A 144,179-nucleotide genomic window follows, 5' to 3' on the forward strand; every position below is an offset into this window, starting at 1 on the left:
AGTCGCAGGCCTAGGTGTAAATAGATCTTTGGAAAGGTCTCTGTACTGTCCCCTCATATATTTATACATTGTGATTAGATCTCCCCTAAGCCTTCGTTTTTCCAGACTAAATAACCCCAAGTTTAATAACCTGTCTTCGTATTGCAGCCCCCCCATTCCTCTAATAATCTTGGTCGCTCTTCTTTGCACCCTCTCCAGTTCAGCTATGTCCTTCTTATATATCGGTGACCAGAATTGTACACAGTATTCTAAGTGCGGTCGCACTAGTGACTTGTACAGAGGTAGAACTATATTTTTTTCATGAACACTTATACCTCTTTTAATACATCCCATTATTTTATTAGCCCTGGCAGCAGCTGCCTGACACTGTCCACTAAAGTGAAGTTTACCATCCACCCATACACCCAAGTCTTTTTCTGTGTCTGTTTTACCCAGTGTTCTACAATTAAGTACATAATCATAAATGTTATTTCCTCTACCCAAGTGCATGACCTTACATTTATCTACATTAAACTTCAATTGCCACTTCTCAGCCCAATCCTCCAATTTACATAAATCTCCCTGTAATATAAAATTATCCTCCTCTGTATTGATTACCCTGCAGAGTTTAGTATCATCTGCAAATATTGAAATTCTACTCCGCATGCCCCCAACAAGGTCATTTATAAATATGTTGAAAAGAAGCGGGCCCAATACTGACCCCTGTGGTACCCCACTATGAACTGAGACCCAGTCCGAGTACGTACCATTAATAACCACCCTTTGTTTCCTATCACTGAGCCAGTTTTTAACCCAGTTACACATATTTTCCCCTATCCCCATTATTCTCATTTTATGTACCAACCTTTTGTGTGGCACCGTATCAAAAGCTTTTGAAAAGTCCATATACACAACATCCACTGCATTTCCCTGGTCCAGGCTTGAACTTACCTCTTCATAGAAGCTGATCAAATTAGTTTGACAGGATCGATCCCTCATAAACCCATGTTGATACTCTGTCATAAGGTTATTTTTCTTGAGATACTCCAGTATAGCATCTCAAGAAACCCTCAAGGATTTTACCAACCGTAGAGGTTAAACTTACCGGCCTATAATTTCCCGGCTCAGTTTTTGTCCCTTTTTTGAATATTGGCACCACATTTGCTATGCGCCAGTCCTGCGGTACCGACCCTGTTATTAAGGAATCTGAGAAGATTAAAAATAATGGTCTATCTATCACAGAACTCAATTCCTGTAGTACTCTGGGGTGTATGCCATCCGGGCCCGGAGATTTGTCAACCTTAGTGATTTCGAGGCGGCGGCGTACTTCCTGCTGGGTTAAGCAGGTAATATTCAAGGGTGAATTTATGGCATCACTGGTCATGTCATCTGCCATGGCATTTTCTTGTATAAAAACTGTAGAAAAAAAGTCATTCAGCAGGTTGGCTTTACCCTCATCCCCTTCCACCATTTCACCAAGACTATTTTTAAGGGGGCCAACACTATCGCTTTTCAGTTTTTTACTGTTTATGTAGTTAAAGAATATTTTAGGATTATTTTTACTTTCTCTCGCAATGAGTCTCTCTGTCTCAAACTTAGCTAACTTAATTTGCTTTTTACATATTTTATTTAATTTTCTATAATTATATAATGCCTCATCACTACCTACCCTCTTTAATTCTTTTAAGGCTTTCTGTTTTTCTTTTATTGCTTCCTTTACAGCTCTATTTAGCCATAGGGGTTTCCTCCTATTTCTAGCATGTTTGTTCCCATAGGGTATATTTTCTGCACAAGCCCTATTCAGGATGCTCATAAAAGTCTCCCATTTGCTTTGTGTACTTTTATTACTTAGTACATCATCCCAGTTTATTGCACTAAGATCATCTCTCAACCGTTTAAAATTTGCTTTCCTGAAGTTTAGTGTAGCAGAGCTGAATGGCAGATGACATAGTAAAAAATACGCATTACACACGCATTACACACGCTAGTAAAATCATTAATTTATTCAGAAAAAGCATCGCACTTGCGTTTTACTCGGACCTAACGTGAACTAAAATCAGCCGAGTTTTTTTCAGCTCAGTCGGACCGATTTTACTCGCATAGATGTGTTTCCAGCCTTAATCAGCTTGAAAGCGCCTGTATATATGTGGCGCCCTGGACAAGCCAGGTCGTCACAGGTACTGCAACAACACACCCCACAACCCGGTTAGGCACATCAGCCGCACACACAAAATCCTTGTTGCCTCCCTCCAGGGGCTGATGTCCACACCAGGTGGGGTGGAGCCAGGCGGTTGGCTCCTCCCACCGAGGAGTTCACAATCCTGGAGGCGGGAAAAGAGTGAAGTTGAGTTTGGGGAGTAGAGTTGGAGGAGTGAAGTGGTAGTGGAGGAGACTGACCGTGTCCAGGTACGTGGCCCGGGCACCTACGAGCAAGGTTGGCAGATGGTGGTGACCGCCTGCAGGCGAGGCCAATTGACGCACAACCGTAAGGACCGGGGACGGGTGGTGGCCCGCCGGTACCGGACCGGGGAGCGAAGAGAGGCCAGCACCATTCGGCAGGGCCTACGGACCCCGACCAGGCTTGGAGTCGCTGTTAAACCGGTCAAATCTATCAGCGACGTGAACCTCCGGGGTTTCCCAGCAGCAAAAACCCGACTAAAGGCAACCGCTCAACCGTGAAGGGAAATACAGCTACCGCCACAGCTAGAGTTCCCAGGGCCAGCAAATGCGGGCAAAAGGGGCTCTTCCGGCAAATATACCGCTGGGGAGCGGGTTACCGGTGGGAAGCCATCGGGGCCAAGAACACAACACCGGTGCAGGGAGAGACAGTTACCGCCAACCTACCGGGAGTGACCGCCGCAGCCGTCTGTGGGACTCATCCATCCAGCCGTTTGTTTTACCAGAGACTCCGTGTACGTTACTGGCTGAGTAAGTACCACCGTGCCGTCTGGCACTGCGCTGCCCCCGCGACCCTGCACCTGGCCAAGCCCCGCAATCCACCTTACAGTCAACAACTCCGGGCCCCGGGACTACCAAAAATCCCCCTACCCACGGAGGGGAGAGAAACATCCCAGCTGCTCCCTGTCATCGCTCCCGGGATCCCCGTACAGAGCAGCGGTGGTGCCCCAACCTCACCGCACACCGTGGGTGGCGTCACAAACCGACATCCCAAACCCCAACAGACCACCCCTTTCACTCACGGGCGAGGAGCGCCGCTCGAGGTCCCGGGATCCAGCCCACCGCTCGAGCCACCGAGCAACAGCAGCAGCCGGACCCGGGCCGCAAGCGCGGTCGAGCAGCGCATCCCCCGCCCGCGACACATACATGTCATTAGTTTGGGAAGTAAAATCCTCATGATAGGTTCCCTTCACTAGAATATGATAACTGGAACCCCGATTATCTTTTACTGTCACATAATATGCAAAACCATAACATTTATGGTTAGGTTGTGAAATGTAGTGAAGAAAAGTTATTTTGCACATGCACAAATTATTCAGTGTTACAGCCCGGACCAGACCCTTATCAAAGGACAATAAAACTTTCACACTGAACTGCAGCAAAATTTATGGCTACAACAGTTTGTCCCCCTGCCATAGTGATAGTTCTGTTTTCTGTTTTATATAACTTGGTTGTATTTTTTTTTTTTTTTACTGCCCCATTCTATGTCCTGTTGTGTATAAATATGTGACTCTTCAGATTTTGTGTTATACCATGCCTGATGAAGAGACCTGAGTAGTCTCGAAAGCTTGCTATTATTACCATCTTTTCAGTTAGCCATTAAAAGGTATCAACCACTGAGAACTCTCTGTTCTTTTAAACAAATTTTTTTTATCTCTACTGGCTAACACGGTACAAAGATATATTTTACTTATTCAGTGTTAGTAATTTTTTGCACACCAATATTTTTCACAAACAAACCAACATAAATAATTACATAGCACTTACTAAAGCCCTTTATGTTTCTTTGTTGAATGTTTAGTAACAATGAAGGGGAAGCTGAATATATTGGCCGTACACATTAAAGTAAGATCATTGTGCTGCAGAAAGATAAGTCCTAGTGAATAGAATCTGTTAGGGGGTTGGCTCCCTCCCTCTATTGAAGAAACATGCATACTTGTCAAACAGAATTACTGACTTATTAGTCTTGTTGCTTCCTCTAATTTGAAAATATAAGGTTTATTTATTTGCATTAAAGATTAATTTAAGAGGGCAGGGAGTCATTTTTATCTTACTATAACTGAAACTGAAAATCTTACAACAGAAACTGTAAAGTGAAAATTAGTGATGAGCAGACCCGTTCATGTTCAGGTTCTGCCAGACTTAAGTTGAAAGCTCAGCTCAGTCCTAGAATTGAACTTGGCCCCGGACCCCGAAGCCTATTTAAGTCAATGGAGACTCAAACTTTAGTGCTGTAAAATGGTTGTAGTAAGGGCTAGAGGACTGCAGCAGGAACATGTGGATATGGAATAAATAAAATAAAAAACTGATGAGGGCTCCCACCTATTTTTGATAACCAGCGCAGGTAAAACAGACAACTACGGACTGCAACCCTAAACCATCTGTTTTCTTTACCTGTGCTGACTATCAAAATTAGAGCCTACCCTGTTTAAAATGATTATTTAAATAATTTTTAAAAAATGCATGGGTTCCCCTCTAATTTTGATAACCAGCCAAGGTAAAGCTGACAGCTGAGGGCTGCAGTCCACAGCTGTCTGCATAACCTGCGCTAGGTATCAAAAATAGACCACACGTCATTTTGCAAAAATTAATCTTGATTGTTCACAACAGCACAAACTCATCTTCCGAAAGCAATAAAGCTTGTTGACTGGCTGCAGCTTTTCAACAAACTTTATTAACATGTCAACTGTAGCCGAACACTAAATTCGGACATAGACTTATTTTAAAAGCCCGTAATCAAGTCTGAGCCCCAGAAACCTGGTGTCTGGTATGAACCTCAAAACTTTACCGTTTGAATTTGCTGATCCCTAGGGAAAATAGATTGTGCTTAGGAATTTGTCACAGTCAGAGCTTGCAAGGTCTAGTAGACAGAAGCCCTGTCACTTCTATTGTATACTTAAAAGTGATGCAGTATTTAATGATCAAGAAAAGTGCAGAAAAAAAATGATTGCTCTTTTTCTCTCTCTGGGTTTCTGGCTGTCTTAACTTGTAGTCTATGAGCTGAACTGACTGGTGAAAAAAGAAAGGCAGCGTTCTTCAATAAAGAAAGACAATGCTCTGCGAAAAGGCAGAATTCTGCAATGATGAATGTGAACTGGAACAGCCTTGTATAAATCTGTTTTCATTTTGGTTTCAGTCTTGTGCTGTATACATTTTAAGAATTGAGATGCCCACACAACCCCAGGGCCGTAGTCTTATACATGGCTCTTTTATTCTCAGGCTGCGGCAGTGTTCCTTCCTCATGATTTTACTCTGTGCCTGTGCCTGTGCCTGTGTCTGCTCAGATTGGCTACAGTGCGTAAAGAGAAGATCAGGACAAGCCACCAGGATGTTTGTGTGTGTTGAGCTCATTTCCTTACAAGGATGTAATGACTTTAACCCGTCAGGTGCTTCACAGGAACCAAAGCAATGTCGAAGGAAAAAAATTAAAATTTTACTTTTTAACACAAAATTGTTACTTTAGCCATAAAATTTTGCATTTTCACAAGGGAGAAAAGAGAAAATGCACCATACAATTTATTGTGCAATTTCTCCTGAATATGCTGATACCCCATATGTGGTAAAAATCAATTGTTTGGGCTCACAGCAGGGCTCGGAAGGTAAGGAGCGCCATCTGAATTTTTTTAATGCAAAATTAGCTGCACTCATTTGCAGACGCTATGTCGGGTTTGAAGAACGCCTGAGGTGCCTAAATAATGGAGCTCCCCCACAAGGGACCCCATTTTGGAAAATAGAGCCCTCAAATAATTTTTTTAGATGTTTGGTGAGCACTTTGAACCCCTGGGGGCTTCACAGAAGTTTATAACGTTGAGCCATGAAAAGGAAAAAAAAATTTTTAGCACAAAACTGTTGCTTCAACCAGGTAGCTTTTTTTTCCACAAGGATTATCAGGAAAAAATGCACCATAAAACGTATTGTGTAAGTTCTTCTGAGTACGCCGATACCTCATATGTCGTGGATAGCAGTTGTTTGAGTGCAAGGCGGGGATCAGAAGAGAAGGAGCGCCATTTGACAGCAAAAATTGGTTGGAATCATTAGCGGACGTCATGTTGCATTTGGAGATCCCCTGAGGTGCCTAAACAATGGAGCTCCACCACAAGTGACCCCATTTTGGAAACTAGAGCCCTCAAAGAATTTTTCCAGACATTTGATGAGCACTTTGAACCCCTGAGGGCTTCACAAACGTTTAGAACGTTGAGCTGTGAAAATAAAAAAAATTTTTTTTACCACGAATGTTACTTTAACCAGGTAGCTTTTTTTTCACAAGAGTATCAGGAAAAAATGCACCATAAAATTTATAGTGCAATTTCTCTTGAGTACACTGATACCTCATATGTCATGGAAATCAACTGTTTGGGCGCACAGAAGGGTTCAGAAGAGAAGAAGTGCCATATGACTGCAACATTGGATGGAATCATTAGTGAATGCCATGTCGCATTTGGAGACCCCCTATGGGGCCTAAATAGTGGAACTCTCCTACAAGTGACCCAATTTTGGAAGTAGACCCCTCAAGAAATTTATCTAGATGTTTGGTGAGCGCCTTGAACCTCCAGGGGCTTCACAGAAGTTGATAACGTTGAGCCGTGAATTTTTTTTTTACCACAAAATTTTTACTTCAACCAGGTAGCTTTTTTTTTTTTACAACGGTGACAGAAAAAAAATGCACCAAAAAATTTATTGTGCAATGTCTACTGAGTATGTAGATACCTCATATGTGGTGGAAATTAACTTTGGGCACACGGCAGGGCTCGAAAGGGAAGGAGCTCCATTTGCCTTTTCAAACGCAAAGATGCTGAGCCATGATGTGCATCACTGATCGGCCGCTGCAGGATGCACGGACGAATGCCGTGGAAAAAACGACCGGGGATATAAAGAAAAAAAGAGTCACTCTGAAAATTGAGCATAGATGCAGATCCGTTATATGCATTACTGATCAGCGCTCAGCGAGATGCACTGATGGATGAGGTGTAAAAATGGACAGGGGATACAGAAAAAAAAAAAAAAAAAAAAAAAAATTATATTCACAGGACCTAGAATATTAGCAGGAGGATCAGTGACCAGAGGAACTGCAGGAGGAATAGAAGGCAGCAAGATGGACAGCTTATTACAGGAGCAGCAGGCCGGAAGTTGGACAGCTCATTTGTGAAGTCCCATGAAGAGGAAGGACCCAGCGATGGAGGCAGATGTGATCGGGCCAATGAAGAGCTCGGATGACCCGGTGACAGGAGGTAGGGGATGTCGGAGAGGGACAGCTGATCGAGAGGGGGAGGGGGGAGACCGGAGAAGCAGAGGCAGAAGAATGGGGGCAAAATAAAGATCGCGGGGGGAAGATCGGGGGGGCCACATCGGCAGGGGGCAGGGTGGCACATCGGCAGCATGCAGTGGCATCACAGAAACGTGCAGGGGCATCATGGGAGCATGCAGGGGCATCATGGGAGAGTGCAATACTTACAGGAGGAGCAGGAGCAGCGATCGGACATCAGCAGCAGCTACGACATGGTACTACAAGTACCAGCAGGTGCACGGTGCAGACATGCTGGGGGAGGGCTCCCCAGGCTAACACAAGCCTGTGGTGGGCGGTCACACCCATGTCAGACCGCCCTACTGTACCCTGATTGGGGCGATTCCGCATTATAGCACGATCGCTTCAGTCAGTGCTGCAGGGGGTGGGGGCGCCGTGTTTGATATCCAGCTATGAGCTTTTGCTGTGGCCACTGCAGCACCTCATAGCAGGATCTCAGGATTGCACTTAAAGGCATTTTTTGCCGAAAACAGTGCAATTGATGTGGTTGGTGGTTCAGATTTGAACAGCCAATCACAACAATCGTCGATGGGGGGTGGCAATGCCCTCCCCTGGGGTCCAACAAAGGTTCCCTGCTGTTAGAAACAGTAGGGGACATCATTTGAAAGCCGTTGCTATGGCCACGGTAATCAAATGAATTTTAGGCGGTAAAGTTACGTACCTGGTTAAGTAATGTAAAAATAGGACGTAACTTTACTGCCCGTGGTCATGACAGGGTTAAAAAAAAGCCTTTTAGACAGAGTTCATTGTGTTAAATTATGTATTGAAGACCAAACAAACCTCAATTTTAAAGGGATAATTCTTAAACTGTTGCTATCTGACCTACAGGGCTATAGAGTGTATACATAAAGCTATTTAGGCAAAGTTGATTGCATTAAATTAAAAGGCCAAATGAACCTCCACTTTAAAGGGATAATTCCAATGCAGCTGCTATCTGTCCTTAGTAGTGCAGGGAGAGTTGTTACTGGCATAGGGATACAGAGTGGGGTTTTTTTTGTTTTTTTTTTATAAAAAAAAACCTATTAGGCAGGGTTGCTTGTGTTACATCACCTGTTGCAAGACCAAAAAACACCATTTTGAAGGAAAATTCTAGAACCATTGCTATCTGTCCTTGGTAGTGCTTTCGGCATTTATGGAGTAAGGGCTTCAGAGTGTTTAAAGAAAAAGCCATTTAGGCAGGATAGATTGTGTTAAATTACAGAGAAGAGGCAAAAGCACTACCAATATAGGCACAACCAGCATGCTCAAGTACATGTTACCAAGCACCCCACTAGGTGATTCTGTAATAGGGGAAGAGAGCTATACACTTCAGGTTGTCACTATGGGTGTTGCCCACAAATGTAACGATAATGTCTGGTCACTAGATGTCAATAACACTCGCTGTTGGTCTAAATTTAGTAAGTGTTGAAAAACAAAGCTTGAATAATTTTTTATAAACTATAATGTATTTAACAGAAGAACTGTGCAGTGAAAATGTAACTTTGTTGCAGGATAGGTAAAATACTTTTAATGCATCATCGCTCTGTCACTTAACCCCATAGCAACGGCCTAACGTCTCAAGACGTCGGAAAAACAGGGTACTTATTCTGTTCCGACGTCTTGAGACGTCAGGCCGGAAAAAGCCTGTAGCGCCCCCCAGTGGCGGAAAATCTCGGGGGTTTCAGCTACCGGAGGTAGCTGAGACCCCCAAGATTATGAATTGGGGGTTTTTTTTTGGACCCCCATAATGTGATCGCCGGTATACACCGTATACCGCCAATCACATAAAAAAAAAATGGCAAATAATACTGATTTCTTTCTCATCTGACATGATCAAACATGTCAGATGATAAAGAAATATAAGCCCCTAGTGCCCCCAAAGCCCCCGGTACCAGAGAAATCAACACACACCCTCCCCCGCCCTCCCGGAACATCCAAAATGGCGCTGACGCGCGCCGAAAACTGCAGCCGCCGCCGGCTCTGCATTCATTTCGCTCCGATCTGAAATGATCAGACATTCCAGATCGTAGGGAAATGTCCTCCCCCTGACCCCTCCCCCGGAGCCCCCTCCGGTTCTCCAGAGCCGCCCCCCTTTCCCCTCCGGAGCATGCAAGATGGCGGCGTGCAGCGCACAGTAGTGCGCGGCCGCATTCATCCTGCTCTTTCTGCCGCATGTGATACGTCACATGCGACAAAAAAGTTGTCCCAAGGTCCCGCCAGGTCTCCCGCCATCAGCCCCCGGTCTTCCCCGTTACCTGGCTGCTGCTCCGTCCCCGCGATCACTCCTCCTCCTTCTGGAAAGCTGGCGGCGCATGTGCAGACAGCGGCTGTCAGCTGGATCCTTGCAAGCAGGGACGCTTACCTCGCTGCTGCACATGCTGCTGCACTGTGGACCGGGGGAGAGTGAGTGCGGTAATCTGCAGCCACACTCCTCACATGGAGAGCCTGCTGTTCTAGAAAATGGGGGGTACGTTCTGTGAGCGTGCCCCTCATATTCTCGAATGAGGTTACTTCAGGTCACTATGCCCTAGGTTGGACCGGGGCAGTGTGAGTGCAGTATTCTCAGATTACTGCACCCACACTGCTCATGGAGAGCTTGGTCTTCCAGAAAATGGGGGATACGTTCCCTGAACGTACCCCCCATATTCTAGAAAGTCCAGAGTCATCGAGGGACCTCCAAAATGGATTACAGCGACCGGAATTTGTTTATTTTCAATAAATTGGTGAAAAAGGGAATGTTTCGGGGAGTTTTTTTTTCAAATAAATTTTTTTTTTGTCTTTATTTTTTTCTATTACTGACTGGGTTAGTGATGTCGAGTATCTGTTTAGATGCCGTGACATCACTAACCCCAGGGCTTGATGCCAGGTGAAATTACAGCTGGTATCAACCCCGTATATTACCCCGTTTGCCACCCCACCAGGGCGCCGTAGAGCTGGGGCGAAGCGCCAGGATTGGCGCATCTAATGGATGCGCCACTTCTGGGCCAGCTGCGGCCTGCTATTTTTAGGCTGGGAAGAGTCCAATAACCATGGCTCTTCCCACCATGAGAATACCAGACCCCAGCTGTCCGCATCACCTTGGCTGGTGATCTAATTTGGGGGGGAACCCACGTTTTTAAAAAAAAAAAAACGCCTGGGGAGCCCTCCAAATTGATCACTAGCCAAGGTGAAGCTGTCAGCTGTGGTTTGCAGGCTACAGCTGTCTGCTTTACCCTAGCTGGCTATCAAAATTAGGGGGGACCCCCCGTCATTTATTTTAATTATTAATTTTTTGGGGGGCTAAATACAAGGCTAGGCATCCTTTAGTGCCACAGGAAAGGCACTAAAGGGCGCCAGCTTAGAATATCCAGGGGGTGGGTGGGACGTTATATTTGTTTGACATCTATCCATTCATCCATTGTAGCATTTTAGGCTGTGTGCCCACGATCAGGGTTTGCAGCGTTTTGGGCGCAGAGTGTTTTCCCTGCATCCATAACGCTGCATTGTGCAGTAGAAGCACAGTGGAAGGATTTTTAGAAATCCCGGGCCCACTGTGCTTCTCTTCTCCGCAGCATACACTGACCGGTGGTGCAGCTTCCCGAGCCTCAGCATGTAAATATATGCTGCGGAGACAAGAGTGTTCTCTACAGGTAGCATAGAGCTCCACAGCAGCCTGAACCCAAATTGTGGGCATGAGCAGCTGCGTTCTCCCGTGGACAACACTCACATCTCTGCAGGAAGGCTGACACTGTGTACTGGACGCCGTGTCGCTGGATCATGGCCACATAGCCTAAAAGTGATAAATTTGTTGCTACAGCAACATTTTTGTGAAGTACCTGTGGATTCAAAATGCTTACTATACTCCTGAATAAAATCCAGTTTCCAAAATGGGGTAACTTGTGAGGGGTTTCTGCTGTATAGGTACCCAAGGGGCCCTGCAAATGTGACATGGTGCCCGCAATTTATTTCAACTTTTCCAGAATTCAAATGGTGCTCCTTCCATTCCAAGCCCTCCCATTTATACAAACAGAGGTTTTTGGCAACATGTGGGGTATCCCTGTGCTCATAAGACATTGGATAACAACCTGTTGTGTCCACGATTTGTTATTGCCTCTTGAAAAAGTAAGAAATATGATGCTAAAGCAACATTTTTGTGAAAAAAATGAAAATTTTCAATATGGCAACCTAAGCTTATCAAATTCTGTGAAGTACTCTTGGATTCAAACTGCTCACTATACACCTAGATAAAAGCCTTGAGGTATCTTGTTTCCAGAATGGGGTCACTTGTGGGGGACCTCCACTGTTTAGGCACCTTAGGGGCTTTTCAAATGCAACATAACGTCCGCTAATGATTCCAGCCAATTGTGCAGTCAAATGGCACTCCTTCCCTTCCGAGCCCTGCTGTGCACTCAAACAGTTGATTTTCATCACACATAAGGTATCAGCATACTCAGGAGAAATTGCACAATAAATCTTATGCTGAATTTTTTCCTTTTACACTTTTTTACCTTTTACCTGGTTGAAGTAACAATTTTGTGGTAAAAATGTATTTTTTTATTTTCACAGCTCAACATTATAAACTTTTGTGAAGAAGCACCTGAGGGTTCAGGGTACTCACCAAACATCTAGATAAATTCCTTGTGGGGTCTATTTTCCAAAATGTGGCCACATGTTGAGGAGCTTCACTGTATAGGTACCTCAGGGGCTCTCCAAATGCAACATGGCGTCCGCTATTGATTCCAGACAATTTTGCAGTCAAATGGCACTCCTTCCCTTCCGAGCCCCACCGTGTACCCAAACAGTTGATTTCCACCACATATAAAAGGTATCGCCAAACTCAGGAGAAATTGTACAATAAATTTCATGGTGATTTTTTTCCTGTTACCCTTGTGAAAAAAAAGCTACCTGGTTGAAATAACAATTTTGTGGTAAAATTTTATTTTTTTATTTTCATGGCTCAACGTTATAAAATTCTGTGAAGCACCTGGGGGTTCAGGGTACTCACCAAACATCTAGATAAATTCCTTGAGGGGCCTAGTTTCCAAAATGGGATCACTTGTGCGGGGTTTCGGCTGTTTAGGTACCTTAGGGGACCTCCAAATGAGACATGGTGCCCGCAATCTTTTTCAGCCAAATTTCCTTTCCAAAATTCAAATATTGTTCTTTCCGTTCCAAGCCCTCCCATTTGTCCAAACAAAGGTTTCAGACCACATGTGAGGTATCACCGCGCTCATAAAAAAGTGAGTAACAAACCTTGAGGTCAAAGTTTTGGAATTACAGCTTGAAAAAGTGAGAAAATTGATGCTAAAGCAACATTTTTGAGAAAATTATTAAAATTTTCAATATGACAACGTAACGTTAACAAAATCTGTGAAGTACCTGTGGATCCAAAATGCTCACTATACCCCTAGATAGAAGCCTTGAGGGGTCTAGTTTCCAAAATGGCATCACTTGTGAGGGGTTTCTTCTGTTTAGGTACCTTAGCGGACCTGTAAATGCAACATGGTGCCCGCAATCTATTTCAGCCAAATTTGCTTTCCAAAATTCAAATATTGCTCCTTCTGTTCCGAGCCCTCCCATTTGTCCAAACAGAGGTTTCTGACCACATGTGGGGTATCCGTGCATTCATAAGAAAGTGGGGAACAAGTTTTGGGGTCCATTTTGTTGTGTTATTTCTTCTAAAAGTGAATAAATTTGGGTTAGAGCAACATTTTTAGGTAAAATTTAATTTTTGCTTTTTTTCATTCCACATTGCTTTTGCTCATGTGAAGCACCTGAAGGGTTAATAAACTTCTTGAATGTGGTTTTGAGTACTTTGGGGGGGTGCAGTTTTTAGAATGGTGTCACTTTTGGGTATTTTCTGTCATCTAGGCCTATCGAAGTCACTTCAAATGTGAGGTGCTCCCTAAAAAAATGGTTTTGTAAATTTTGATGTAAAAATGAGAAATCGCTGATAAACTTTGAACTCTAACTTCCTAACAAAAAAAAATTTTGTTTCCAAAATTGTGCTGATGTAAAGTAGACATGTGGAAATGTTATTTATTAACTATTTTGTGTCACAGAAATCTCTGGTTTAACGGTATACAAATTCAAAAGTTGAAAATTGCTAAATTTTCAAAAATTTTGCCAAAATTCTATTTTTTTCATAAATAAACGCAAAAAATATTGTCCTAAATTTGGTACTAACATGAAGTCCAATATGTGACGAAAAAACAATCTCAGAATCACCAGGATCCGTTGAAGCGTTCCAGAGTTATAACCTCATGAAGTGACACTGGTCAGAGTTGCAAAATTTGGTCTGGTCATTAAGGTGAAAATTAGCTCCGTCACTAAGGGGTTAAATTGATGTAAGGGAGTGGTTGGTCTCCATAGAGATGGAGCAGGGACTACGTGCTTCGTGGGAGCTCCTTGAAGGAAGGAAAGAAAAGGAAGTGAAGCATCTGATCTAGTGATCCTGGCCCCTTGCATACTGCAGCAAGCTCATGCTCCTGTGAACGGTGACACCTGGAACAGTCAACCTCTACTGGTGTTTGGTAGAGAGAGCAGAGAGGCCCATCAGCAACGGAAGAAGGCAATCATTTTGTGATGCGGCGCCTGTAGAGGGCTGTGTTCAGGGCCGTATTTACCACTAAACACCCGTGGTCCTGTGCCTGGGGCGGCGCGTTGCGGGGGGTGGCACCTTCTGGCAGCAAAAAAAAAATATTTTTTTTTAACACGTCCCTCCCCCTCCATTAGGACAGTCGATTAAATCCGCTGTTTTCGGAGGAGGGGGATGGGGGGGTGTGGGCGGGCGAGGCGCACCTTCATTTATCTGTATCTGCGTCTTTAAGACACAATACAGATAAACTCCAGGTGCTGGGCACAGAGCTGATTGACCCCGGAAGTGCTGGCGCCTGCACTTCCAGGGTCAGAGGCGCACACCAATCAGCTCCGTGCCATGGCGTCCCATGCTTCAGATGCCGCGGAGGAGGAGAGAACACTCACCATAGCCAAGAGAAGAACGACGGACACCGGAGGAGGAGGAAAGGGAGGAGGGTGGCAGGAGCAGGTAATCGCTCGCAGAGCTGAAGATTCATAGGGAAGATGTGGGTCTTCCTAATGAGGATTGTGGAGGAGGGGCAGGCAGAGGCTATAGTGATGTGTGTGTGGGAGAGGGGCAGCCAGAGGCTATAGTGATGTGTGTGGGGGGAGGGGCAGGCAGAGGCTATAGTGATGTGTGTGGTGGAAGGGCAGGCAGAGGCTATAATGTGATGTGTGGGTGGAAGGGCAGGCAGAGGCTATAATGTGATGTGTGGGGGGAGGGGCAAGCAGAGGCTATAATGTGATGTGTGAGGGGGAGGGGCAGGCAGAGGTTATAATGTGATGTGTGAGGGGGAGGGGCAGGCAGAGGTTATAATGTGATGTGTGGGGAGGAGGGGCAGGCAGAAACTAATGTGATGTGTGGGGGGGGTAGGCAGAGGCTATAATGTGATGTGTGCGGGGGAGGGGCAGGCAGAGGCTATAATGTGATGTGTGGGGGGGAGGGGCAGGCAGAGGCTATAATGTGATGTGTGGGGGGGAGGGGCAGGCAGAGGCTATAATGTGATGTGTGGGGGGAGGGGCAGGCAGAGGCTATAATGTGATGTGTGGGGGGAGGGGCAGGCAGAGGCTATAATGTGATGTGTGGGGGGAGGGGCAGGCAGAGGCTATAATGTGATGTGTGGGGGGAGGGGCAGGCAGAGGCTATAATGTGATGTGTGGGGGGGAGGGGCAGGCAGAGGCTATAATGTGATGTGTGGGGGGAGGGGCAGGCAGAGGCTATGTGATGTGTGGGGGGGCAGGCAGAGGCTATAATGTGATGTGTGGGGGGGAGGGGCAGGCAGAGGCTATAATGTGATGTGTGGGGGGGGAGGGGCAGGCAGAGGCTATAATGTTATGTGTGGGGGGAGGGTCAGGCAGAGGCTATAATGTGATGTGTGGGGGGGAGGGTCAGGCAGAGGCTATAATGTGATGTGTGGGGGGGAGGGTCAGGCAGAGGCTATAATGTGATGTGTGGGGGGGAGGAGCAGGCAGAGACTATAATGTGATGTGTGGGGGTAGGGGAAGGCAGAGGCTATAATGTGATGTGTGGGGGGAGGGGCAGGCAGAGACTATAATGTGATGTGTGGGGGGGAGGGGCAGGCAGAGGCTAGAATGTGATGTGTGGGGGAGGGGCAGGCAGAGGCCACAATGTGATGTTTGTGGGGGAGGGGCAGGCAGAGGCCATAACGTGATGTTTGTGGGGGAGGGGCAGGCAAAGGCTATAGTCTGGGGATTAAGGAAGCTTATTGGTGTAGATGGGGGGTTTAGGGAGCTTATTGCTTTAAATGGGGGGTTTAAGGGGCTTATTGCTGTAGATGGGGGGTTTAAGGGGATTATTGCTGTAGATGGGGGGTTTAGGGGGCTTACAGAGTGAGGTATAGTGCAAGGGACAAAATCGATGGGGAAAAGTGAAAGGACTCAGTATGTTGGGGGTCTCAGTATGGAGAGGGGTAAACTTGGCACTCAAGATCAATGTGAATAGTGGTTTTATTGTGAAGAACTTGTAGGACCAGCACAAGCGCAGATGTTTTGTTCAAAAGACGTTCATCAGTGCGTGCAGAGGGTCCTCAGAAAGTATAGTAACATGGCGAGTGGAGTAGCTGGGAATGATGTGTTGTTCTCCGCTGTCTAGGTGGCAATGCTGTGCTTGTGCTGCTCCTACAAGTTCTTCACAATAAAAACCACTATTCACATTGATCTTGAGTGCCAAATTTCTACATGTACTTGAGACGGTTTTGGACCCTCTTTGTGCCCCCCCAGAAGTGCCGTGTGTAGCAACCCACTAAGTAAGGAGAGGGGGAAGCTTTTGGAGCTCATTATGAACAGGGGCAGTGTGAGGGCTCAGTATAGAAAGGGGGCAGCATGGGTGGCCTCAGTATGGATAGGGGGGCAGCATGGGTGGGCTCAGTATGGAGTGGAGCAATGTAGGGGACTCGGTGTGAAACTTGAGATAGAGTGTGTGTGTGTGTGTGGGGGGGGGCGGCTCAGCTTTAGGCATGGGGCAGCATGGTGGTCTCTGTATGCTGAGTGGGGCAGCATGGTGGTCTCTGTATGCTGAGTGGGGCAGCATGGTGGTCTCTGTATGCTGAGTGGGGCAGCATGGTGGTCTCTGTATGCTGAGTGGGGCAGCGTGGTGGTCTCTGTATGCTGAGTGGGGCAGCGTGGTGGTCTCTGTATGCTGAGTGGGGCAGCGTGGTGGTCTCTGTATGACGAGTGGGGCAGCGTGGTGGTTTCTGTATGACAAGTGGGGCAGCGTGGTGGTTTCTGTATGACAAGTGGGGCGGCGTGGTGGTCTCTGTATGACGAGTGGGGCGGCGTGGTGGTCTCTGTATGACGAGTGGGGCAGCGTGGTGGTCTCTGTATGACGAGTGGGGCAGCGTGGTGGTCTCTGTATGACGAGTGGGGCAGCGTGGTGGTCTCTGTATGACGAGTGGGGCAGCGTGGTGGTCTCTGTATGACGAGTGGGGCAGCGTGGTGGTCTCTGTATGACGAGTGGGGCAGCGTGGTGGTCTCTGTATGACGAGTGGGGCAGCGTGGTGGTCTCTGTATGACGAGTGGGGCAGCGTGGTGGTCTCTGTATGACGAGTGGGGCAGCGTGGTGGTCTCTGTATGACGAGTGGGGCAGCGTGGTGGTCTCTGTATGACGAGTGGGGCAGCGTGGTGCTCTCTGTATGACGAGTGGGGCAGCGTGGTGCTCTCTGTATGACGAGTGGGGCAGCGTGGTGCTCTCTGTATGACGACGAGTGGGGCAGCGTAGTGGTCTCTGTATGACGACGAGTGGGGCAGCGTAGTGGTCTCTGTATGACGACGAGTGGGGCAGCGTAGTGGTCTCTGTATGACGACGAGTGGGGCAGCGTAGTGGTCTCTGTATGACGACGAGTGGGGCAGCGTGGTGGTCTCTGTATGACGACGAGTGGGGCAGCGTGGTGGTCTGTGTATGACGAGTGGGGCAGCGTGGTGGTCTGTGTATGACGAGTGGGGCAGCATGGTGGTCTGTGTATGATGAGTGGGGCAGCATGGTGGTCTGTGTATGATGAGTGGGGAAGCATGGTGGTCTCATTATGGAAAAGGGGCAGGCAGCATTTGGAGCGCATTAAGAAGGGGCAGCATGCATACCTCCCAACCGTCCCAGATTCTGCGGGATTGCCCCAATTTTAGAGGTGTGCCCCGCAGACCCGCGGCTCACAGCTGATGTCCCGGCTCCTCCCCTCAGTGCAGTGAATAAATTAAATTAAATTATCATTGTTCCATAGGCAGCAGCTCTACCACTGAGCCACTGCCCATTTTGAAAACAATGGAAGATTTGGTAATCTTGACCTCTATATTGCTGTAGACCAGGGGTGGGGAACCTTTTTACTGCCGGGGGTCATTTGGAATTTCCTACTAACCTTTGGGGGCCGCACAACATTATCAACCTGAAAAATAACCCTGCTATATTTGGTCAAACGATTAATTAACTCACCCCTATTGTGGTGGCCGGAGCTGCTTCTCTTTGGTGCGATTGTGATGTTCGGTGATATTGATCATCTTGCTTCTCACAGCTGCTTTTCCAGGTTTGTCTCTGTCTGGAGATGCTGGGGGCATACACATCACAGGAGGGGCCAGGGCGCATAAATTACAGGAGACACTGGGAGTACACATCACAGGAGGGGCTGGGGCATATACATCACAGGAGGGGCTGGGGCATATACATCAGTAGGGGGCATGGACAGCCCTGGCGGTGGCACAGACATGACTGGGGACACGCAGAGCACTGGGTGGCAGCACGCACAGCACTGGGTGGCAGCACGCACTGCACTGGGTGGCAGCACGCACTGCACTGGGTGGCAGCACGCACTGCACTGGGTGGCAGCACGCACTGCACTGGGTGGCAGCACGCACTGCACTGGGTGGCAGCACTAGGGAGACAGATAGGTCTGGGGGAACATAGACATCAACAGGAGAACACGGACTGGGGAGCATAGAAAGCAGTGGGAGGGTACAGACAGCAGTAGCGAGTTAAGAGCACTGAGGGGTGGCACACAGCACTGGGGAGCATGGACAGCATAAGGGGGGCACAGGCAGCACTCACCGTGGCATGGACAGCACTGGTGGCAGCATGGACAGCATTAGGTGGTGCGGACAGCACTGGTGGGTGGCATAGACATCACCCAGGGGGTACAGACAGCACTAGGGGGGGGCACGGACAGCAGTGAGGGGTTACACCGCGCTGAGGGGGTACACAGCACTGGGGTGTACACAGCATTAGGGGGTACACACAGCACTAGGGGGTACACACAGCACCTGGGGGTACACACTGTACTAGGAGGTACACAGCACGAGGGGGTACACACAGCACGAGGGGGTACACACAGCACGAGGGGGTACACACAGCACGAGGGGGTACACACAGCACGAGGGGGTACACACAGCACGAGGGGGTACACACAGCACGAGGGGGTACACACAGCACGAGGGGGTACACAGCATTAAGGGGTACTCACTGCACTAGGGGGTACACACTGCACTAGGGGGTACACACTGCACTAGGGGGTACATACAGCACGAGGGGGTACACAGCATTGGGGGGTACATACAGCATTGGGGGGTACATACAGCATTGGGGGGTACACACAGCACTGGGGGGTACACACTGTACTAGGAGGTACACAGCATGAGGGGGTACACACAGCACGAGGGGGTACACACAGCACGAGGGGGTACACAGCATTAAGGGGTACACACAGCATTAAGGGGTACTCGCTGTACTAGGGGGTACTCACTGCACTAGGGGGTACACACTGCACTAGGGGGTACACACAGCATTGGGGGGTACACACAGCATTGGGGGGTACACACAGCATTGGGGGGTACACACAGTACGAGGGGGTACACACAGTACGAGGGGGTACACAGCACTTAGCGGGGGGGGGCAGCGATGGGTTGAGTACTCGCAGTGAGGGGGAGGGAGAGTCACACACACACAGCAGGTCCGGGAGGCTGGTAAACCTGCTGCAGCTCTTCTGTGTGACTTTATCGCAGCGTGCTGCTTACCCGCCCACCAGAGCACACAGGCCGGGGATAAGCCTAGAATGTATGGGCTGCAGTCAGGTCCTGGAAGTCAGGATCTGGAGAGAGCCCGTACATTCTAGCATCTACCCACAGGGCATAAGGCAGTGGGATTTAAAGGGCCGGCAGCCGGGAAAAGCGTGGCTGCCACCAAAGCACAATGGTCCCCGGGAATGTGTCCGGGGGCCGCATAAAAAGTCGTCACGGGCCGTATACGGCCCGCGGGCCGGAGGTTCCCCACCCCTGCTGTAGACAAAGCAGAAGCAGATTATTCCATACTATGAAGAAAAAGACATGGATCGCACATCCCAAAAATACAATGATCTAAAGCCGCTAGGCAAAAAATTAAATAGAACATGAGGTTCTTTTGTTACCATTCTGATCAGATTGTATTAAGCCCACTGCCACGTCACGGCAAACCTCTTGAGTGGGTCCCTAACCTGACCTTTTTGTGTGGCACCGTGCACCGACCACCGCCGCAGCGACAAAGCGCCAGCAGGGCGGGCGACCTGGTGCCTCACAGCACCCATGCTGCAAGGCAAAGCCCCCAAGGCTCCAGGCCGCGCCGCCCCACCGACACCACACCACCACAACAGCAGCCACCACACAGCACCAGCACACAGTGAGAGGAGCTGTGCACTCACCTCCCACTGGCTCCCATATGTGAACTGGGAGCAAAAAGAAGGCTGACCCCTCTTGCAGTCTCCTGCTAATTAAAATCACCTGTGCCAAATGGGGAGAGTGCAGATCCAAGCAAAAAAAAGAGGGGGATAGACTGATATAAATACCATACTATGAAGAAAAAGACATGGATCGCACATCCCAAAAATACATATGGTATTTATATCAGTCTCAGTCTATCCCCCTCTTTTTTTTGCTTGGATCTGCACTCTCCCCATTTGGCACAGGTGATTTTAATCAGCAGGAGACTGCAAGAGGGGTCAGCCTTCTTTTTGCTCCCAGTTCACATATGGGAGCCAGTGGGAGGTGAGTGCACAGCTCCTCTCACTGTGTGCTGGTGCTGTGTGGTGGCTGCTGTTGTGGTGGTGTGGTGTCGGTGGGGCGGCGCGGCCTGGAGCCTTGGTGGCTTTGCCTTGCAGCATGGGTGCTGTGAGGCACCAGGTCGCCCGCCCTGCTGGCGCTTTGTCGCTGCGGCGGTGGTCGGTGCACGGTGCCACACAAAAAGGTCAGGTTAGGGACCCACTCAAGAGGTTTGCCGTGACGTGGCAGTGGGCTTAATACAATCTGATCAGAATGGTAACAAAAGAACCTCATGTTCTATTTAATTTTTTGCCTAGCGGCTTTAGATCATTGTATTTTTGGGATGTGCGATCCATGTCTTTTTCTTCATAGAAGCAGATTATTCAGCTGCAAAGATGGATGGATGGATGATAGAGGGATGGATTTATATATATATATATATATATATATATATATATATATATATATATATATATATATATATATATATATATATATACACACACACCCACACATGACAGATAATAGATAGATACATAGATAGATAGATAAATAGATAGACATGTGGAAAGATACATGATAGATATATAATAGATAATAGATAGAGGGATGGATAGATAGATAGATAGATATTGCATCTCTTTGTAGGTGAAGGAAAGAGTCAGATTCATTTGTACCCATAAAACTACTATAAAGAAATGAGGAAAAAATACAAAAACATAATTTATTTTTTTTCCACCAACTTGGATTCGGACCAACAACTTTCAAACATGTGCCCAGCAGCCTCCTAGCTTTCCTAGCTGCTCTAGCTGGTGAGCCACTAGGAATTGATGATGTAAGACAGAGGATTTTATATGAATAAACCTACAATGCTGCCTCTGATTAAACAGTAGATTATACAGGACACAGCTCCATTGCACAGAGCAGCGTCTGTGTCCTGAATTCTAGAGGGAGAGAAAAAGAGATTTTTTTTTCTTCTAATAAAATTACTAAAAATAATAAAAAAAAAAATAGAATAATGTAATTTTATTACACTTTTTTGTAAAATAATAAACATCACAAATCAGCAAATAACATAGACTTATTTGGTGTCCCTGTAATCGTAACGACCCGAACAAGACAGCGATCAGATTATTTATGGGGATCGGTAAATGGCGTAAAAAAATGGCGCAATTTATTATTTTTCTTTATTAAAACCCATAAAAAATGTAATAAAAATATATCACTGAGACCGTGTTCACATGTAGCATAAATGCTGCGTTTTTTATGCAGGTGTCTGCACCACGAGTACAGTACAATCTCCTCTGATTCTTCGTGTCTGCGGTATTTTTTATGCATTAGCCCTTATTTGATACATGTTTGGTGCAGATGTGAATCATACAGCTTAAAGAAAAAAAACAAAACTGCACAGTTCAGCGATGTCTTTAGACGCAAAAGGGGTGGAGATTTCATTACGTCTCATCCACTCTGTTTGGACATTTAGTCAGTGTTCACATGTAGTGTAAATGTTGCGTTTTTTTTCTGCTGTTTTTTTGCACATTTATTCTGCTGTGTTTAATTATCCAAGCAAAGTGGATGTGATTCCAGGAGAAGACGCCGCCGAACTCTGCAGTTTTGCGTTTTTTTTTCTCCTCTATGTGGAGCTTAAAAAAAAAAATGCAGGAAAAAGCTTCTCAGTACAATAAAAACGCAGATTCACATCTGAACCAAAAACGCATTAAATAATGGAGAAAATGCAGCAAAAATGCAGCAGAAATGGAACAATCAGAGAAGATTGTTATTGTGTAGTTTGGTGCAGACAGCGGCAGAAACAAAAAGAAACAATTTATGCAGCATGTGAACACTGCTTTATGGGCGCAAATAAGCAACATGTCATAGTGACACATATAAATATAAGAAAATTCTGACTGCTATGACTATTAAAGGCTGAACGGAGCCCACAGCGGAGCTATGGGCAAAGTGACTCATGACTGACTTTGAAGGGCAACAAGGGGTTAACACTGGTTGCAAGGAAAGAAAGCACGGTCTGTGGGGGGGGGTCAGAAGTTTAAGGGGCTGGACAAAGTGCTAGGGGTGGTCAGTTGGGAATATAGGATCAGTAGAAGGGGTGGGTACTATCAGAACAGCATGTGAAGCCAGCAGGAAAGGTCCTGTGCTCTCTTCACCTCATCTCCTGATGTGACTGTGATCATGGTGATTTAAGAACTTCTGGAGCAGCTTTAGGGTGCTGACAGCAGCACCTGCATCAGAGCACAGGTGCTGGAGATATTGGGAGGTTCGGCTGTGGGGGATGCTGCAGATGATCCACTTCCCCAGTGGGCACGCAGGGCGAGGGTGCCTGACAGTCTGCCACCAGGAGCAGCTCCTGAGGTCTCTGTGGTGCCGCAAGAGCCCCCTCCCCGGGGACCCTCCCTGTCCATCTCTCCATCCTGTGCTTTTAGATGGAACAGGGGAGGAAACTTACAAGGCAGCCGGGACCTGCGGAGGTGGGCGGGGCCTCGGTGTATCACATGACCGAGGCTCTTCTTCAGGCCTCTAGTGATCAGGGCTTCAACAAGATGGCGGCGGTCCTTCCCAGTGATATATCTGTTGGGGGGACTGCTTGTGGTGGCAGCAACTGGACATCCGGACAAAACACCCTGACACAGAGGTCAGCGTGGAGGGCGGCTTCAGGCTTGAGGTCTGAAAAGCAAAGGTCGACATGAAGGAAAAAGGTCAGCACGGAGGTCTTCATCGGGGAAAGAGGTCAGCACGGAGGTCTTCATCGGGGAAAGAGGTCAGCGCGGAGGTTGTCATCGGGGAAAGAGGTCAGCACGGAGTTAGTCATCGGGGAATGAGGTCAGCGCGAAGGACGTCATTGAGGAATGAGGTCAGCGCGAAGGACGTCATCGGGGAATGAGGTCAGCGCGGAGATCGTCATCGGGGAATGAGGTCAGCGTGGAGATCGTCATCGGGGAAAGAGGTCAGTGCGGAGGTTGTTTTCAGTGAGGTGGTCAGCGCGGAGGTAATCACCTGGCTGGAGGTCAGCGTGGAGGTCGTTTTCAGCTCGGTAATGGTTCTCGGGAAGGAGGTCGGCGCAGGGATCGGCATCTGGAAGGAGGTTAGCATTGAGGAGGACTCAGAGAAAGATAGTTCCGGCACACTGCACGGTTTCCCAAATAGGAGGAAATACACTGATTCAAGTATTCTTAATCTGTTTTTCTTTATTGAAAAAAATTGTAGTGCTGTACATGAATAGAAAGTCCGCCAGGACGTTTCGGCCCTAGGCCTTCATCAGGTCGGACAATCAGACCATGTCAAGCAAAGATCCGTAATTAGGGGAAATAGTGTTTAGCCGATCGTTATAAGCACAAATGTAGCAGCATGGAATCTAGTCCTTTGTGGATGTATTAAGGCTAAAAGCCTATTTGTTGTTGTGGATCCGGGTCCGTTAACCTCAGATTAGATGTTCAGTGACTCTGCCACATTAAATGCACTGCTTTGGCCAGAAGCAATAAAATGTCCGTTTCTGTAGGAGGCTAAATCAAATCTTGCTAGGTAAGTATGTCAATGAGATAGGAGAAACTCCACACGGAGGCCAGCCCCACCGGAGTTTCTCCTATCTCATTGACATACTTACCTAGCAAGATTTGATTTAGCCTCCTACAGCAACGGACATTTTATTGCTTCTGGCCAAAGCAGTGCATTTAATGTGGCAGAGTCACTGAACATCTAATCTGAGGTTAACGGACCTGGATCCACAACAACAAATAGGCTTTTAGCCTTAATACATCCACAAAGGACTAGATTCCATGCTGCTACATTTGTGCTTATAACGATCGGCTAAACACTATTTCCCCTAATTACGGATCTTTGCTTGACATGGTCTCATTGTCCGACCTGATGAAGGCCTAGGGCCGAAACATCCTGGCGGACTTTCTATTCATGTACAGCACTACAATTTTTTTCAATAAAGAAAAACAGATTAAGAATACTTGAATCAGTGTATTTCCTCCTATTTGGGAAACAGTGCAGTGTGCCGGAACTCTCTTTCTCTGAGTACTACGTTTATTTTTCCAGAGCACCTGCCCTAGATGATGCGAGGTCTTATCTATTTTGTGAGCATTGAGGAGGAGGCTGTCGTCATCACGATGGAGGTCGCCTTTATGTTGGAGGTCAGCAGCACGGAGGGGCTCGTCGTCGCGGATGAGGTCCGTGTCGAGGAAGAGGTTGTCATCTAGGAGGGGATCATCCACGTCCTGGGAGGTCGTTCAACAGGTAGTCCGCTCCCTGGTGGTCCAGCTTGGTTTGAGCACGGCGGCTTGCTGGGGTCTCCCTGGGCAAGCTGCTTAAGCGGCTTGAGTGCCTCAACATCCTGAGGAGAGTCATCGGCTGGAATCGGGCGTTCCGGCTGGTGGGTTCCATGCCCCCACGCAGCCTGGTGAGTTTAATTCTATGTTCTGTGTGTGTTCATCCAGTGCAATTTTCCTGGGTGGGTGTTTAATCAGGCCCAGGGGGAATGGTGGCGGTCTTAGTTTTAGCATGTTGGAGGGCCTCTGTGGGGTCAGTTAGTAGGGTCTGCTGCATGTTAGGGTTTGGGAAGGAGTAGCCGGAACGTGTGGAGCAGGAGAAGGCCGGGTCATTGGGGTCCTCCGTTTCTGTTTTGGGTGCTGGGCGTTGAGGCAGGTCGCCGGTTGGTCATCAAGTTAGGCCACATCTTGTGGTGGGGGTCGCGGTGTCAGGGCAGACAGAGAAGGGCGAGTGGTTAAACTTTCGATTTTTTTTTTTTTAACTGGCTTCAGGTGCTTGCCATTCTGCAAGCATCATGGGCACGCAAAAAAAAAAAAAAAGGGGGGGCCCTGAGAATTGTTCAGGGGTGTTCTGCTACAAGGAAGGTTCATTGGTTTTGTGGCGATCACACCCAGTGTTGAAATGATGGGCAGTTCAGGCAGTGAAAGGATGGGTGACAATGCATAAGGCAAGATCAGAAAGCTCTGGGGGCCCGTTCGCACGCAGGGATGGATCTGCGGCGGATCGGTGGTTGCGGTCAAATTGCGGACAATCAGTGCCAGGTTTGTGGCTGTGTACAGATGGAGCGGTGTGTCCGGGGTTTTGCTGCGGCCGCGGATCTGCCGAGGATTTGTCACTGTGTGTGACGGGGCCTTACAGCTCGTTCAGATACCAGGGTTCAGGCTGCGGTGGGTTCTTTTTCCGGAGAACCTTGTTGCTTGTACCAAGCAGAATGAATTTGGGGGTGATACTGAAAAGGGGGTAGTGAAGCCACTTTCTCGTCACATGCAGTTCTTTTTAGTTTTTTGTTTTGAATCATAATAATAATAATAATAGTAAATGTATATAAAATATAATAATAATTTGGGCGCAAGGTATCGTGCAGGTATTGGGCAGTTCAGTTTTATCTCTGCCATGTCTGGTTCTGGTGGTTTTCTTCGTTAGTGGTGGTGCAAAAGAAGGAGCCGAATAAATTCCGGGTCACTTGTGAGTTATCGTTTCTGACATGCCGTTTGTTGCCAGGGCGTCCTGACAGCATGCATTTGTTAGGTTGTTTTGGGATGGTTCATATTTTGTGGTCTGGTGTTTACTTATGGTTTGCCCTATTTTCTTGTGCCTATTGGAAGGCTTTGGTTCATTTCTAGAATGGGGGGGTTGCAGTATGGCTGGGTTGCTGATGATGAGTCTTACCTCAAAAAAAAACAAACAAACAAAACAAACTTCCTGTACATTGGGCGGTCAGCTCTCTATTTTTGCCATCTTTGCTAAGGGCTAGGGCATGGATAGTTCGGCAGTTTACCAAGAGAGAAAGAATGGCCCTGGCATTTGTCTGAACATCTTGGGAATCTCCATTGATTCTAGAAGGATAGAGAGCAGGGGAGGATTGGTACAGGTGACGGGACAAGGAAGTATGGCTTTCCTCACTGAAGTGCGCAAAGCGGGTTATATATTAGAAAAAAAATAAATAAGTAAAATAAAATGCAGTGGCAGACCTTTGGTTGTTGCTGGGCATGCTTTAATTTGCTTTTGCATGTGCCCATAGCCAGAATTATTTGGGTAGTGGGAAGGTGGCTATGGCGGGGGCAAGGCCCCCACACTTTGTATACGGTTGCCGGAGGAACTCTTCAACGACCTGGCAGTGGGGGCCAGGATATAGTTTCCTGGTTAGTTATAATGGATGGTCGTTAGGGTTTTGGAGCTTGTGGCCTATTTTGATTGTGAACTTTTACTGTAGCGGCAGGTTGGGTTAGTTGTCAGAGCTTTCAGCAGGGCAAATGGGGGATGGACATAGAGCCACGATCTTGGGTGGAGGCAGTGTTTTACCAGGAATCGGATTTTGTTGGAGTTTTTTCTTGGTAGTGGCCATTTCCATGTGGGGGGGGACTACTTCAGCAATAAAAACATCAGTCTTCATTGCTTCAACAGGTGTTTTTGGCAACTAATTTTTGGTGTTTCTCCTCTGTTAACGGGGCTATGGAGGCACTTTGGGTTACGGTGCCTTTTTGCTTTAGCATGTAGATAGTGGCAGTGCAGGTACTAGATGTTTGGAAATTAGCGTTAATGCTCTTTCAATTGTAGTGGGATCGCTTTTGGTGCCTGGCACTAGAGGCAGAGTCCACCAGCTGCAAGTGGCCGGAGGAGCTTTGTGAGGTGGTATTTGGGCACTAGGCTTATTATGAATGACAGTATCCTTTGCTGGGGTTACTAGGTTAGCATATGAGGCGGATTGGTGAGGCAACGGGGGATCGGAGTCAGGAATTCGGCACGGGGGAGTCTGAGGAGGATTTGGTAGGGGCACTGCTGTGTTGGTTACGCAGGGTGTCGGCTGAAGGAAGGTCTGAGTCTGAGGTTAATAATTTATGGCTCAGACCACTTCTGGTTGTAAGTTTCAATGTCTGGTTGATGTCACTAAACTGTTTAGTGCAATTTTTGAGGGGTTTGAGGGATGAGTCCTTTAACTGGACTGGTTAATTGCTTGGAACAGTGGGCACTGCCAAGACCAGTGAGTAATTCACCCATTTGAGGTGAAGTGGTTTTCGGCTAGTTGTTCTTAGTTGCTCTTTGGGGAATTAGGGGAATTGGTGGCTCCATCGTCAAGTGGAGGTGGCATGTTGAGTCAGGATGTTTTGGGGTTAACCTACCTCATGGAATGTTTGGTTGGAATGGTTAAACTGAATACATCTTAAATTTATATTAAAAAAAAAGGGGGGGGGTCAGGTTGTGAGCAGTAAAGAGGTTGATAAGGCGGTTGGTAGAGTGTTGCAGGGGGTATTTATTTTTGTTGGGGGGGTGATCTCTCAGGCCCATTGGTGGTCTTGGGCCTCAACCAAGGCGGAAAAAGTGGGGGACTTCCTGCAAAAGTATAATAAAAAAAAAAAAAGGAAACATTTTCCCCCCTGTGTTTTCTACCTTCTCCTAGGCGGTGCGCCACTGGTTTGATAATTGGGTCACTGTTCTGAATTGGGGGGGGTTGCTGGCAGATGAGAGGAGGAATGAGTGCCAGCGGGGTTGGTTGAGAGATCACGTTCTAGTGCTTGGGATCTGGTTCCAGGTATGTGGTCTAAAGTAGCACTGGATTTTCACCGTTTTAAGGTTGGATCTGTGACGCCCTGGACTAGCCAGGTAGTCACATACATACCAACACACACACCCCCACCCTAGGTAGTTACAACAGTCAATCAAAAACCCTTGTTGCCTCCCTCTAGAGTCTGATGTCCACACCAGGTGGGGCGGAGCCAGGCGGTTGACCCCACCCACCGAGGAGTTCACAGGCCTGGAGGCGGGAAAAGTGTCAGTTCAGTCTTGGAGGTGAAAGTGAGAGGAGTGAACACTTGAGGTGTCTGGGTAGGAGGCCAGACACTGACAGCAAGGTTGGCAGATGGTGGTGGCCATCTGCAGGAGTTGGTGGAACTCCACAGAGCCGTAAGGACCAAGGTCGGGCGTTGGCCCACCGGTACCGGACCGGGGAATGGAGTGAAGCTAAGCACATAGGCAGGGCCATCGGACCCCGACCAGGCTTGGAGCCGCCGTCAATAGTCAAATCCGAATGTGACAGGAACCCCAGGGGTTTCCTAACAACCAAGTCCCGATTGAAGGAAACCGTCCACCCAGAGAGGATATACAGCCACCGCCACAGGCTAGAGATCCAAGGGCCAGCGCCTGCGGGCAAAACGGGCTCCTATGGCACCTATACGCCGGGGAGTAGACTACCGGTGGGCACCCACAGGAGTCAAGAACATTCTCAAAAGGTGCAGGGAAAGACACCATCAGCCGTCCGGGGAGAGCACAACAACAACACTGTAGCCAGCTGCGGGACCCGTCCATCCGGCCGTTTTGGTTTACCTACGACTCTGACAGTGATTGTCTGAGTGAGTACACCAGTGCCGTCCGGCACCGCGCCGCGCAGTCCCTGCACCCCAGCCATCCGGCCTCCCCGTTACACCATCGGGCCCCGGTATCACCAACCCCTGCCCACGGAGGGGACAACATCTCAGCTGCACCCTACCATCTCTCCCGGGATCCCCGTTACCAGCAGCGGTGGTGCCCTTATCACCACGACCCGTGGGTGGCGTCATGAACAATCTCCCTAAACATACCATCCCCATTTCACTCACGGGTGAGGAGCGCTGCTCGAGTCCCCGGGTCCGGTCCACCGCTCGAGCCACCGAGCAGCAGCAGCAGAAGCCCCGGACCCGAGCGTGGCGAGCGCGTCCCCTCCGCCCGTGACAGATCGTGCCCCCGATGTGCTGGTGTTGCACACGGGTGAAAATGATGTGGGGATATCCCCCTGTGGGGATTAAATTGGCATTATTTGCCAAGGTTTACTGCAGCTAGGCTCCACCTCCCCGAGAGGTGAAGATGGTGCGGTTGGATATTGTGCCTACAAAACCTTACTGGAGGTCCGGTCGATAGAGGGGATCGACAGGACTGAAATTAAGGTGGATAGGGCAGTGGGGAGTTTCTTGGCTTGGTGGCTGCACCTGTGGTTAGCAGGTGTTCAGGAAGGTGGAGCGAGCACTTTGGTGGGGTGACTCGCATTATGAGGTCTCAGGTAATGCTCGTGGTGGCGGTAGTGAGGTGGGGTTCTTGGAGTTGGTGGTAAAATGGTGGTGGAGGGGTTGTACATCAGGTGGATGGTAACCCCCCTTCTTTTATTTGGAATGGTAATTACCTGGCAGACTTTGGGGCTCTCCAAGGTGGGGTCCCCTGGGAGTCGGTGTTAGGGAAATGGTATTCCGGTCATGGTGTCCCCGAGCTTGTGGTCGTTTGCGGCTGGGGACAACTCCGGATGGTTTATCAATTTTATGGGAACATCCGCCAGGTTTTGGAGCTCCAAGAACCCTCCTCGCTTTAAAGAAAGGTATTTATTTAATGTCATGTTTGTGTAATAAAGGCCGATTTGGCCAAATTATCCAAGCCAGTGTCATGTCTTCATTGGAGGGGGAATCTGTGGGATGAAGGGGTTAGTGCATTGCGGGAAGGAAGCATCTACAATAGTACAGTCAAGACTGAACGGAGCCAACAGCGGAGCCATGGGCAAAGTGACTCATGATTGACTTTGAAGGGCAACGAGGGGTTAACACTGGTTGCAGGGAAAGAAAGCGCGGGCTGTGGGGGGTTCAGAAGTTTAAGGGGCTGGGAAAAGTGCTAGGGGTGGTCAGTTGGGAATATAGGATCAGTAGAAGGGGTGGGTACTATCAGAACAGCATGTGAAGCCAGCAGAAAAGGTCCCGCCCTCCCGCCCTGTGTTATGCTGGGGGTGTGGGTTTCATCAGGAGAAAGTTTTGTATATTTTAGTAATGTGTCGGCGTCATTTCGGCCTGGTATTTTATTTATTTACTGTCATGTTGCGGTAGTGAGGTGGAGTTCTTGGAGTTGGTGGTAAAATGGTGGTGGGTAGGGGTTGTACATCAGGTGGATGGTAACCCCCCTTCTTTTATTTGGAATTGTAATTACCTGGCAGACTTTGGGGCTCTCCAGGGTGGGGTCCCCTGGAAGTCGGTGTTAGGGAAATGGTTTTCCGGTCATGGTGTCCCCGAGCTTGTGGTCATTTGCGGCTGGGGACAACTCCGGATGGTTTATCAATTTTATGGGAACGTCCGCCAGGTTTTGGAGCTCCAAGAACCCTCCTCGCTTTAAAGAAAGGTATTTATTTAATGTCATGTTTGTGTAATAAAGGCCGATTTGGCCAAATTATCCAAGCCAGTGTCATGTCTTCATTGGAGGGGGAATCTGTGGGATGAAGGGGTTAGTGCATTGCGGGAAGGAAGCATCTACAATAGTACAGTCATGAACAGTCTGGGGCATCTGCTGAATGACCCTTACTGCCAAATCGGTGTGGCTAGGGGCGTGGTTAAAATTTGCCGTTTACTTTGTCCCGCTTTCCTTTCATCAAAAGTTGGGAGGTATGGCAGCATGGGAGGCTCCGTATGGTGAGGGGCAGTGTGAGCTCCATATGGCGAGGAGCAGCATGCATGGGACATTGTGAGGAGGGGGCAGCATGATGTGAGGACAGTGTGCATATTTCATAATTGAGGAAGGTGTGGTGGGTATTATTTATAAGGGGGGGCAGTGTGGCGGTCATAGTATATAAGTGGGGACGGTGTGGTGGGAATATTTTATAGGAGAGGATAACATGGAGGCAATGTATGTTAAGAGGGATTGCGTGGAGTAATATTCTTTTGAGCGGAGCGCAGTGAGGAGCAGTTGTTTTTCTTTCAGCCCACAGCATAGGGCTTATTTATGGCACAGCATTTGTGGTTTTTGTTATTCTGGAACATTATAATGACATTGTTATTTTTTAGGGCACCATGGTGAGATGTGCTGCAGAAGACAAGCTGTGGATGTGAAGTCATCATGGAGTCGGGGACATGAGGACAGCGATCGGTGAGTGAATTATCACAGACCTTACACTGCACTAACACTTACACATGTTTAGGGGAAAAAATGACCGGAGTGGTTCTTCTAAGGGAACCTGTCACCAGATTTTGGGTCTATAAGCTGCGGCCACCACCAGTGGGCTCTTATATACAGGATTCTAACATGCTGTATATAAGAGCCCAGGTCACTGGGTAGAATGTAAAAATCACTTTATAATACTCACCTAAAGGGTGGTGCTGTGCAGACTGGTCGGATGGGTGTCTCCGTTCTCCGGGTGCGATGCCTCATCTTTTGGCCATCTTTGTCCTCCTTCTTCTGAATCCTGGGTGCATGACACATAGTACGTCATCCACACTAGCCAGCATTGAGGTCCTGCGCAGTACAATCTTTGATCTGGCCTACTCAGGATAGATCAAAGTGCACCTGCGCAGGACCACCATGTCAGCTGACAGGTTCCCTTTAATATTACCAGAAAAATCTACATTTATTTAATATGCAAATGAGGGCACTTTGGTGCACTATTGGTGTGGTCTTTGCTTTGGTGCACCGTTGGGGTGGTCTTTGCTTCTGTGCACGGTTGGTGTGGTCTGTGCTCTGGTGCACCGTTGGGGTGGTCTTTGCTTCTGTGCACGGTTGGTGTGGTCTGTGCTCTGGTGCACCGTTGGGGTGGTCTTTGCTTCTGCGCACGGTTGGTGTGGTCTGTGCTCTGGTGCACCGTTGGGGTGGTCTTTGCTTCTGTGCGAGGCCGTACTCACTAGACGAGTTCTGGCCGGGAGTTTGCATATCACATACTTGATCATCGTGAGTGCACTGAAGGATTCACAAGTCAGAAAGCCACGGACCCCTTGGGGGGAGGGGCGACATGACCAAGGGGGAGGTAGGGAGTGATGGGGTTAATAGGGACATTGTAGGTAAACCTAATATGGCATGGTGGGTTGGTTTAGCCGGGGAGGAGGAGTAGGGAAAGGGTTAGTCTGGGGGTTGAAGGAGTTACGTCCTCTTCTGCTTCCGGATGCCGAGTGATCCACACGTCCTCCATGGCGGACCTCCAGGAGCTCCAGAAGATGATCCAGGCAGCAGTTGCAGTGTACGGGCCCCTGGCAGTGCAAACCCTCCTCCGGGCTGCCGGGGGTTAACCCGTCGGCGCTTGCCCCTCGTCCCCTCAGCGGCAGTGGGCGCCAGTCGCGGCCCCCCCCCCGCAGGTATTCCCCGGGTGCGGGGGGGGGTGAGGAGGAGATGCCAGAGCCCCTCCAGGGACCCTCCGCAGCGGGCAGAGCGGCAGCAGCAGAGTCGGGCTGCCGCTCACAGCGGGAGGAATCTGCGGTCCAGCGCCGGCGGTCGGGAGGTGAGAGGGGCCAGTGCGGGGCCTACTTCCGGTCCCGGCCTCCGGGCTGGAGTTACAGAGAAGGCAGCGGCTCCAGGCCGGGGGCGCGCTCGGCGCGGGAGAGAGGCCGGTAGATCCCCCTGCAGTCGGCAGGGGACCGTGGGGCTGCGAGCGGCGGTAGGTCCAGCGCCGGGGGGGTCTATGGTGCCTGACCCTGGTGCGGCAATGAGCAGGAGTGACGGCGTGAGCCCTGCGGCGCACGCCACCTCACTCAGGACCGCTGTGCAGCCCCCGGATGTGGCGGTCTCCTGTGGGAGCGGGAGGACCCGGCGTGAGGAGGCCAGCAAGAGCCCAGGAGGGCCAGAGGCGGCGACGGCTGGGATCCAGAGCCGGGCGTCTGTCCGTCCGCGTCCAGAGCCCCCTAGCAGTCGGCGAGGGGGTGGGCGCGGGCGCAAGAGATCGAGACCCGGGGGCCGGCGCAGGGGACAGGACGGTCTCCTGGGTTGTCGCCCCGGGGCAAGAGACGGAGCGGGGATGATTCTGCCCACGCGGCGGCACGGTCCGGCGGCCGTGGTGGGGGGGGGGTGCTGCGGCGGCGCCCCCCGGATGTCGGATGGAAGATGCGGCCAGCAGCGAGGAGGAAGTAGAGGATCTCGTCACAGAGGAGTCGGATGGGCGTCAGGCGGAGGACAGCGAGGTGGAGAGCTCGGGGGATCCTGAGCTACGGTCGGGTGAGATGGCCGTGGAGGCGGTAGGGGCTGCGCTGGGGGGGGTTCCGGGGGAGGGGGGGCGGCTGCGGTTACGGCAGCGCCCGGTGTATTTACAGTGTGGAGCCAATTGTTGGCTATTACAGGGGCTGGCGGCGGCTTCTGGGGCGGTGGGGGAAAGGGCGCAGGCACCGGCAGCTGCGTGGATCGGACCGGCGGGGCGGGGGGTTGCGTCGGCGGAGGTGCAGGAGGGAGCAGGCGCAGCGACGGGCGGGGGGAGTGAGGCGGGGGGGTAAGGAGACAGAAAAGGAGAAGGAGGACGAAGTGGTGCGTTTTGATGATAGGGCTAAAAGTGAGGTTTATGTTTGTTTTGAGGGCCTGCTGGGGGCCCACTTAAAGAAGGAGGTGCGGGAAAAAATTTGGAAAGGGGAATATGTAGAGATATTTTCTCTGCTCCCCATGGAAAAATTTAATTTGGATAGGGTTAAGCCGAGCGACTCCAAAAAGGAAAAGGACGAGGAAAAAAAAACGCCGTTATAGGCTGATTCCTCGGACTTTTGCTAACTGGTTACAGGCGTTTGCGATCTTGGCGAGCGTGGTCGGGGAGAAGGAGCCGGAGCATTGTTCGGCTTTGTTCGGTTACATGGATGCGATAGGGGAGGCTTATCGGGTATACAGCGGGCTGGCGTGGCCGCGTTACGACGAGCAGTTCCGACAACGGAAGGCGCTGCGGCCGGATATGCGGTGGGACTATAAGGATATTTCCTTATGGATGCGGCTGATGGCAGCACCGGCTCAGCCCTTTTGGGGGGGTGCCGGGGGTCTGGGGGCCGGGTCCCCGGCAAACCTCAAGAGAGGTTTCTGCTGGCAATACAATGAAGGGCAGTGCAGGTTTGGAGCGGCGTGCCGTTTCAAGCATGAATGCTCCGGATGTGGGGGAGGACATAGCCTTTCCAAGTGTTTTAAAAAGGGGAAAGAAAGGCTAGTGATGGGGCTGGTAAGAGGGACGACGCCGGTTAAGGTAGAAGTGATGGTTCCGTTTTTAAATAGGTACCCGGACGTGGAGGCTGCGGCATTGTTACGTTTTGTTTTTTCTGACGGTTTTCGTATCCCGTCGGTTGTTAGTGCATCGGTTCCGCCGTATCGTAATTTGCGTTCCGCTAGGGATCATCCGGAAGTGGTGGATGAAAAGCTGAAAAAGGAGGTGGCTTTGGGCAGGATGGGTGGTCCTTATGACGCCCCGCCATGTTTGACTTTGGTGGTTTCGCCGCTGGGGGTGGTACCGAAGAAAGAGCAGAACAAATTTCGGCTTATTCATCATTTGTCTTACCCGGAAGGGTTATCGGTGAATGATGGCATTGCGCCGGAGTTATCGGCGGTGTATTATGTGTCGTTCAATAAGGCGTTGGACTTGGTCAGGGCGGCGGGTCGGGGTGCATTGATGGCGAAGGCAGATGTTGAAGCGGCGTTTCGGTTGTTGCCGGTTCATCCAGATAGTCAGCATTTGTTAGGTTGCTGGTGGAATGGCAGTTATTATGTTGATCGGTGTTTGCCGATGGGCTGTTCCATTTCGTGTTCGCACTTCGAGGCGTTTAGTTCGTTTGTTGAATGGGTGGTTCGGGATGTGTCCGGGCTTACGTCCATTATTCATTATTTGGACGATTTCCTGTGTGTCGGGCCGGCGGGTTCGATGGTTTGTGCGGGTTTGTTATTTGCATTGCAAAACGTCGCGGCCAGATTCGGAATTCCTTTGGCTCCTGAAAAGACGGAAGGCCCGGCGCCGGTGATGTGTTTTTGGGGATTGAGATTGATTCCATTGCTATGGAATGCAGGCTGCCGGAGGGGAAGGTGCGTGATTTGAGGGCTGCGGTGGCGGGGGTGAAAGCAGCAAAGAAGGTGCGGCTTAAGGTGGTTCAGGCCTTGCTGGGGAAATTGAATTTTGCTTGCAGAATCGTACCGATGGGTAGAGTATTGGCGCGACGCTTGGCAGCGGCGACGGCTGGTGTGAGGTTGCCGTCGTATTTCGTGCGAATCACGAAGGTGATCAAGGACAACCTGGGAGTATGGGATCAATTTTTGCAGCAATTTAATGGTCGGTCTTTGATAATGGAAAAGGTGGCGTCTAACGGGGTGTTGCAGCTGTTCACGGACGCGGCTGGGTTCGGGGCGGTATGTCGAGGTCATTGGTGCGAAGGGCAGTGGCCGCAGGCTTGGCGGGAGAGCGGTTTGGTTCGGAATTTGGCTCTGTTCGAGCTGTTCCCCATTGTGGTGGCGGTGGAACTATGGGGGTCGCATTTTGTCGGAAGAAAGGTGTGTTTTCATTGCGATAACCAGGCAGTGGTGCACGCGATAAACAACTTGTCTGCTAAGTCGGAGCCGGTGGTGGTGTATTTGCGGCATTTAGTGTTGAGATGTCTGCAGTTGAATGTGCAGGTGGTGGCAAAGCACGTTCCGGGAGTTGACAACGAGGTGGCCGACGCTTTGTCTCGTTTTCAGTTCGGCAGGTTTCGGGCACTGTTGCCGTGGGCGGAAGAAGTTGGAGTGGAATGTCCCGTAGAGATGTGGGCTCTGGTGAGGCGGTGATTTCAGACTTGATTGGGAGCTCGGTGACCGAGGTGACTTGGTGACGGTATGCTAAGGTGTGGGCTGAATGGGAGGAGTTGTTGAGTCTGATGTTTGGTGGGGTGAGCGTGGATTACTTGGTGGCTTTGCTGTCGTTGGTGAGTACGGATTTCTCGGCTGGGTGATCGGCGTCAGCAGTGGCACATCGGGTGTCGGCAGTGGCGTTTTGGTTGAAAATGAGAGGGGAGTGTGATGTTTCCCATGATTTTCGGGTTCGCCAGGCTTTGCGGGGTTTTCGTCGTGGAGTGCGGGTGAGGGACAAGAGGCGTCCTGTATTGTTCGGTTTGTTGAGACGGATGGTAGGTGGCCTGAGGGACATTTGTGAGTCGGCCTACGAGACAGTTTTGTTTACCACAGCTTTTTGCCTTGCCTTTTATGGGGCTTTCAGGATCGGTGAGCTGGTAAGCCCGTCCAGAGTGGTGTGTGGCGGTTTGATGCTGGAGGATGTGCGAGTGAGCGGTAGTCAGGTGGAGTGCCAAATTCAGCGGTCAAAGACGGATCAGCTGGGTCGTGGTAGGTTGGTGGTGTTATATGCGGTTCCGGGCGAGGAATTGTGCCCTGTGCGTTTGGTCGAGAGATTTGTGGCTGTGAGGGGGGGCTTACCGGGTCCGTTGTTGCGGCATTTGAATGGGTCTTTCTTATCAAGGTTCCAGTTTGTGGCGCTTCTGCGGCGCAGTTTACATAATGCGGGGGTGCGCCCAGAAGAATTCGGGTCGCATTCATTTCGGATTGGTGCAGCTACAGAGGCAGCTCGTTGGGGGCTTGGAGATGAGGTGATAAAGCGTATTGGTAGATGGGAATCTTCTTGTTTTAAGCGGTATGTGAGACCACAGTTGTTGTAGTAACGTGGTAATTTGGTTACGGGTGGGTGATTTTACGACGGGGGTGTTGCTGGTTGGTTGGTGGTTGTGATGTTATTGGTTTGAATTTTGTTCTGTTTATTTTGTTGAAGGGAAGTGCCTGATCTGGATCTTGGGGCATTCCTTCGTATTTTGGGGGGCCCGTCGGGCTGAGGTTCGCCTAAATGGTCGGCAGCTGGGTTTGGATCGCGCACAGGCGACTATTCGGTGGATCGGCGTTCAGGGCATGGAGTGGTGCAGGGTGGTCCCGGAATTTCGATTTCATTGTAAGGTTGAGCGGCCCCCGGATGTGTTGGTGCTACACGTGGGGGGTAATGATCTTGGTACCCGGGCGTCGCGGGATCTGATCCGTGATATCAAGATTGATCTACTACTGTTGTGGAAACAATACCCTGGTTTGTTGGTGGTATGGTCCGACATAGTGACCAGGTTGGCATGGAGGGGGGCTCGGTCGGTGGAGAAGGTTAATAAGGCCAGGGCCCAGGTGAATCGGGTGGTTGCTTGGTTCGTGACCAGGAACGGTGGGATTGTGGTACAACACAGGGAGTTAGAGCCGGCAGATTGGCGATTTCGGAGGGGTGATGGTGTGCACCTTAATGATATCGGTGTGGATTTGTGGATGTTGGGCCTGCAGGATGGTGTGGAGCGTGCTTTTGGTGTGTGGCGGGTCCAGGTCACGTAAGGTGTCACGTGGCCTGTCCTGTGGCGGGGGGTAGGTCTGGTCCAGAGGTTTGGAAGTGATTGGTGGCCGGACCGGGAGTCATTGTCTTGGTATGGTGGCTCTCGGTTCCGGGGTGTGGCAGGCACGGGGTTCTGCAAAAGTGTGGGGGTCAATCCGTGGGTGATTGGCACCTCGTCTCTGGGTCGGTGTGTTGCGGCCAGTGACATGGGGAGTAGTAGTTACTGGACTGGGCCTGCCCCGGGGGGATCTTGTAAATGTTATTGTCTATTGTTACCTTTATGTTGTTGTTTGGGGTCGCCCGTTGGACGGTGTCCCTAAGGTGTTAATTTGTAAACAATAGGCAATAAAAGGCTGCTGTGGCCATTTTGAACCAAGTCGCATGCAGTCCGTGTGTTTATTCTTAGAGGTTAAGGGGTTTGGTAACACAGACATCATCACCGGAGAATCCTCCCTCAGCTGGTCATGCAGTCATAGAGGGACACAGACAGACTACAGACTTGTCATTCTAGACCGGACAACCCCTTTTAAGCTAAACTGTGTGTGATTTTTGTAGGGGAATCGTCCCTTATATAAATGTTTATGTAAATGGAAAAATCATTTCACCCGACAAACCTTTTTTTCTTGTGCGTCGGGTGATCTGACAGCCGGTTTAGATAGATTAATCTGTTTCCGATTATTGGCAGCCTTGTAAATGCACCTCAAAGAGTAACTAAAGTTTTGGGAGAATTTTTTGTTTTATGCCCAATAATTCTGAGCAGATTGGTGGGAAATCTGGTCCGGAGACTCCCAACCACAGCTGAAAAACTCTTTTATAAGAGGGCACACAGCACAGAGCAGATGCTGTAGAAAGTCATAGTCCCGTCTCCTGAGCTGTGTACTTCTAAGGGGGTCTTTTGATCAATTTACGGGGGTCTCCGGCCCCAGACCCACACCAATGTGCTCAGAATTAATGGACCTAAAACATAGAAGATACTGTATTTTTTGGACTATAAGACGCACCCTGGTTTTAGAGGAGGAAAATAGGAAAATAAAACTTTAAGCAAAAAAATGTGGTCATGACACACTGTTATGGGGGTAATGTCCCCAAATTCTCTACTAAGGTACCCCATCCTGGTAATGATCCTCCTGTTTTGTATATGATCCTGCTATAAACCCCCATCCTGCTCATATACCCCTATCCTGCTCATATTCCAGCATCCTGCTCATATTCCCCCATCCATCCTGTTTATATACCCCCATCCTATTGATATACCCCCCATCCATCCTGCTCATATTCCCCCATCCATCCTGCTCATATTCCCCCATCCATCCTGCTCATATACCCCCCATCCATCCTGCTCATATACTCCCCATCCATCCTGCTCATATACCCCCCATCCATCCTGCTCATATACCCCCCATCCATCCTGCTCATATACCCCCCATCCATCCTGCTCATATACCCCCATCCATCCTGTTCACATACCCCCATGCTGCTTTTATTCCCCCATCCATACTGTTCATATACCGCCATCCTGCTCATATACCCCCATCCTGCTCATATTCCCCCATCCATCCTGTTCATATACCCCCATCCTGTTCATATAACCCCCATCCATCCTGCTCATATACTCCCATCCTGCTATATGCCCCCATCGTGCTCCTATATATCATCCTGGTACATGGCCTGGATCCTATAGCACAGAGAAAAAAAATAAACGTTTATACTCACCTGTTCCTCACTCCCTGCAGCACCGATCATCTTCCTCTCTGCACCGTTGACCTGTGTGTGTGGAGCCGTTCCCCTGCAGCATCGCGATGTCTTCCTGTCTGTGCCGATCAGCTGATCAGCACAGATCAGCTGACCGGCACAGACAGGACGACATCGCGTGCTGCAGGGGGACGGCTCCACACACGGGGACGGGTGAGTGTACTGATTCACTGCACCCCGCGCTGATGATGACGCGCGGGGGGCAGTGAATACAGCCGCACATGATCACTCCAGGCTGTAATTGTCAGAGGATGGGCGTGCATATGTAATGAGCGGCCCAACGTAGTCACAGCAGGCTGCTACAGCCTGCTCATGCCCCCGATGACCCGCTCCAACGCAGCACCCTCATTCCTGGCCGCAGCCCTATAGTCAGACCATAAGACGCACCCCCAACTTTCCCCCAACATTTGGGGGAAAAAAGTGCGTCTTATGGTCCGAAAAATACGGTATCTCCCAAAAATGAAGGTATTTTTTTAAATGTTTAATAGTGCTACTGCCTGCACCATCAGTTCTGTGGTTTCTGTATGGGCCGCAGTCTGATGATGGCCAGTAACAACTCCTGGTATCTCCTTACCATTGTTACAGACATACTAGGAGCTGCAATTTCATGCCAAACAATTTTATGTTGGGCTGGCTTAATACTGGTGATGTAGTAGTGATTTAAGCCTGGTTCTGGTGATGCAGTCTCGTACCAATGGTGGTTCTGGTGATGTAGCAGTGTGCAGATGGTGGTTTTGGTGATGTAGTAGTGATTTGAGGTTGGTTCTGGTGATGTATTCATGTAGATGTAGCAATATTTATTTTATTAGATTTGATAGTAGATCATTATAGGGTCATTGTGCCAGGCTAAATAAGTATCTGTCTTAATGAGGCCATACGGCTAGGTTCACACACTGCGTTTTTTTGACGCTGCGTTTTTGTGCGTTTTTTGCGGCAAAAACCGCACAAAAACGCACCCGCGTCAAAAAAAATGTGGCAAAAAACGCACGCGATTTTTGCCGCGATTTGGTGCATTTTTTGCTGCGTTTTGCTGAGTTTTTGCTCACTGCGTCTCTATGCGTTTTTTATCAGTGAACAAAAAAAAAAGGTCTGATGTAATTTCCTTCTTCAATATGTTCTTCATTCTCCACTAGTGTATGCAGGAGAGCAGACAGCTGCAGAACTACAAGGCTCAGCATACTCCATCCAATAGTGTATGCAGGAAAGCAGACAGCAGCTGCAGAACTACAAGGCTCAGCATGCTCCATCCAGGACTGTATGCTGGAGAGAGAGTCAGGGGGAGCAGACCTACAAGGCTCAGCATCCTCCATCCAATAGTGTATGCAGGAGAGCAGACAGCAGCTATCGAACTACAAGGCTCAGCATCCTCCATCCAATAGTGTATGCAGGAGAGCAGACAGCAGCTGTTGAACTACAAGGCTCAGAATCCTCCTTCCAGGAAGGTATGCAGGATTTCTTTGCCCCCCAAACAAAAAAACGACGTGGGCTTCGCCATATTTTTGTATGCTAGCTGGGTACAGCAGGCAGGTACGGGCTGCCCCCAACCCCTAGCTGCCTATTTGTACCCGGCTGGAAACCAAAAATATAAAGAAGCCCTTTTTTTTTAATTATTTCATGAAATAATTAAAAAAAAAATGACGTGAGCTTCGCCTAATTTATGTGTCCAGCCGGGTATAACTAGGCAGCTGGGGATTGGAATCCACAGTGCAGGGTGCCCATGCTTTCTGGGCACCCCCGCTTCGAATTGCAGTCCGCAGCCACCCCAGAAAATGGCGCTTTCATAGAAGCGCCATCTTCTGGCGCTGTATCCAACTTTTCCAGCTGCCCTGATGCCGGGTGGCTCACTGGGTAATAATGGGGTTAGGGCTAGCTGTATATTATCAGCTGGCCCTAAGCCTGAAATTCATGGTGTCACACCAATATTAGACATGGCCACCATAAATTTCTAGTAAAGATAAAAAAAACACACAGAAAAATATTTTTATTAGAAATAAAACACAACACAATTAGTGACTCCATCTTTATTGAAATAAAGAACCCCCCCTCCACAGTAATCCTGGGTCAAGGGTCCCGCGCCGTCCAATCCGGATCCAATGTCATCTGATCGGTTTGCTGGAAGGCAAAGCGATCAGATGATGTGTCAGGATCAAGTGCCTGAATCACATCACAGATCAGCTGATTGTATAAAAGCCGTTTATACAATCAGCAGATGCATCGGTGCAAAAAAAAAAAATACTTATGTGCTGATTACCGGCAGCTCATAGAGCGAGTCTGATCCCGTCCGATCGCTGCAGCAGCTGCCGGTAATAAGGAATGAAGTCTCCTGACGCATCCGCTGATAGGTTAAACCGGCCGGCCGCTGGCGTCACCCCGAGACTTACGATCACCTGACGCGTCAGGTGACTGCATCAGGTGATCCATCGCCAGGTCCTGCATCCTGCAGGCATACATACCCGGGGAGACTGCACACACCCGGAGCGGCGGTACCGGGAGGAGATGGGAGCGGGCATGGCACTGGGAGTCTGCAGACAGGTGAGTATGACTTTTTTTTTTCTACTGTTCACTTTTGATTTCGCAGCCGCTTCCACCTCCTGCCCGTATATGACGCCGCACGGCAGCATACATGCACAGGACGGGAGGTGGAGGCAGCGGTGACGGTACCGGGAGGATTCACGCTTCTGTGTTTACTGACAGAAGGAATCCTCTTCCTGTACATGTCACTTTACTACCCACCTCCTGCGTTTATAGCTGCGTTTTTGGTCTTAGAAACGCACTAAAACGCACCAAAACGCACCTATTTGCGTTTCTCATTGCGTCTTTCAACATCCCATTGCACTCAATGGATGAAAAGCGCAGTGAAAAAAGCGGGAATAATTGACATGCTGCGTTTTTGTGGCACCACAAAAACGCAGCTGAAAAAAACGCTGTGTGCAGACAGCAAAAATGAAAACTCAGACTTTGCTGGGGAAGCAAAGTCATGCAGTTTTCTGAGCAAAAACGCACCCGAAAACTGCGCAAAAACGCCGCGAAAAACGCACTGTGTGAACTTACCCTACATCTGCCAAACAAGTATTTGACTAAAGCCCCCATACGCTATAGACAGCTGTCCTATGATTCGTCTGGTAGTTATCTTTCCTGACTCCCCCATACAATATAGACATGTGTCCCATCATTCAGCTGGTAGCTATCTCCCTGACTCTCCCGTACCCTATAGACAGGTGTCCCATCACTCAACTGGCAGCTGTCTCCCTGAGCGCTTACTTTGTGGAGTGCTCATGTTCTCTATGAGACAGACGCTATTACACATCTCTGGCAGTGGCTCGTCTCTTAGAGAAAAAAGGATCCACAAGCCAAGATTAGACCTGCTGTGTTATCATTTCTCTGACAATCAGACTATTGGTCGAGCCTGTCTATCTCCGGGTTCTGCCAACTGTAATCTGTGTACAAGCACTGGGCATGTGAACGGTTAGGCTATGTGCACACCATGGCTTTTACACATCTGTGAATCGTTTTTCAGGCTGAGGACAGGTTAGGAAACACTGGCATCTTTTTTAAATTGAAATTGTATTAAGTGCTAGTCAGCAACTTCTTGGTTGCAGCAGCCCGAAAAATGGTTCCGTTACCTGTTTTAACCACTTAAGGCCACTTTACACACAGAGACAAATCTAAGGCAGATCTGTGGCAGAAGTGAAATTGTGGATAATCAGTGCTAGGTTTGTGGCTGTGTACAAATGGAACAATATGTCCATGATTTCACTGCAACCACAGATCTGTCAAAGATTTATCTCTGTGTGTAAAGTGTCCTTTAGTGTCTTTGAAAACTTGAAGCTGTTAAAAGAACCTAAATAAAACTGAAGGTGTGCGCAGCGAGTGCAGATCTTCATTCTTATAGGGTTTAGCAGTTTTTCAAGTGTGTTAAAGAGTAGATCGGCCTTACACAGATGTCGTGTACACAAAATCATAGTTTTACATGATTAGTAAGGGGTGCGACTATTTAAAGTGCCTAGGGCAGCACGAAGGCCAAATACAGCCCTGGCTGTTTTACAACTCAGGATCAGGTACCTTGTGTTCATCCACCTGTACTGAAGGCTATTTGACCAATCCAACAAGCTAGTTAGTGGAAGACAGGTAATTGGACTAATCTAAAATGACTTTTCTTTAGGGGATCTGTGTCAGTAAAGCCTGAACTGTGTTTATGTGATGCCCCTGGACTAGCAGATCAGCACAGAGTACTGCACAAGCTGCCCTTCCGTGCGGTATTCCAAGTCCCTCATGGTTCTGGGTCCCTATCTTATGGTGTTGCCTCCAACGGCAAATTCAATCCTAGATACACACTGCACCACACCCACCAGGCACACCAGTGGACAGCTTGAGTGGAATAGAGTCGCCCACTTAGGGGGTCAGGAAGGGGAGGTGAGTAGTGTAATCAGTTAGTGAGTCAGTGAGGAGAGAGTCAGGAAGAAGACTTCGAGCTGTGAGGAGCTCAGAGGAGGTTGGGAGTGGTGGCTCCCAAGAGAAGCTGTCTAGGTTGCAGACAGTGGTCTGGACCTAGAGGAGTTGGATCCCCGGTCGCAGTGGATTGTGGCTAGGTGCCTGGACCTGTCAAGGAGGATGGTCAGCAGCCTGGTACTATCACCGGTCCGGGACTGAAGGCACGGTGGGGTACACGGACCCTAGATCAGGGAGAAGCTTTAGGCAACCCGGCAATTAACCTGAGGAGAATGGAGCCTTTATGATCTGTTCCCACCCGCTCCAGAATTGGGGCACTAGCGCAACTAGCGAGGGGGATAGGACCTTCCAAACAAACGGTCCAGAAAATCCCAAGTGTGAGCGCTGAGAGCAGGCTCCCACACTTAGCCACAGTTGGGAGCGAGGCCCGGAAAGTTTCAGACTACTGGGCCACCATTTTGAAGTTAAACTTAGTGCCAGGAGGCAGGTAACAGATCACCAGGCAACACCATAGGGGATGGGACCTGGACGTGCTCCCCTCAAGCGGCAGCGATACCATGAGATTTGGTTTACCCAGTTGTCAGCATCAGCTTATTGACTGAATGAGTACCTGAGTGACCCCTGCATCCTACGGCATTCCACCAATTACTGTACACAACGGGTGGCATCACTAACTATATCTCCCCTATAAATACCCCCTTTTACATTTGAGTGTGGCCTCTAGGCCCCCAGGTCCGGAGACCCTCGAGCCACGAACAGACACCACCCCCGGATCCGAGCGGTTCGATCCGCTGCAGGGGTGACACATTTACACTATTTACAACTGCGGATTACACGGTGCGAAGATCCAAAAAGCCACAGCCCGTGGGGAAACTCTCAAGGTACCCAACTATCCGGATTGAATCATCTGCAGAAACTGCTGATTAACTAAAAGTGCTAACAAACAGTTATCGAGGACCTTTACATTTGGCCTAGTCGGCAGGATACAGTGTACGCCATGGACAATGGTGCCTTGGTCCCTAGGGTTACTTCTGGCGCATTGTTGAACCATCTTGCGAAGTTTGATGATTACAATTTGCTGCTGTCAGATTGGCTAGGGCAGCTGAAGATTGCTATCACCCTGGACAGAATCACTGCTGACATACAGGTAGAGGTGGTGCTTAATGCTCTGGAGGGGGATACCAGGAATGTGGTGTTATTGAAACCAGATGAGAAATCTAAGACTGTCAAAGATATTATAGAGATTCTGGAAGGATCTTTTGACTACTTGGCAACCACTGGACACTTAAGGGTTAAGCTGTTTGCTCAAGTTCAGAGGGCTGGGGAAAGTTAGAAGAGTTATAATGAGATGTCCAAAAGAAATTTACTTTGGTGGAAAAGACCATTGTAGATGGAAACCACGCTTTGCAAGACCATTTTATGGAGGGATTATAGAATGACATTTTATGGGCTGAACGGTCAACACTACTGCTGAAGAAATCCAATGTAACTTATGAGGAAATACAGAAAGAGGCAATGGCTTGCAATATGGCAATGACAGGAGATACTTCTCGTAACTGTACTCAAGTGGTAAAAAAAGGACAGGGTCCTCAGGACATGATGCAGGAATAGCTGGCTCGATTGACAGCTTGGGAAATTCCAATTGACCGCCCGAGATTCAGTCCAGGCACATCAGCACCTTCCCCTCCTTCAGACTACCAGTCTTGGGAGAGACAAGGACAGTGGAGATCCCCTTAGATTGAGAATGAAAGGACCTGTGTAAGAGGCCCAGAAGATCAGAACCAGAACATGAGGCACTGTCGGCACTGCCAGGAGCCTGGACATTTGAGATGGGATTGCCCAAGTCAGGGCCTAAGAAACCCAGAGAAGCCATTAAAAGGGAATCCCTTGCTGTAGTTGGGCATACAGCAAGGCTAGGGTGAAATCCCATGTCCACTAAGTGCCCAACAGACTTGATTGCAGATAGCCAACTGTTAGAAATAAATCTGGAAGCAAAGGCAGTAATATGTCTGGTAAACACGGGATCAAAACCACTATGCCCATGGGGTATTTTGAAGAAAACTTTAGGCAGCTGGTTAAACCAGAGTCTGGGCATCGGATTAACCTCTCGGCAGCTAATGAGGAGATTCCGGTGACAGGGGTTGCCTGAATTAACGTGAACGTGTGTGGGCAGGAACTGGGTGCAAAGGGTATGAGAACTAGACTCCCTGTCATTCAATCAGGAAAGGCCTGGTTATTGGAGGAGAGCTACACCTCATAGAAAAACCTGAGTGTTATAACACATGGTGTGTACCTGTGGCATGAAAAAGTGCTACGGGAAAGGCCATGGGAGTAGTGTATGTGCCTCCTGATGCAAATTGTAAGATAGCGGCGGGGCAGGAAAAGATAGTGATGATGCCTGTTGGAACAGACAGGAAGTTGAATTGCATAGAGGTTGTCCTGGAGCCTGTATGTAGGGCAAGGAACATGAGTGGTCCATTGGTTGCTCTCAATAATGAAAGATGGGAATGCACCTGTGAGATCTCTAAATCTTCGGGAACACGACATAACCATGCTTGTTGGGACAAAGTTGGCCGAGGTGTATATATGTAATGAAAAATTGTTGCCTGATGTCCGCTTACTTTGGACATGAGCGGACATACGACCTGGATGGTGACACGCCAAATTACGGTGAAGAAGGAGCCTACTTCTGAATGTCATGGTGGGAAAATTCTGGAGCTGATGCAGATAAAATAGTTGGATGCTACTTTGTGGGAATTCCAATCACCATTCTTTCGTGGAGATAAGGATTTCAGCTGTACTAACTGGATTGAGCATGAGATCAATACCAGGAACACTACGCCAATTCGGGAAAGGTACAGCCAAATCCTACCAACAATGTACCAGGATGTGAAAAACATGTTATCTCAAATGTCAGAGCCCTTGGGCAGCTCCAGTGGTACTGGTCCGAAAAAAAGCCGGTATCATCCGATTCTGTATGGATTATAGAAAGCTGAATGCACACACAGTAAGAGATTCTTATCCTCTGCCCTGCATTGAGGAGTCTCTGCATACTTCTCTACCCTGGATCTGGCCAGTAGTTACTGGCAGGTCCTAGTAGCCACTAAAGATAGGGTAAAGACAGGATTCATCTTGCCTATGGGCCTATATGAGTTCAATTGGATGCCCTTTGGCTTAACTAATGCCCCAGGAACTTTCCAACAACTGATGGAGTATTGTCTGGGTGAATATAACTTTGAGTCAATACTGATTTACCTTGACGATGTGATTATATTTGTAGACAGTTTAGAAAATCATCTACTGAAATTGTGGCAAGTACTTCAGAGGCTGCAGGATACACGGCTAAAAATTAAGCCAAAAAAGTGTCGTATGTTCCGCAGAGAGATTAAATATATGGGTCATATTGTGTGGCCTGAAGGAGTCAGACCAGCCGAAAGTAAAATTGAAGCCATTCAAAAGTAGCCTATCGCCAGGACTGTTAAGGAGGTGCAGGTCTTTTTGGGATTGGCTGGGTATTTCCGCCGATTCGTGAAGAATTTCTCTAAGCTGGCTGAACCTTTGAATGAGTTATTGAGGGGCACTAGTCAGGGGCCTAAAACCAGGCCTGTTCAATGGGCTGAGAAACAACAGGCATTCGATCAGATCTAGAATGCCCTTACTCAGGTAACCCTGTTGGCAGGGGCATAACGACGGCGGTCGCAGAGGTTGCCACTGCGACTGGGCCCGCAGGGTTATAGGGGCCCGGCAGCCGCTCTGCAGAGCCAGCTGCCGGACCCCTATGTATAGTGCCGCTGTGTAGTTTCCAACTACGCGACCATCAGGGGGCCGGCCTGTGAGAGGGGCTCTCTGACCTGCGGCAGAGCAGAAGTGCTCCTGCACAGCACACAGAATCCATCCTTCCAGGACCTGCGATGATGTCACGCCTATGTGACTGTATGGGAAGAGACACAGGTTGCTGGGCAGAAAGCAGGAGAAGATACTGATTCCTGAACGAGATTTGGACACATGACTGGTAATGAAAAAAGAGAGGACATGAGGGAGGGGGTGTGCAGGGTGAGTGGCATATGAGGGCTGCAGACTTTGACAGAAGGATGTGAAGGGGTGCAGAATGTTTGAGAGGGGTAAGTTAGGGTACAGGCAGGGTGAGATGTGTGAGACATATGAGGGTGTAGTGTGTGTGATATGGCGGGTGCAGGATGTATGGTGAGCACAGGGTGTGTGACATATGGGGGCAGGGGCGTCACTACCGCGGTCGTAGGGGTCGGAAGGAGAAGAGAGGTACTTGTTTTTTTATTTTGCTGGCTGCATGACACATGGAAACCCTGGGGGGGCTGGCTGCATGACACCCGGGGGGCAGGCTGCATGACACATGGAGGCCCTGGGGGGGCTGGCTGCATGACACATGGAGGCCCTGGGGGGGGCTGGCTGCATGACACATGGAAGCCCTGGTGGGGCTGGCTGCATGACACATGGAAGCCCTGGTGGGGCTGGCTGCATGACACCGGGGAGGGGATGGCTGTATGACACATGGAGGCCCTGGGGGGCCTGGCTGCATGACACATGGAGGCCCTGGGGGGCTGGCTGCATGACACCTGGGGGGCTGGCTGCATGACACATGGAGGCCCTGGTGGGGCTGGCTGCATGACACAGAGGCCCTGAGGGGGCTGGCTGCATGACACCTGGGAGGGCTGGCTGCATGACACATGGAGGCCCTGGGGGGGCTGGCTGCATGACACATTGAGGCCCCTGGGGGGGGGTGGCTGGCTGCATGATACATGGAGGTCTATAGGACTGCATAATAAACATGAAGGACACCTTATACATGGACTAGGGGTGCATTATACATGGAGGTCTATGGAGCTGCATTATACAAAATGAAGAATGCCTTATACATGGAATATAGGGGTGCATTATACATGGAGGAGTATGCGGCTGCATAATACAATATGATGATTTATGGGGCTGCATTATAATACATATTGGACTATGGGGGCTACATTATAATATATGGAGGACTATGGAGCCTACCTTATACATGGACTATGGGGGCGCATTATAAAACATGGAGGACTGTCGTGTAGTATAAAATATGGAGAACTATGGGGTGAATTATAATACATCGAGAACTACGGGAAATGCATTGTAATACATGGAGAACTATGGGGGTGCGTTCTAATATATGAAGGGTTATGTGGGACCCTTTATACTATATGGAAGGTTATGTGGGGGCCATTTTAGTATTTGGAGAACTATATACAAGGGAGGACAAAGATACAAGCATGGGATGGTAATGTTTTGTGGTGAGGAGGGAAAAGGCTCTTTCCCTCAGCACCCAGCTTTTCCATGCTCTGCTGTACATCTTTTCTTAGCACCCAGCTTTCCCATGCTCTGATATGGGAAAGCTGGGTGCTGAGGGTAAGATGTATGGCAGAGCATGGGGAAGCTGGGTGCCGAGAAAAAGATGGATATCAGAACACAGCAAAGCTGGGTGCTGATAGAGGGATTTCAGATCATGGGAAACCTGGGTGCTGTGGGTAAAAGCCAAGTGTCAGCATCATTATCCTGTACCCAGAGTGTCAATGTCATTATCCCATACCGTAAGTGTCGGGGTACGTGGAGGGGGGGCTCCGGTCCAAATTTCGCATCAGGGCCCATCACACTCTAGTTACGCCACTGCCTGTTGGCATATACACGATTCAATCGTCCTTTCAAATTGTACACTGATGGTAGCCTACACGGATTGGGGGCGGTGTTAGCCCAAGAGAAAGATGGGTGTGAGCAAGTGATAGTATATGTGAGTCGGTCTCTAAGAGAGGCAGAAGGAAATTACGAAAATTATAGCTCTTTCAAATTGAAGATGCTGGCATTGGTGTGGACCACTACCAAAAAATTTGTCGGTTACCTGGCAGGCTCAGAAATTCCAATCATGACTGAAAATAATCCACTTGCCCACCTACCTAATGCTAAACAAGGTGCCCTGGAACAGAGGTTTATGGCCAGAATGTTGAAATTCAATTACCAAATCCAGTTTTATTCTGGGAGGGAGAATGCAAATGCGGATGCATTGTCAATGGTACCCCATAAAACTCTGGAGACGGCAAACGATGAGGATTTTGAAGATACAGAAATACTGATCCTAAGACAGTTGCCGGTATTCATAAATCTTGCTCGCTCAAGTGGGGTGGATACTTAGATTGCCACTCTACTAGGTAGGACCCAACAAGATTGGGTCCGGGTGCAAGATGCAGATTTAGAATTGGCTTTGATTAAGCAGTGGCTGAATAAAAACTCTTTGCCCAAGAGTGACGAGTGAAACAAATTAAGGCCTGAGGGGCAGAAACTGTTGCGATAATGGGATTGGCTTGCTGTAGCCGACGGAGTACTATATGGCTGGATGTATGCTAATGCTGCATTAGGGCATCGCTAGCAAGTGGTGATTGCAGGATCCCTAGCCCCTGATGTTGCTCAGGAGGCCCACATGAAGGGTGCCTATTTTAATCCAGACAACACTTACAGGTGGCTTCATAGGTTTGCGTGTACCCCTAGTTTAGAGGAGGTGGTTTTCAATCTATGTGACCAATGTCATGCCTGTGAAGTCAACAAATCCTGTGAAGAGCGGGCTCCGGTACAAACCATTATAACTTCTGCCCCTTTAGAAGTTTTGTTGATTAATTATTTGTCTGTGGGTCCCTCAAAGAGTGGACATATGTCCTGTCTGGTAATGACAAAGCATTTCACAAAATATGCTGTAGTGGTACCCACTAAAGATTAAACTGCGGAGACGGCGGTGCAAGCCATGTTCAAACACTTTATTCAAGTGTATGGTTTCCCGAAGAGAGTACACTCTCAGGGAGCAGGTTTTCAAGGTAAACTGATGACAGAGTCCAGTCTCAGACTACCCTTTATCATCCACAAGGCAATGCAGCTTGTGAGAAGTTCAATTGAAATCTGTTGTAGATGTTGAGAACCCTAGAACAAGACCAAAAGAGTTGTTGGTCTGAATTGATACCGGAGATGATATGGGTATACAACAATCGTGTGCATAGTGCAAATGGGTTCTCGCCATATATGATGATGTTTGGTAGAGCTGGAAGGGAGAGTTGTAGAATTCAACCTTTCAGTGCTGAAAGAGCCTGAGTACCGAACTCCGCATGAATGGACGTGCGATCTTAAGTGCAAAGTGGAGGCAGTACACAAGCTGGCAAAAGAGCAATTGCAAAATCATCCCCTCCGGGACGAGACATTTCAACAAGAGGATCAAGTCCTGGTATGAGTTACTCAACCCCATGAGAAACTGGCTGACCGGTGTGAAAATATCCCATATATAGTAAAGTCTCCTCAGAAGGGAGTGTGTATATGGTCACTCCAGAGGGAAGTGACAGTCCCTGTCGCATAGAAATTGGTTGAAACGATGTGTGCCAGTCACTCCCAAACTATGGGTTGAGCTGCCAAGGCCACCCAGTCCAGGGGGTTTAGTGAAACGACCAGGTGACATCTGGTGTGATTGCTTTGATGAGCCTGAGATAGAAATGCAACTTGGAATAACTGTCCCTGAAATTCCAGAAATCCCTTCAGAGTTAGTGGTGTCTGATCTCTCCACACCCGCTTCTGGGGAAGAAGCAAACAGGGACACTGCTGGCATTCCTACCAAGAAGGAGGATTCCAACCAGTTTGTGCTAACTGTAAGTTGTAGAAAAAAAATGATTGTCGGGACAACTAATTATAAGTGAGGTGGAGTATAATAGTGGGAATAGAGCTCTACGTTTCAGGTTGTCACTATGGGTGTTGACCACGCATGTAACGTTAACATCTGGCCACTAGATGTCAATAACACTCGCTGTTGGTCTGAATTTAGTAAGTGTTGAAAAACAAAGCATGAATAATTTTATATAAACCGTGATGTATTTGAAGAAGAATTGTGCAGTGAAAGTGTAACTTTGTTGCGGGATAGGTAAAATACTTTTATTGCATCATTACTCTGTCACTTAAGCTGATGTAAGGGAGTGGTTGGCCTCCACGAAGATAAAGCCGGGACTAGATTTGCATTTTGTCAGCTCCTGAAAAAAAAAAAAATTATATATATATATACACACACACACACTGCAGCAAGTTTATGCTCCTGTGAACGGTCAACAGTCAACCTCTACGCCTGTTCAGTGGAGAGAGCGGAAGAGCCATTGGAAGATGATGATTTTTACTTAGCCTAACTGCACAGCTGAGATAGGTTACACCAGGATCCCGGAGGGTTAATTGGTTGGGGTAGAATTAATATTGTGAACCAGGAGAAAGGACACATATCACAGCTTCTCTGTAGGAACTAGTCTTGCTTAAGTCTGGTCACATTTGTGGGGCATGGCTATTGTCTGGAGCTAGGAGGACGTGTTTGTGGCGATCTCCGTTATCCTGACAGTGAATCCTGCTGATATCCCAGTGCGGGAGGCTGTGATTGTCCCCCTGGGGGCCCCTGGAAAGAAGCACAAGCGGTGGAGTGCTCGGTGGTGCGGCTGCCAGGAGAGCCAGGAACAGTATCAGGCACTGGAGCCCTGCTGGGCTTTCAGGTAGCGGCGGCCATCTTGTGCACGGCGGTCAGAGTGGACGGAGGAGCGTGGAGTGGGCGCAGTGGGACGAACGAGACGAGAGCTTACCTGCTGCAGGACCCAGAGCTGCAGTTCATTACCCCAGTGGCGGTCGGTAGGAGAGCCGGTGCCGGCGGGGAGATAGCAGCCTGGTAACTACTGGACTGAGGGCGCGGATTCCCTGGATCCTAGTGCCCTCCAGCTTCATCTTCTCCCTGTGCCTTAGAGGAGGGGTGCACTGGAGCCGGCGGTGGTGAATGAGAGGCTGCAGAGGGGATCCCTGGGAGTGCACACCAAACGTGGGGGAGGAAGGAGACGAGATGGGTCCACCCAGAAGTGTGGGGAAGGCTACACAAGATGAAAAGGAGGCAGATCTGTAGCATCGCAGAAAACTGCTGCAGCACGCCTGGCTCAATTTGCCAGACACAGCTCCCCAGGCCCAGACTCTGGTACTAAAGGGACAACCTCTGGGTCACCCCATGCTAAGCAGCAGCGGCAGGAGATGGCCCAGGAACTGCAGGGCCCACAAGCCATAATGGAGGATGGAGAAGAGAACCTGTCTCCACACCCCCATCACAGCTAACGGACTGCAGCAAAAATCCCCGTGTTTAAATTCCTCTGCCCAGGAAAGTGCAGATCTCCAAAGAGAACCCACTTTGTCTGATATCATGGCAGCTATAGGAGTCTGCAACACCTCCCTTAATAACCTGACATTCCAAGTGGGCTGTCTCACTAGAGACTTGGCTATTGTGATAAAAGATACGAAGCAACAGGCCGAAAGAACCACAGCCCTGGAGGAGAGAGTGAGCGAAATGGATGATGTATTGTGGCCCATGTCGCAAAAGATGCAGGTGTATGGCAGAAATATCGACGCCATCCAGGCTAAACAGGATGACCTGGAGAACCACCTGCGCAGAAGTAACATCCGTCTAGTAGGAGTGCCGGAGAGAGCGGAGGGAACAAGACCTGCTGAATATTTTGAAGATTGGATTATAAAGACTTTTGGAAAGGATACTTTGAACCCATTATTTGCTATTAAGCGGGCTCATAGGGTCCCTACCAGACCCCTTCCGCCAGGGGCCCCTCCACACACGGTGCTTATGAAGATCCTGCATTCCAGAGATAGAGATAACATTCTAAGAGCAGCAAGAAATATCCCAAACCTCTCTATAAATGGTCAGAAAGTGTCGCTTTTCCCTGATTACTCGGCATTGGTCCAAAAAAAAGAGGACACAGTTTCTGGACATTAAACGTAGATTACGCCAGTTGGATATACCCTATTCGATGCTGTATCCTGCACGACTCCGAGTGGTGGCTATGAATTCTACACATTTTTTTGAAGCTGCAAAGGACGCACAGGGTTGGCTGGATCAACATGAGAAAACCATCCGGGATTCAAGGAAGCGGCGGAGCCCACCTGTTGAATGACACTGACTTCTGCTTTATGTTGACAACTACACTTGGGTGATTATTCTACATGAAGAATTGGTTATATTGTACTTCTGAATTCAAAGTTTGTCTCCCGGGGCTGTCTGTGGTCCACGGGCTTTCTTTAGCTCCCCCTCTGTGTGAGGTGTCCCCCCCCATTTTTTTTCTTCTTCTCCCTGTCTCCTTTTTATTTCTATATTTAAGCTGCAGGGAAGCTGCATTATGGAGGATTCATGTGAGGGAGGGGGTTGTAAAAAAGGGATGAAAATGCAGTTTTATGAAAAGTAAAGTGAGAAGTTTACCATGACTATATTATATTGCTGAACACAATTATGTCTCCCGGGGCTTCCTGTGGTCCACGGGCTTCATTAACTGCTCTCCTGTGCTTCTCCCTCTTCCTCCCTTATCCTCCATCCCCCCCCCTTTTTTTATCTTCTTCTCTTCTCCTTCCTCTTTCTTTCTCCCCGCACCCACTGGAATTTCTATCTGGACATTTTTTTTATAATAATGTTAAGGTGTGCCGCGGGAGGGGTTACACCACAACACTGTATGCAAAATGTAGTCTCATGTAAAGTCTTAAAAAGGAGCTTACCATGGACTAAAAGGGTCCTTTGAGTAGCGCACGTTCCCCAAAGGGTAGGAGTAGTGGTTTTGGACAGTAGTTTATTTCTTGGACTGGACTCCTACTGGAGAGGAGTATTATGATAGACTCTACTGTCACCTTGTTATTAGCCATGGTTGTTAGTCTGTTGTTCGGCCTCAATGTTTTTGAATGTGTTTTTTCTTTTGGGTTTTATGGAAAACTAAAAATGTATGATATTGCCAATGTCGTGGTTCTCTATATGATTTTGCCCTCTAAGGTCCTACAGGTGGGCGATCAGGAGCGTATAAGGTCATTGAGGGATTGTTGGAAGAGCAAAATATTTTTATTTGTCTGGTATGGCGAGGAAGGTTAACATCTTAACGTGGAATGTCCCTGGTTTGGGTGATCCCACAAAGAGGGCGGTTGTTTTGGATTTTGTCAGGGATCATTTTCCTGCTATAGTCTGTCTACAGGAAACCCACTTAGATGAGGAAAAAATATCATACCTGAATAGATCATGGATTAGCTATAGTTACCATTCTACTTTCTCATCTTACTCCAGGGGGGTCAGCCTATTGATACATAAAGCCATACCGTTTGAACCCATTGCATCAAAAGTAGACAGCGAGGGGAGGTTTCTCTGTGTTTGGTGTAAAATTCTGAACAAAGAGTTGTTACTAATAGGGGTATACACCCTATAATAACAGGGTCATAAAGTGGCGGAGGCTATGCAGGAGAATTCGGGTGTACAGGTGTTATGTATGGGGGATTTTAATAATACTATTCACCCATATTGGGACAAATTTAACAACGACCCGTCTCTGGCGACACTGCCTATTTCACGTTTTGGGGAGACATTAAAAGATCTGGCACTGACGGATGTGTGGAGGGTTGTACACCCGGGTGTTCACCAATTCTCCTGCTATTCTAAGTCACATGAATCCCTATCCAGAATTGACATGACACTGGGGTCGTCGGGAGTGTTGCCACTAGTGGAGTCGGTATCTTACCTACCTAGAGCCATCTCGGATCATTCACCCATGGTGACCTGCTTCCGACTTATCCCTGAGCCTGATACGGCCCTTGCCACCTGGTCTCTGAACCCTTTTTGGCTGCAAATTATTGAGACTGACTCTATTGTTATTACCTTAAATCATTACTTTAAAGAAAATGTCCAGGAAGATATTTCTCAAAATGTTATATGGGATGCCATGAAGGCTTGTTTGAGAGGGGCATTGATACAGGGGATTAGCAGATCTAAGACCTGGTCACGTCAGTTTGGAGTATTTATTAGGGACAGGGTTCAGTCTATGGAACGTCAGTACATAGAATCGGCAACCACTCAGAATCTGCTGGAGTGGAATGAGGCCCAGAAGTCATATGATATTCACCTCAGGGAAAAGGCCAAGAATAGGCAGATGTTTTCGCAGCACAAATTTTTCGAAGAGGGGGAAAAGGCAGGGCATCTATTAGCTGTGATAGCTAGGGCACAGCAGGGAAACTCCTTTGTTGGGGCGATAAGGGACTCCATGGGATCTGTGGTCAATGAGTCAGAGAGGATTTTGCAGGTATTTGCTGACATTTACCAGCAATGATATACTTCTAAGTTAAGCTTTAATGGGGAACAGATCGACAGATATTGAATGGAACTTTTTGTGGGCGGTCCTCCATAAGTTTGGGCTGGGTGAGGATTTCATCTCCTGGGTGAAATTATTATATGGCAGGCCCACTGCCAGAATTCGTGTTAATGGCAGGCTCACTTCAACATTTAATCTAACCAGGGGCACTCGTCAGGGGTGTCCTCTCTCACCTATTCTGTTTGTAATGGCTATATAGCCCATAGCTGAGATCCTGCGCAGACATCCAAATACAGCGGGCTTTAGAAGAGGGGATCGAGAGGAAAAAGTGGCTCTATACGCGAATGATACTCTCCTCTTTATGTCAGCCACATCGGTCTCATTACCAATGGCCATGGAGGTGATTCAGAAGTTTGGGAGATATTCCGGGCTAGCTATAAATTGGGGGAAGTCTGTGTTACTCCCTGTGGATAATTTGGATGATATCCCTAGATATGCTCCTTCAGGTCTACAAATTTCCTTGCAATTTAAATACCTGGGAATTAACGTTACTGCTAGAGTGAATGATTACACTACACTCAATTTGACCCCAATCCTTAAAAAATTCAAGGATAAAGTTGACATATGGACCCGGCTACCTCTGTCGGTTGTGGGACGGGCGAACCTGGTGAAAATGATCTGGATGCCAATGTGGTGCCCTGGACAAGCCAGGGGCCACAGAGAACAACAGCAACACACCCCACACTCCCAGCAGGCACACCGAAGTCAAACACAAAACCCTTGTTGCCTTCCTCCAGGGGCTGATGTCCACACCAGGGGGTGGGCCAGGCGGTTGGCACCGCCCACCGAGGAGTTCACAGCCCTGGAGGCTGGAAAAGTAAACAGATTAGTTTTGGAGGTGAAAGTGGAAGGAGGAGAAGTGGTAGTGGAGCAACTAACTGACAGCGTCCGGGTGTGTGGCCCGGGCGAGACAGCAAGGTTGGCAGACGGTGGTGACCGTCTGCAGGAGTGGCTGATTGGAGTCTACCGTAAGGACCGTGGACGGGCGGTGGCCCGGCGGTACCGGACCGGTACGCAAAGAGAAGCCAGCACCATCTGGCAGGGGCTTACGGACCCCGGCAAGGCTAGGAGTCGCCGTGAATTTGCCAAATTCATTAGTGAAGGGAACCTCCTGGGTTTCCCAACAGCAAAGTCCCGACAGAAGGCAACAGTCCAACCAAGTGAGGGAGACACCACCACCGCCAAGGCAACCGTTTCTCAGGGCCAGAGCCTGCGGGCAAAAGGGGCTCCTCCAGCCCATATCCAAGCTGGGGAGCGGGTTACCGGTGGGAACCCATTGGAACCATCTACCGTACATAGGTGCAGGGAAAGGCAGTCACCATCAACCTGCCGGGAGAAACAACACCGCAGCCGTCTGTGGGACCCGTCCATCCAGCCGTGTGTTTTATCGAGAACTGTGTTCTCATCATTGGCTGAGTGAGTACCACCGTGCCGTGCGGCACAGCGCTGCCCCTGCGACCCTGCACCTCACCAGGCCCTGTAACCCGCCTGCCATCCATCCCTACCCCATCACCGGGCCCCGGGACAACCAACCCCCTACCCACAGAGGGGAGAAATAACAACCAAGCTGCTCCCTGTCACCGCTCCCGGGATCCCCGTCTAGAGCAGCGGTGGTGTCACCAATATCACCACAACCGTGGGTGGCGTCACGGACAATAACCAAAACCCCCACAATCAAAATCCCCTTTTCACTCACGGGCGAGGAGCGCCGCTCGAGTCCCCGGGATCCGGCCCACCGCTCGAGCCACCACAGAGCAGCGGCAGCAGCAGCCGGACCCGAGCAGTGGGAGAGCGCAGCATCCCCTCCTCCGCCCGCGACAACTTGGCGTCATGAACAGGATCCTACCGCTCTGCCGTCTGGTAGAGGTGCGCCTTTTTACCGCCGGAGGTGTCCGGCCAGAAAATTTGAGAAGCCGCCATCTTGGGCGCGAAGAATTCCCGCTCGAGCGTCTCCTCGAGTAGTGGAGGCGCGAAGGCCAAATCCCCGCCCCTGTAGAGGAGGAGGAGCCGAAAAGAGGCTAAGGGGGACGGAAACAAGATGTCTGCGCCCGACGGAGCCGCTGGAGGAGCAGCGGACGCAGCCGCGGGAGCACCCGTAGATGGGAATGGGCCTGCCAAGGCCCGGCCGCGTTGGTGGGGGGCGCCGCGGCCCCAGCTCTCGCTCAGGTGATGCCGTTCTCTTTGCCCTATGTGCCTGGAGCTGCCTGGCTACCGCAGTACGATGGGAAACCTGATGCCTTGCAGGTTTTCTGGAAAAAACTTAGTCCGCTGCTAGAACTGTACCCCCTGACTGATAAGCAACGTGCAGCGCTAGTGCTGGGGCAGCTAACCGGCGCGGCTGAGCAAGAGGCGAAGACCTGGGCCGAGGGGGACCGGTCCTCTGTAGCCACCATATTTGAAAAGCTGCAGACTGCATTTGAGACCCGTACCGTGGCAGAGTTGCGGATGCAGTTCTATCAATGCCGACAACGGCCCCCAGATGGCATTCGGGACTATGCTCTGAGCCTGTAAACCGCACTCCACACACTGAAGCGGGTGGACACCATCAGCAATGTGGACAGTAACAAGATGTTAAGTGAGCAGTTTGTGCAGGGGATGAGGTCCTCAGAGGACCGCAAGCAGCTTCGGCTGTGGGCCCTAAAACACCCTGACGTGGACTTTGCCGTATTAAAGGAACGGGCCATCAAAGCTCTGCAACCCCCAGCATTGGAAGCTCCTGAGCCAACCCCGTGGCCAGTTGAGACTGCTCCCGTTGTGGTGGCTCCTACCCCACCGGCACCTCCAGTGCCTGCAGCCCCAAGCGGGATGATGGAGGAGCTCGCTGCTCGAGTTCGGCGCATGGATGGGGACCTTGCTAAGATTCTCGCCGCACTCCAGCCTCCAACCAGATCCCAGGCACCGGTGAAGATGCAGCTCGCCGACAGCCCGTAGGACGTCCCCTGGATGCAGCGGAGAAGGGCCAATGACTCCCGGAACGGGCCACCAATCTGTTACAGGTGCAGCAAACCCGGCCACTACTCCCGACGGTGTCCGTTAAACGAGCAACCCCTGGGGCCACGGGCCAATCCTCAGGAGTAGAACCCCATGGCCCCCCGGACTGGTGGGACCGGTACATCGGGGCCCGGCCCATAATCCCCGTGGCTGTGGACGGCATACCGGTGATGGCTCTCCTGGACACTGGATCACAGGTAACCACCATACCATACACATTGTATCAACGGTATTGGGGGACAGACGAGCTGGCTCCCCCAGATGCTAGTATAACACTGATTGCTGCTGATGGACTCCCATTGACCCAAGTTGGATACAAACAAGTGGCCATGACCGTGGGGCGAGCTGAACTGCAACACCAGGGTATGATTGTGATAATGAATGAACCCAGTGGTCATAACCCGAAGCTAGTGCTAGGAACCAATGTGATGGAGCACTGTATGAGTGATGTGTTGACCCTACTGCAGCAGCTGGCCGCCACGGCGGCGGGGAGCCGACAGAGAGCTGTGCAGCGTGAGATCCGAGCCTTGATGTACCGCCAGCATGTGAACTCAACAGGAGGAGAGATTGGTGGGGTGAGAGTGATGGATGTTGCCCCGTTGATTGTACCCCCCAGGAGCGAGATGATGATTTGGTGTAGGGCAGCAGTAGGGCCCCAGGGGCGTGACTACCCTGCCATGATAGAGCCCATGCCCTCCGAGCACTAGCCCACAGTAATGGCCGCCCGAGGGGTGGTAGATGTAAAGAAGGGGAGAGTGCCTGTGAGGGTGCTGAACTGTGGGGAGGAAGAAGTCAGGCTTCCCTGGTATGCTACACTTGCCAAGTTGCTCACTCTGGATCCCCACACCATCCGCGAGGCAGTTCCCCCAACCTCACCACCGACTGCCAGCACTCACCCGCCCCAAGGGGAGTTAGATGAGTGGTACCGACAGTTACATGTAGGCACTGATGATACCCCTACACATCACAAAGAAGGGGTATACCGGGTGGTACGGGAGTATGAGCAAGTTTTTAGCAAACATCCCCAAGACTTTGGGCAGATTAAAGGGGTCCAACACCATATCCCCACCGGTGAACACCCCCCTATCAAAGAGAGGTACAGGCCTATTCCCCCTGCACACTACCAATGTGCCAAGAACATGTTGAGGAACATGAGGGAGGCAGGGGTTATTAGGGACAGCTGTAGTCCCTGGGCCGCCCCGTTTGTACTGGTTAAGAAGAAGGACGGCACCATGCGGATGTGTGTGGATTACCGGAAGATTAACCAGATAACGCATAAAGATGCTTACCCACTGTCCCGTATTGAAGAGTCCTTGGCCGCACTGAGAACCGCAAACTACTTCTCTACCCTTGACCTCACCAGCGGGTACTGGCAAGTGGCCGTGGCACCCGAGGACCGAGAGAAAACTGCCTTCACCACCCCATTGGGGCTCTGTGAATTCAATAGTATGCCGTTCTGGCTGTGCAACGCCCCTGGAACCTTCCAACGGCTGATGGAATGCTGTCTGGGGCATCTAAATTTCGAGACCGTCCTGTTATACCTGGATGATGTGATTGTGTACTCCGAGACATATGAAGCCCACCTGGAGCACCTGGCCGAGGTGTTCGCGTCCCTTGCCAAATACGGGATGAAGTTGAAGCCCTCCAAGTGTCATCTGCTGAAACCAGAAGTGCAGTACCTGGGGCATGTGGTGGGTGCAGAAGGTGTCGCCCCCGACCCCGACAACATCACTGCCATCCAAGACTGGCCGAGACCAACCACAGTGAGGGAAGTAAGGCAGTTTCTGGGTCTGGTAGGGTACTACCGTCGCTTCATCAAGGGGTACACGAAGATGGCTGCCCCCATGCAAGACCTCCTCGTGGGACAGACCAAAGGTAGTAGACCCCTCGGAGCCCCACTGGTGTGGGAAGAGGGGCATGAGGAATCCTTCCGCCAGCTGAAAGCGGCCTTGACCGGAGAGGAGATCCTAGCGTATCCTGATTACAGCTACCCGTTCATCCTCTACACCGATGCCAGCAATGTGGGCTTGGGGGCAGTCCTATTCCAGGTCCAAGACGGGAAGGAAAAAGTGATTGCTTATGCTAGCTGAAAGCTCCGACCGACGGAAAGGAATCCTGAGAACTACAGCTCTTTCAAGCTTGAGCTCCTGGCGCTGGTGTGGGCTATCACCGAGCGGTTCCGCCATTACCTGGCGCAGCAAAATTCACCGCTTTCACGGATAACAATCCGCTGACCCACCTGGACACAGCCAAGTTGGGCGCGTTAGAACAGCAGTGGGTGGCCAGGCTAGCCAACTAAGATTTCACCATCAAATACAGGGCCGGCCGTGCCATCGTTAATGCTGATGCACTCTCTCAGATGCCCCACTTGTCGGAAGAAGGGTGCGAGGATGACGACCTTGAAGAGATCGAGTTGCCTGCATTTCACCAGCCACCAACTGAGAAGGTGCATGTCCACCAACAACGGGTGAACCTGGACCCGCTGCCCAGTCAGGAGTGGCAGGAAGCTCAAAACCAGGCGCCCGCTGTCCGCCTGGTCAAGATCCTGGTGGAGCAAGGCGCTGCTGGAATAGACCCTGCCGCCCCAGCTGAAGCCCAACGCCTGTGGCGAGAACGGACCCGGCTGTATCTACACCAGGGGAAGTTGTACCGTGAGCTGATTAACCCGAAGACTCATGAGAAAATCCGCCAGTTGGTGATTCCCCAAGCTAATGTGCCCACCGTTCTACAAGCGTACCATGATGGCGCCGGACACTTCGGATGGAAGAAGCTGGAAATGCTGTTGAGAGAGCGGTTCTATTAGAGCGGGATGCGGGAGTCTGTAGAGGCCTGATGCCGAGAGTGCGGCCCTTGCATGCTGAGAAGGAAGGACGAGGCCAGCCAGAAGGCGCCCCTACACCCGATCGTTACACATCAACCGCTGGAGCTGGTCGCCCTGGACCATGTAAAGCTCACCCCCAGCCGAAGTGGGTACACCTACGCTCTAACCATAGTAGACCACTATTCAAGCTTCATGGTGGTTGTCCCAGTCAAAGACCTAACTGGCCGTACCGCCGCTAGAGTATTCCAGGCTTATTTATGTCGACCACATGGATACCCTGAGAAGGTGCTTACTGACCAAGGCCCGGCCTTTGAAGCGGAGGTGTTCCATGAGTTTTGTCAGTTGTACGGCTGCAAGAAAATTCAGACCACGCCTTACCATGCCCAAACCAACGGCATGTGTGAGAGATGAACTACTTGGTCCTGGGCCTCCTCAAGACGTTGCCGCTAGAAGAGCGGAACCTGTGGCCGGAGAAGCTACCTGACTTGGTCGATATGTACAACAAAATCCCTTCCAGCTCAACGAAGTGCACCCCAGCATACCTGATGAGGGCTCGCCCCGGCCGGCTACCGGTGGATCTGGACATGGGATTGGAAGCCCCAGAAGCACTCCCTTCGACAGATGAATGGGAAACTCGGCGGAGGGTGCAATACCGACATATTCAGGAATATGTTGAGAAGAACTTGAGTCGGAGTCGGGAACAGCAGGAGCAGCGCTTCAACCAGAGGGCGTCTGCTGGCCCTTTCCAGCCTGGAGATGTAGTGCTGAAGAGGAGGACCCACAAGCTGAATGATCAATGGGAACAAACCCCATACGTCATACAGCTCACAGGATGGGAAGATGGGAAGGCCTACCAGATCAGTCGTGACCAAGGGGGCACTTTGGCCATGGTTTCCCGGGACCATCTAAAGAGGTGCCCACCAGCATTGAGGGCAGCGGCTGAAGTTCCGACTCCTTAACCGACGGAGAAGGCAAAAGAGGTAATCCACACTGTGATGGGTGACTTCCCAGCGGACTGGCCTACACAGAATGGCGCGGTGATTCTTCCAGTGATACTGTTCCCTCAACCCGTGGATGAGGAAGTGATGGAAGTGGTCGACCATGAGCCAGTGCCCAGGGATGAACCTGTACCCAGCTCCCCTATGCCTCCGCCTGCCCCACACGATAGCAGGGAAGAGGAGCTGATTGCTCCCTCTGCCCCACTGCCTGTCCCCACTGACACAGGACCCCGGAGGTCCACTCGCCCCAACCTAGGTAGACCCCCACATAGGTACAGGGAAACTACTCTTTAAAAGGAAAAAAATTGTGTGTGTTAAAAGTACCGTTTGAAAGTTTGATAAATGATAAGTGAATAATCTACCGATGAAGTCATCTGATTTGCTGCTGATTTTAACGGGTCGTTGCCTGCAACTGGTCCCCGTTGGGACCCCCTTCACCATTTTGCATAAGGAACTCCTAATGAACAGACCCGAGAACTAGCAGGGCAACCACAAACTAGTGGCACGTAAATAATGTTGTTGTGGCCTTCACCGTGACCGCCTCCGGAGAGGCAGATTGGAGGAAGGGCCCGCAGTGGAGCAGGCTGGGGCCCAGCCACCACCGGAATCGGTGGCGATCCTCTGGGGGTTTCAGGGGTTCCCCATGGACGTGGGTCCCCTGAAAAGGACAGAACCTGCTCGGGCAACTTGTGCTGGACTGGGGTCAAGGGGTGCTGCCTGTTTGCTTAGGGGCAGCATCAGGTCCAGGTTGCTTGGGTGGGAGAGAGCGGAAGCCGTAACCGTTACGCAACGTTTAAGTAAGAGTACCTCCCGCTGTGGGAAGATGTTATTATAAATGTAATCTGTTTTACCGTTTAACCGTTTCATATTTTTCAGTTTGTGAAAATAAAACCGGTGATGGACGGGCAGCCCGCAGACGGTCTGCATTTAACTAAGGGGGAATGTGGCGCCCTGGACAAGCCAGGGGCCACAGAGAACAACATCAACACACCCCACACTCCCAGCAGGCACACCGAAGTCAAACACAAAACCCTTGTTGTCTTCCTCCAGGGGCTGATGTCCACACCAGGGGGTGGTCCAGGCGGTTGGCCCCGCCCACCGAGTAGTTCACAGTCCTGGAGGCGGGAAAAGTAAACAGATTAGTTTTGGAGGTGAAAATGGAAGAAGTGGTAGTGGAGCAACTAACTGACAGCGTCCGGGTGTGTGGCCCGGGCGAGACAGCAAGGTTGGCAGACGGTGGTGACCGTCTGCAGGAGTGGCTGATTGGAGTCTACCGTAAGGACCGTGGACGGGTGGTGGCCCGGCGGTACCGGACCGGTACGCAAAGAGAAGCCAGCACCATCTGGCAGGGGCTTACGGACCCCGGCAAGGCTAGGAGTCGCCGTGAATTTGCCAAATTCGTTAGTGAAGGGAACCTCCTGGGATTTCCAACAGCAAAGTCCCGACAGAAGGCAACAGTCCAACCAAGTGAGGGAGACACCACCACCGCCAAGGCAACCGTTTCTCAGGGCCAGCGCCTGCGGGCAAAAGGGGCTCCTCCAGCCCATATCCAAGCTGGGGAGCGGGTTACCGGTGGGAACCCATTGGAACCATCTACCGTACATAGGTGCAGGGAAAGGCAGTCACCATCAACCTGCCGGGAGAAACAACACCGCAGCCGTCTGTGGGACCCGTCCATCCAGCCGTGTGTTTTACCGAGAACTGTGTTCTCATCATTGGCTGAGTGAGTACCACCGTGCCATGCGGCACAGCGCTGCCCCTGCGACCCTGCACCTCACCAGGCCCTGTAACCCGCCTGCCATCCATCCCTACTCCATCACCGGGCCCCGGGACAACCAACCCCCTACCCACGGAGGGGAGAAATAACAACCAAGCCTGTCACCGCTCCCGGGATCCCCGTCTAGAGCAGCGGTGGTGTCACCAATATCACCACAACCGTGGTTGGCGTCATGGACAATAACCAAAACCCCCACAATCAAAATCCCCTTTTCACTCACAGGCGAGGAGCGCCGCTCGAGCCACCACAGAGCAGCGGCAGCAGCAGCCGGACCCGAGCAGTGGGAGAGCGCAGCGTCCCCTCCTCCGCCCGCGACACCTCAGCTGCTGTACGTCCTACATAGTTCTCCACATTGGATACCCCAATAAGTTAATTCATTTTTTAGGGAATTGATTTGGAGAAGGCGTAGCCCAAGAATTAAATTAGAAACGCTACAGAGGAACAAACGCAATGGAGGACTCTCAGTGCCAAATCCATGGGCATATTTTGCAGCCGCCCAGATGCAACAGATCCTAGGGTGGGAGGACCCGTGGGGGGGGGGGGACCCACAAAGGGTGTTATTGCAGCAATATTTCAAGTCATTAGTCTCTACAAGGTCCTGGAAGCAGGTAAATTTAACTAGTCATCGGATACTACGCCTACCCTTCTGTTGATACATAAGTTGTGGGTTAAAATTAAAGATATGCAGGACATCAAGGGGCCTTCGCAGTTTACCTCTGTCTGGGACACCCCATGGCTACCCAACTTAAATAAACTGGAGGGGTTTAGAGGCTGGAGGGGGAGAGGGTTGGTCAGACTTACGCAGCTACTGGACGGAGACAACTTTAAAGAGTTCTCCACGTTACAATCAGAGTTTGGGTTTTTGAATGGTGAATTCTATAAATACCTCCAATTAAGACATGCATATCGTGCTGAAGTTGGTATAGCCGGCCATATGATCCAATGTAATAGGATAATTCAGAGAATTGCTTTCTCAAGGGGCTCATATGGTTTGATATCAGTATTGTATGGTGAAGTACTGGACAGGTTATTAGTGAATCATTCACCGACCTCTAGGGAGAGATGGGAGCAGGAGCTGGGGCCTATTGAGGACAATCAGTGGGCGGAAATACTGGAAAGAACACCTGATCTGTCTCTGGGGGAAGCCCACAGATTGAATCACCTGTATGTGATTCATCGAGTCTATCGTACTCCAAAATTTTTATTTGAAATAGGTGCCAGACCGCATCCCACTTGTCCACGATGTGGGGCGGACTCAGCGTCCATGCTCCACATGTTGTGGTCCTGCTCTAGTTTGGAGGCGTTTTGGAGAAGCGTGACCTCAATCATTAACAGAGTATACATCATAGATCTGAGCCTCACCCCCTTTGTATGTATCCTGGGGTATATATCGAAGATCTGAAGGTGGAAGAGGAGGGTAAGGTGGCGGTTGCTCGTATGTTACATATGGCAAGGAAATTAATAGCACAATATTGGATCTCTAACCAAGTCCCCACCATATCAGAGTTTGTTAACAAGGTCAATTGGATAGTAAACCTGGAGAAGGGAATATATTTAAAAAGAAATTGTATGACCAAATTTGAAAAGATCCGGGCCCCGTGGATAGACGACTCTGGTCTGGCATCTAGGGATTTATTTAGGTTCCGATTGGGCTTGTTTTAAACTATGGTATAAATAACTGAAATGTTGTACGGCTGCGGGAACTGTAACCTCCTTCTTTGGACTCAATGCCTAAAGTTAAACCCGAACAGGCATACATGATGTTAACTGGGAAAAGAATGTGGATGATCCAGATCCTCTAGTATACTATTGGTCATTGTATTTTCTATAGAGAACTACGACATCTATTCATCAAATGTGGTGAACTGTCAAATATGTGATTTTTTTTTTTTGGTTACTCATTTGGGGGGGGGAGGAAGAGATGGGGATTTTGGGGTTATGTTGACCCCGAATGTGTATGATTTATGTATTGTATAAAATCTTTAATAAAAACATTTTGGTTTAAAAAAAGTCTGGTCACATTTAGGGGCGGAAGCGGTGTTGTGGACCCCCTCTCACTGGGACCAGAGATATGTGGGAGTTCTCCTGGTAGGGAAAGACAAAATAAACACAGATTTCTTGTTGTATAAGTGTTGCTGGTGTTACATTTATTGTTTAGTCCATTTACTGTTAGAGTTAATTTATTTTTTGCCCCATTAAAACAAGGGTGAGTTTGTCTTATTAAATCTTGATATTATTGTACCACTGGCTTGGAGGCTTTTCCTGCCAGTGGCACCACTGTATTGAAATGGATCCGGGTCCCCACATTATCGGGGACCTTTACAATTGGAACGCCTAGGTAGAAAACCAGTGTCTGAGGGTGAAACCGCTGCCACTTCCCTTGGGCTACATGAGTCCCAATCTGCTGTTAACTGAACAGGTGCTGATGTCTCCTCTTCTGAACCTGTTGTTCCACACACAGCAAACATCAGCAACCACGTTCACTTCCTTGTTCTAGTGCAGCGTTAAGTTGTCCCTACCCCAGACTTTGGAACAGAAGTGTAAATACTCAGTCACCCATCCACAGGCCCAAACACTAAACGGCCACATTGCCAGCCTGCTCGCCCTGGAAATGTTGTCATTTCAGCTTGTTGAGACTTAATTTTTCTGCAACCTCTTAGCATCAGCCGTCCATTGGTACTTGGTCCCCAGCTGCCACTATTTCTCCTGGTGTGACATTCTCGCTTTACACAAGCACGTGTCCATCAACATCACTTTTGCTCTGACAAATGCAGTAACTGGGAAGATCCACTTAATCACAGATGCGCGGACAAGTGCTTGTGGACAGGGATGATACATTTCCCTGTTGGCACACTGGGTGAACCTAATAGAGGCTGGGACCAAGTCGGACTCTGGGACACCATACGTGCTTCTGATGCATAGAATAGCAGGCCCAAGTTCCATCAGGGTTTCCTTCTCTTCCTATGCGAGTTCCTGCACCAACTCCTCCATCTCCTGCTCCTCATCTTCAACGGCAACACACTTTGCTGAAACTCCTCTATTTAGGTCATACACCACACACCGCAGCAGAGCTGTTAACACTAGAAGTCCCAGAGAGGGGTCATTTAACAATTCTACCATTGGAACCCTATGGAGCTCGAAATTTCTGGGACTTCTAATGTTAAAAGGTCTAACAGACCAGACTGATCAGTGTCTCTTGCCGCTGAACCTAGAACCAGGCCTGGTAGTGTGTGATAATGGGCATAACCTTGTGGCTGCTCTGAAGCTTGGCATGCTGGACCACATTCCATGCATTGCCCACGTGCTTAACTTAGTTGTACAGCGGTTTCTGAAAATATGATTACTTGTCAAGGTACACCACGTCTGGGCCCATTTCAGAAAGTCACCTACCACTGATGGTCTTCCAGTGCTGCTGCAGCACTTTCAATTTCCACCTAACTGAATGCTTTGCAACCTGCCAAGACGCTGGTGTGTCGCCAGGGGTTAAGGGGATACCCAGAACCGGGCCAAGGGGTTGCTTCTGGAAAGGGGATCACGGTGTCGTGGCCCGGTCCGTGCTCCCTGGTTCCACAATAAAAAGGGGGGTTATGTTCGTGACGCCACCCGTGGAATGTGATCAGAGATGACCACCGCTGCTGCAGAACCTCCAGGGTGATGGAAGGCAGCTTGAGATGGGACGGCTCCCCACGGGTAGAGCCTTTTCCCCGGGGCAGTATGTTAGTCTATGGGGGGAGTGCAGGACACGAGCACAATAAACAGGCAGACTCACGGTTTTGCAGTTTCTTTGTCTTTTACTGATGATGTTATTCAGCAGAGTACTGTCCACGGAGTCTGTGAGGGGTTCAGGGTTTCTCCCACCCAGCCGGGCCGTTTTGGCTTCCTTGCCTGCACTGTGTGTCTGTGGCCCCGCTGCGGTATGAACTATGCAGCTGGCTCTGCTCTGCTCTGCTCCTAGGTACCGACCTGACAGGCAACTCGAGTCCTTCCTAGTATGTTCCTGAACTCTCCTATGTTGCTTGTGTCTGTGGTACAGGTGAAAGATCTGGAATCTTCACTTCTCTGGTGGTAACTGTGCAGCATGTAACCTGCAGTCTCGGATCCAGCATCCGTTCTTGTGCTCCACTGGGATGAGCTCAGCAATGCTCTGCCTCCCAGGAATGTTCCTCTGTGTACGCTTTCTCCTTTCCTCAGACCCTCAGCTAGGCCTGGAATTGGTCAGTGGATCCTGAGGTGAGCTACAGCCAGCTTCCAACCTACAGAGATCCTTTCTCCTCAGTGCTCTGCACTGAACTTCCAAACTGAAACTACTTCTGACCATTTCCTCCCTCCCAGCAGAATGTACAGGGAAGCAGCTTGGTCTCCCCCTTCTGGCCAGGAGGTCTTGGTGTTGTGTGTGGGGAGTTAACCCTTTGTGTTGTTACTGTGGCAACCCTGGGGTGCCACATTCCCCCTTAGTGAAGAACAGTACTCCGGGACTGTGAAACAAACAAACAAGTTATCACAACAATTATATATATATACAGAGTCTCAAAAGGAAAAATACAAAAACCTTAAAGCTCAAAAAGAGTCCAAAATGTTCAAAAATATGTAAGTGTTCATACAGTATAGTCTCTGTAGGTACTGGGCTTTTGGTCTTAACGTTGCAATTAAATAAACATTTCAATCAACAAACACTTCTTAAAGGTGTCTCTACTCTGGTCGTAAGTGCAGTAGACCTCACGGCCCTCGGGCCACCAACAATGTGATCAAGTTGTAACTCTCCGTGCTGCCACCTTACACCACTCTTCTCTCACCTTTTCTGTACAATAAACTGTTACGGTTTTTCATATAAACATTATAACATATGTACATTTTATATGCAATTCCACATTAGTCTTTATATCTTGCTGGTATCTGACCCTGAGTACTACGCTGTGACCTGCGTACTGCTGGTGTACTGGGTGTACTTAGCATAATGGTGTGGGTGGAAGTGTACCTATTTGGTGTTTCTGGTACTTGTGAGGATGGGGGGCTGACTGTAGGACTGGCAAGCTCACTGGGACCAGGAATCTGTTCTTCTTCTACGGTTTCAACTTCCAGTTCTTCATGTCTTGGGACTTCTTGTGGTATGGATTCTGATGTTGGTTCTGCCACTTGAGGGAAGGCGATCATTGGGACTACTACTGCTCCATAGTAATTTGGCCATGTTTTTGGGAAATCTCCTAAGACTGTATGGAATACATCTTCTTCCTTCTTGACAGGTTGTACCTGTACGGGTAAGGTGACTTCTGGTGTCTTCAGGGTTTCAGGACACGGTTTGAGTTGATCTCTTGACACGACAGCTGATGTCCTTCCTTCATCCTTACTGATGAGACACACTTTGGGATTATCCATACTGGATGGTAAGACTGTATATGGGGTGGTTTCCCACTGATTATCCAATTTGTTTGTGCGGCGTTTCCTCTTGAGAACTTGGTCACCAGGTTGCAATGGGGTTGCTAGAGCATGCTGGTTGAAGTTTCTCTCTTGTCTTCCCCTAGCTTGTTGGAGACTTTTCTCTACGCACTCTTGTACTTGGCGATACTGCTGCTGACGTAGGGTATCCCAATTGGATGCTTGAACTTCCGCATCTGGCTTCAGAATTCCCATATCTAAATCAATTGGCAGTTTACCGGGCCTTGCACGCATAAGGTAAGCGGGGGTGCAGTTTGTAGAACTCACCGGGACATGATTGTACAAGTCCACCAAGTCTGGCAATTTCTCTGGCCATTGATTTCTTTCTGACTCTGGTAAGGTCTTCAACAGGTCAATCACAATATGGTTCATCTTCTCACATAAGCCATTTGTTTGGGGATGGTATGCTGTTGTGCGGATCTTTTTACAGCCATACATGTTGCAGAATTCTTGGAAGATCTGTGATTCGAAAGCTGGACCTTGATCTGCAAGGACTTGTTCTGGGTAACCATGGGGTCTGCAAAAGTACGTCTGAAATGCTTTAGCTGCTGTTCTAGCTGTAAGGTCTTTCACGGGTACCACCACTAAGAAGCGTGAGTAATGGTCCACGATGGTTAAGGCATAGACATAGCCAGACCGGCTTGGTGACAACTTGACGTGGTCTAATGCAACTAGCTCGAGTGGTTGCTTGGTTACTATGGACTGGAGTGGAGCTCTCTGGTTCTGTTGATCCTTTCTTCTGAGGTTGCACGGTCCGCATTTTCTACACCAATCTTCAATTGATTTTCTCATGCCAACCCAGTAGAATCTTTCTCTTAAGAGCACTTCCAACTTTTTCCAACCAAAATGACCAGCACCGTCGTGGTAAGCTTCCAGAACCATCTTGACGTCTCTCTTGGGCACGATGATCTGCCAGACCAACTCATGTGTTTTTGGATTGGTGTGCCTTCTACAGAGCTTCCCTTGGTACAGGAACAATTTACCTCTCTCTTTCCAGAGATGTTGTGTCTCAGCTGGGGCATTCTGATTAGGGTATGCACCTTGTTGTGTAAGCAGTTCTTTCACTAGCTTCACAGCTGGATCGCTGTCTTGTGTGTCAGCCCATCCATGGTGTGCTAATGGGTTGAGAGTTGCCTGCTGTTGTTTTTGGTAGACACTTGGTTGATACTGTCCCACCTTAGGACGGTGAAAGGCCGGCAGCTCAATTTCTTCCAGTCCCTCCGGTTCCTCTTCCACGTTCCCCGAGTGTGGCATCCGGGATAAGGCATTTGCATTCCCATTCTTGTGGCCTGCCCTGTACTTGATGACAAAGTTGTAGTTTGACAGTCGGGCTATCCATCGCTGTTCCAGCGCACCTAATTTTGCCGAGTCCAGGTGGGTCAACGGATTGTTGTCAGTAAAGATGGTAAATTCTGCAGCTGCCAGGTAGTGTTTGAAACGCTCTGTTACAGCCCAAACTACTGCTAGTAGTTCTAACTTGAAGGAGCTGTAATTCTCTGGGTTTCTTTCTGTAGGCCGGAGCTTCCTGCTTGCAAAGGCAATAACTTTCTCCTTGCCTTCCTGCTTTTGAGACAATACTGCTCCCAGTCCTACGTTGCTGGCATCCGTGTACAAAATGAAGGGTTGATGGTAATCTGGATATGCCAGGATCTCTTCTCCTGTCAGTGCCCACTTCAACTTCTTAAAGGACTCTTCTCTCTCATCACTCCACTGGAAAGGAGGATTTCGGGCTGCAGACTTCTTTGACTGTCCTACCAGGATGTCTTGTAGGGGAGCTGCTAGCTTCGTGAACCCTTTTATAAATCTTCTATAGTAGCCCACCAGTCCCAGGAATTGCCTCACCTCTTTCACGCTGGTGGGTCTCGGCCAATCTCTTATCACGGTAACTTTTTCAGGATCTGGTGCTACCCCTTCTGAGCTCACGACATGTCCCAGGTACTGTACCCTTGGCTTTAGAAGGTGACACTTGGATGGCTTGATTTTCATGCCATAGCCGGATAAGGCTTCAAACACTTCTGCCAGGTCTTGTAGATGCTGTTCATAGGTCTTGGAGTAGACTATGACATCATCCAGGTACAGGAGGACAGTTTCAAAGTTCTTATGTCCTAGGCAGCACTCCATCAGTCGCTGGAAGGTTCCAGGTGCGTTGCAGAGTCCAAACGGCATACAATTGAACTCACAGAGGCCCATCGGCGTGGTGAATGCTGTCTTCTCCTTATCAGCCTCTGCCACAGGAACTTGCCAATACCCACTAGTCAGATCTAGGGTGGAAAAGTAAGTAGCGGATTTTAATGCAGCCAATGACTCTTCTATCCTAGGTAATGGGTATGCATCCTTGTGTGTAATGCGGTTGATCCGTCTGTAGTCTACGCACATCCTCATGGTCCCATCTTTTTTCTTAACTAGCACTAGTGGGGCTGCCCAGGGGCTACAACTGTCTCTTATTACCCCTGCTTCTTTCATTTCTTTGAGCATGTCTTTGGCGCATTGGTAGTGAGCCGGTGGTACTGGTCTATACCTCTCCTTTATGGGTGGATGGTTACCAGTGGGTATAGTGTGCTCTACCCCTTTGATCTGCCCAAAGTCTAATGGGTGTTTGCTGAATATTTGTTCATATTCATTCACTACCCTGTATACTCCATGCTTTTGATGGGAGGGTGTAGAATCGGTACCTACATGTAGCTTTTGGCACCAATCCTCCAGCTTTCCCTCTGAGCCATTGTCCTCCGCCTGATTTGACGGCTTCAAGGGCTCAACGGTGGTGATGGCGTTGTTATCAACCGTATATAGCTTAGCCATGGTAGCATACTTAGGTAGGGTGACCTCATCTTCCCCACAATTTAGAAGGCGTATTGGCACTCTTCCCCTGTGTACCTCAACTATTCCTCTGGCCGTCAGTACAGTGGGCCTACTGTCTGAGTACACGGGTTCTACCAGGGCCTGATAGTCTCGCCCTCTGATGCCTATTGCAGCTCTACACCAGACCAGCATTTCTGTTTTGGGAGGAATTACAATAGGTATTGGGTCACTTACCCTTGCACTGCCAATTTCACCTCCTGACATTTCTACCTGCTGCTTCAGCATCAAGGCTTTAATTTCCTTCTGCAGGAGTCTCTGTTGCCCAGGTTTGGCAGTCTCGACGATCTGCTGCAAGACAGTAATTACCTCTGCAAAACAATTTTCAATTACATTCATTCCTAGCAGCATAGTTGGTTCACGTTCTCGTCGGTCAACATCAACAATGATAATACCCTGATTCTGCAATTCTACTCTCCCAATCTTAATGGTCATTTCTCTGAAACCAACCTGTGGTACTAATTCACCATTGCTAGCCCATATATTCAATGCAACATTAGATGGACCACTGCTAACGTCTGAATCAGCCCAGTACCTCTTATAAAGGACATGCGGAATTGATGATATTTGGGAACCAGTGTCCAGCAAGGCGTTGAGTGGAATGCCATCCAGCACGATGGGGATGACTGGACGTCCCCCCACATACTTGTCGTGCCAGGGTGAAGGACCTTGAGAGTTCATTCCTGAGGAGCGGCCCGCCTCCCCAGGGGATCCCCATTTAAAGCACATTCACGGGCAAAGTGACCTGGCTCCTTGCAACGGCGGCAAATGGGCTGTCCATCCGGCTGGTAGCGGTCGCTGGGTCGTCCTCTCGTCGCTTGGTATCTCCTAGGCCTCATCCACGGGACATCCTCCTTGCTGGTCGCCAGCTCAATCTTGGGTGCAGACTTGGATCCACGCAGCTCCTGGACGATTCTAGCCATGGAAGCAACGGTGTCTGTCAGGGCATCAAGCCTTTGATGTAGAGCCTCATTAGTGATCAGCTCCAGGTGGTTAGCAGCAGCCGCTGACATGGCCGATGTCACCGGCACTACTGGCTGCTGGGGTGCCACTGTAAGGTGTTGAACAGAGTCTATATCCTGCGGCTCCTCCACCTGCTGGAGGCGGATGGCTCTATCCTTTAGCTGGGCAAATGTTAGTCCTGGATCCTGGATCACCATCATGCTGAGTTGTCCCCGGTGGGAAGGGGATGAGAGTCCATCCAGGAATTGGTCTATCAGCAGCTTATCTGCTCCAGGGGCTAAGGCAGGTTCTGCTAATTTAAGTGCTCTGAGCGCCTCCTGCAAGTTTAAGGCAAAGTCTCTTGCGCTCTCTCTAGGTTTTTGCTTGCATCCAAAGAACCTCATTTTAGCCCGGCTGCCAGCAGTGGATTCAAAAGCTGCTTTTAGTCCAGCTATTATATGCTCTACAGTGTCCTTTGCATCGTCCGGCCAGGATGTAACCTCCCGCTGGGCATTGCCAGTTAACTGTCCCATAAGCATACCAACACGCTGAGCTTCTGTCAGGGGGTACATGCTGTAGTAGATTTTTAGCTTGCCGATAAAGTCATTAAGTGTGTTGGGCTCACCTGAGTACTGCGGCAGCCACACTGCACCCGGGGTGTACGGCATCAGGAACGGCATGATAGGTGCCGCTGCACCGCCGGGCACAACAGCGTCTCCCTGCTGCGACATCTTTGCGCCCCCTTAGTTAATTTCACCAGTCTTCTTGACAGCAAGCCTGGGACACTTTTCTGCGTTTTTGTTCGGGTCGCAGCACCGAGCGCACCTCCTCTGCAAGCGGTAGGCGGAGTCTTAGTTTAGGCGCGATGTTTTCCCGCGCGTAGCAGGTAATGGCGTGATTAAAGATGGCGCCTGGAAAATTTTACCAATGATGTTTTTGGATTTTTCCAGGTATCTTTGCAAAGTTTAAAGTCCGTTCTTTGTTGCAACAATTCACAGTGCAAGTCTTTTATGTGATGCAATAAGTCTTTACAGGCACACGTCACCCGGGTTGCAGCCGGGTCCAGTCCGCATCCTGTTCGTGACGCCAAAATTGTGTCGCCAGGGGTTAAGGGGATACCCAGAACCGGGCCAAGGGGTTGCTTCTGGAAAGGGGATCACGGTGTCGTGGCCCGGTCCGTGCTCCCTGGTTCCACAATAAAAAGGGGGGTTATGTTCGTGACGCCACCCGTGGAATGTGATCAGAGATGACCACCGCTGCTGCAGAACCTCCGGGGTGATGGAAGGCAGCTTGAGATGGGACGGCTCCCCACGGGTAGAGCCTTTTCCCCGGGGCAGTATGTTAGTCTATGGGGGGAGTGCAGGACACGAGCACAATAAACAGGCAGACTCACGGTTTTGCAGTTTCTTTGTCTTTTACTGATGATGTTATTCAGCAGAGTACTGTCCACGGAGTCTGTGAGGGGTTCAGGGTTTCTCCCACCCAGCCGGGCCGTTTTGGCTTCCTTGCCTGCACTGTGTGTCTGTGGCCCCGCTGCGGTATGAACTATGCAGCTGGCTCTGCTCTGCTCTGCTCCTAGGTACCGACCTGACAGGCAACTCGAGTCCTTCCTAGTATGTTCCTGAACTCTCCTATGTTGCTTGTGTCTGTGGTACAGGTGAAAGATCTGGAATCTTCACTTCTCTGGTGGTAACTGTGCAGCATGTAACCTGCAGTCTCGGATCCAGCATCCGTTCTTGTGCTCCACTGGGATGAGCTCAGCAATGCTCTGCCTCCCAGGAATGTTCCTCTGTGTACGCTTTCTCCTTTCCTCAGACCCTCAGCTAGGCCTGGAATTGGTCAGTGGATCCTGAGGTGAGCTACAGCCAGCTTCCAACCTACAGAGATCCTTTCTCCTCAGTGCTCTGCACTGAACTTCCAAACTGAAACTACTTCTGACCATTTCCTCCCTCCCAGCAGAATGTACAGGGAAGCAGCTTGGTCTCCCCCTTCTGGCCAGGAGGTCTTGGTGTTGTGTGTGGGGAGTTAACCCTTTGTGTTGTTACTGTGGCAACCCTGGGGTGCCACACTGGAACTCAAGATTACATAAAATTGAAATCAAAAGTTTGCATACACTATCTAAAAGACACATATGTATGTTTTTCTCACTATGTGACATGAGATCAGAATAAACCTTTCCTGTTTTAGGAACTAAAATTATTTAAATTTGCCAAATGCCAAAGAAAGAGAGAATGATTTAAGGCATTTTTATTACTTTCTGCAAAGTCAAAAGTGTATATACATTTCATTAGTATATGGTACCATTGCCCTTAAACTGTATGACTTGGGTAAAATATTTTGGATATCTTTCCACAAGCTTCTCACAATAGTTGGCAGGAATTTGGGCCCATTCCTCCTGGTGTAACTGAGCCATGTTTGTAGGTTGCCTTGTTCGCACCTGCCTTTTCAGCATGGTCCATAAACATGCCTGTTGGACTTCAATTCAGCTTCTGCCAAGTGTGCATGGATGCGAAAAAACTGTGGGAAGAAAGGCGCAAATAGGGTCTTACCCGGTATAACAATGGGAGGTGAATGTATAACAGGAACACTCACCTGATGCGGTTGTGCCAGTCACAACCCCTTTGACAGCATGAAAGTAACATGGAAGGCAGCAGTCCCGCAAAAACAGAGTGATTTCAGACAACAGGAGAAAAGCAGGTTTAAATACCGCGCCAAACCACAGGAGTCCAGATGAAGTTAGTAAATCTCTTTTCTTTATTTTCACAGGTCTACGCGTTTCAAGGACATATCCGTCCTCTTCCTCAGGACAAATGCAGAGAATACTATAGCGAAAAGGAGGCTACAGGCTCTCATATATGTATTGGAAAAAAGCCACGTATCCAATGATTGCGTCATCAGCCTCCTCGTGACTCATAGGCACGTGGAGGAGTAAATAAAGTTCAGAGTATTGACAGAGGAAAAAAAGGGAGAAAAAAAGGAGGAGAAAAAAGAAATAAAAAAAGAAAAAAGGAAAGAATAAAGGAAGAAGAAAAAAAGAGAGGAAAGGAAGAAACAAGAAGAAGGAAAGGGGTGGGAGGAGAGGGGGATAAAGGACAGAAGGAAAAAAGGGGGGAAAAGAAGGAAAGAAGTGAAAAAAGTGAAAAAAATGGAAAAAATTAAATGAAATGCGGTGATTAAGGCACAAAAATGGAAAAATATATATCTCTATAAATCGATGTAAAAACGTATGGATACACAAAAAGATGTATGCATACATTAATATGAATGTGTATAATGAAAAATTGCGTGTACTTAATAAAGTGAAAAAATGATGGATATGGACAAAAAAAATCGTGCCCCCCCGAGAACTGTCAACCCCATTGCCCCTTCAGGGTCTTATCGATGCGGTTCAAGAAATTGCCTATGCTGCAAAACTATTTGCCATAAACACACGAGCTTCAGGTCCTCAAATGGCACAGAAGACTTTCCAATTAAAACTCATCTCACCTGTCAATCTAATTTTGTGATATATCTCATTGACTGTAAATGTGGCAAACAGTACATAGGTAGGACATGTCAAACTCACACAGGCATAACATCAGGATTGGCTACATGCTCCATGGACTTTCCAAACACTGCACTTTGTCCCACAACAAGACCATGGCCTTTACTATTACGCCCATTGAGCAAATCCCACCTAATAGTCCCAACAGAATGGATGTTCTCAACAAAAAAGAATCCTTCTGGATACACAAACTGGATACTTTGAAGCCAATGGGCTTGAATTTGATAACTGACTTGTCGTTCTAGTTTTTATTGTACAAAAATTTTTTATCGGACTTTTAACATATATATATATATATTTTTTATCATTTTTTATCATCATTTATGTTCTTATGCTTTTCTATCATGTAATTTTTTATATATATTTTTTTATATATATTTTTTATTTATATATATATATATATTTTTTATTATACATTTGTCATTATATGCCTTGTTATGTACTTTTGGCCCAATTAATGCACACCTTTCACTTATGCACACGCATTTTATCTTATTCTATTCTGTTCATTCTTACATGAATATACATCCCTTTCGCACAGTCCCCCACATCCACATGTGTTTATACCCTTTTTATACAGATATATTTTTTACATTTATATATATATTTTTTTATATACTTATATATTCTCACTTATATCCTTATGAATTCATAAGGTTACCCTTTGTCTGGAACCCCTTTCACTACTTTTTATACTAGTCTACCAGCAATATTTAATTTCCCTTTCTTTTTGGTTAACCATTCCATGTACATATGCGCATATTTACAATTTTCATTATACATTTTTTCATGATTTTCACCACATTGATTAAATTTTAATTCCCTTTCCCTTTTTTTCTTTATAGTAATAAAACATTGTTTTATATATATTTTATATATCTCACATTTCTCCAGGTCTTTTTGATGCTCCCTCAAACATTTTTGTTCTATATATTTTTTGCAGGGATCCCACTAATTTAGCGAACGCATACTTTCTCTCCTGACTCAGAGTCCTGTTCCCATTTATACAACTTCCCTGGTCTCTTCTCCCTTTGGTCCCACATGTATTTTTCTCTCATTTCACATAATTTTTTTTTTTTTTTGATTTGCAAATTTCCTCCAAACTATTCTTTATACCTACTCCTGTTTCCTCACCATACCACTATCTCAGTCCCTAGCCGCTGTTCGCGGTTATCATCTACACGGCTTCTACCCCTTTTTTTCCTTCCCGCGCAAGCGCAATGCTTTTTTTCCCACGGTATCAACCTTTAGTCACCTTTTCGCGCAGGCGCCCACCGCTTTTTCTTCTCCACACGCTCTCACCTCACTTCACCTTTCGCGCAGGAGCACATCACACTTTCCCACGTTGTCAACCTCCATTCACTCCCCCAGCGGGTTGACATCGCTCCCGCTCTGTTACTTTTTTTCTTTTTAATGTTTCCATCGCAGAGCCGCTTATACTCCTCTGGTATAGTGAGCCCATCTCACTGGTTCCTTTCATTTTTTGTATCACTTTATATAATTATAATGTTTCTCACGTTGTATCCCTCATCCATTTTTTCTCATTGTGCAGTTCTCATTTTCCTCCCATACCAATTTGGTAATATAAATATTAATCCTAAAAATAGTAATGATCATCAAAACATGATTTTTTTGTCCATATCCATCATTTTTTCACTTTATTAAGTACACGCAATTTTTCATTATACACATTCATATTAATGTATGCATACATCTTTTTGTGTATCCATACGTTTTTACATCGATTTATAGAGATACAGTGCCTACAAGTAGTATTCAACCCCCTGCAGATTTAGCAGGTTTGATAAGATGCAAATAAGTTACAGCCTGCAAACTTCAAACAAGAGCAGGATTTATGAACAGATGCATAAATCTTACAAACCAACAAGTTATGTTGCTCAGTTAAATTTTAATAAATTTTCAACATAAAAGTGTGGGTCAATTATTATTAAACCCCTAGGTTTAATATTTTGTGGAATAACCCTTGTTTGCAATTACAGCTAATAATCGTCTTTTATAAGACCTGATCAGGCCGGCACAGGTCTCTGGAGTTATCTTGGCCCACTCCTCCATGCAGATCTTCTCCAAGTTATCTAGGTTCTTTGGGTGTCTCATGTGGACTTTAATCTTGAGCTCCTTCCACAAGTTTTCAATTGGGTTAAGGTCAGGAGACTGACTAAGCCACTGCAACACCTTGATTTTTTCCCTCTTGAACCAGGCCTTTGTTTTCTTGGCTGTGTGCTTTGGGTCGTTGGCTTGTTGGAAGATGAAATGACGACCCATCTTAAGATCCTTGATGGAGGAGCGGAGGTTCTTGGCCAAAATCTCCAGGTAGGCCGTGCTATCCATCTTCCCATGGATGCTGACCAGATGGCCAGGCCCCTTGGCTGAGAAACAGCCCCACAGCATGATGCTGCCACCACCATGCTTGACTGTAGGGATGGTATTCTTGGGGTCGTATGCAGGGCCATCCAGTCTCCAAACGTCACGTGTGTGGTTGGCACCAAAGATCTCGATCTTTGTCTCATCAGTCCAGCGAACCTTGAACCAGTCTGTCTCAGAGTCCTCCAAGTGATCATGAGCAAACTGTAGACGAGCCTTGACATGACGCTTTGAAAGTAAAGGTACCTTACGGGCTCGTCTGGAACGGAGACCATTGCGGTGGAGTACGTTACTTATGGTATTGACTGAAACCAATGTCCCCACTGCCATGAGATCTTCCCGGAGCTCCTTCCTTGTTGTCCTTGGGTTAGCCTTGACTCTTCGGACAAGCCTGGCCTCGGCACGGGTGGAAACTTTCAAAGGCTGTCCAGGCCGTGGAAGGCTAACAGTAGTTCCATAAGCCTTCCACTTCCGGATGATACTCCCAACAGTGGAGACAGGTAAGCCCAACTCCTTGGAAAGGGTTTTGTACCCCTTGCCAGCCTTGTGACCCTCCACGATCTTGTCTGTGATGGCCTTGGAATGCTCGTTTGTCTTTCCCATGTTGACCAAGTATGAGTGCTGTTCACAAGTTTGGGGAGGGTCTTAATTAGTCAGAAAAGGCTGGAAAAAGAGATAATTAATCCAAACATGTGAAGCTCATTGTTCTTTGTGCCTGAAATACTTCTTAATACTTCAAGGGAACCAAACAGAATTCTTGTGGTTTGAGGGGTTGAATAATAAATGACCCTCTGAATAAACTTTTCACAATTTAAAAAAAAAATGAAAAAAAAAAATAACATTTTTTTTTTTGCTGCAGTGCATTTCACACTTCCAGGCTGATCTACAGTCCAAATGTCACAATGCCAAGTTAATTCCGAATGTGTAAACCTGCTAAATCTGTAGGGGGTTGAATACTACTTGTAGGCACTGTATATTATTGTTCCATTTTTGTGCCTTAATCACCGCATTTCATTTTTTCCATTTTTTTTCACTTTTTTCTCTTCTTTTCTTCTTTTCCCCCCTTTTTTCCTTCTCTCCTTTATCCCCCTCTCCTCCCACCCCTTTCCTTCTTCTTGTTTCTTCCTTTTCTCTCTTTTTCTTCTTCCTTTTTTCTTTCCTTTTTTCTTTTTTCATTTCTTTTTTCTCCTCTTTTTTTCTCCCTTTTTTCCTCTGTCAATACTCTGAACTTTATTTACTCCTCCACGTGCCTATGAGTCACGAGGAGGCTGATGACGCAATCAGTGGATACGTGGCTTTTTTCCAATACATATATGAGAGCCTGTAGCCTCCTTTTCGCTATAGTATTCTCTGCATTTGTCCTGAGGAAGAGGACGGATATGTCCTTGAAACGCATAGACCTGTGAAAATAAAGAAAAGAGATTTACTAACTTCATCTGGACTCCTGTGGTTTGGCGCGGTATTTAAACCTGCTTTTCTCCTGTTGTCTGAAATCAAGTGGGCATGGATGTCTGACAACTCTGAGGATCTCCAAAACTTTGAGGACTTTACAAGATCGTGAGCTGCGAAAATTGGCCATAATCAGGCAAACTATCTTGCTGCTGTGTCTGCTGAAATACTCGCTGCTCACTTTGAAAGAGGAAGCTTTTCATGCCAAGCAGGTGGCTATGGAGCAAGAACTTACACTGGGTGATACTACCCAGCCCAGTCTCATTCCATCTTATCAGCCCAGATTGGGTGTTAATCAGGAAGAGGCTGCTGAGGACTGTCTGTGTTAGAGAGGGGACCGCTGACACCAGCTTTTTGTCTGTTCAGCATAGAAGGTCAGAAGAGAAGGAGCAGGAGGAGGAGAGGGAAGAGGAACAGATGATGGATAGTCTTCGTCCTGGTGGGGACACTGAAAGGTTACCTCTTGGTAGTTTGACACACATGGGGGAGTTCATGTTCTACTGCCTTTTCCAAGACCCTCACATTATACACATGTTGGCCACCACAAAATATTGGTTGTGCACCTTTCTCGACCCATGGTGCAAGGAGAAATTTCAATCTCTTATTCCGGTGTCAGAAAAGGGCTGAGAAAATGCAACAATACAAGAAGGTAATTGTTGAACAGTTGCTCCAAAATTTCCCCTCAGACAACGCTGGCAGCAGAACTACCACTTCTTTGGACAACCAAGGATTAGAGAGGAGGGGCAAGCACACAAGATGCAACACACTCTCAGTCCTATGAGGTCCTTCATCTGAGCTCTGTACCATTTTCTATCACCTACATAATACTCTCCACAGATCTCTTCTCTCGATAGGTGATATCCTCTGATTTGTTCTCTTTACAAAACTCTCCAAGAGACACATTCTGTCTTTTGAGAAGCTGTCAATCTGTCTGGTTGTGGAGGTGGCAGAAATTCGCATGGTTATCCTGAGTGAACACCAACACTTCAGGATCCCCTCCTGAAGGAAGCTGTTTCCACATCAAATGCAGAGCATGATCTTAAAGATTAAGTTAATAGATCTTAAATTAATCTGTCGATTCTGAGCTCCATTTTACTGACACTGCTTTTACTTGGGTGTAACAAACATGCCCTGAAAGCAACTCAGAGAAAATGATGCAGTTGTGACTTTGCACAGTATTTATTGTTTTTACAGGCTGAGTTATCGAGGTATAGGAACTCAACGTAAACTGCCAGTGATACTAACTTGACATAGTATCATCAGAGCGGTCCAATGTCCCTCCAAATACTACCCAGAGCTCTTATGGTAACTGGTTAGAACTAGAGTCTCTCTTAAAGGGACCCTCAGATACCACACAACCCAGTAGGAGGCAAAGGCCCAGGCCACTCCATGACCGCAGTCTTTACCAGCAGGATCTGCAGCTTGACCACATAGCTCGGGCTCGAGGTCTTGATTAGAGTTGAGCGCGGTTCGTGGTTCGTGGTTCTCCAGTTCGCGGCTCGAGTGATTTTGGGGCATGTTCTAGATCGAACTAGAACTCGAGCTTTTTGCAAAAGCTCGGTAGTTCTAGAAACGTTCGAGAACGGTTCTAGCAGCCAAAAAACAGCTAAATCATAGCTTGGTTTCTGCTGTAATAGTGTAAGTCACTCTGTGAATCAAACTATTATCACATTTCAGTGTATAGTGTGCGTGAACAGCGCCTTCAGATCACTGCTGTTTCTATAATGGCGATCGCCATTTTTTTTTTTTTTTTTTCTTGTCTTCCTTCCCTAAGTGCGCGCGTCTTGTGGGGCGGGCCAGCATGTCAGCCAATCCCAGACACACACACAGCTAAGTGGACTTTGAGCCAGAGAAGCAACGGCATGTGTGATAGGATCTGCATGTCACATGTCCCTGCATTATAAAACCGGACATTTTCTTCACGGACGCCATTATCTGCCTTCTGCGTCTTTGGTGTCAGACATCACTGTCGCAGCTCCGTCTTCCTGAGTCCTATAGCCGATACAGCTGTATGCGCTGCATACACAGCGTTAGACAGCTTAGGGAGAGCACTTTATAGCAGTCCTTTTAAGGGCTCCAACCGGCAGGGTCAGAGAGCCATAGGTGACAGGTCCTGCAAACAGCAACAGCGTCTGTGTAGCCCAGGTCAGGGATTTCCTACCTGCATTTCACCATTAGGAGGGAATAGAAAGGCAGGCTTCCATTCCTCTACCCAGAGCACCACAATCCTGCCACTGTACCCTCTTGTCCTCTGCACACTCCAACTGATAACTAAGCCATTATACTAGCAAACACTCAGTGTACCTAGTGGCATCCTATACGTGGCTATTGGACTTTGCTATAGTCCCACTAGTGCAAAGACATTTGCAGAGCGCGTCTGCCTGCATTGCACACTACAACTCATTCTAACCAAGCCATTATACTAGCAAACACTCAGTGTACCTAGTGGCATCCTATACGTGGCTATTGGACTTTGCTATAGTCCCACTAGTGCAAAGACATTTGCAGAGCGCGTCTGCCTGCATTGCACACTCCAACTCATTAAAACCAAGCCATTATACTAGCAAACACTCAGTGTACCTAGTGGCATCCTATACGTGGCTATTGGACTTTGCTATAGTCCCACTAGTGCAAAGACATTTGCATAGCGCGTCTGCCGGCATTGCACACTCAAACTCATTTTAACTAAGCCATTATACTAGCAAACACTCAGTGTACCTAGTGGCATCCTATACGTGGCTATTGGACTTTGCTATAGTCCCACTAGTGCAAAGACATTAGCAGAGCACATCTGCCTGCATTGCACACTACAACTCATTCTAACCAAGCCATTAGACTAGCAAACATTCAGTGTACCTAGTGGCATCCTATACGTGGCTATTGGACTTTGCTATAGTCCCACTAGTGCAAAGACATTTGCATAGCGCGTCTGCCTGCATTGCACACTCAAACTCATTTTAACTAAGCCATTATACTAGCAAACACTCAGTGTACCTAGTGGCATCCTATACGTGGCTATTGGACTTTGCTATAGTCCCACTAGTGCAAAGACATTAGCAGAGCACATCTGCCTGCATTGCACACTACAACTCATTCTAACCAAGCCATTATACTAGCAAACACTCAGTGTACCTAGTGGCATCCTATACGTGGCTATTGGACTTTGCTATAGTCCCACTAGTGCAAAGACATTAGCAGAGCACATCTGCCTGCATTGCACACTACAACTCATTCTAACCAAGCCATTAGACTAGCAAACACTCAGTGTACCTAGTGGCATCCTATACGTGGCTATTGGACTTTGCTATAGTCCCACTAGTGCAAAGACATTTGCATAGCGCGTCTGCCTGCATTGCACACTCAAACTCATTTTAACTAAGCCATTATACTAGCAAACACTCAGTGTACCTAGTGGCATCCTATACGTGGCTATTGGACTTTGCTATAGTCCCACTAGTGCAAAGACATTAGCAGAGCACATCTGCCTGCATTGCACACTACAACTCATTCTAACCAAGCCATTATACTAGCAAACACTCAGTGTACCTAGTGGCATCCTATACGTGGCTATTGGACTTTGCTATAGTCCCACTAGTGCAAAGACATTTGCAGAGCGCGTCTGCCTGCATTGCACACTCCAACTCATTAAAACCAAGCCATTATACTAGCAAACACTCAGTGTACCTAGTGGCATCCTATACGTGGCTATTGGACTTTGCTATAGTCCCACTAGTGCAAAGACATTTGCAGAGCGCGTCTGCCTGCATTGCACACTCCAACTCATTAAAACCAAGCCATTATACTAGCAAACACTCAGTGTACCTAGTGGCATCCTATACGTGGCTATTGGACTTTGCTATAGTCCCACTAGTGCAAAGACATTTGCATAGCGCGTCTGCCTGCATTGCACACTCAAACTCATTTTAACTAAGCCATTATACTAGCAAACACTCAGTGTACCTAGTGGCATCCTATACGTGGCTATTGGACTTTGCTATAGTCCCACTAGTGCAAAGACATTAGCAGAGCACATCTGCCTGCATTGCACACTACAACTCATTCTAACCAAGCCATTATACTAGCAAACACTCAGTGTACCTAGTGGCATCCTATACGTGGCTATTGGACTTTGCTATAGTCCCACTAGTGCAAAGACATTTGCAGAGCGCGTCTGCCTGCATTGCACACTCCAACTCATTAAAACCAAGCCATTATACTAGCAAACACTCAGTGTACCTAGTGGCATCCTATACGTGGCTATTGGACTTTGCTATAGTCCCACTAGTGCAAAGACATTTGCAGAGCGCGTCTGCCTGCATTGCACACTCCAACTCATTAAAACCAAGCCATTATACTAGCAAACACTCAGTGTACCTAGTGGCATCCTATACGTGGCTATTGGACTTTGCTATAGTCCCACTAGTGCAAAGACATTTGCATAGCGCGTCTGCCTGCATTGCACACTCAAACTCATTTTAACTAAGCCATTATACTAGCAAACACTCAGTGTACCTAGTGGCATCCTATACGTGGCTATTGGACTTTGCTATAGTCCCACTAGTGCAAAGACATTTGCATAGCGCGTCTGCCTGCATTGCACACTCAAACTCATTTTAACTAAGCCATTATACTAGCAAACACTCAGTGTACCTAGTGGCATCCTATACGTGGCTATTGGACTTTGCTATAGTCCCACTAGTGCAAAGACATTAGCAGAGCACATCTGCCTGCATTGCACACTACAACTCATTCTAACCAAGCCATTATACTAGCAAACACTCAGTGTACCTAGTGGCATCCTATACGTGGCTATTGGACTTTGCTATAGTCCCACTAGTGCAAAGACATTTGCAGAGCGCGTCTGCCTGCATTGCACACTCCAACTCATTAAAACCAAGCCATTATACTAGCAAACACTCAGTGTACCTAGTGGCATCCTATACGTGGCTATTGGACTTTGCTATAGTCCCACTAGTGCAAAGACATTTGCATAGCGCGTCTGCCTGCATTGCACACTCAAACTCATTTTAACTAAGCCATTATACTAGCAAACACTCACTGTACCTAGTTGTATCCTAAACGTGGCTATTGTACTTTTGTCAATTCACAGTATTGGAACGTTATTTGCAGCACGTCTGCCTGCATTGCACACTCAAACTTTTTTAAACTCAGCCATTTATAGTAGCAAACACTCAGTGTACCTAGTTGTATCCTAAACGTGGCTATTGTACTTTTGTCTATTCACAGTATTGGAACGATATTTGCAGCACGTCTGCCTGCATTGCACACTCTAACTTTTTTAAACTCAGCCATTATACTAGCAAACACTCAGTGTACCTAGTTGTATCCTAAACGTGGCTATTGTACTTTTGTCAATTCACAGTATTGGAACGTTATTTGCAGCACGTCTGCCTGCATTGCACACTCAAACTTTTTTAAACTCAGCCATTTATAGTAGCAAACACTCAGTGTACCTAGTTGTATCCTAAACGTGGCTATTGTACTTTTGTCTATTCACAGTATTGGAACGATATTTGCAGCACGTCTGCCTGCATTGCACACTCTAACTTTTTTAAACTCAGCCATTTATAGTAGCAAACACTCAGTGTACCTAGTTGTATCCTAAACGTGGCTATTGTACTTTTGTCAATTCACAGTATTGGAACGTTATTTGCAGCACGTCTGCCTGCATTGCACACTCAAACTTTTTTAAACTCAGCCATTTATAGTAGCAAACACTCAGTGTACCTAGTTGTATCCTAAACGTGGCTATTGTACTTTTGTCAATTCACAGTATTGGAACGTTATTTGCAGCACGTCTGCCTGCATTGCACACTCTAACTTTTTTAAACTCAGCCATTATACTAGCAAACACTCAGTGTACCTAGTTGTATCCTAAACGTGGCTATTGTACTTTTGTCAATTCACAGTATTGGAACGTTATTTGCAGCACGTCTGCCTGCATTGCACACTCAAACTTTTTTAAACTCAGCCATTTATAGTAGCAAACACTCAGTGTACCTAGTTGTATCCTAAACGTGGCTATTGTACTTTTGTCTATTCACAGTATTGGAACGATATTTGCAGCACGTCTGCCTGCATTGCACACTCTAACTTTTTTAAACTCAGCCATTTATAGTAGCAAACACTCAGTGTACCTAGTTGTATCCTAAACGTGGCTATTGTACTTTTGTCTATTCACAGTATTGGAACGATATTTGCAGCACGTCTGCCTGCATTGCACACTCTAACTTTTTTAAACTCAGCCATTTATAGTAGCAAACACTCAGTGTACCTAGTTGTATCCTAAACGTGGCTATTGTACTTTTGTCAATTCACAGTATTGGAACGTTATTTGCAGCACGTCTGCCTGCATTGCACACTCAAACTTTTTTAAACTCAGCCATTTATAGTAGCAAACACTCAGTGTACCTAGTTGTATCCTAAACGTGGCTATTGTACTTTTGTCAATTCACAGTATTGGAACGTTATTTGCAGCACGTCTGCCTGCATTGCACACTCAAACTTTTTTAAACTCAGCCATTTATAGTAGCAAACACTCAGTGTACCTAGTTGTATCCTAAACGTGGCTATTGTACTTTTGTCTATTCACAGTATTGGAACGATATTTGCAGCACGTCTGCCTGCATTGCACACTCTAACTTTTTTAAACTCAGCCATTTATAGTAGCAAACACTCAGTGTACCTAGTTGTATCCTAAACGTGGCTATTGTACTTTTGTCAATTCACAGTATTGGAACGTTATTTGCAGCACGTCTGCCTGCATTGCACACTCAAACTTTTTTAAACTCAGCCATTTATAGTAGCAAACACTCAGTGTACCTAGTTGTATCCTAAACGTGGCTATTGTACTTTTGTCAATTCACAGTATTGGAACGTTATTTGCAGCACGTCTGCCTGCATTGCACACTCAAACTTTTTGAAACTCAGCCATTTATAGTAGCAAACACTCAGTGTACCTAGTTGTATCCTAAACGTGGCTATTGTACTTTTGTCAATTCACAGTATTGGAACGTTATTTGCAGCACGTCTGCCTGCATTGCACACTCTAACTTTTTTAAACTCAGCCATTATACTAGCAAACACTCAGTGTACCTAGTTGTATCCTAAACGTGGCTATTGTACTTTTGTCAATTCACAGTATTGGAACGTTATTTGCAGCACGTCTGCCTGCATTGCACACTCAAACTTTTTTAAACTCAGCCATTTATAGTAGCAAACACTCAGTGTACCTAGTTGTATCCTAAACGTGGCTATTGTACTTTTGTCTATTCACAGTATTGGAACGATATTTGCAGCACGTCTGCCTGCATTGCACACTCTAACTTTTTTAAACTCAGCCATTTATAGTAGCAAACACTCAGTGTACCTAGTTGTATCCTAAACGTGGCTATTGTACTTTTGTCAATTCACAGTATTGGAACGTTATTTGCAGCACGTCTGCCTGCATTGCACACTCTAACTTTTTTAAACTCAGCCATTATACTAGCAAACACTCAGTGTACCTAGTTGTATCCTAAACGTGGCTATTGTACTTTTGTCAATTCACAGTATTGGAACGTTATTTGCAGCACGTCTGCCTGCATTGCACACTCAAACTTTTTTAAACTCAGCCATTTATAGTAGCAAACACTCAGTGTACCTAGTTGTATCCTAAACGTGGCTATTGTACTTTTGTCAATTCACAGTATTGGAACGTTATTTGCAGCACGTCTGCCTGCATTGCACACTCAAACTTTTTTAAACTCAGCCATTTATAGTAGCAAACACTCAGTGTACCTAGTTGTATCCTAAACGTGGCTATTGTACTTTTGTCAATTCACAGTATTGGAACGTTATTTGCAGCACGTCTGCCTGCATTGCACACTCAAACTTTTTGAAACTCAGCCATTTATAGTAGCAAACACTCAGTGTACCTAGTTGTATCCTAAACGTGGCTATTGTACTTTTGTCAATTCACAGTATTGGAACGTTATTTGCAGCACGTCTGCCTGCATTGCACACTCTAACTTTTTTAAACTCAGCCATTATACTAGCAAACACTCAGTGTACCTAGTTGTATCCTAAACGTGGCTATTGTACTTTTGTCAATTCACAGTATTGGAACGTTATTTGCAGCACGTCTGCCTGCATTGCACACTCAAACTTTTTTAAACTCAGCCATTATACTAGCAAACACTCAGTGTACCTAGTTGTATCCTAAACGTGGCTATTGTACTTTTGTCAATTCACAGTATTGGAACGTTATTTGCAGCACGTCTGCCTGCATTGCACACTCAAACTTTTTTAAACTCAGCCATTATACTAGCAAACACTCACTGTACCTAGTTGTATCCTAAACGTGGCTATTGTACTTTTGTCAATTCACAGTATTGGAACGTTATTTGCAGCACGTCTGCCTGCATTGCACACTCAAACTTTTTTAAACTCAGCCATTTATAGTAGCAAACACTCAGTGTACCTAGTTGTATCCTAAACGTGGCTATTGTACTTTTGTCTATTCACACTACTGCAAATCTATGTGCAGCACCTCTGCATGACAACCTCGTGCTCTGTTTTTAATAAGCTATAATGATAGCACAAAATACTGCCATTTTGTGGCATCATAGAACTGGCTGTTGTATTCCATTAGTGCCCCACTGGTGACAAGCTATTTCTAGCACCTCTACATCACACCCTCATGCACATTTAGCTACGCTAATGTTATAGCAAACTCATGGAATTCATTGCTGCATTTCATAATTCGGAGGGATAGAAAGTCAGGCTTCCTTTAGCTTTTCCTTCTGTTCATAGACAGCATCTCCAAGACAAATTTCCCCTCCACGTCTAAGTGTGGAGAGGCAGCTAGTGCGCATGCGTGTGCCGATGTACCCCAGCTGCAGCATAATTACAGTGTTTCGCCTAGTGAGTATGCTCAGCCTGACTGTGCCATTCCTGACGCTAAGTCTTCATTTCGGGATACAGCGCATGCTCCCACACTAAGTGTGAAAAGCCTCTTTGCACAGGTGCTTGCATTCTGTGCCGGGTCTAAGTCCTGTTTTGTGCCTAGACACCATGCTAAAGCTGATAGTCTTTTTTCAGAGACTGTATTTCATGCTACTGAGCATGCTCAGGCACTTCCTGCATCAGAGACTAGGTCCGGTAATGAACTCTTTGGCCCTGGCCCTGATGTGGGGGTCCCATATAGACCACAGGGCATCAGGTGTCCTCCCAAATGGCTTGCAGAGGCCCACACCTATGACTTGTCACCGCATTATTGATGGTCAGACGATGACTGGTGAGGTGTTTGGGTCATGGCAGCCATGAGGTCATCATTGAAGTTGCGTTTCCAAATAGGACGCTAGTTATGCCACTCATGACGTGTCACTCTGCTTTTGTCTCCAGGAGGTGCATTGTGGTTCACCCTGGTTTGGGGCGGACCCAGGTTATAAAAGGGGCTGGAGCCAACAAGGAGGTGCGCAGTCTTCTATTATGCTCCGAAAGAGCACACCTCCATGTGTTGAACCCATTGCGGCTTTAGGCCAGAGGTAGGCAGGGATAGGGTGGTGGATGCAGGCCACCACCACAGTTGGTAACGCAGAACGGTTAAGACCAGCTCCTGTCCTAACAGTCCTGCTTGTGCAGCCCAGTGGCATTAACAGGCCTGCTGCTGCTGATGCGCCTGCTGTCCACAGGTGTGGCCCCTACGCACACGGTCAGCGTACTCAATGGCCCCTGTGTTGTTAACAGGGAGTTCCTGGGCTGGGTGGGCATGTGGACCCTGTGACGCTAACAGGGCTCACAGTCTCCAGATCCGAATGGCGTCTAACTCGGTTCAGGCTACTATTAGTTTCATAGCCACACAGCTCTGTATCCTCCACCAAACCTTCAAGTTGCCAACCTCTCCTTTTCCAACTGGGAGCACGGTGGACACTGACTGCTGAAGGTGATATATACCTTTCTCTTTCTTTTCTTATTAATTTTTGTTATATAGCGGTCACAGATTATATACCACTTTATCCAAATCTGCCAGTCCCACTGTAACAGATGTTGTTTCTTCAGCAAATGTTACAGTTGTTTAACCACCAAATCCACGGACCCAAATTTTTTTCCCCTTTCCAACACACCTGTTCCCCTTTCCAACAGCATCTGTCCTTTTTCAACTCATTTTGGGATATGACCAAAAGTGCAACTGTGCAGGGACACCGTACTCAACGCCATCTCAGCACAGCAGCCATCCCTCGGTCCCTCCGATGTGGACAAGTAAAAGACCATTTCCTCCTATCCATGACGAAGTGTTGAGATTCACTCTGTGCAGCACTGGTGTTTAGTGGAAAAGTAGATCTAAGATTGCGTACCACATTCTGCAGATACTCCTGTATACGTGCGTCTATTTCTATGGCAGGAATTAGTTCGCCAAATTTTGTCTTGTACCGGGGATCTAACAGTGTGGCAACCCAGTATTCAGGATTACTTCAAATTCATACAATCCGAGGGTCATGTAGGTAGTGCAGCAAGAAGGCGCTCATGTGTCTTGTGCATCCAGGAGGACCAAGTCCTTGGTGTGTTGGTGGCAGAGAGGTGAGAATCGTGCATCCTTCCTCTGCCCTCTACCCACAACCTCGCACAACCGAAATGTGAGCAAGCTCTCACTCATCTGCTGAGTCTTCCATGCCCATCGCCAGTTCGTCCTCCATTTCTTCATGGGCTCCTGCACTTTCATCAACACTTTTTGCTGATACTATGCGCCCTTGTTAATCCCTCTCCCTCACCATGACTGCCGCATAGGTGCCGCTGACCATCTGGACCTCGTAGATCTTGTTATCCCTTCCGCATATGACTCCTCCTGTACTTCCTCCCCTTCCTCTTGTCCCAACACCTGACTCCGAATAATAATTACAGTGTGCTCCATCATGTAGATGACCAGAATTGTCACGCTGAGAATGACATTGCCAGTGCTAAACATCTTCGTCGACATTTCAAAACTGTGTAGCAGGGTGCATAGGTCCTTGATCTGACACCACTCCAGCAGCGTGATCGGCACCACCTCTGGATCAACTTATCCCAGGCTATATGTCTTACCGTATTTCAGCAGGGCTCTGCGGTGCTGCCACACACGCTGCAACATGTGCAGATTCCAATTCCTGCGTGTCGGAACATCGCATTTACGGCGTTTAACTGCCAGACCCTAAGACTTCCGGAGTGATGAAAGTTGTTGAGCTGCTGTGTGCGCACGATGGAAGTGAGCACATAGCGAGCGTGCCCGCTGCACAAGGACATGTAGGCCGTGATGGTGTTTTAAAAATTGCTGGAGAATTCGGATCAACACGTGAGCCATAAAAGGCACGTGTGTCACATTGCCCTGAGGATGGCCCGCAGCCAGGTTTGCATCATTGCCGCACACGGCTGTTAAGTCACCAACGGAGTCCGCTCCGTCAATTTGTACTCCGGTCGCCAGGTGACAACGTGTTCCTTTCATGAATAGTGCTGATGATGGGAGAGTAGTCGATGCCAGCGGCGCAGGTGGACGCAGGTTATGCTCACCCACTGGGCTGCATTACCTTGACAGATGCAGAATCTCTGGCTGAATGTAGCTGGTGGGTATCTCACAGATGAAATACCATCATTCAGCTACAACCAATGGGAAGACACCACACCCTTTTTTATGCCCATCCTGTCTGCAGACCACTGCCAGACATAGCTATGAACCTCTGGTTAATTTTACCCCCAGTTCAGTTTTATGATTTTGTGTGCTTGTTACCTGACTACTTTTCCTGCTTGCTGTTTATGTACCTTGTTGGCCGATACGCATTTCACCTCTGCTTGTTTTCTGATTAAGTCCTGGCCGTCCCATTCTGTTCCTGTTCCTCAATTAATGTTTTGACCCTGCCTGACTACTATTCTCTGTAATAGCGGTGTGACTCACATTTCCCATACATTTCAAAGTAAAACTTTGACCGCCTGATGGCATTGAGCTCTGCTGCCAGCATAGTAAGGAGGTGTGTGGTAGTCCTTGTGCGCAGTTGCAAGGAAGGGTGGCCTGACCACACAGGGTTTGCGCAAAGGTAGAGGACCCACACGAGGTTGAAGAGGCAGAAGCAGTGTATTAACTTCTACATACAGAACAAGGATTGAAACAACTCGTGGGGACGGCAAGACTTGTACAGCAGACCCTTCTCCATCTCTCACCATAGTTTGCCAGTGCCCAGTCAGTGACATGTAATGACCCTGTCTATGCTTACTGGTCCAAGTATCTGTGTTGAAATGCACCCTGTCGCACACAGATTTTCTCAAGGAAGTGGTGATGTTGTGTGCGACATGCCGGTGTAGCGCGGGCATGCTTTTCTTGGAGAAGCAGTGGTGATTGGGCATCTGGTACTGGGGCACAGCGACAGACATAAGGTCTGTAAAATCCTGTGTGTCCACTACGCGTAAAGGCAGCATTTCGGTAGCCAACAGCTTACAGAGGGATAGAGTCAACCACTTAGCTTTGTCATGGGTCGCAGTAAGTGGCCTTTTATTTGACCACATCTGAGGGACAGAGATCTGGCTGCTGTCTGTAGACGGTGTTGAGTAGGGTGTCCCTGGAAAAATGCAGGTTTGTGAGAAAAGTGCAGGCGGAGACATGATGTTGGCTTCATCTTGCCTTCAGATCTGTTCATCTTGTATCATTTTTAAAAAACACAGCAAGCAAGGGTTACTCCAAGCGGAGTCTCCCTTTTTTTCCAAAAATTGGGCCCCACACAGACACCTTATCAGTGGCAGCACTTGTGCCCTAGTTGCAAACAGGATGTTTTGATTTGCATCAAGCACATTCCAAATCCACAAGCATTTACTCTCCCCAGGATGACACAGGGGTAGTAAATTCCTTCTGGATCCATGACTTGTTCATTTTGATGAACGTCAGTCTGTCCACATTGTCACTGGACAGACGCGTGCGCTTATCTGTCAGCACACACCCAGCAGCACTGAAGACACGTTCAGAGACAACGCTGGCAGCTGGACACGACAAAATCTTCGAGGCGTAACTGGAGAGCTCTTGACATTTTTCTAGATTTGAAGCACAAAAGGAGCAAGGCTCCATTTGCAAAGTCATTGCATCGATGTTCATTTGGAGATACTCCTGTATCATCCTCTCCATCCGTTGACTATGTGTCAGACTTGTTGTCTCTGGTGGCCTTGCAAAGGAGGGTCTAAAAAAATTATGAAAAGATTCCATAAAATTGCTGTTACCAGCACCAGATACGGTCCTACTGGTACGGGTAGACTGTTGAAGATGACGAGGCCGTCCCATGTTTGTCAAGTTACAACTGGGAGAATCACTCCCTTCACCTGCACGGTTGTTTGGTGGAAAAGCCGAGCTAAGATCGAGTAACAGCTTCTGCTGATACTCCTGCATACGTGCGTCCCTTTCTATGGGTGGAATTATGTCACAAAATTTGGACTTGTCCCGGGGATCTAATAGTGTGGCAAGCCAGTAGTCATCATCACTTCTAATTTTGACAATACGAGGGTCATGTTGGAGGTAGTGCAACAAGAAGGCACTCATGTGTCTTGCGCAGCCATGCGCACCAAGTCCACGCTGTGTTTGTGGCATAGAGGTGCTAACCGTTCTTTCTTCCTCTGTCATCTCCCCCCAACCTCTTTCAACTGAAATTTGACCAAGGTCCCCCTCATCTGCTGAGTCTTCCATGTCCATGGACAGTTCGTCCTCCATATCTTCATGTCCTCCTGCACCTTCCTCAACATCTCACCTGCTACCATGCGCCCTTGTTGATCCCTGTCCCCCATGGTCCCATGCCTGCCGCGTTGGTGATGATGAACGTCTGGACCTTGGTGATGTTGTTGTGTCTTGCGCATATGAATCCTCCTGTAGTTCCTCCCCTTCCTGTTGTCCCACCCCCTGACTACGAATAGTGTTTAGCGTGTGCTCCAGCATGTAAATGACTGTAATCGTCATGCTGATAATGGCATTGTCAGCGCTAAACATATTCGTCGCCATGTCGAAACTGTGCAGAAGGGTGCATAGGTCCTTGATCTGAGATCACTCCATCAGGGTGATCTGCCCCACTTCTGCATCTCGTTGGCCCAGGCTATACATCATGACGTATTGCACCAGGGCTCGCCGGTGCTGCCACAGTCGCTGTAACATGTGGAGAGTTGAATTCCAGCGTGTCGCCACATCGCATTTCAGGCGATGAACCGGCAGGCCGAAAGACTTCTGGAGCGATGCAAGTCGCTCAGGTGCGGCGGTTGAACGGCGGAAGTGAGCACTGCAGACAGTTTCCGTGCCCTGGTCAGAAGGCCATCTAGGCCGGGATAGTGTGTTAAAAATTGCTGGACAACAAGGTTAAACACGTGAGCCATACAAGGCACGTGTGTCACCTTGCCCAGGCGAAGGGCCGCACCCAGGTTTGCAGCATTGTCGCACACGGCCTTACCAGGCTGCAGGTTGAGTGGAGACAACCATTTATCAAAATCAGTCTCCAGAGCTGCCCACAACTCAGTCGCTGTGTGACTCCTATTTCAAAGACATGTCAAGCTAAAGACCGCCTGATGCCGTTGCGCTCTGCTACCAGCATAGTAATGAGGGGTGCGTGATTCCTTCTGCGCAGTGAGAACGCTGGTGGCCTGACCAGGCAGGCTTGGGGCGGAGGTGGAGGACCCAGATGAGGTGGAGGATGCAGAAGCAGTGGCGGAACTTGGACAGACAGAGGATTGACACACAAGTCGTGGGGACGGCAAGACTTGTGCAGCAGACCCTTCACCATCTATCACCATAGTTACCCAGTGGCCAGTCAGCGACATGTAACGTCCCTGTCCATGCTTACTGGTCCAAGTATCGGTGGTGAAATGCACCCGTTCACACACAGAGTTTCTCAAGGAAGCGGTGATGTTGTGTGCGACATGCTGGTGTAGCGCGGGCACACCTTTCTTAGAGAAGTAGTGGCGACTAGGCATCTGGTACTGGGGCACAGCGACAGACATAAGGTCTCTAAAATCCTGTGTGTCCACTAGGCGGAAAGGCAGCATTTCTGTAGTCAACAGCTTACAGAGGGATAGAGTCAACCTCTTCGCTTTGTCATGGGTCGCAGGAAGTGGCCTTTTATTTGACCACATCTGAGGGACAGAGATCTGGCTGCTGTGTGTAGACGGTGTTGAGTCGGGTGTCCCTGGAAAAATGCAGCTTTGTGAGGAAAGTGCAGGCGGAGACATGATGTTGCCTTCATCCAAAGTTGGTGCTATCGATGTCTGAGAGAGCTGTACACACTCACTTGTTTCCCCTTCCAAACCAACTGACGACCTACCAAGCAAACTGCCTGTTGCGGTTACAGTGGTGGAAGTTGTGGGTGGAAAAACAGGTGTGACAGCTGTCCCCACAGTCCTAGAAGATGACGAGCGCGCGGATGCACTGGAAGGGGCAGGCGGTGGATGGTTCGCTCCGCTAGGCCGCATTGCAGCACGGTGAGCTTCCCATCGAGCCATATGATATTTATTCATGTGACGATTCATGGAAGAAGTTGTCAAACTGCTGAGGTTTTGACCTCTACTAAGAGAACCATGACAAATTTTACAGATCACATAATTTGGGCGATCTTTTTCTATGTCAAAAAAGGACCTGGCTAGGCAAGGCTTAGAGGCCATGCGACCTGTTGATCCACCCCGAATAATGCTCAGAGGCAGAGTGGTGGCTGAGGATGCAGTTGTAGACGTGCTACCAGTGCTCCGACTGTGTCCAGGAAGGCGCCAGGTTACTTCGACGTCGGTTGCATCCTCCTCCACCGCCTCTGTTGACCTCCTCGAGTGTCTGACTGTGGGTTGACAGTAGGTGTGATCTAGAACTTAATCATCAATTGTTGTGTTTGCACTCCCCTACCCCTCAGACCGAGTTTCTTCTTGCCCTGACCGAATATTTAAGTTGTCATCCCAATCGGGTATCTGCGTCTCATCTTCATCAGTATGTTCCTCATTGCCTATAACCACAGTTGTTGGAAAGGCAGCATTTTGGTAGCCAACAGTTTGCATATGATGAAAGTCAACCTCCAAGCCATTTCATGCCCTTCTAAAAGCATGTAAAACACAGCGAGGGGACTCCAACCACAGTCTCCCTCGTTGCCACTAACTGGGCCACACACACCCCACTTGACTGGCATCGGTTGAGCCCCCTTTTGAAAAAGAAAAAGATGCTTTGCATGAAGCACTCTCAAAAATACGCGTGCCTTTCCCGTCCCCTGGCTGACCCAGGGGAAGAAAAGTCCTCTGAGAGCCATGACTTGTTCATCTTGGTTCTTTTAGAGACACAGCGAGGGGACTCCAACCACAGTCTCCCTCGTTGCCACTAACTGGGCCACACACACCCCACTTGACTGGCATCGGTTGAGCCCCCTTTTGAAAAAGAAAAAGATGCTTTGCATGAAGCACTCTCAAAAATACGCGTGCCTTTCCCGTCCCCTGGCTGACCCAGGGGAAGAAAAGTCCTCTGAGAGCCATGACTTGTTCATCTTGGTTCTTTTAGAGACACAGCGAGGGGACTCCAACCACAGTCTCCCTCGTTGCCACTAACTGGGCCACACACACCCCACTTGACTGGCATCGGTTGAGCCCCCTTTTGAAAAAGAAAAAGATGCTTTGCATGAAGCACTCTCAAAAATACGCGTGCCTTTCCCGTCCCCTGGCTGACCCAGGGGAAGAAAAGTCCTCTGAGAGCCATGACTTGTTCATCTTGGTTCTTTTAGAGACACAGCGAGGGGACTCCAACCACAGTCTCCCTCGTTGCCACTAACTGGGCCACACACACCCCACTTGACTGGCATCGGTTGAGCCCCCTTTTGAAAAAGAAAAAGATGCTTTGCATGAAGCACTCTCAAAAATACGCGTGCCTTTCCCGTCCCCTGGCTGACCCAGGGGAAGAAAAGTCCTCTGAGAGCCATGACTTGTTCATCTTGGTTCTTTTAGAGACACAGCGAGGGGACTCCAACCACAGTCTCCCTCGTTGCCACTAACTGGGCCACACACACCCCACTTGACTGGCATCGGTTGAGCCCCCTTTTGAAAAAGAAAAAGATGCTTTGCATGAAGCACTCTCAAAAATACGCGTGCCTTTCCCGTCCCCTGGCTGACCCAGGGGAAGAAAAGTCCTCTGAGAGCCATGACTTGTTCATCTTGGTTCTTTTAGAGACACAGCGAGGGGACTCCAACCACAGTCTCCCTCGTTGCCACTAACTGGGCCACACACACCCCACTTGACTGGCATCGGTTGAGCCCCCTTTTGAAAAAGAAAAAGATGCTTTGCATGAAGCACTCTCAAAAATACGCGTGCCTTTCCCGTCCCCTGGCTGACCCAGGGGAAGAAAAGTCCTCTGAGAGCCATGACTTGTTCATCTTGGTTCTTTTAGAGACACAGCGAGGGGACTCCAACCACAGTCTCCCTCGTTGCCACTAACTGGGCCACACACACCCCACTTGACTGGCATCGGTTGAGCCCCCCTTTTGACAAAGAAAAAGATGCTTTGCATGAAGCACTCTCAAAAATACGCGTGCCTTTCCCGTCCCCTGGCTGACCCAGGGGAAGAAAAGTCCTCTGAGAGCCATGACTTGTTCATCTTGGTTCTTTTAGAGACACAGCGAGGGGACTCCAACCACAGTCTCCCTCGTTGCCACTAACTGGGCCACACACACCCCACTTGACTGGCATCGGTTGAGCCCCCTTTTGAAAAAGAAAAAGATGCTTTGCATGAAGCACTCTCAAAAATACGCGTGCCTTTCCCGTCCCCTGGCTGACCCAGGGGAAGAAAAGTCCTCTGAGAGCCATGACTTGTTCATCTTGGTTCTTTTAGAGACACAGCGAGGGGACTCCAACCACAGTCTCCCTCGTTGCCACTAACTGGGCCACACACACCCCACTTGACTGGCATCGGTTGAGCCCCCCTTTTGACAAAGAAAAAGATGCTTTGCATGAAGCACTCTCAAAAATACGCGTGCCTTTCCCGTCCCCTGGCTGACCCAGGGGAAGAAAAGTCCTCTGAGAGCCATGACTTGTTCATCTTGGTTCTTTTAGAGACACAGCGAGGGGACTCCAACCACAGTCTCCCTCGTTGCCACTAACTGGGCCACACACACCCCACTTGACTGGCATCGGTTGAGCCCCCTTTTGAAAAAGAAAAAGATGCTTTGCATGAAGCACTCTCAAAAATACGCGTGCCTTTCCCGTCCCCTGGCTGACCCAGGGGAAGAAAAGTCCTCTGAGAGCCATGACTTGTTCATCTTGGTTCTTTTAGAGACACAGCGAGGGGACTCCAACCACAGTCTCCCTCGTTGCCACTAACTGGGCCACACACACCCCACTTGACTGGCATCGGTTGAGCCCCCTTTTGAAAAAGAAAAAGATGCTTTGCATGAAGCACTCTCAAAAATACGCGTGCCTTTCCCGTCCCCTGGCTGACCCAGGGGAAGAAAAGTCCTCTGAGAGCCATGACTTGTTCATCTTGGTTCTTTTAGAGACACAGCGAGGGGACTCCAACCACAGTCTCCCTCGTTGCCACTAACTGGGCCACACACACCCCACTTGACTGGCATCGGTTGAGCCCCCCTTTTGACAAAGAAAAAGATGCTTTGCATGAAGCACTCTCAAAAATACGCGTGCCTTTCCCGTCCCCTGGCTGACCCAGGGGAAGAAAAGTCCTCTGAGAGCCATGACTTGTTCATCTTGGTTCTTTTAGAGACACAGCGAGGGGACTCCAACCACAGTCTCCCTCGTTGCCACTAACTGGGCCACACACACCCCACTTGACTGGCATCGGTTGAGCCCCCTTTTGAAAAAGAAAAAGATGCTTTGCATGAAGCACTCTCAAAAATACGCGTGCCTTTCCCGTCCCCTGGCTGACCCAGGGGAAGAAAAGTCCTCTGAGAGCCATGACTTGTTCATCTTGGTTCTTTTAGAGACACAGCGAGGGGACTCCAACCACAGTCTCCCTCGTTGCCACTAACTGGGCCACACACACCCCACTTGACTGGCATCGGTTGAGCCCCCTTTTGAAAAAGAAAAAGATGCTTTGCATGAAGCACTCTCAAAAATACGCGTGCCTTTCCCGTCCCCTGGCTGACCCAGGGGAAGAAAAGTCCTCTGAGAGCCATGACTTGTTCATCTTGGTTCTTTTAGAGACACAGCGAGGGGACTCCAACCACAGTCTCCCTCGTTGCCACTAACTGGGCCACACACACCCCACTTGACTGGCATCGGTTGAGCACCCTTTTGAAAAAGAAAAAGATGCTTTGCATGAAGCACTCTCAAAAATACGCGTGCCTTTCCCGTCCCCTGGCTGACCCAGGGGAAGAAAAGTCCTCTGAGAGCCATGACTTGTTCATCTTGGTTCTTTTAGAGACACAGCGAGGGGACTCCAACCACAGTCTCCCTCGTTGCCACTAACTGGGCCACACACACCCCACTTGACTGGCATCGGTTGAGCCCCCCTTTTGACAAAGAAAAAGATGCTTTGCATGAAGCACTCTCAAAAATACGCGTGCCTTTCGCCTCCCCTGGCTGACCCAGGGGAAGAAAAGTCCTCTGAGAGCCAGGTCCACATTGTCAGTGGACAGACACGTGTGCTTATCTGCCAGCAGACCCCCAGCAGCACTGAAGACAGGTTCCGAGAGAACGCTGGCTGCAGGACACGACAAGATCCTCAAGGCGTACGTGGCGAGCTCAGGCAATTTATCCAGATTGGAAGCCTAAAATGAGCAGGGCTCAAGTTGCACAATAATGGAATCGATGTTTCTTTGCATATACTCATATATCTGTGTGTCTCCCTCTTTTTCCTTGTCCAGCTGTTTTGTTTTCACATGAGTATATGTCCTTGTCACTTTCCCATGTGTTTGTGTTATGTTGTGAGTTGTTTGTCACCTTTTGGACACCTTTCAGGGTGTTTTCTAGGTGTTTTACTGTGTTTGTGATTGCCTGCCATTGTTTCCTATGGGCTCGAGTTCGGTTCGTCGAACGTTCGACGAGCCGAACTCGAGCCAGACCCCCCGTTCGGCGAACCGCCTCGAGCCGAACCGGGACCGGTTCGCTCATCTCTAGTCTTGATAGGCAGTGTCTGTGGCTTGACCACGTAACTCAGGCTTGGGGGGGTCACTCGTTTCTTCAACACTCCTGTGCATTCATCTGCTTGCTTCTGCTTCTTGGCGCCAATCCCGCTCTTTCGTTGGCATCCTGCTGTTTTGTATCTGATTGGGGGGGTCCAGGGCACACCAATCTTGTTCTTCTCAGAAACTCTTCCTCCACGGAAACTGCATCCTTGTTTCTTTGTTCTAAGTGGCTTCTTTGGCCAGCAGAAGGCAGTGTTCCCTTGCAAGCCCTGCAGGACCAGTGTAGAGGTACAGGCTGTTGGAGCCACTCTTCTACAGAGGCATATACCTTTTCCTAAAAGGACAAAACTTGATTCTGTAGCTTCTGAGCTAAATTTTACTGCCATTGGCCTGGTCACTGGGAAGGTTTAATGAACTCTGACCTGTTCTCTCTTTGCTTCAATATCTCCCTGGCAGGGTTGCCACTAGGAATTTCAGGGCCCCATACTGCCAAAAGTTCGTGGCCCCCTTGAGGCTCCACCCCAGCTCCACCTCCACCCCAGCTCCGCCTCCACCCCGCGAATCTTCCATAGTCCCACCGCCACTCTTGGAAAAACTTCACTTCTGCACTACAACCTCACCAATCACACATTAACCCTTCACATTGAACACCGTATCACACACAAAGACATCAAATTTTGTTTTGGCCAAAAGATTTTTTTTAAGCCTGGCACCACAACAAGGTAGACTCTTTTGGCCGGGTATATCTATTTTTTTTTTCTTTAAGGGAATGTGTCACATAGGAGTTTTTAAACTAATTGAAACAAAATTGTAATAATGCTGACTTGTGGATTTTGATCTAATAACCCCTTCAAAGGGAATCTGTCACCAGGTTTTTAACACCTAATCTGACTGCAGCATAACATAGGGGAAGAGATCCTGATTCCAGCGATTGTCACTTATTGGGCTGCTTAGTGTAGTTTTGATAACATGACTGGTTAATCAGCAGGAGATTATTATTACAGGGCTACTTGTCATGCTGCAGGTAGTCCAGCATATTGAGGGCTGTATTATTGCTAGATCTGCAGCAGAGAAAACATTGATTTTATCACAATGAAAGCAAACAGCCCAGTAAGTGACACATCGCTGGAATCAGGGAATCTGTCTCTACATTATGCTGCTCTCGGATGGGGGAGCAAAAACCTGCTGACAGATTCCCTTTAAGGCTCTTTCAGCAGATAGATAGAATCATAGATAGATGGCTAGATAGAAAATGTGGCGCTCCTGTGGCTTCACTCAGCACAGGGTACTGCACCTCACTTAAGATGCAGCACTCATCTTGGATACAGAGGAGGTCGGTACCAGTTCCACAACACAAACTCATACACACAACCAGGTTGCCCTCCCCATTGGGGACCGGGTTAGGGTCAGGTCTTAAGGTAGTCACCAAACATGGGGGGCAGCCACCCACTAGTGACAGGGAACCGGGGGAGGAGCAGCCACCAAGGGGAGTTAGGAGCTTACACAACAGTTAGAGTGTTCTCCAGCAGCAGAGAACAGGAGCGGGACTGGTGCGGTTCAGGGTGCAGAGCATTAGGGTGGAACAGACTTCACGTTGTATCACCAGAATCTACAGGACAGGGGGATTGCATGTCCCTCTGACCACCACGAGATCCCGGAGCACAGTGCCACACAGGGTCCGGAGTTGTGATTACAGTCAAGCCCCACAGCGGCCCCGCGTCACGTACACACGGGACAGGAGCTAACACTACACAAACCGGAGACCCCAAGCAGCTTCAGGCCACGGGGATCCATCTTTAAAGGCGCAACAAGGAAGGGCCCATCGACCACCGTACCGGTTCTAACCTCCAACGGATCCGGGATCGGCTGGGGCCCATCACGGCTGGAACCACAGCAGCTGATTCAGCCTTTTGATTGCTGACGCCCCGCACTTCGGTGCCAACGGCCAATACTCTTCTCATCATCCTCCCCGGAACCATCCTTGCTGCAACACCATCCGCCCCGAAGGACAGCGACAGCAGTGGCGGCTAATCCATGGCCACGTACCACAGGTGGCGTCACAAGACTATCATCCTCATCATTCCCCACCATCATCCAAATCCCTTTTTATTGTACACCTTGGGGCCACGAAGCCAGGCAGGGCCACCTGTGACATCCCTGACCCGACATCACCAGCCCGGTGACGAGTAACATTTAACCCCTGTGCCGTGGGTGCTACAGATAGGAGATAAATAGACAGATAGAGAGAGGAATGGATAGATAGATAGTGGGGTGATCACAGCAGGTGGAAGGGGTGATCACAGCAGGTGGGGGGTGATAACAGCAGGTGGAAGGGGTGATCACAGCAGGTCGAAGGGGTGATCACAGCAGGTGGAAGGGGTGATCACAGCAGGTGGAAGGGGTGATCACAGCAGGTGGGGTGGTGGTGAGAGAGTATACTGCCCCCTCTGATCCCTAAAACCATTAATGAACTTTTCATCTCTCCCTCCATCCTCCCCACCCATCTCACCTTCCCCTCAGATATTTTCCTCCACATTTCACCCAGTGTCTCCAGACATACAAGACAACCTCATGGCTTCTCCTGCTCCCACTTACTAGCACTCTCACTGCTTCCCCTCACAGCTGGAGATATCTCTCCTAATCCACCTCACCACATCCCTATTGTCACTTCAAACCCTCATCCACAACCTAACACAAATTCCCACAACCTCTCAAACCTCATACCTATCCACCCAGCCCCCGCTCCCCCAGTCCCACTAACAGGAGCTCTATGGAACACTCACTCTTTCTGCAACAAACTTTCCTACATTCATGATCTTTTCATCACTAAGAAACTTTCCTTCCTCGCCATCACAGTAACCTGGCTCACCCCCTCTGACACAGCCTCTCCTGCTGCACTTTCTTATTGCGGTCTCCAACTCTCTCACCCCCCCCCCCGCCCCAGTAACAAGCATGGTGGAGGAGTTGGTTTGCTCTTGTCCGACCAATGCTCCTTTACACCAATTCCACTACCACCCTCTGTTACTCTCCCATCTTTTGAGGTGCACTCCGTACGCATCTACGCCCCCTCCAACCTTCAACTGGCTGTCATTTACCGCCCTCCAGGGCCAGACACTGCCTTTTTTGATCATTTCACCACCTGGCTACTACACTTCCTTTCCACCGACATCCCCACCATCATCATGGGTGATTTCAACATCCCCATTGACACTTCCCACTCATCTGTCTCCAAACTTCTAACACTCACTTCCTCCTTCGGCCTCACCCAATGGTCTTCTGCAGCTACTCACAAAGATGGGCACACGCTGGACCTCATCTCCACTCGCCTCTGTTCCCTATCAAACCTCTCTAACTCACCTCTCCCCCTGTCTGACCATAACCTACTCACATTCTCTTCCCTCTCTTCCCCAAGTACGCAACTCCCCCTCCACAAACTTTCACACCCTCGCAGAAATATTAAACACCTTGATTTACACGCACTTTCTCAGTCCCTTCTCCCTCTCACAGACATTGCATTTTTACACGATGCAGATGCTGCTGCAACTTTATAAAACACTACAATCTCTGCAGCTCTCGAATCAGCTGCCCCCCTCACACACACAAAAACCCGCACAATCCACAAGCAACCCTGGCACACTAGTCAGACTAAAGAACTGAGACGGGCTTCCAGAATTGCTGAGCGCAGATGGAATAAGTCTCATTCCACTGAGCACTTCATTGCATATAAAGAGTCCCTCACCACCTTCAAGTCCACACTCACTGCTGCAAAACAAACCTACTTCTCATCACTCATATCCTCCCTCTCTCACAACCCTAAACAGCTATTCAACACTTTCAATTCTCTCCTCCATCCTCCAGCACCACCTCCCTCTCCTCTCAGCTGAAGACTTTGCCTCTTTCTTCAAGCAGAAGATTGACAACATCAGAGCAAGCTTTGGCCCACAATCACCACAGCCCCTCATCATAGCTACTCAGCCCTCTTTCTCCAAATCCAGCTTCTCCACCATGACAGAAAACAATCTTTCCACTCTACTCTCAAGATCACATCTAACCACCTGTGCACTTGACCCGCTCCTATCACACCTCATCCCCAACATCACCGCAGTCCTTATCCCAGCCCTAACTCATCTCTTCAACCTATCACTAACTAGTGGTGTATTCCCCTCATGATTTAAACATGCCTCCATTACACCCATCCTCAAAAAGCCCTACCTTGACCCATCCTCTGTGTCAAACTATCGCCCCATATCCCTTCTCCCCTATGCCTCAAAACTACTGGAACAGCATGTCCATCTTGAATTGTCCTCATACCTCTCCTCCTGCTCCCTCTTTGACCAGCTACAATCTGGCTTCCGACCACATCACTCTACTGAAACTGCCCTAACCAAAGTCACCAATGTTTTACTAACCGCCAAAGCAAAGCGACACTACTCTATCCTCCTCCTCCTGGACCTGTTCTCTGCCTTCGACACAGTAGACCATTCCCTCCTATTACAGATTCTCTCATCTCTGGGCATCACAGACTTGGCGCTATCTTGGATCTCCTCATACTTAACTGACCGAACTTTCAGCGTCTCCCATTCTCACACCACTTCATCATCTCGCCCCCTATCTGTCGGTGTCCCCCAAGTCTCAGTTCTTGGACCTCTGCTGTTCTCCATCTACACCTTCGGCCTGGGACAGCTCATAGAGTCCCACGGCTTTCAGTATCATCTCTATGCCGATGACACACAGATCTAACTCTCTGAACCTGACATTACCTCTCTACTAACCAAAATTCCACAATGTCTGTCTGCTATTTCATCCTTCTCTGCGTGATTCCTAAAACTTAACATGGACAAAACAGAGTTCATTGTCTTTCCTCTTCCTCACTCATCTTCTCCAAAAAGCCTTTCCATCAAACTTGATGGTTGCTCACTCTCCCCAGTCTCACAAGCTCGTTGCCTTGGAGTAACCCTTGACTCTGCTCTATCCTTCAATCCACACATCCAAGCCCACTTTACCTCATGCAGACTACAACTCAAAAATATCTCCCAGGTCCGTGCTTTTCTTAACCAAGAATCAGCAAAAACATTAGTGCATGCCCTCATTATCTCGCACCTCGGCTACTGCAACCTCCTGCTCTCTGGCCTGCCTTCCAACACTCTTGCACCCCTCCGATTTTTCCTAAACTCTGCGGCCCGCTTAATTCACCTCTACCCTCGCTATTCCCCAGCCTTGCCACTCTGCCAATCCTTTCACTGGCTTCCCATCGCCCAACAACTGCAGTTCAAAACATTGACGATGACATACAAAGCCATCCACAACCTGTCTCCTCCTTACATCTGTGACCTAGTCTCCCGGTACCTACCTGCACACAACCTCAGATCCTCACAAGATCTCCTTCTCTACTCCTCCTCTCTTATCTCCTTCCCACAATCGAGTACAAGATTTCTCCCATGCCTCCCCCAAACTCTGGAATGCTCTACCTCAGCATATCAGACTCTCCCCTACTGTGGAAAGCTTCAAGAGGAACCTCAAGACCCATCTCTTCCAACAAGCCTACAACCTACAATAACCCTCAGTCCAGTACACCACTGCGCAACCAGCTCTGTCCTCACCTATTGTACCATCACCCATTCCCTGTAGACTGAACCCTCGCGAGCAGGGTCCTCTCTCCTCCTATACCAGTCTGTTGTGTACTGTTGATGATTGTTGTACGTATACCCTCTTTCACTTGTAAAGCGCCATGGAATAAATGGCGCTATAATAATAAATAATAATAAATAATAATAATAAATTGTCCCACACCTTTTTTTGTTTTCCCTTGCCTCTGTTGCACCTGGTGTGTCTCTTCCTTGCCACCAGCATTATTAAAAGGGAATTTATGTACTAATTGTTTGACTAGGGCCTTCTGGTATTGCACAATTTTACTAGCCCACTCCATCGCAGGAAAGTTCTCCTTGTAGCATTAGTCAAGACGGGTGAACAACAACCACATTAATCAGTGTTGGTCAAAGTACGTATAACAAGAAGGTCACGGAAAAGGCAGCGGAGCATAAAGTCAGCCATGTGTGACAGACTCCCAAGAGGCCAGACTTCCCTGTTCCCAAAAGGAAGATGACTCTCCATTAGGGTGACCGCAAAAAAAATCGATGTCGGAATTTTGTCCGTCTGGACCAAAATTTGAGCTCGATCAAACGACGTTAACCCATGCCGCTCGTCGCTCAAAGTTTGAAAAAATCCAAATCTTTGGCCAAAAAGCTGACATATGGAGCCATAACTCCAGAACGGTAAATAATAAAAACACGCTTAACCCCTTAACGACCGCGGGCCGTAAAATTACGTCCTAAATGACATAATCTTACTGCCCGCGGTCCTCCGGCGGCAGCATGCCGCGATCGGCACACATCTCAGCTGATTTTCACAGCTGAGATGTGTGCCTGCTAGGCACGAGCAGAATCGTTATCTGCTCGTGCCGATTAACCCCTTATATGGCGCTGTCAATACATGACAGCGCCATTATAAGCGCAATCGCGGTAAAGTTTTTACTTACCGCCGAAACCGGAAGTCACGTGACGCGATCACGTGACTCCCGATAGTTGCCATGGTAGTACAGGGTCATGTGATGACTCCTGTACTACACATGAATTGGTTTCACTTTCGCTGTGCCCGGGGCACAGCAAAAGAGAAAGACAGCGTATCTGCTGTTTACAGCCTTCCAGCTGTGATCAACAGATACTGCAGAGCGATCGGAATGCTGATCGCAATAGCCCCCTAGGGGGAGTAGTAAAATAAAAAAAAAAAGTAAAAAAATAAGTTTTAAAAAATTAAAAAAAAACAAAAAAACCTAAAAGTTCAAATCACCCCCCATTCGCCCCATTGAAAATTAAAGGGTTAAAAAAATAAAAAATATACACACATTTGGTATCGCCGCGTTCAAAAACGCCCGATCTATCAAAATATAAAATCAATTAATCTGATCAGTAAACGGCGTAGCGGCAAAAAAATTCCAAACGCCAAAACGACGTTTTTTTGTCGCCACAACTTTTGCGCAAAATGCAATAAGAGGCGATCAAAACGTAGCATCTGCGCAAAAATGGTACCGTTAAAAACGTCAGCTCGAGACGCAAAAAATAAGCCGTCATTGAGCCTAAGATCCCGAAAAATGAGAACGCTACGGGTCACGGAATATGGCGTAAAACGTGCGCCACTTTTTTCGGACAAACTTCCGATTTTTTTTTAACCCCTTATATAAAAGGAAACCTATACATGTTTGGTGTCTACGAACTCGCACTGACCTGAGGCATCACACCCACACATCAGTTTTACCATATAGTGAACTCAGTGAATAAAATATCTCAAAAACCATAGTGCTATCGCACTTTTTTTGCAATTTTTCAGCATTTGGAATTTTTTTGCCATTTTCTAGTACACAATATGGTAAAACTGATGGTTTCATTTAAAAGTACAGCTCGTTCCGCAAAAAATGAGCCCTCACATGACCATATTGACTGAAAAATAAAAAAGTTACGTCTCTCAGAAAAAGAATGGCGAAAAAAAAAAACGGAAAGCGAAAAATCGGCCGGTCGTGAAAGGGTTAATATCTCAAAAGAAAGCTAATGTTGTTCTTCAAAATTTATATTTTATACATAATTGTTGTTATTTTAAGTCAAACTGAGTTACAACAGCTTTTAGCCCCAAGAACGTGACCTGGTACCTCTAGGAGCATACTTCGTATATTTTGTTATTAAGTGATAAATTTTGGGGTTTTTATATATATATTTTTTTTTTTTTTTTTTTTTTTTGAGTTTAAAGTAGAAATATAACAAAAAAAACAAGTAATACTGATAATGCTAATGACATTTATTTTAAAATATAAAAATGAGGTATAAAATACATACAAAACAGACACAGAAAAGATACAGACGTAGTACCTACATGAGTTCATAATTTTACATAGTTATCTAATCTATTCTAGAGCTTTTGTTAAAGTAGTTTTTGAAACGTCAGAATATAATGCTCGGCATTTGCTTACAACTTGCAGGACATATTGCTTTTGTTCTTCATCTTTTGTCAGAAGGTCATTAAAGTCGGTTATTAATTTAACACCACACTCAGCCATATCATTAACTACTTTTAATGTTTTGACAATTTTCAATCCTTCTTGGAAGTCATTATTTTGAGGCCAGGTGTTTGGATTTTGTCTTAGGAAATCTGTTTTTATATTAAATCGGTCAAAGAATGTAAATGTTTCTTTGGTAAGTAAATTTACCAATCCTCCATCAACTACCTCTTAATTTTTCTTTCCTAACTTTTGGATTTGCAACCCTAGCGTGCTCTGATGGTTCATCTGTGCTACTGAGCAATTTATTAGCCATTAACAACTTTTCATCGTCTGTAATGGTGGGATCAAAAAACGATAATCCCACCAACTCTGCATTCAAATACCACAAATGGTTCGAAAATTTGGTCAGGGCTATTTCTGCAATGTCGTCACATTCTTTATAGTCTAACAGACTATGCAAAATACCTAAATCTTGCTTTGGCACAAGATGAGCTATTGGAACATTGAACCAAGCTTTACAATAAATTTTAACTAGGAAAACAGAAATGGCACGCACAGAACTTTCTTCTTCTTTAGACATCTTAAATTGACGACGAAAAATGAACATTTTTAAGCAGTAAATAGCCTTTGCCATCCACCTAGCGTGATGAATGGCTCCTGGAGTTCTAAAACCCACAACATTGCCGTCTTGTGATCCAACAAATACGAGAACCAACTGCAACAGCTCCTTGTAGTCATCTCTGGGGTGGCTCTCAGTTAATTAATTTGTTGGTTCATTTTTGCAAGTTCCTTTTGTGCCTTGATTTCTTCAGCTCGAGACAACTTGAGATCCACTCCAGCCATGGAACCTGGGCGGTCCTTCTACCTCTGTTTCACGAGAAACGCCTTATCTTCTTCCAATTTCATCAAAGCCAAGGCATCTTGTTGAGCAATATCAAAGAGATCATTCAACTTTTCAACTGTTTAAATTTGTTCTTGGCCGTTTCCGATGTTTTCTTCCGGTCTTTTTGAAGACTTCTCCACTCGGCGTGAAGTTTTTCCAGCTTAGTAATTGCATCTTGCTCATGTTTAGTCGGGATTCAAGCTTTCCCCCAAAAAATGAACACTTCTCGTATGGTCAGTTTTGCTGAATCTTTTACAGTTAATTTCACAGTACGTAAATTATAAAATAAAGCACATAAGACTTGATGATTTGAGGGTAGTTTACAACCGGTGATCTGGTGAATGGGATAGCCCACAAGAAATATTTTATCCTTGTTCCGGCTTTGTACACCTGATGTGAATGCCATTTCAGAGTCCAATAGGTAAATAACAGTTAACTAGAAAAACAAAACAAAATATATTACAAACTTTAATTTTAATAAAATATTTTCAAATATCTTTTAAAATAATACTATAATAGCTATAAAAACAATAACACACACACTTGGAAAAAAACGTTAAAATATCTTCACTGGATAATTGTTCGATCTAACCAGCTCAAAGGCACTTTAGAAACTAAACTGAATAAATAAAAGGTCGGTTGTACGCTGAAGTAAAATCACCATCCCTAAAATAGAAATTACATGCACCCTGTGTGTAACATATACATTTTGAGAAAAAAACAGCAGATTTCTAGCGCCAGGAGTAGCTTGATTAAAAGTCCATTTTATTAGCTATAAAATAAAAAACCAGCAGGTACAGCATATGTCGGATGGCTTAAAGAACAACGCGTTTCGACGCTCAGGTCTTAATCATGTTCAAGAAACATGATTAAGACCTGAGCATCGAAACACGTTGTTCTTTAAGCCATCCGACATATGCTGTACCTGCTGGTTTTTTATTTTATACCTAATAAAATGGACTTTTAATCAAGCTACTCCTGGCGCTGGAAATCTGCTGTTTTTTTCTACAATTGTATGGCTGCCTAGCCACACTCCGTGCGCAGGAATTGGATACTACCAGCAAGGCAGTTGGTGAGCTGGATTATTCTCTCTTCTTTTTTGATATAAATTTTGAAGAACAACATTAGCTTTCTTTTGAGATATTAAGCGTGTTTTTATTATTTACCATTCTGGAGTTATGGCTCCACATATCAGCTTTTTGGCCAAAAATTTGGATTTTTTCAAACTTTGAGCAAAGAGTGGCACGGGTTAACGTCGTTTGATCGAGCTCAAATTTTGGCTATCTCAATATCTGGAAAGGGGAATCGTTTTGTGGGGTCCAGACGAACAAGATTCCGACATTTCCCCCCCCCTATGAGATCCAGTCACCCTACTCTCCATCTACGCCATCTGCTACTGCAAACACTTCTGGATTGTTGCTCAACAATAATTTTTTAAAAATTGTTAAAAAAAAAAAAAAACAGTGAGGGGGATCATTTACATTACTCGCAACACATTAAACTGATTATCTGCTCTCAATAATTGGAAAGAAAATAAAAAAAGGCCCTCACAAAATGAAGTGAGAGCCACCTGAGGGCCCTCCTGAAGGTATGACTCAGGATCCTTAGAAATTAATAGTAGAGGGCCACCTCTCAAATTTATGTGCTAGCCATTGTTAAAGGGGGACACAATTGGGTCAATTTTGGGTGCTAGTCTTTGCAGTCAGGCAGGGAAAATTCAGGGTTAGTTTTAGGGAACTCTTAGCCTGTTTAGGGTCCTTTGATTAGATGTCCCCTGATTTGTCCAACATTGTGTGTATACGGATGTAGTTGTAAAAGAAACGTAATGCCCCTGGCCACAATCACTTGTCCACATATTGATCACCTGAGGACATTCTTATTAACTGCATTAGTGAGAGCAATATGTGCTGGTGTATGGTGAAAAATAGTAGCAACTGGGGAGTCAGTACCAAATGCCAGCTGCCGCTATAATGGTGCCTGATGGCCCTCCAAAAATTATGGTTGAGAGCTGCATGATGACTCTGGATATGGTGGAGGAGTAGCAATAGGTAAAAAAAAACAAAAAAAAACCAGTTATAATTAATAATAATTTTATTTATTTATATAGCGCTATTAGCTCCACAGCGCTTCACATACATTTACAGCACTGTCCCCATTGGGGCTCACAATCTAGCGTCCCTATCTGTATGTCTTTGGAGTGCGGGAGGAAACCGGAGTACCCGGAGGAAACCCACGCAAACACGGGGAGAACATACAACCTCCTTGCAGATAGTGTCCTTGGTGGGATTTGAACCCAGGACCCCAGCGCTGCAAGACTGCAGTGCTAACCACTGAGCCACCGTGCCACCCAGTTATGCAGTTTTTAAGAGTGAAGGCTCTCGCAAATATGTGTGAGAGGGTCCTCCTAAATGTATGAGTGAGGGCCCGCCCAAATCTATGAGTGAGGACCGTCTGATGGCCCTCTAAATACTATAGTTGAAGGCCACATGGTGACTTTGTGGTTATGGTGGAGGAGGATGAAGCAAAAAAAAAAAAAAAATAAGATCCACAGACACCATCTTGTGCACAGTGTGTCCAGAGTTAGTGTCGGGGGAGCTTGTGTCATTGAAGGTAGAGTGTTGTGATCCAGTGACCAAGGAGGATCAGAAAAAGAGCAATAACTTGGAAACCCAGAAAATAACCAGAGTGGCTGGAATCTTAACGGACTGCAGACCTAATACTGATACACAACTAGAAGTAGCCGTGTTATGAGCCTACGATGACCTAGTCATCTTGACACAGCTGGAGAACTAAATACTCTAACAGAGAGAAATGTAGAAAAGCTAATCTGCCTCGGAGTAGTCCCCATATGTAAAGATTACGGTGATATAGGAAAACACAATACGTAGATAGAGAACAGAGTCAGCAAAGATGAGGCCCCAAACTATCTGCATAGGAAAGAATAGGAAAGAGCACTAGCGTAGGATAGAATCTGGCTCAACAATAAATGGGTTGGTGCCACTGAAGAAAAATCAGCAGTAGTAAAAATTATATGCTCAGGCACACAATATGCAACCAAAGAAAAAAGGAGAAAAAGAGATTGTGTATTTCTTTTAATCTGTTTTAATATGTCACACTCAGTACAATATAGAGCTATAAACAACAACGTTCGTGAAAGTAAAACCTCATCGTTGATTAACATAGTAAATATGTATCCACATACCTATGTGAATATTAGAAAACACGGGAAGGGTGAATCAACGTTCACATATATGTAGCTATTGGGATAGAATGTACCTAGGGTAAATAATAATAGTCAGAGTTAGGGTATGTGCGCACGTTGCTTTTTACCTGCTTTTTACCTGCTTTTTTGCTGCTTTTTCTTCTGCGCTGTTTAATGCCAAAATGGATGTGTTGTTCTATTCAAGCAAAGTCTATGGGAATTTGGGTTTCTTGTTCACACTATGTTGTTCAAAATGCTGCCTTTTTGTGGCCGAACTTTGGTCAAAAACTCAGCTTTGCAGTGCAAAACCCAAATGGCAAAAACAATTGACATGTTGCTTCTTTGAAAAGCTGAGTTTTTGACCAAAGTTCTGCCACAAAAAGGCAGCATTTTGAACAACATAGTGTGAACAAGAAACCCAAATTCCCATAGACTTTGCTTGAATAGAAGAACACATCCATTTTGGCATTAAACAGCGCAGAAGAAAAAGCAGCAAAAAAGCAGGTAAAAAGCAGGTAAAAAGCAACGTGCGCACATACCCTTATATCAGTAAAGTGGATTAAATGGAAGCAGAAACCAAAAAAATAATCTGTGGAGTGAATTATGAAGAGACGGGGAGAGAGAGTAATACAAGAGATTCTTAAGAAAGGTAATTTGTGTTATATTAACACTTTTCTGAAAATTATATCAAGCATATTCATGTTATGTAAATCTTTGATGTACTAATCATTGATAATGAAGATTCTGTACTTATTGTTTCATTTTTTTGTTTGTCACATAGATCTTATGATTGTGACAAAGGCCTGGAAACGAGGCCGAAACGTTATAAGAAACGTTTATTTCAAACCTTTGAACGAATAAAACAGATTAAGGCCCTGTGCGCACTTGCCGTTTTTTTGCCGCGGATTTCCTGCGGTTTTGCTGCATGTTTCGCTGCAGAAAATGTTCATAACATCTCTGCAGTGAATCACCAGCAAAACCTATGGGAAAAAAAAATGCTGTGCGCACTATGCGGATTTTGACAGCTGCATGTTTTGCTGCGGGATTCCCGCAGCAAAAAACAATTGCATGTCACTTCTTTTCCGCACGTCGCTGCGGGATTTCACTCCGTTGACTGCAATGTAATCGTGAAATCCCACAGGGAATAACGCAGGCAGCAAATTCTGTGCGGTTCATTGCGTTTTCCTGCATTATTCCCTCCGGTATTTCGCGGTTTACCTGCGGTAATGTACATCGCTGCCTGCGGTTTGCAGGGAAGTGATGTCATTATGACAGGAAGAGGAAGCGAAGCAGAGAGTAAACACACACACACACACACACATCACTGACACAGACATAGAACACACACATATCGGAATCACACACAGACATATAGAATATATATGTATAGAATACACATACAAATCAAACGGAAATATAGAAGAAAAAAAAAAAACACGTGGGCTCCGCTGTATTTTTATGTTCCAGCCGAGGTAAGCACACAGCGGCGGCCCGGTATTCTCAGGCTGGGGAGGGTGAGGAGCAGGGTTAATGCCCCCCGCCTCCCGCAGCCGAGAATATCAGCCCGCCGCTGCCCCGGGACTGTCGCATCCATTATGCGGCAGTACCGGAGTGTCCCCGGCTCTTCCTGTTGCCGTAATGCGGTGGCAGACAGGGTAATAAGGAGTTAATGGCGGCGGATCGCGGCCACTAAGTCCAGGCTTGATCATAGCAGCATCTATGTGACAGCTGACATGATCAACCCGTAAGTAAAGTGAAAAAACACACACACCGAAAAATCCTTTATTTTAATTAAAACACAAATAAGCCTCCTCGTTCACCCTTTTATTAACCCCTCCCGAAACACACAGCTCCGGCATAATCCACGTCCTGCGATGCTTGCATCCAGCCGCGACTGACACAGCGCTGAATGAATGCAGCCTCGAAGCGAGACCGCAGAGGTAACCACAGGGCATTTTCCACGGCCGGTGAACACACATTACCGCTCGGGAGAAATGCAGCAATCTATTCTTCTATCTATCTATCTATCTATCTCAGAAGGAAATTATTATTTTTTTTTTTCAATGTGCTTTATTGCATTGAATGCAATAAAACACATGTACCATCCCGCACGCGGCAAAACCGCGGCAATACCGAACAATACCGCGGTAAAACCACAGCAAACCGCATGCAGTTTTCGGGTGCGGTTTGCCACGTTTTTTTTTTACCGCGGGTGCGGTAATCTTTCAGACCCTGCGGAATTTTCTTAAGAAAATTCTGTTTTTCAGTGCGCACAGGGCCTAACAGAAATACACAATCTTTTTTTTTCCTTGGTTGCATATTGTGTGCCCGAACATACTTACTAGGAAAGAACACTGACTGCAACCGTAAAAACCCTAATAAATACCAGCACGCCTGACATGAAAAAATACTGAGCCGGAACAGGCTCTCACCCACTATATCAGGACTCTGGTGTTACTGGGATCCAAGAAAAACATTGATATAGAGAGGGGACTGAATATTGTACCAAGCATGACAAAACACAATACATAACAGAACATGGAGCAAGTTACACAGATATTCCCAGCCCAGCAGGGAATAATCCAATTCCACCAGGAACTCCACACAGGCAAAATCACAAGAAAATGAAAAACCATAGGCAAAAGGTACAAGACCAACTTATCTGAAAGGAGTTCTGATAGACACAGGGAACAGGGCTGGTTTCAGGAAATCCTTAGAACACAGGAAATACAATTGAGCACCGGCAAGGAACAAAAGGAAGCTACATAGTTATATAGGCCCAAACCAAATGGCCTGATTGGAAATCCTACTCAGCTGTCCAGTTTCCACTCAGCAAGTCGGCTACATTACCTGCACTGACAACAAGAGGGAGCTCCAAACTGAAATCTAATTCAAATGTATTCACAACAGGAGAGATTTTTGGGCTGCATTTTTAAGCCTGCTGGTACAATAATCAACCAAACAGTTCTAATTACAATCCAATCTAGTGTGGATTAATACAGCTATTCATAAACTAAACAGGAGGTGTCTGATCATGGCACACACACACCCAGGGGCAAGCTGACCCGGGGGGGCAGGCGGGCCACCCTCCCAACCGCTGTACAGGGCCATCCAGCTGCTGCATAATGTCATTAAAAGACATATATGGGGGGCGTGGCCTGGCCATGGAGGAGAACCGACGTGAGTAACACCGCTCCCGTGCTGAAGCCGGCCCTAGGACCACACTACCTTCCAGCACACAGCCAGAAAACCCCCCAATGTCGGCCAGACGGAGGGGGAACGGTTTCAGACCTGTCGACACCCTCCATCCCCGGAATTACACGTTTTCTAAGAAGCTCATCGGGCCCAGGGCAGCAGCAGACTCACCTTAAGATGGCGGCGGTGGCCTCTCATGCAGCTCTCCCAGCGTGGCAAGACACAGCAGGAACGGAGCGGGACACCAGGGCTCATAACGCTGAACATACAGCGACGGTGCCAGAAATCAGCACAGAGCAGGAGCTGGAGATGGGAAAAGAGAAGACGCTCCAGACTGGACCCCATGCTGATATCTCAGGCAAGAGGGCAGCGGGGATGCAGGAGGAGACGGAGCCACATGGCCTGACACCGCAGGAGGTAGGGAGACCGCAACAACAATCCAGCAGGGGGAGGGAGGAAGACACAGGCAGCAGACCTCCGGGATCAGGAGCAATAGGGGTTAATACAGCCAGTCTGCCACAGGTAGCTCCCCTGCACATATCCTCGAGCCTGCAGAGAAGCACAGGATGGCTGGCATCAGGAGCTGTGGCCATGCCCCACAGCTCAGTTGATGAGAGATACTGTTGCCTTTCTGAACTTAATGCAAATAATAAAATACAGCAGAGGAATAATAAGGAATCCCCTTCGGCCCCTGATACTGATATTGATATGGTTACCACCTTGTCAAGCAAGCAGACTATAGCATCCACAATGTCTTTACCATCCTCCCCCGAAAGAGGACTGCTCCCTCCTATACTCAGGACTCCTGCCCCCAGTTTAACAGGACAGGTGTCACAAGGCGGTTCACAAGAAGATTGTGTGGTGCCCTGGACAAGCCAGGTCGTCACAGGTACTACAACAGCACACCCCACACCCCAGTTAGGCACATCAGTCACACACACAAATCCTTGTTGCCTCCCTCCAGGGGCTGATGTCCACACCAGGTGGGGTGGAGCCAGGCGGTTGGCTCCACCCACCGAAGAGTTCACAGTCCTGGAGGCGGGAAAGGACGGAGTTGAGTGAGGGAGAGTGAAGTGGAAGGAGTGAAATGGTAGTTGAGGAGCACACTGACCGTGTCCGGGTACGTGGCCCGGGCACATACAGCAAGGTTGGCAGACAGTGGTGACCGTCTGCAGGAGAGGCCGATTGACGCATAACCGTAAGGACCGGGGACGGGCGGTGGCCCGCCGGTACTGGACCGGGAGCGAAGAGAAGCCAGCACCATCCGGCAGGGCCTACGGACCCCGACCAGGCTTGGAGTCGCCGTTAAACCGGTCAAATCCGTCAGCGACGGGAACCTCCGGGGTTTCCCAGCAGCAAAGACCCGACTGAAGGCAACCGCTCAACCATGAAGGGAAATGCAGTTACCGCCACAGCTAGAGTTCCCAGGGCCAGAGCCTGCGGGCATAAAGGGGCTCCTCTGGCAAGTACACCGCTGGGGAGCGGGTTACCGGTGGGAAGCCATCGGAGCCGACAACACAACACAGGTGCAGGGAGAGACAGTCACCGCCAACCTACCGGGAGTGACCATCGCAGCCGGCTGCGGGACCCGTCCATCCAGCCGTTTGTTTTACCAGAGACTACGTCTACGTCATTGGCTGAGTGAGTACCATCGTGCCGTCTGGCACCGCGCTGCCCCCGCGACCCTGCACCTCACCAAACCCCGCAATCCACCTTACAGTCACCATCATCGGGCCCCGGGACCACCAAATCCCCCTACCCACGGAGGGGAGAGAAAACATCTCGGCTGCTCCCTTTCATCGCTCCTGGGATCCCCGTCCAGAGCAGCGGTGGTGTCCCAACCTCACCACAACCGTGGGTGGTGTCACGGACAACATCCCCAAACCCAAACCATCCCCTTTTCACTCACGGGCGAGGAGCGTTGGCGAGCGCAGCGCCCCGCCGCCCGCGACAATTGTGTATGGGATGATTTAAAGACACGGATACAGACCATCCCTACCAGGGAAGAGATGGAGAATTATATTATAAGAATGGAGGCCACTTACAAGGCAGAATCATCTGCGATAAGAGGAGAAATGCAACAATTGACAGAAAGAATAGAGAAATCTGAATACCGCACAGATACGGTCTCACAACTAATTGCCACACAGGATCAAGCTCTAACTGAACAGGCCTCCCAAATTGAACACCTGACAGACTTAAGGGGGCTTTACATGCTACGATATCGGTAATGCAAAGTCGTTGGGGTCATGGAATTGGTGACGCACATCCGGCCGCATTAGCGATGCCGTTGCGTGTGACACCTATGAGCGATTTTGCATCGTCGCAAAAATGTGCAAAATCGCTCATCGGTGACATGGGGGTCCATTCTCAAATATCGTTACTGCAGCAGTAACGAAGTTGTTCCTCATTCCTGCGGCAGCACACATCGCTCCGTGTGACACCGCAGGAACGAGGAAGCTCTCCTTACCTGCCTCCCGGCTGCTATTCGAAGGAAGGAGGTGGGCGGGATGTTACGTCCCGCTCATCTCCGCCCCTCCGCTTTGATTGGGCGATGGTTCAGTGACGCTGCTGTGACGTCGCTGTGACGCTTAACGAACCGCCCCCTTAGAAAGGAGGTGGTTCGCCGGTCACAGCGATGTCGCCGGGCAGGTAAGTATGTGTGACAGGTCTGGGCGATGTTGTGCGGCACGAGCAGCGATTTGCCCATGTCGCACAACAGAGGCGGGCGGGTACACACGCTAGCGATATTGGTACCGATATCGCAGCGTGTAAAGCGGCCTTTACTCGACGACTTAGAAAATAGAGGAACGCGCAACAATATTAGAATAAGGGGAATCCCTGAATCGGTGGGTCCGCAGGAACTCGACAGAACACTGCGCCACTTGTTCAATTCGATACTAGGCCTCCCTCCAGATGCTAAATTGTAACTGGACAGAGCTCACAGAGCGCTGGGCCCAAGGCCAACACAAGGTGCTAACCCACGAGATGTTATATGCAAAGTTCACAACTATAAGAAAAAAGATGATATCCTAAATAAAGCACGCCAAATGGGGCAAATTATACTTAGAGATATTCCTATTCTGCTTCTACAAGATCTTTCTCATCATACTCTCCAAAAAAGGAAAGTACTGAAACCTCTTCTTGATATTTTGAAGCTAGAAAATCTTCTCTACTCATGGGGATTCCCCCTTCAGACTGCAGGTACGCCAGGCAGACTCCCTGCGATTGCTCCGTACCCTTCAGAACCTCCCAGAATTGTGCTCGGCCCTACGGATCCCAATGGTCCACATTTCGCCAGCAGACTGGCCCTGCGTACATAGAAGAGCCAAGATTTCATCTGCCCCGATGCCTCCGCTCCCACAACGAGCCCGTGACCAGAAGAGCAGAGATGCCCCCCACAGGGGAGGAATCGGAAAGCCTAATACCTCATCTGCACCGCAGAGGTGAAATGAAATGTACTATTTGGAAACCCGTTGAGTCTTTTCTGAGGAGCTTTTCCTATAATAAGATTCGGAAGAAGGCCTCTTAGGACAATCTTCATATCATCTTCATATCGCCTTGATTGTGCGACTGACCACCACTATGAGGGCAGTATTTTCAAGAATCATACACGTCCTACTTGTTTTTGTAATATGATATATATATATATATATATACATATATAGGCATTATTCTTGCAGGATATCCGGTTAATGGTTTATGCTTAGGATTTTGATTAGTTTTTTGGCTGTTGATGACTTTATGCGACCTGACAAGGGTCTAACATGTTCAGCATTTGGTCTTGGGGCTGGTCCGGCGGGGAATAGGTCCCTAGTGGAAAGACCGTCCCCCTTTGGGTCTCTGCTCGCTGCAGGCAGGAGTAGATACTAGTGACCCCCCTCTTTACATACATATTTTAACATCTTATATATATTCTACATCTACTAATCTACAACATCTTTTCCTCCCCCCTCCCATCGGCTCACTTCTTGAGTGCCGTACTTAGATACACATCTGTATATCTATCAATACTTCCCTCTTCTTACCCCCCCTTTCTTTCTCTTTTCTTTTTCTTCCCCTCTTCCCTCTCTATTCTTTCTTACTTCTTCTATCTCTTTCCCTTTTCTGCTGGTCCTAACCTACTTATCTGAATCCAGCCCACTAGATCTCTCCTCCTACCTGTTTCCTAGCGTTTTTCCCGCACCCTCCCTATTGTCTGTTTACCTCCCTCCGACCTCTGAGGTCCCTAGAGCAACATGACTACACTTAATTGTTGCTCGATTAACATACGAGGCTTTAATACCCCCCAAAAGCGTTCACAGGTCTTGTACTCTATGCATAAGAAAAAAGTTCATGTCCTTATGGTCCAGGAAACACACTTTAAGAAGGATCATATACCCAAATTTCGGGACAGATTTTTTCCGGTGTGGTTCCATAGCACTAACCCGGAATCTAGATCTAAAGGGGTCTCGATTGCACTCCATAAACAACTGGTACATACCATAGTTGACTCAAGCATTGACGAACAGGGTCGATATGTTTTCCTTAAGCTGAAAATAGCAAACTCGCTTTTCACATTGGCAAACTGGTACCTTCCCAACATTAATCAGATTTCTCATTGCAGAACCCTTTTGGCATTACTCTCTGACTTTGCAGAGGGGACGTTAGCAATTGGCGGTGACTTCAACTTCACAATGAACTCGGCCTTGGACTCATCATCTGGACGGAACACCACCCGTATCAGAGAATTACGTACCTTGAATCGGACTCTTCACGCCCTCCGGCTGATTGATGTGTGGAGAATCCTAAACCCTCAAGGGAGATATTACACATACTATTCCCCACCACACAATACATATAGCAGGATAGATTTTTTTTCTTGGGAAGCCATGGGGCCTTGGCTTGGAATCCAAGTGCTGAAATAGGGGAAATCCTCTGGTCCGACCACGCCCCAATTTATTTATCCCTACAGGTACCATTCTTTCCCCAAAGCTCGTGGACCTGGCGGCTAAATAATAACCTACTTAAGGACAATCTTTGCCTGGAGGAGTTGAAAGCCTCAATTGACTCCTTTACACAGATACAGAGTTCTGACACGACTTCTCTGCCTACCCAATGGGAGGCGCTGAAGTGTGTTCTACGTGGAGTACTGATCAAACATGGCTCCAGGATCAAAAAGGAAAAGGCGAAGGAGGTAGGGGAGTTGTTGGCACAGATCCACGAGCTAGAAAATCTGCACAAATTAACATGTACCTCAACGGTCCTGGCCGAATTAGTCCTTAAACGGACAACTCTTAGAGACCTGTTAGATCAGAAATATTCCCGACACAGAGAGAGACTCCAAGGCTATTACTACGCATCGTCTGACAAATGCGGCCGCCCCCTGGCACGTCTACTACACCCCCGGGCCAACACCTCTTACAGCCCCTGTATTACTACTAGAGGCAACAAAAAATCCCACGACCCGACAGAAATATTGAAAGTCTTCCGATCTTATTATGAAGACCTTTATAACATAAAAGGGCAGTACTCTGACTTACAACCGGAGGTTTTGGCGGGGAAAATTGAGAGATATGTTCAGGAGACGGCCTTACCCCCCTTGGATAATCTCGCTGTCGAGGCCTTAGAGGGAGATATACTAGAATCAGAAATTTGTAGTGCAATACAAAATACCCCCTCAAGGAAGTCTCCGGGCCCGGATGGGTTTACCCCAGCCTTTTATAAAATATTCAAAGACCAATTAGCCCCGATCATGACCAAAACATTTAACTCAATAGATGAAGAGACACGGCTCACACAGCAATCCTTAGAGGCTCATATTAGTTTTGATCCCCAAGCCGGGGAAAGACTCATCACTAGCTCCGAACTACAGACCTATATCTTTATTGAACATAGATATTAAGCTTTATTCCAAGATATTAGCTGACAGACTGGCCCCTTTTTTGCTCTCTGTTATCAACTCAGACCAGGTAGGTTTTGTTAAGGGCCGTGAGGCTAGAGATAACGCGATCAAAACTCTATCTCTCATTGCCAGGGCTAAGAAAGGATTAATCCCAATGGGCCTTCTGAGTATCGACGCTGAGAAGGCCTTCGATAGGGTCCATTGGTGCTTTCTAAGGGCAGCTTTGAAGCAATTGGGTTTGGGACCCCAGTTTTTACAGAAGATTAACGCTCTGTATGATAACCCATCAGCTAGAGTAAGGATCAACGGAACACTATCCTCTTCCATCGCGGTGAGAAATGGGACCAGACAAGGTTGCCCCTTATCCCCCCTCTTATACGTAGTGGTCATGGAACACTTAGCCAATGCACTGAGAGGAAATACAGACATTAAAGGGCTTCAGGTCGGTGAGAAACACCATAAAATTGCATTATACGCCGACGATTTGCTACTATATATCTCCAAACCCCATATTTCGTGCCCAGCCATAATGAAAGAGTTTGAAAGATTCAGCCTCCTTAGGCTCCTTAGCCTCCTTAACTTTAAGGTTAATCTTACAAAATCCGAAGCATTAAATATCTCCCTGCCACAAGATGACGTTTCAAGGGCAATGACCAACTACCAACTTCCCATTTAAATGGCGGTCTTCAGTCATTAAATACTTGGGCATCAATATACCGGCGGATGTCTCCAAGCTATACACGCTCAACCACTTACCACTGCTGGAGAATACAATCAAGAACTTCAAGTCTTATGGGGGGGCTAAAACTATCATGGATGGGCAGGATGAACGTTATAAAAATGGACATCCTGCCACGTTCCCTATATTATTTTCAGACCATCCCCATTTCCCCTCCCACTATTTTTTTCCGTAATCTTCAGTCTGCCACCATTCGATTTGTATAGGGTAGACTGAAGCCTAGGATCAACCTCCGCACCCTGACCCTCCCCAAGACATGTGGTGGAGCTGGCCTTCCTAATTTTAGGGGCTACATGCAAGCTGCGGCTCTATCCCGCCTAGTAGACTGGCATTTTAATAAAGACTCTAAGCAGTGGATACAGGTAGAGCAGGAGGGATTGGAGATACCACTTAGACACCTCCCATGGCTACCTATCACGGACCTTCCGGAAGTGGGGCAGTACTCAGACTTCGTCAAAGATGCTATTAGGGTTTGGCACACAATATCCAATAAAATATCTCCCGAACAACACATAGGTCCCCTCACATCTTTATTCTCCACACCATCGTTCCGCCCAGGATATAAACAAAGAGGCTTTTTCGGCTGGAGGGCAGAGGAAAACATCCCATTGGGGAACATTCTGATCGATGGTAAGTTGCCTACCTTTCAATTACTTCAAGCTCAGCGCCCAGGCAGGGGAGTGAAGTGGTTGGAGTTTTTCCAGCTGCAGGCCCTTATTTCCGCGCTGGGCTCCAATGGCCGAGTTCGAGACACCTGTAGTGTCTTTGAAGAAGCATTTGTGAGAGAAGACCAGTCTGAACGCCCGGTTTCTCTGCTATACAGCAATCCCAATAGGGTTGAGACCTCAGGCAAAAGAGGCTATCAGTTTGCTTGGGAAGGTGAGTTGAAACAACACATTTCATCGGCCGAATGGGAAAAATGCTTTTTATTTACACATAAATTGTCAGCTTCATGCTCCGCACAGGAGAAAAACTTTAAAATTCTAACGAGATGGTACCAATTTCCATCTAAGCTTCATTCAATATTCCCCTCGGTGTCTGCGCTGTGTTGGAGATGCGGACGGGAGGTTGGTACAATGACACACATTTGGTGGGAGTGTGACGAGGTTCAGCAGTTCTGGCAGAAAGTCCGAATTATCAACTCGTGACTGGGAAAACAGTAGAGAACTGTCCCAAGATAACACTCCTCTCCGTCCTGCCTCACTCAATTACATACCACAAACGAGACATCCTACGTTTCTGCCTGGCAGTGGCGCGCTCCATCAGTCCTAGATACTGGAAAACTCCCACAACTCCTCCTATTTCTGAGTGGTACATGGAGATGGCAACTATTTGTAGGATGGAGGAGCAGCTGCCGACATCGCCGACACTAGAGACAAATTTTATAAGACCTGGAACGAATGGATAATGTTTAGGAATTCCCTTGACTTTCACAAAATGTTTTAATAAAGTAGACCTCAGAGGCATCTCTACCCCCCACCTCGCCCTCCCCCCCCCTTCCTATTCTCTTCTTGCTATCTATTCTATGCCTTATCTCTCTCTTATACCCTAAAGGTCCAGTCACACTAAGCAACTTACCAGCGATCCCAACAACGATAGGGATCGCTGGTAAGTTGCTAGGAGGTTGCTGGTGAGCTGTCACACTGCGACGCTCCAGCGATCCCACCAGCAACCTGACCTGGCAGGGATCGCTGGAGTGTGGCTACACGAGTTGCTGGTGAGCTCACCAGCAACCAGTGACCAGCCCCCAGTCTCCTAGTTACAGCACACATCAGGTTAATTAACCCGATGTGTGCTGCAGCTAAATGTGCACAGAGCAGGGAGCAGCGCACACTGAGCGCTGGCTCCTTGCTCTCCTAGTTACAGCACACATCGGGTTAATTGCCTGATGTGTGCTGCAGCTATCTGTGCACAGAGCAGGAGCCGGCAGCACAGGCAGTGAGAGCGGAGGAGGCTGGTATCAAAGGTAAATATCGGGTAACCAAGGACAGGGCTTCTTGGTTACCCGATGTTTACATTAGTTACCATCCTCCGCAGAAGCCGGCTCCTGCTCACTGCACATTAGTTGTTGCTGTCTCGCTGTCACACACAGCGATCTGTGCTTCACAGCGGGACAGCAACAACTAAAAAATGGCCCAGGACATTCAGCAACAACCAACGACCTCACAGCAGGGGCCAGGTTGTTGCTGGATGTCACACACAGCAACATCGCTAGCAACGTCACAAAAGTTGTTCGTTACCAGCGATGTTGCTAGCGATGTTGCTTAGTGTGACGGGGCCTTAAGGGTGGTGTCACACACAGTGACGGCGACAACGACGTCGCTGCTACGTCACCATTTTCTGTGACGTGGCAGCGACGTCCTGTCGCTGTCTCTGTGTGTGACACATCCAGCAACGAGCTCGCCCCTGCTGTGAGGTTGCCGCTCGTTGCTGAATGTCCTGCTTCATTTTTTGCTCGTTGCTCTCCCGCTGTGAAGCATGACCAGCTGAGGGAGGATTCTCCGGTCATGATGTCTGTGTAACCAAACCCCCTTATCCTCTAAAATTAAACACACGGACTGCATGCGACTTGGTTCAAATGGCCACAGCAGCCTTTTTATTGCCTATTGTTTTACAGACTAGTACCTTAGGGACGCCGTCCAACGGGCGACCCAAAACAACCACATAACGGTAACAATAGACAATAACATTTACAATACCCCCCGGGGTAGGCCCAGTCCACTACTACTACTCCCCCTGTCCCCGGCCGCAACACACCGACCCAGAGACGAGGTGCCAATCACCCACGGATTGACCCCCACACTTTGGCAGAACCCCGTGCCTGCCACATCCCGGAAACCGAGAGCCACCATACCAAGACAATGACTCCCGGTCCAGCCACCAATCACTTCCAAACCTCTGGACCAGACCTACCCCCACCGCTACTGTGACAAAAGGTATCCCAACTACCCAAAAACATCTCCCACATGACAACACAAAGGGAGGGTGGGCGGGGATCGTTCGGCGTCCGGAAACAGAAGAGGAGGTAACTCCTTCCTCTCCCAGCTAACCCTTTCCCTGCTCCTCCTCTTCCTCCCCGGCTAAAACCATCCCCCAAAGCCATATTAGGCATATACCACTGTCCCTATTAACCCATCACTCCCTACCTCCCCCTTGGTCATGTCGCCCCTCCCCCCAAGTGGGTCCGTGGCTTTCTCACATCGCTGTGTGTGACAGCGAGAGAGCGACAAACTGAAGCGAGCAGGGAGCAGGAGCCGGCATCTGGCAGCCTGCGGTAAGCTGTACCCACTGTAAACATTGGGTAACCAAGAAGCCCTTTCCTTGGTTACCCGATATTTACAATAGTTACTAGCACCGCCGCTCTCACGCTGCCAGTGCCGGCTCCCTGCACTCCTAGCCAGAGTACACATCGGGTTAATTACCCAATGTGTACTCCAGCTACGTGAGCAGGGAGCCGGCACTGGCAGCGTGAAAGGATACCGCTTAGCGCTGACTCCCTGCACACGTAGCCAGAGCCGGAGTACACATCGGGTAATTAACCCGATGTGTACCCTGGCTAGGAGAGCAGGGAGCCAGCGCTAAGCGTGTGCGCTGGTAACCAAGGTAAATATCGGGTAATGGTTACCTGATATTTACCTTAGTTACCAAGTGCAGCATGGCTTCCACAGCGACGCGTGTCGTTATGATCGCTGCTGCGTCTACTGTGTTTGACAGCTAAGCAGCGATCATAACAGCGACTTACTAAGTCGCTGTTGCGTCACAGAAAATGGTGACATAACAACGACGTCGTTGTCGCTGTCGCTATGTGTGAACCCAGCTTTACACCCTTTATGCTCTCGATACTTACTTCTAATCTCATAAATAAAGATAATGAGGAATGTCATAATTTTGAAGAGTTCTAATTGCAAGTTTAACCAGAGGGTAGAGAAACTGTTTTGCTTGTTCTCCCCCACTCTACATACGGTAATCTCAATCCTAGGGATTACCCTTCTTAGTTTTAGCAACTTGAGCATTGCCATAATTTCTATATATCTGAATATACGTATAAGTATCTGTTTTGAAATTACAGTAAGTTTGTTGATACAGTCATATGAAAAAGTTTGGGCACCCCTATTAATGTTAACCTTTTTTCTTTATAACAATTTGGGTTTTTGCAACAGCTATTTCACTTTCATATATCTAATAACAGATGGACTGAGTAATATTTCTGGATTGAAATGAGGTTTATTGTACTAACAGAATATGTGCAATCCGCATTTAAACAAAATTTGACCGGTGCAAAAGTATGGGCATCCTTATCAATTTCTTGATTTGAACACTCCTAACTAGTTTTTACTGACTTACTAAAGCACTAAATTGGTTTTGTAACCTCATTGAGCTTTGAACTTCATAGGCAGGTGTATCCAATCATGAGAAAAAGGTATTTAAGGTGGCCACTTGCAAGTTGTTCTCCTATTTGAATCTCCTATGAAGAGTGGCATCATGGGCTCCTCAAAACAACTCTCAAATGATCTGAAAACAAAGATTATTCAACATAGTTGTTCAGGGGAAGGATACAAAAAGTTGTCTCAGAGATTTGAACTGTCAGTTTCCACTGTGAGGAACATAGTAAGGAAATGGAAGAACACAGGTACAGTTCTTGTTAAGCCCAGAAGTGGCAGGCCAAGAAAAATATCAGAAAGACAGAGAAGAAGAATGGTGAGAACAGTCAAGGACAATCCACAGACCACCTGTAATGCTGCCACCAGGGGGAGCCAGAGCTCTGCAGCAGACACAGAGCAATGAGAACCAGGAAGGAAATGCACAGCGTTCTCATGCACTGCCAAATCAGCACAGCTGAGAGGCAGAACTGCAGGGTATGTGAGGAATAGTCAGACAGGCTGGGTCAAACACCGTACGGGCAGAAGCAGGACAGGAGGAGCGAGCAGAAGCGAAGTCAAAGTCAGGCTAAGGTCAGTACCGGAGGAAGCAACCGAGTGGGGAAATAGGAGGGGGAACACAGGAGAGGAGGGACGACCAGGGTACAGAACACAGACAAGGGCACGGGGGCACAGGAACAGACAGATCAGGATATCACTCACAGGACCAGCAATCACAGCCAGCAAGCAGAGCTAAGCTTATAGCCGGCGCTGGTTCACTGGAAGAGTCAGCTTTTAAGGCATCCAGGGGCCAGAAGTGAGGCCCGAGAGAAGGCTCCGCCCCCTAGCTATGTGGATAGGGAGGCGAATCATGACAGTGCCCCCTCCTCAAGGGGGGGCCACCGGACCCCCAGGCTTCCCAGGATACTTTCGGTGGAAAGCCACAATTACCCGATCGGCCCGCACGGATCGAGCCAGCACCCAGGACCGGTCCTCCGGACCGTAACCCTTCCAATGAATGAGATACTGGAGGGAACTACGAACCCAACGAGAGTCGATAATACGCTGAATTTCGTACTCCTCCTCGCCGTCCACCAGTATCGGAGCCAGAGGGGTCTGAGAATCCACCACCGAAGGAACAAATGGCTTAAGCAAGGAGGTATGAAACACATTGGGAATACGCAAGGTCTGGGGCAGTTGCAACCGAAAGGCCACTGGGTTGATCACTTCGATGATCTCATAGTGCCCTATAAACTTAGGACCCAACTTAGCAGACGGAACCCTGAGCCCGATATTCCAAGTGAACAACCACACTTTGTCCCCCACCTGAAAGGGGGGTCCCAGAGAACGGCGTTTGTCCGCTTGGCGTTTCTGGGACTGTTGAGCCGTCACGATGCACCGCCGTACCTCCTTCCACACCTCCCCCAGATGCTGAACGATGGAGTCGGCCCTTGGACACCCCGAATCCACTCTAGAGAAGGTCCCGAAGTGAGGGTGAAACCCGTAATTACAGAAGAAGGGAGAAGTTCCCGTAGACTGATGGACTCTGCTATTGAATGCAAACTCCGCAAGGGGCAAAAACGTACACCAATCCTCCTGCTGAGCAGAAACCAAGCACCGCAGGATTTGCTCAAGGGTCTGATTCGTCCTTTCCGTCTGCCCATTGGACTCGGGATGATAGGCGGACGAGAAGGACAACTCAATTTCCAACCGCCTGCACAAGGCCCTCCAAAACCGAGAAATGAATTGTACCCCCCTGTCAGACACAATATTCAGGGGCAACCCATGTAACCGAACCACCTGGTCAATAAAGTGGTTGACAAGGGCCGCAGCAGAAGGTAGACCGAAGAGGGGAACAAAATGTGCCTGTTTACTAAAACGATCCACCACCACCCAGATCACAGTCATACCATTTGAGACAGGGAGCTCTGCAATGAAATCCATGGACAAGTGGGTCCATGGTCTTTCAGGAACAGGTAATGGAACCAGTTCCCCGGCCGGCCGGTTACGACATACCTTAGCACGGGCACATGTAGCACAGTCAGACACAAAGCGAGCAACATCTGAGTGAAGAGATGGCCACCAAAACAGTCGAGCAACAGCCCTGCGAGTGGCTGTAACTCCAGGATGGCCACTAAGTATGGACACATGGAACTCTTGAAGTACCCGTAATCGGAGGTGCAAAGGGACAAACAGTTTAGTGTCTGGAGCGGAAGATGGCGCTGAGGACTGGGCCTCCCTGACCTCAGCCTCTAACTCGGACGACAAGGCAGCGACCACCACCCCTCGTGGAAGAATGGAGGAAGGAGGCTCTGGAGGTGACACCGGGTCCAAACTACGAGACGGTGCATCTGCCCTCACGTTTTTAGACCCCGGCCGAAAAGTAATACAAAAATGAAATCTAGAAAAGAAAAGAGCCCACCTCACTTGTCGAGGCATCAATCTCTTGGCGGACTCGATATACGGGAGGTTTTTATGATCAGTGATGACAGTAATATGGTGAACAGCATCCTCCAAACTCCATTCTTTGAATGCCAACTTTACTGCCAATAATTCACGGTTACCCACATCATAGTTCCTCTCAGCCGGAGTGAATTTCTTGGAGAAGAACGCACATGGTCGCAGATTAGTCAGAGTAGCAGGGCCCTGAGAGAGAACAGCTCCCACCCCCACCTCCGAGGCGTCCACCTCCACAACAAACGGCGCCTCGAGGTCAGGCTGTACCAGGACTGGGGCGGACATGAACCGGTCCTTTAACTCAAGAAAGGCCTGGACAGCCGTTTGCAACCAGTTCTGCAGATCCGCCCCTTTCCGTCTAAGGTTAGTCAATGGCTTGGCAATTTGAGAGAACCCCTTAATGAACCTTTGATAATAATTTGCGAAACCCAAAAAGCGTTGTAGCGCCTTGATATCCCTGGGTTGCACCCAATCCACGATAGCCTGCACCTTTCCTGGGTCCATTTTAAACCCATCACGAGAAAGGAGTAATCCAAGAAAGGCTATTTCCTGAACAGAGAAAACACATTTTTCAAGCTTGGCAAACAGATGGTTATCACGCAATCTCTGTAATACTGAGCGAACATGCATAATATGCGTATCTCTATTGGCAGAATAAATCAAAATGTCATAGAGATAGATGACCACAAAACGACCAAGAAAATCAGAGAAGATATCGTTGATGAAATTTTGAAACACCGCAGGGGCATTTGTTAGACCAAAAGGAATCACCAAATTCTCGAATAACCCCTCTGACGTCAGAAAGGCCGTTTTCCACTCATCCCCTTCTCTAATATGGATAAGATTATAGGCCCCCCTGAGATCTAGTTTGGTAAACCACCGGGCTTCAGAGAGTTGGTTGTAGAGATCAGGGATGAGTGGAAGCGGATACGTGTTTTTCACAGTAATTTTGTTTAATTCTCGGAAATCGAGACATGGCCTTAATCCTCCGTCCTTCTTTACAAAAAAGAACCCAGCAGCCACAGGGGAAGAAGAAGGACGGATATGCCCTTTACGTATACTATCAGATATGTATAATTTCATAGCAGCCCTTTCTGGACCCGAGAGGTGATATAAACAGGCCTTGGGCAATTTGGTTTTGGGAAGTAAATCGATGGCACAGTCATATGGGCGATGAGGCGGCAAAACCTCGGCCTCTGTTTCCGAAAATACGTCTCCGTAGTCCCTCAGGTATTCCGGAAGACCCTCAGGACTTACGGAGAACACAGGTACAGATTGTAAACACCTTTTATGACAAGCAGGACTCCATTTGACTATGGTACGACACTCCCAATCAATAACGGGATTATGTAACCTTAACCATGGATACCCCAACACTAATCCAGCAGGGAGATTGGCCATTACAAAACAAGAAATAGTTTCAGAATGCAGAGACCCGATCACCAGAGTAAATTTTTCTGTAGCAAACCGAATGAGGTTTTGAGGCAGCGGTGTTTTATCAATTGCCAGGAGTTGAATGGGTCCTTCTAACCTCACTGTCCCTAACTCTAATCTTTGGACCAACTCAGAGTCAATGAAGTTCATAGCGGACCCACAGTCAACAAAGGCAGTAGCAGACCAGACCGACTCCTTGACCCGGAGGTCGACATTCAGAAGTATCTTATTGGAGGAGAGGAAAGGTACTTGATAGTCTGGGCAACCTCCTCGACCGTTACCCAGACTTAGAAGTTTCCCGACGACTGTTTAGCGGAGGGGCAAGCCAGGCAGTCTTTCCTTCAGTGTCCATGGTGTCCACAATAGAAGCACACCTTGAGATCCCGGCGTCTTCTCCTCTCCTTCTCATCCGGACTGATGGCTCCAACTTCCATGTGTTCCGTAGCCGGCAAAGAAGGTGCCCTAGGTAGAGGGGGCGGAATCTCACGCATGGTGCCCCTTCTTTCCCGTAATCTGCGGTCCATACAAACTGCCTCCGTCATCGCATCATCTAAGGTGCTTGGAGGAGGGTGCAGAGCCAATGCGTCTTTCAGGGAGTCCGAAAGCCCTCTCTGGAATTGGCACCTGAATGCAGGATCATTCCACTGTACCTCAGTGGACCACTGCCGAAAATCAGAACAATATAGCTCAGCAGTGTGGTTTCCCTGAGTGAGACACATGATCCTGTCCTCAGCCACCTGTACACGGTCTGGTTCATCATATATCACCCCAAGGGAGTCAAAGAAGAGGTCAACCGAATGCCGTTCCGGGGCTGAAGGGGGTAGGGAAAACGCCCAAGTCTGGGGACCCCCTCTAAGTAACGACATGATGATCCCCACCCGCTGGGTCTCATTCCCCGAGGACCGAGGACGGAGAGTGAAAAGAAGCCTGCAACTCTCCCTAAATGTCCGAAATAGGTTTTTCTCCCCCGAGAATTTATCGGGGAGTATCACCGTACGTTCGGGGGAGGTCAGTTGGACATCAGTGGGACTATGCTGTCCTACGGTTTGTGAGGTAACTGCCAACTGAGGTGGCCCTCGCAGAAGCAGAAACCTCACTCTACAGACTGTTGTGTGAAGCTACCAGGGTGCGATGCTGTACAGCCAAATCTTGCACCAGCTGCGTAAGGTTGGCTACTTGCTCGCACAAAGTACTGAGTGGATCCATTACAGTCTGTTATCCTGCAAGGTTGGATCCCACTACCAAGAATTAAATGGCTTTTTTTTTTTTCCCTATGGGAGATAAAGCCTATTGCGGCCGGCTATACTGTAATGCTGCCACCAGGGGGAGCCAGAGCTCTGCAGCAGACGACACTACACAGAGCAATGAGAACCAGGAAGGAAATGCACAGCGTTCTCATGCACTGCCTAATCAGCACAGCTGAGAGGCAGAACTGCAGGGTATGTGAGGAATAGTCAGACAGGCTGGGTCAAACACCGTACGGGCAGAAGCAGGACCGGAGGAGCGAGCAGAAGCGAAGTAAAAGTCAGGCTAAGGTCAGTACCGGAGGAAGCAACCGAATGGGGAAATAGGAGGGGGAACACAGGAGAGGAGGGAATACCAGGGGACAGAACACAGACAAGGGCACGGGGGCACAGGAACAGACAAGTCGGGATATCACTCACAGGACCAGCAATCACAGGCAAAGCAGAGCTAAGCTTATAGACGGCGCTGGTTCACTGGAAGTGTCAGCTTTTAAGGCATCCAGGGGCCGGAAGTGAGGCCCGAGAGAAGGCTCCGCCCCCTAGCCATGTGGATAGGGAGGCGAATCATGACACCACCTCCAAAGACTTGCAGCATCATCTTGCTGCAGATGGTGTCAATGTGCATTGGTCAACAATACAGCGCACTTTGCACAAGGAGAAGCTGTATGGGAGAGTGATGCGAAAGAAGCCGTTTCTGCAAGCACGCCACAAACAGAGTCGCCTGAGGTATGCAAAAGCACATTTGGACAAACCAGTTACATTTTGGAAGAAGGTCCTGTGGACTGATGAAACAAAGATTGAGTTGTTTGGTCATACAAAAAGGAGTTATGCATGGAGGCAAAAAAACACGGCATTCCAAGAAAAGCACTTGCTACCCACAGTAAAATTTGGTGGAGGTTCCATCATCCTTTGGGGCTGTGTGGCCAATGCTGGCACCGGAAATCTTGTTAAAGTTGAGGGTCGCATTGATTCAACTCAGTATCAGCAGATTCTTGACAATAATGTGCAAGAATCAGTGATAAAGTTGAAGTTACGCAGGGGATGGATATTTCAGAAAGACAATGATCCAAAACACCGCTCCAAATCTACTCAGGCATTTATGCAGAGGAACAATTACAATGTTCTGGAATGGCCATCCCAGTCCCCAGACCTGAATATCATTGAACATCTGTGGGATGATTTGAAGCGTGCTGTCCATGCTCGGCAACCTTCAAACTTAACTGAACTGGAATTGTTTTGTAAACAGGAATGGTCAAATATACCTTCATCCAGGATCCAGTAACTCATCAAAAGCTACAGGAAGCGACTAGAGGCTGTTATTTTTGCAAAAGGAGGATCTACAAAATATTAATGTCACTTTTATGTTGAGGTGCCCATACTTTTGCACCGGTCAAATTTTGTTTAAATGCGGATTGCACATTTTCTGTTAGTACAATAAACCTAATTTCAATCCAGAAATATTACTCCGTCCATCAGTTATTAGATATATGAAACTGAAATAGCTGTTGCAAAAACCCAAATTGTTATAAAGAAAAAAGGTTAACATTAATAGGGGTGCCCAAACTTTTTCATATGACTGTATTTCATACATGTATGAGTAGCTATGAAAATAACTGATAATTGATATGCTTCTTGATTGTGACATTGGCTGATGCTCTCTTTATGACTTTGTATGTGATTTTACTTTGTTATCCTGTTACTAATTTCAATAAAAATAGATTGAGCATTAAAAGACATATATGGCCGTGCAAGGTGAACTGCACGCGGCCGTGTCTCCTGTACTGTGGTGCCGCGGGGCTGGCACTGACACTTCTACGGGCGCAGACAGTGTCAGCTGGCAGCAGTAGAGTACAGGAGACACTGCCGCACGCAGTTTACTGTACACAGCCGTGTGTTGTAATGACGTCATGCCAGGGCTGCCATCAGGGCATTACTGGCAGAGCCGTGTGTGTATAAGCCTGTGGCAGAGCTGTGTGTGTCTGTGTGTCTGTGGCAGAGCAGTGTGTGTAAAGGCCTGTGGCAGAGCCGTGTGTGTATAGGCCTGTAGCAGAGTCGTGTGTGTATAGGCCTGTAAAAGAGCTATGTGTGTCTGTGGCAGAGCCGTGTGTGTATAGGCCTGTGGCAGAGCCGTGTGTGTATAGGCCTGTGGCAGAGCCGTGTGTGTATAGGCCTGTGGCAGAGCCGTGTGTGTATAGGCCTGTGCCAGAGCCATGTGTGTATAGGCCAGTGGCAGAGCCATATGTGTATAGGCCTGCGGCAGAGCCATATGTGTATAGGCCTGTGGCAGAGCCATGTGTGTATAGGCCCGTGGCAGAGCTGTGTGTGTATAGGCTTGTGGCAGAGTTGTGCGTGTGTATAGGCCTGTAGCAGAGCCGTGTGTGTATAGGCCACGTGTGTCTGTGGCAGAGCCATGTGTATCTCTGGGTCTGTGGCAGAACCATATGTATATAGGCCACGTGTGTCTGTGGCAGAGCCTTGTGTGTCTCTGGGTCTGTGTCAGAGCCATATGTGTCTGTCGCAGAGCCATGTGTGTCTGTGGGCATGTGGCAGAGCCGTGTGTGTCTATGGGCATGTAGCGGAGCCGTGTATGTGTGACGCCCCTCAACTATCAGGTCGTCACAGGGTACTGCACGCTCTTTCTCTTTGGTGCAGTATTCAAATCCCTCATTGTTCTGGGTCCCCATCTTACAGTGCTGCCTCCAACAGCACATCAAATCCTAGATACACCCTGCATCACACCCACCAGACACACCAGTGGGCGGCTTAAGTGGAATAGGGTTGCCCACCTAGGGTCAGGAACGGGAGGTGAGGAGTGTCAGAGAGAGGAGAGTGAAGGAGTGAAGTGGGGATTGAGGCAAGGTGCCTGGACCTGTTAAAGTGAACGGTCAGCAGCCTGGTTATATCACCGGTCCGGGACCGAAAGCACGGCGGGGTCCACGGACCCTAGGTCGGGGAGAAGCTTCAGGCTACCCGGCAATTAACCTGCGGAGAGCGGAGCCTTTATGGACTGTTCCCACTAGCTCCAGAATTGGGGCACTAGCGCAAAGAGGGGGATACGGCCTTCCATATACGCAGCCCACTAAAATCCCAAGCGTGAGCCCTGAGAGCAGGCTCCCGCACTTAGCCATAGTTGACGGGGCTCGGCAAGTTCCAGACTACCGGGCCACTATGGTGAATTTAAACTTTGTGCCAAGAGGCAGGTCACGGACCATCAGGCAGCACTGCAGGGGACGAACAGGCGCGGCACCCAGAGACTTGGTTTACCCGGTTGTCAGCGTCTGCTTACTGGCTGAGTGAGTGCATGATTGATCTCCCCATCATGGTACCCCGTATCATCATCCAGAGTCCCGGGACATACCCCTACCCGTGGAGGGTAACGACACCTTGCTGCCCCACTCCACCACCCCGGGTACTCCCAACGGCAGCGGCGGTACTCCCAGTTATCGCACACCACGGGTGGCGTTACGAACTATAACTCCCCTGTAAATATCCCCCTTTACCTTAGAGTGTGGCCCCTAAGCCCCCAGGTCTGGAGACCCTCAAACCACGAATGGACACTGCCCACGGATCCGAGCGGTTCGATACGCTGCTGGGGCGGCACATATGTCTATGGGCTTGTAGCGGAGCAGTGAATGTCTATGGGCATGTAGCGGAGCCGTTTGTGTATAATATATACACTACAGAAAGACACTAACACTAGATTTATTACCTCCATATTCTACCTTAGTACATTTAAAATTAGTAATTATGACTAGAGTTGAGTGCGGTTCGCGGTTCGCCAGTTCACGGTTCGAGTGATTTTGGGGGGTGTTCTAGATCGAACGAGAATTCGAGCTTTTTGCTAAAAGCTCGACAGTTCGAGTTACGTTCGAGAACGGTTCTATCAGCAAAAGCAGGGCTTTTTACAGCTACAGTGTGCAGGGAGCCATCGCTGGCAGCCTGCCAGAAGCTGGTAAAAAAGATAAACATCGGGTATCCAAGCAAAGCGCTTTGGTTAGTAACCCGATATTTACCCTGGTTACGCGTGCAGGGAGCCGACACTTCCCCGCTAGGCTCCGCCCCCTCCTGCACTCAGCATGTACACACACACACACACACTCACCTGTCCCAAGCCATGCAGTCCCCGGCACTGATGTCCTCAGCGCCACATGGCCCCGCTAGGCTCCACCCACTTCGCACTCCGCCGCCCGCACACATGGCCCCGCTAGGCTCCGCCCACGTCGCACCCGCACACATTACCTTGCTAGGCTCCGCCCACCTCACACCTGCACACATTACCACGCTAGGCTCCGCCCACCTCGCACCGCACACATGGCCCCGCTTGGCTCCGCCAAACTCGCACCCACACACATTACCCCGCTAGGCTCCGCCCACCTCGCACCCATTACCCCGCTAGGCTCCGCCCACCTCGCACCCGCACACATTACCTCGCTAGGCTCCGCCCACCTCACACCTGCACACATTACCACGCTAGGCTCCGCCCACCTCGCACCGCACACATGGCCCCGCTTGGCTCCGCCAAACTCGCACCCGCACACATTACCCTGCTAGGCTCCGCCCACCTCACACCCACACACATTACCCCGCTAGGCTCCGCCCACCTCGCACCCGCACACATTACCTCGCTAGGCTCCGCCCACCTCGCACCCGCACACATTACCTCGCTAGGCTCTGCCCACCTCACACCCGCACACATGGCCCCGCTAGGCTCCGCCCACCTCGCACCCGCACACATAGCCCCGCCAGGCTCCGCCCACCTCGCACCGCACACATAGCCCCGCTAGGCTCCGCCCACCTCGCACTGCACACATAGGCTCTGCTCACCTTGCACCGCACACATGGCCCCGCTAGGCTCCGCCCACCTCGCACCGGCACACATTACCCCGCTAGGCTCCGACCACCTTGCACCCGCACACATTACCTCGCTAGTCTCTGCCCACCTTGCACCGCACACATGGCCCCGCTTGGCTCCGCCCACCTTGCACCCGCAAACATTACCCTGCTAGGCTCCGCCCACCTCGCACCCACACACATAGCCCCGCTAGGCTCCGCCCACCTCACACCGCACACATTACTCCACTAGGCTCCGCCCACCTCGCACCCGCACACATTACCCCGCTTCGCTCCGCCCACCTCGCACCGCACACATAGCCCCGCTAGACTCCGCCCACCTCGCACCCGCACACATTACCTCGCTAGGCTCCGCCCACCTCACACCGCACACATGGCCCCGCTCGGCTTACCTGCGGTGATGAAGTCCTGCCCTCCCGACCTCAGCGCTGACACTGTCCTCCATGGCTGCCGCTTCACATCTGTCACTGCGGCCCGAGACTGTCACTAGCGGTGACGTCACAGGCCGCTCGCGATACTTGGCTGTGAAGGTGATTGAAGTCAGTGTGCAGTATCAGCAGTGCAGGAGATCAGCGCAGGTAATGTACCTCGCTCCTGACAGCAGCACTTGTCATGCCCTGCAGTGACCTGGGCTGACCTTCTGATGTTAGCTCAGGTCAATGCATTGCTCTCCCAGCCAATGGGGAACATTCTGTTCTTCATTGACTGGGACAGTGACTATGGTATGGATCGTCATGGGAACCGCTTGGATTACAGCAGACCTGGATTTGTTTTCTTTCTAATAAATTGATGAAAGAGGGAATGTGTTGGGCAGTGTTTTTTCAAATAAAAATGTGTTTGTCGTCTATTTTTTTTTTTATTACTGAATGGGTTGGTGATGTCGGGTATCTGATAGACGCCTGACCTCACCAACCCCAGGGATTGATGCCAGGTGACATTACACATCTGGTATTAACCCCATATATTACCCCGTTTGCCACCGCACCAGGGCACGGGATGAGCTGGGGCGAAGCACCAGGATTGGCGCATCTAATGGATGTGCCACTTCTGGGGCGGCTGCGGCCTGCTATTTTTAGGCTGGAGAGTGTCCAATAACTGTTGACATCCCTAGTCTGAGAATATCAGACCCCAGCTGTCTGCTTTACCTTGGCTGGTGGTCCAATTTTGTGGGGACCCCTACGTGTTTTTTTTTTTTAATTATTTTTTTAATTTAAAATAACAGCGTGGGGTGCCCTCAGTTTTGGATTACCAGCCAAGGTGAAGCTGCCAGCTGTGTCTGCAGGCTGCAGCCGTCTGCTTTACCATAGCTGGCTACAAAAATAGGGGGAACCCCACGTCATTTTTTTTTACATTTATTTATTTATTTTGGTAAATACAAGGCTAAGCACTCCTTAGTGCCACATGAAAGGCACCAAAGGGTGCAAAATTACAAAATGCAGGAGAGTGGGACATTATGTGTCTTTCTGCCATTATAATGACAGAAAAGACTGATATGAAGTGTACAAGCACAAGAAATCACCAGAGCGCTGTGAAAGGCAGTAGAAAATGGCACTGGAGTGAACATGTGACCGCCTCATGTAGGTTGAAGCTATGGATCCTGGGTAAATTTATGTATTTTCCCTCCTTCAGTTTTTTGGCAGTATGCAAAAAAAACGGAGGGCACACGGATGACAAACAGATGACATACAGACCATATACGTGTCACGCTCCCGATGCCTCGGCACCGCTCCTTACCCACTGATCCGGTCGCACCTGCACGGCACCGCTCCTTACCCACTGATCTGGTCCACGTGTCCACCGTTCATGGCTGCCGCTCCCGCTCGTGCTTTCCTGTGTCCTGTCCCCAGTCTCATGTGTCTGACTCATGCTTCTGTAAAGGGTCGGGCCGCGCCCACTCATCTGGTCTTATGGGCCCAGCACTGCTGCAGCAGGATATGACATGAGACTTTGCTGGGTATATAAGACTGGCCTTGCCATGTGGGCGGGGCCTGATCAACGTGTCTTGTAAGCCTTGTCTTGAAAGCTAGGTGCTCAGGTCCCCCTTGTGCCGTGTCCTGTGATCAATACTATTGCCTGACATTCCTACCCAGCACCTGTACCGGATTCCTGCACTGTCTCCAGGAACTCTGAAGCCCCAGTGACTGTTCTACCCGTCCCCTGTGGGACGCAGTCCCTGCCATGGTAGTACTCTGGCTACCGTGCACCTAGCCCTCCGGTGGGGTGCACGGCCCAGTGGATCCACCACCCGGACCTAACAATACGGAACGGAAACGGATGTCACACGGATGCACCCATGAAAAAAACGGACCGTTTTTTGCAAACCGCAAAAACGGATCGGTCGTGTGAATGTAGCCTTATTCTAATCTGCGATTTATAAACAGCAGGCAGAAATACGTGAATAGCGTCAGAAAATCTCCGGGATTTCAGGGGTAGCTGAGACCCTGGAGATCATGATTCAGGCCGATTTGTCCGGTCCCCGCTCACGTGATCACCGGTATACACCGTATACCGGTGATCACGTTACAGTAAATGACAGCGCTGGTAAAAAATTATTTATCTCCCATCTGGCATGAACAAACATGTCAGATGGGAGATAAATCTCCTCCCCGGTCCCCCGGTGTCACCAAAGTGCCCCCCCCCCCCCGACCCCCTCCCGGAAAATCCAAGATGGCCACGCGCACAGCAGCGCGCCGGCTGCATTCACCCTACTCCTCTGATTTCTGTCGCATGTGCCATGACACATGCGACAGAGAACTCCTCCCCAGGCCCTGCCAGGTCACCCCCTATAACCCCACCGGTGTTCCCCGGTGTCCCACGGTACCTGTGCAGCGTTGATCCCCCGCGGCCCCCTCCTTCACAATAGACGCTGCCGCATGCACAGAGCGCCTGTCAGCTCAAGTTCCTGTGTTCAGACACAGTGAGTGGTGGTAACCATGCATCTGTAAGCTACTGCAATGCCCTGCTCATGAGGTAAGGAACATAGTTGATCAGGAGAGCTCTACTACATTTCCAAATAGAGGGATTTGCTTTTATAGTTGCCCTGCTGAACGACTACCAAACATGAGAGTCCGTTATACGCCACAAGAAAACATGTCTAAATAGTGAGCTCTGTTGTTTAGTATTCATTCAGCTGGATAACTGGACTTAAAGGGGTATTCCATCTCCAAGATCCTATCCCCAATATATAGTAGGTGGAATAGCAATAATATCAGCAAATACCAATATTTGGAAATCTAGAATAGTTCCAGAGTCATCGTGGGACCCCTTTATTTTTTTTCCTTACAATAAATTGGTGAAAGAGGGAATGGTTTGGGGAGTGTTTTTTCAAATACATTTTTTCGTCTATTTGTTTTCTTAGTACTGACAGTTTGTGATGTCGGGTACTTGATAGACGCCATGACATCACAAACTGCTGGGCTTGATGTCAGGTGACTTTACAGCAAGTATCAACCCCATTTATTACCCCGTTTGCCACTGCACCAGGGCACGGGATGAGCTGGGGTGAAGCGCCAGGATTGGCGCATCTAGTGGATGCGCCAATTCTGGGGCGCCTGCGGCCTGCTATTTTTAGGCTGTGAAGGGCCAATAACTATGGACCTTCCCACCCTAAGAATACCAGACCACAGCTGTGCGCTTTACCTCGGCTGGTGATCCAATTTTGGGGGGACCCTAATTTTTTTTGTAATTATTATTATTTATAAAATAATTATAAAAAAAGAGCCTGGGGTGACCTCCACATTGGATCCCCAACCACGGTAAAGCTGCCAGCTGTGGTTTTCAGCCTACAGCCTTCTGCTTTACCCTAGCTGGCTATCAAAAATGGGGAGACCCCACGTCATTTTTTTTTAAACTATTTTTTTAAATAAAAAAAATTAATGGGCTTCCCTGTATTTTGATTGCCAGCCAAGGTAACGCCAGGCAGATGGGGGTGGCAACCCGTAGCGGTCTGCTTTATCTGCGCTGAGAATCAAAAATATCGCGGAGTGCAATGTCATTTTTTTAATGATTTATTTTTACAGCACTGTCATATCAGGCAATCAAAATACAGGGAAGCCCTTTTTTTTTAGCTATTTAAATAAATAATTTTAAAAAAATATATATAGGCTCCCGCTGCATTTTTTGTATTGCTAGCTGAGGGTAATCCAAGCAGCTACTGGCTGCTAACCCCTACTGCTTGGTGTTACCTTCACTGGCAATAGAAAATCCAGGGAAGCATTTTTTTTGCCAAAAAACTAAAAAAAAAAAATGACGTGGGCTTCGCCATATTTTTGTATGCTAGCCAGGTACAGCAGGCAGGTACGGCTGCCCCCAACCCCCAGCTGCCTATTTGTATCCGGCTGGGAACTACAACTATAGGAAAGCCCTTTTTTTTATTTCATGAATTTCATGAAATAATTAAAAAAAAAATTACGTAGGCTTCGCCCCATTTTTGTGTCCAGCCGGGTACAACTAGGCAGCTGGGGATTGGATCCGCAGCACATGTTAGCCCAAGGTTTCTGGGCCCCTCTGCTGCGAATTGCAGTCCGCAGCCGCCCCAGGAAATGGCGCTCTCATAGACTCGCCATCTTCTGGCGCTGTTATCCAACTCTTCCAGCAGCCCTGAAGCCGGGTGGCTTGCTTGGTAATAATGAGTTAATACTAGCTATGTTTTACTAGCTAGTATTAAGCCAGAGATTCTTAATGTCAGGCACGTTTGACCCACCCATTAAGAATCTCCAATAAAGGGTTAAAAAAAAACACCACGCAGAGAAAAAATACTTTAATAGAAATAAATACACAGACACATTAGAGACTCCATCTTTATTACCCCCTGTCAGCCCTCCACGATCCATGGTCTTCTGTCTTCATTCTCCTTCAACACATGCAGCTCTGTCTGCTCCATCAGACAGCAATGCATGGGAGAAAGGACGCTGTGCTCCGTGCAGAAATCACTCTGTGAGAGTGACCACAGGCTCCCGGCTCTAAGCGGTGGCACGGGTTGCCATAGCAACGGTGCTCCGATAACGTGATTCCGGTGCCGCTGCGTGCTGGTAGCGGGACGTCCCCGTCACCGTTACCAAGTGCGTTGCTTTGGCAACAGTGATCTCCGTTATTGACTGGCTGTGTCACCGGTCAGGAGCCGGCTTCTGCGAACGCTGGTAACCACGGTAAACATCGGGTAACCAAGAAGCCCTTTCCTTGGTTACCCGATGTTTACCTTCGTTACCAGCGTCCGCCGCTGTCACGTTGTCAGTGCCGGCTCCCTGCTCCGTGCACACATAGCCAGACTATACATCGGGTAAAATTAACCCGATGTGTACTCTGGCTAGGAGTGCAGAGAGCCAGCGCTAAGCAGTGTGCGCTGGTAACCAAGGTAAATATCGGATTGGTTACCCGATATTTACCTTAGTTACCAAGCGCAACATCGCTTCCACGCATCGCTGCTGGCTGGGGGCTGGTCACTGGTTGCTGGTGAGATCTGCCTGTGTCACAGCTCACCAGCAACCCGTGTAGCGACGCTCCAGCGACCCCTGCCAGGTCAGGTTGCTGGTGGGATAACAGAGAGATGCAATGACAGGTGCTAGCATGTCAGCGTCATAGTCATGTGACCAGTCTCTAGCCAATGAGATAATAGACACGTGACTGGTCACATGGCTATTTTGATGTCACGATAGGTCCTGCATCACTGCTGGCAGTGCTGGTTACCGGGAAGATTCAGCGATCATCGGATGGAATAGCGTCAGGAGACAGAGTGCAGGACGGATCACGGGGACAGGTAAGTGTTATGGCAATGTTTATTAACTGTATGTGTACATTTATAATGTGTTTTTATGTGTTTGTGATTGCCTCCCATTGTTTCCTATGGGGGTTCGAGCGGTTCGCTGAACCGAACTCGATCCAGACCTCGGTTCGGCGAGCCGAACCGCGGCCGGTTCGCTCATCACTCATTATGACCCCTCCCCTTTACACCGTCAGGGATGTTTTAATAGGAAAAATGTTTTTTTTTCTAATTTCTGCTGTGTAAACCTGGGGTGTGTCTTATGGTAAAGAGCGTCTTATAGTCCAAAAAATATGACGCTTAGCTGTATTAAGCCCCGAGGCCCCAGCCATAGCCACAGCTACTTAAAAGTATGGCCACCGAAGAGGGGGCCGGCCGTGTATGACCTTATCAGTGACATCTGATGCTGCCGACCGCCCTCTGTTCCTTTGTTCATTATTGTGACATTCGTACAGTACATGCGCTAAAGAGGCTGCTGTGCGCAGTGAAGATGGGACCGTTCTGGAAGATGAAGGATGTCACTGAGAGGAGAGAGGATCCTCCAATCACCGCCGAGCACCAGGAATCCATCTGAACCTTGTCTTCAGCGTCGGAGCCGCCGTGGCTCGTGAGTATAATCTGTGTGTGTCTGTCTCTCGGCTCATATGTGGATCCCACCTGCAGCAGTCACCCCAGGGACACCACTCCACCTTCAGGGACGCCACAGGGTCTTCACGTGGGTGTTTCTGGCAACAGGTATGTCGGTTTTGTATGTATAGGAGTCGTAACGCCATTCACGGTTTGCGGTCAGGGTTATGGGTGTGACCGCAACTGCAAGTTTAACAAGCATCTGGGGCTCATGGAGTCTGCAGTCGGA

The sequence above is a fragment of the Anomaloglossus baeobatrachus genome, chromosome 2, assembly GCF_048569485.1.
Source record: "Anomaloglossus baeobatrachus isolate aAnoBae1 chromosome 2, aAnoBae1.hap1, whole genome shotgun sequence".
In the NCBI taxonomy this organism is placed as follows: domain Eukaryota; kingdom Metazoa; phylum Chordata; class Amphibia; order Anura; family Aromobatidae; genus Anomaloglossus; species Anomaloglossus baeobatrachus.